Source organism: Salvelinus namaycush, chromosome 7 (genome assembly GCF_016432855.1).
Source record: "Salvelinus namaycush isolate Seneca chromosome 7, SaNama_1.0, whole genome shotgun sequence".
NCBI lineage: Eukaryota > Metazoa > Chordata > Actinopteri > Salmoniformes > Salmonidae > Salvelinus > Salvelinus namaycush.
In genome coordinates, this window is record NC_052313.1 from 12489331 (window position 1) to 12633509 (window position 144179).

Consider the following 144179-nt stretch of genomic DNA (forward strand, 5'->3'; position numbering starts at 1 on the left):
ACATATTGTACAGATGGCTATTCAGCAGAAAACAATCAACAATAAGCACACAAACACACACACAAACACTCACCCATACTAAATACCATTCAGAAAACAGAGATCTGGAGTCAACAATAAACACACACAGATTGTTTAGAGGTAATCAAAATGCCTGTGTTTCTTCCAGATACATTGCGATTCTTTCCCTGTGCTCTAATATCCCTGTGCCATTGAAAGATGTGGGCGGGTGGAGCTCACCTCATTGTTTGTCAGCTACTGTACTGTGCTATTCAAGGAAAGCATAATCTCTGAACATTTTAACAAAAGTACCCCAAGGACTAGTGGCCTGGACCGCAGGGCTTCCTCCTGCTGCTTTGATTTCATATAAAGGAGCTGGTGAGGGGGCAAGAGGGGCCGGAGGGTGAGCAGAGTGGGGCAGGAGGGGCCGGAGGGTGAGCAGAGTGGGGCAGGAGGGGCCGGAGGGTGAGCAGAGTGGGGCAGGAGGGGCAGGAGGGTGAGAGCAGAGTGGGGCAGGAGGTTGAGAGCAGAATGGGGCAGGAGGGTGAGAGCAGAGTGGGGCAGGAGGGGCAGGAGGGTGAGAGAAGAGTGGGGCAGGAGGGGAAGAAGGGGCTGGAGGGTAAGAGCAGAGTGGGGCGTAAGGGGCCGGAGGGCGAGAGCAGAGAGGGGCGTAAGGGGCCGGAGGGCGAGAGCAGAGAGGGGCGTAAGGGGCCGGAGGGCGAGAGCAGAGAGGGGCGTAAGGGGCCGGAGGGCGAGAGCAGAGAGGGGCGTAAGGGGCCGGAGGGCGAGAGCAGAGAGGGGCGTAAGGGGCCGGAGGGCGAGAGCAGAGAGGGCGATGGAGTTGGACGCCTAATGGGAGTGGTGGCTGGAGCGATTGATGGGCCCCAGGGGTCCTGTTGGCCAAACAGTAGCCCTACCCTGTGACCTGGGCTCCTCTCACTCCTTTGGCCCCTGGCCCAGCTCCATGCTCAGCCAGCTGCCCCAGTGGCACAACTGAGGACAGGGAAGGGCAGAGAGGGGCAGACAGGGCTCTCACTGTGCCTCCTTTGCCCCTGGATGGTCCTGAATCCTGCCTGGCCTTCATCCTCTTTCACTTCACTTACCCTCCCACCTTCTAGTCCCGCCACCTTATACAGACTGCCCCCCCCCCCCTACCTCCCCTGCCATAGACCTCCAGCCTCCCTTCCACCTCTACCAGCCCCCTGCGGCTCTTCTCCCGTCCCCCAGCACAGGATGCTGTGAGCAGGGCTGAGGGGAACAGATAAGCCTGGTGCCCTGGGAAACTCTGCCCAAACCTAATCCTTTCAGCAGCTGGGCTATTCCTGGCCCCTAGGTAGCACGTAAATGAAAGTAAAAAGGTTTTATATATAGACCTGGTAGAGGGAGAGGGAGGCTAAGAAAAGAGACTGGCTAGGGGGGAGAAACTGTTGCAGAGTCATTACGAAGGATGTGTTGTTGGGACAAACAGTGTTTAGATATAATTGTCTCTCTGACATTGGTCTGTATTTAGCACCCACTACATCCTGTTTAACCTGAACCTATAAACAACGAGACAGCGCAAGAAAGAGACTGACTGACCACTCCATTACAGAGAGAGAGGGGGGAGAGACTGACTGACCACTCCATTACAGAGAGAGGGGGGGGAGAGACTGACTGACCACTCCATTACAGAGAGAGGGGGGGGGGGGGAGAGACTGACTGACCACTCCATTACAGAGAGAGGGGGGGGAGAGACTGACTGACCACTCCATTACAGAGAGGGGGGGGGGAGAGACTGACTGACCACTCCATTACAGAGAGGGGGGGGGGGGGGACTGACTGACCACTCCATTACAGAGAGAGAGGGGGGGGGGGGGGGGACTGACTGACCACTCCATTACAGAGAGAGAGGAGGGGGAGACTGACTGACCACTCCATTAGAGAAAGATGGGGGGGGGGACTGACTGACCACTCCATTAGAGAGAGAGGGGGGGGGGGGGGAGACTGACTGACCACTCCATTAGAGAAAGGGGGGGGACTGACTGACCACTCCATTAGAGAAAGAGGGGGGGGGGACTGACTGACCACTCCATTAGAGAAAGAGGAGGGGGAGACTGACTGACCACTCCATTAGAGAAAGAGGAGGGGGAGACTGACTGACCACTCCATTAGAGAGAGAGGAGGGGGCCGACTGACTGACCACTCCATTAGAGAGAGAGGAGGGGGGAGACTGACTGACCACTCCATTAGAGAGAGGGGGGGGGGAGACTGACTGACCACTCCATTAGAGAGAGAGGAGGGGGGAGACTGACTGACCACTCCATTAGAGAGAGAGGAGGGGGGAGACTGACTGACCACTCCATTAGAGAGAGAGGAGGGGGGAGACTGACTGACCACTCCATTAGAGAAAGAGGGGGGGGGGGGGGGGACTGACTGACCACTCCATTAGAGAGAGAGGAGGGGGGAGACTGACTGACCACTCCATTAGAGAGAGAGGAGGGGGGAGACTGACTGACCACTCCATTAGAGAGAGAGGAGGGGGGAGACTGACTGACCACTCCATTAGAGAAGAGGGGGGGAGACTGACTGACCACTCCATTAGAGAGAGAGGAGGGGGGAGACTGACTGACCACTCCATTAGAGAGAGAGGAGGGGGAGACTGACTGACCACTCCATTAGAGAAAGAGGAGGGGGAGACTGACTGACCACTCCATTAGAGAAAGAGGGGGGAGACTGACTGACCACTCCATTAGAGAGAGAGGAGGGAGAGACTGACTGACCACTCCATTAGAGAGAGAGGAGGGGGGAGACTGACTGACCACTCCATTAGAGAGAGGGGGGGGGAGACTGACTGACCACTCCATTAGAGAGAGAGGAGTGGGGAGACTGACTGACCATTCCATTAGAGAGAGAGGAGGGGGGAGACTGACTGACCACTCCATTAGAGAGAGGGGGGGGGGGAGACTGACTGACCACTCCATTAGAGAGAGAGGAGGGGGGAGACTGACTGGCCACTCCATTAGAGAGAGAGGAGGGGGGAGACTGACTGACCACTCCATTAGAGAGAGAGGAGGGGGGAGACTGACTGACCACTCCATTAGAGAAAGAGGGGGGGGGACTGACTGACCACTCCATTAGAGAGAGAGGAGGGGGGAGAATGACTGACCACTCCATTAGAGAGAGAGGAGGAGGGAGACTGACTGACCACTCCATTAGAGAGAGAGGAGGGGGGAGACTGACTGACCACTCCATTAGAGAGAGAGGAGGGGGGAGACTGACTGACCACTCCATTAGAGAAAGAGGGGGGAAACTGACTGACCACTCCATTAGAGAGAGAGGAAGGGGGAGACTGACTGACCACTCCATTAGAGAGAGAGGAGGGGGAGACTGACTGACCACTCCATTAGAGAGAGAGGAGGGGGAGACTGACTGACCACTCCATTAGAGAAAGAGGGGGGGGGAGACTGACTGACCACTCCATTAGAGAGAGGGGGGGGGGGGGGGGGAGACTGACTGACCACTCCATTAGAGAGAGAGGAGGGGGGAGACTGACTGACCACTCCATTAGAGAGAGAGGAGGGGGGAGACTGACTGACCACTCCATTAGAGAGAGAGGAGGGGGGAGACTGACTGACCACTCCATTAGAGAGAGAGGAGGGGGGAGACTGACTGACCACTCCATTAGAGAAAGAGGGGGGGGGGGGGGACTGACTGACCACTCCATTAGAGAGAGAGGAGGGGGGAGACTGACTGACCACTCCATTAGAGAAGAGGGGGGGAGACTGACTGACCACTCCATTAGAGAGAGAGGAGGGGGGAGACTGACTGACCACTCCATTAGAGAGAGAGGAGGGGGAGACTGACTGACCACTCCATTAGAGAGAGAGGAGGGGGAGACTGACTGACCACTCCATTAGAGAAAGAGGGGGGGGAGACTGACTGACCACTCCATTAGAGAGAGGGGGGGAGACTGACTGACCACTCCATTAGAGAGAGAGGAGGGGGAGACTGACTGACCACTCCATTAGAGAGAGAGGAGGGGGGAGACTGACTGACCACTCCATTAGAGAGAGAGGAGGGGGGAGACTGACTGACCACTCCATTAGAGAGAGAGGGGGGGGGGGGGACTGACTGACCACTCCATTAGAGAAAGAGGGGGGGGGGGGACTGACTGACCACTCCATTAGAGAAAGAGGGGGGGGGGGGACTGACTGACCACTCCATTAGAGAGAGAGGGGGGGGGGGGGGGGGGGACTGACTGACCACTCCATTAGAGAGAGAGGAGGGGGAGACTGACTGACCACTCCATTAGAGAGAGAGGAGGGGGGAGACTGACTGACCACTCCATTAGAGAGAGAGGAGGGGGGAGACTGACTGACCATTCCATTAGAGAGAGAGGAGGGGGGAGACTGACTGACCACTCCATTAGAGAGGGGGGGGGAGACTGACTGACCACTCCATTAGAGAGAGAGGAGGGGGGAGACTGACTGACCACTCCATTAGAGAGAGAGGAGGGGGGAGACTGACTGACCACTCCATTAGAGAAAGAGGGGGGGGACTGACTGACCACTCCATTAGAGAGAGAGGAGGGGGGAGAATGACTGACCACTCCATTAGAGAGAGAGGAGGGGGGAGACTGACTGACCACTCCATTAGAGAGAGAGGAGGGGGGAGACTGACTGACCACTCCATTAGAGAGAGAGAGGAGGGGGGAGACTGACTGACCACTCCATTAGAGAAAGAGGGGGGGGAGACTGACTGACCACTCCATTAGAGAGAGGGGGGGGGGGGGGGGACTGACTGACCACTCCATTAGAGAGAGAGGAGGGGGGAGACTGACTGACCACTCCATTAGAGAGAGAGGAGGGGGGAGACTGACTGACCACTCCATTAGAGAGAGAGGAGGGGGGAGACTGACTGACCACTCCATTAGAGAAAGAGGGGGGGGGGGACTGACTGACCACTCCATTAGAGAGAGAGGAGGGGGGAGACTGACTGACCACTCCATTAGAGAGAGAGGAGGGGGGAGACTGACTGACCACTCCATTAGAGAGAGAGGAGGGGGGAGACTGACTGACCACTCCATTAGAGAAGAGGGGGGGAGACTGACTGACCACTCCATTAGAGAGAGAGGAGGGGGGAGACTGACTGACCACTCCATTAGAGAGAGAGGAGGGGGAGACTGACTGACCACTCCATTAGAGAGAGAGGAGGGGGAGACTGACTGACCACTCCATTAGAGAAAGAGGGGGGAGACTGACTGACCACTCCATTAGAGAGAGAGGAGGGAGAGACTGACTGACCACTCCATTAGAGAGAGAGGAGGGGGGAGACTGACTGACCACTCCATTAGAGAGAGGGGGGGGAGACTGACTGACCACTCCATTAGAGAGAGAGGAGGGGGGAGACTGACTGACCACTCCATTAGAGAGAGAGGAGGGGGGAGACTGACTGACCACTCCATTAGAGAGAGAGGAGGGGGGAGACTGACTGACCACTCCATTAGAGAAAGAGGGGGGGGACTGACTGACCACTCCATTAGAGAGAGAGGAGGGGGGAGAATGACTGACCACTCCATTAGAGAGAGAGGAGGGGGGAGACTGACTGACCACTCCATTAGAGAGAGAGGAGGGGGGAGACTGACTGACCACTCCATTAGAGAGAGAGGAGGGGGGAGACTGACTGACCACTCCATTAGAGAAAGAGGGGGGAAACTGACTGACCACTCCATTAGAGAGAGAGGAGGGGGGAGACTGACTGACCACTCCATTAGAGAGAGAGGAGGGGGAGACTGACTGACCACTCCATTAGAGAGAGAGGAGGGGGAGACTGACTGACCACTCCATTAGAGAAAGAGGGGGGGGAGACTGACTGACCACTCCATTAGAGAGAGAGGAGGGGGAGACTGACTGACCACTCCATTAGAGAGAGAGGAGGGGGGAGACTGACTGACCACTCCATTAGAGAGAGAGGAGGGGGGAGACTGACTGACCACTCCATTAGAGAGAGAGAGGGGGGGGGGGGGACTGACTGACCACTCCATTAGAGAAAGAGGGGGGGGGGGGACTGACTGACCACTCCATTAGAGAAAGAGGGGGGGGGGGGGGGGGGGGACTGACTGACCACTCCATTAGAGAAAGAGGAGGGGGAGACTGATTGACCACTCCATTAGAGAGAGAGGGGGGAGGGAGGGGGGAGACTGACTGACCACTCCATAGAGAGAGAGGAGGGGGGAGACTGACTGACCACTCCATTAGAGAGAGAGGGGGGGGGGACTGACTGACCACTCCATTAGAGAGAGAGGAGGGGGAGACTGACTGACCATTCCATTAGAGAGAGAGGGGGGGGGGGACTGACTGACCACTCCATTAGAGAGAGAGGGGGGAGGGAGGGGGGAGACTGACTGACCACTCCATTAGAGAGAGAGGAGGGGGGGGGGGGGGACTGACTGACCACTCCATTAGAGAGAGAGGAGGGGGAGACTGACTGACCATTCCATTAGAGAAAGAGGGGGGGGACTGACTGACCACTCCATTAGAGAGAGAGGGGGGAGGGAGGGGGGAGACTGACTGACCACTCCATTAGAGAGAGAGGAGGGGGGAGACTGACTGACCACTCCATTAGAGAGAGAGGAGGGGGGAAACTGACTGACCACTCCATTAGAGAAAGAGGGGGGGGGGGGGGACTGACTGACCACTCCATTAGAGAAAGAGGGGGGGGGGACTGACTGACCACTCCATTAGAGAAAGAGGAGGGGGAGACTGACTGACCATTCCATTAGAGAGAGAGAGGGGGGGGGACTGACTGACCACTCCATTAGAGAGAGAGGGGGGAGGGAGGGGGGAGACTGACTGACCACTCCATTAGAGAGAGAGGAGGGGGGGGGGGGACTGACTGACCACTCCATTAGAGAGAGAGGAGGGGGAGACTGACTGACCATTCCATTAGAGAGAGAGGGGGGGGGGACTGACTGACCACTCCATTAGAGAGAGAGGAGGGGGAGACTGACTGACCATTCCATTAGAGAGAGAGGGGGGGGGGGGGGGGCTGACTGACCACTCCATTAGAGAGAGAGGGGGGAGGGAGGGGGGAGACTGACTGACCACTCCATTAGAGAGAGAGGAGGGGGGGGGACTGACTGACCACTCCATTAGAGAGAGAGGAGGGGGAGACTGACTGACCATTCCATTAGAGAGAGAGGGGGGGGGGGGGGACTGACTGACCACTCCATTAGAGAGAGAGGGGGGAGGGAGGGGGGAGACTGACTGACCACTCCATTAGAGAGAGAGGAGGGGGGAGACTGACTGACCACTCCATTAGAGAGAGAGGAGGGGGGAGACTGACTGACCACTCCATTAGAGAAAGAGGGGGGGGGGGGGACTGACTGACCACTCCATTAGAGAAAGAGGGGGGGGACTGACTGACCACTCCATTAGAGAAAGAGGGGGGGGGGACTGACTGACCACTCCATTAGAGAGAGAGGAGGGGGAGACTGACTGACCACTCCATTAGAGAGAGAGGGGGGAGGGAGGGGGGAGACTGACTGACCACTCCATTAGAGAGAGAGGGGGGGGGACTGACTGACCACTCCATTAGAGAGAGAGGGGGGAGGGAGGTGGGAGACTGACTGACCACTCCATTAGAGAGAGAGGGGGGAGGGAGGGGGGAGACTGACTGACCACTCCATTAGAGAGAGAGGAGGGGGGAGACTGACTGACCACTCCATTAGAGAGAGAGGAGGGGGGACTGACTGACCACTCCATTAGAGAGAGAGGGGGGAGGGAGGGGGGAGACTGACTGACCACTCCATTAGAGAGAGAGGGGGGAGGGAGGGGGGAGACTGACTGACCACTCCATTAGAGAGAGAGGTGGGAGTAAAAAACACTTCAATGAGCGACTCCTGGAGTGAGTTGGGAGTTGTTAGATGCAACCTGACGCGTCTTACCTGTGACATAGACATAGACAGCTCTCTGCCTGAGCTTTTGATGGCTGTACCGACACCGGAACGATCCTGTGTGCTGCGCCTGCGCCGAGCTAAGCGTCAGTTGGCTGCAGTAATGCTGGCTCTGCCTACCACAGCGAGAATCTTCCAATCGCATTCTCTCCTGATCTCTGGCCACACCTCCAGGGAATGCCCACGACAGCTCCCACCAACCCCTGATTGGTCAAAAGTAAAATGGCATAAAACATTCCATCTCTCTCATCGCACCTCAACTTCTGAAAAGCTGACCATAAAATGGTCCATATAAAACAGGGGTGTTAAAGATACAGTCCGTGGGCTTGATCCGGCCCGTGAGCCCATTCAAACCGGCCTGCGAGGTGATTTAAGTAAATAAAATAAAAATAAAATGTAAATCTAATTGTTTTATCTCAATCGACATTGAAATGACTAAAACGACATTGAAACTGTGTAGAAATGATAAAGGAGCTTCATTTACACTCTGTCCAGCTCACTAACAGTCATCTCAACGAATGCTAGACAGTCAGGGAGCACAATCTTTTGCAAAGAAATATAACCAATTTTGAGTGCGGTTCCTCGGTGAAGACAGAATGCGGCCCATGGGGCAAAATTAGATTGACGCCCCTGATATAAAAACTAATCTGGACAGAATCAGTGGCAACTTAATTGGGGAGGATGGGCTCGTGGTAATAACTGGAGCGGAATCTGTGGAATGGTATCAAATACATGGAAACAATGTGTTTGATGCCACTCCATTCTCTCCGTTACGGACATTATTATGAGCCGTCCTCCTGCTGAGCCGTCCTCAGCAACCTCCTGTGCTACCCCCTCCCCCATCACATCTGACCTGTAACCTTTGACTCCAGAGAGACTCACCTGCAGTGGATTGTCAGAGTCTGGTTGGCCTCCAGGACCAGCTGTCGACTCTTCACATCCAGAACAGGAACACTGAACTTCCCCTTAGGCACACTCTCCACCTTACCTACAGGGAGAGAGAACAGAGATGTCTTATAGGCTGCAGGCCAGGCTGGCCCCCATACAGGGAGAGAGAAGAGAGATGTCTTATAGGCTGCAGGCCAGGCTGGCCCCCATACAGGGAGAGAGAAGAGAGATGTCTTATAGGCTGCAGGCCAGGCTGGCCCCCATACAGGGGGAGAGAACAGAGATGTCTTATAGGCTGCAGGCCAGGCTGGCCCCCATACAGGGAGAGAGAAGAGAGGTGTCTTATAGGCTGCAGGCCAGGCTGGCCCCATACAGGGGGAGAGAACAGAGATGTCTTATAGGCTGCAGGCCAGGCTGGCCCCCATACAGGGGGAGAGAACAGAGATGTCTTATAGGCTGCAGGCCAGGCTGGCCCCCATACAGGGAGAGAGAAGAGAGATGTCTTATAGGCTGCAGGCCAGGCTGGCCCCCATACAGGGGGAGAGAACAGAGATGTCTTATAGGCTGCAGGCCAGGCTGGCCCCCATACAGGGGGAGAGAACAGAAGAAAGAACTTAGGCTGAAGCCTAGCTCTCCCTTACAAGGCTGGTCCCCATACGCAGTGGTGGAAAAAGTACCCAATTGTCATACATAAGTAAAAGATTCCTTAATAGAAAATGACTCAAGTAAAAGTGAAAGTCAACCAGAAAAATACTACTTGAGTAACAGTCTAAAAGTATGTGGTTTTAAATATACTTACGTATCAAAAGTCAATGTAATTGCAAAAATATACTTAAGTATCAAAAGTAAAAGTATAAATCACTTCACATTCCTTTTAATAAGCAAATCAGATGGCAGAATTTCCTTTTGTATTTTTTTATTTACGGAGAGCCAGGGTCACACTACAACACACAGACATAATTTACAAATGAAGCATTTGTGTTTAGTGAGCCCTCCAGATCAGAGGCAGTAGGGATGACCAGGGATGTTCTCCTGATAAGTGTGTGAATTAGACCATTTTCCTGTCCTGTTAAGTATTCAAAATGTAACGAGTACTTTTGGGTGTCAGGGAAAATGTATGGAGCAAAAAGTAGATTATTTTCTTTAGGAATGTAGTGAATTAAAAGTAAAAGTAGTCAAAAATATAAATAGTAAAGTAAAGTACAGATACCCCCCCAAAATACTTAAGTAGTACTTAAAAGTATTTTTACTTAAGTACTTTACACCACTGCCCATATGTTGCTCAACAACCAGTAACTGATGTTATTGTGGGAGGAGATGACAATGACTGATATCTGAATCAACTGTGCACAACGGTCAAAACTCCTTGAAAAAACAACTGAGGATGAGATTCTTATAAGAGGAGTGTGCTGCATTCCAACACGACTGACCACCACAGTGCTGATGACAGCACACAACTGAATACAACATAATGGGCACAACAAAACCACCACCAGTAGCACCATTGACCAACACCACTGATCACTGTTACATTGCTGCCCACAGCTCTGGTCCAGGGCGTTAGGGAATGAATGTGAACTAAAGCCCTGGACCAGAGCTATGCTGACGCCAAAACCTACTCCAATAAACACTGTAGAACAATGCAGTAATTGACCACAACACCGGGTGTTGACAGATCAACTGACAGTGTCATCACAGACACTCCCATGCAGCAATACCACTGACCCTCGTCACCTCCTCGTTCCCATGCCAGTAAGACCACTTGAGGACCACAGTGGAAATGCGTGAGCACTAAGCAGTGTCACTGTTATTTATCAAATAAAATCAACACTCCACTCAATGGTAGCTGAGGTTAATTAATGAGAGATTAAGGGTGCTGTCCATCCACCCTTCCTTCCTCTCAGCCCAAAGGGAAACTTCATTCACACAGACACGTCCTTGAATCAGCCCAAAAAAACTAGTTCACACTGCATCCTATTGGAACAAACACAAACCTAGTTCACATTGCATCCTATTGGACCAAACACAAACCTAGTTCACATTGCATCCTACTGGAACAAACACAAAACTAGTTCACACTGCATCCTATTGGACCAAACACAAACCTAGTTCACATTGCATCCTACTGGAACAAACACAAAACTAGTTCACACTGCATCCTATTGGACCAAACACAAACCTAGTTCACATTGCATCCTACTGGAACAAACACAAAACTAGTTCACACTGCATCCTATTGGACCAAACACAAACCTAGTTCACATTGCATCCTACTGGAACAAACACAAAACTAGTTCACACTGCATCCTATTGGACCAAACACAAATCTAGTTCACACTCAGTGGCAGTCAGTGCCATTTCAGATGAGGGAGGACAAAAAATGTTTTATGAACATGGCCTTATTTCTATTACAGCATGTTGGATAACTATCATTCATATTCATTCACCCAGTTCAATGTAACAGCGATCGGTTTAGGCTACTACATGATACTCAAATTTTCCCTATACTCATCATGAGGTTGCTACAACCTAGCCTATGAATTAAAGTTTACAACGTAGGTGCAAGTGGACAGACAGTGACATTCAATAATGCCTTGCACACTCTTGCCTGAATCTAGCTGATCTAGGGTGTAATCATTAGTCCAACAGTTACAAACGAGAGTTTCTATTGTAGAAATTCAGGTATGACTATCCCAGTTTGGATCTGTTTAAGAAAAGTTTTTCACCAGAATCGGCAAAATGAATACACAACTTGATCGCGCGTAAACACAGTTCACAGTTTCATAGCAGCCACGTTGTGTTCCTTCTGGCATCTACGTGATGCGCTCTCCTCTCACCTCTTCCCTTCGCTTGTGGACTTCAATGCACAACACATCAGCTGTATGTGACCAGGCGAAAAAAAACATTCCAAGTCAAACCTCTACACACAGCCTACATGGTTGTCACCATATTAGCTAAAGTAACATCATAGTCAGCATAGCTAATAGAACTAATATGTTAGTAAACCCGCTAATCATGCAGTAACATTACAGTGTACAGTCAGTAAGCAGTTACATCGTAGGGCCCGGTGGCAATAAATTTGTAAAACCAAAAGCTTACCTTGACTTTGAAGAGTTCCAGTGTTGTGTTGGATAGTCATAGCCAGCTAGCTAACATAACATCCCTCTGTTTGAGCAGGGTATATCAGTAGGCTAAACTAGCTAGCTGCATTTGCTATCTAAGTAAGTACTGCTTCTCCTTCATTTAGGAAGACATTTATTTGTTCAAAACTGTTCAGCTATTTTCTTTCTCTCTCTTTGAGTCAGCTACTCACTACATTTTATGCACTACAGTGCTAGCTGCAGCTTATGCTTTCAGTACTAGATTAATTATCTGATCCTTTGATTGGGTGGACAACATGTCAGTTCATGCTGCAAGAGCTCTGATACGTTGGAGGACGTCCTCCAGAAGTTGTCATAATTACTGTGTAAGTCTATGGAAGGGGGTGAGAACCATGAGCCTCCTAAGTTTTGTATTGAAGTCAATGTACCCAGAGGAGGAAGGAAGCTAGCTGTCCTCTGGCTACACCATTGTGCTACCCTACAGAGTGCTGTTGAGTCTACTATAGACCTTCTTTGCAAAATAGTGTGTTTTAATCAATTATTTGGTGACGTGATTACATTTAGTATAGTTTTATCTAAAAATTACATTTTTTTAAGTTACTGAGGAGGATGTTCTTCCCCTTCCTCCTCTGAGGAGCCTCCACTGTTCACACTGCATCCTATTGGAACAAACACAAATCTAGTTCACACTGATCTAGCGTGGTTTGTAATCAGAACTCGTCATAGTACAGCAGACTACGTGTGACTTCCTAGGTTCTCCTGCTTTTGGTAAAGCCTTTTTTTAGGTCCTCCACGTCATAACCAGCATGTCAAGCATTCTCACTTTACCAAAATGAAACTTCACTTCAGTGTGCCCGTATGGTATCCTCTCTGTACTATCTTCCTGATCATACACATCACTATACTGAGACTGAATACTGACCTATCATTTTATCCCATCTGTGACCCCCCCCCCCCCCCCATTACTAATATTCATGGTTACCAGTGGATGTCCCCTTCAGCAGCTCTAGTTTTACTTACTCTGGTAGTTTCCTCTGTTTCCCCTCTGAGTCACACACAGACGCACGCACACACGCACGCACGCACGCACGCACGCACGCACGCACGCACGCACGCACGCACGCACGCACGCACGCACGCACGCACGCACGCACACACACACACACACACACACAGGGAGAGTCCTGCAGCAGAGTCTATATGTCGGTGTAAATAGTTTAAAGGAGGAAGGGAAGTCAAGTCTCTCTCAGCACGGGCCCAAGGGGCATTTCAACAGGCTGTAAAGTGGCCAGAACCCGCCTTCCCATGTTACTCAATACAGCTGGAGCTTTCATTCAACAAACCCTAGTGCCATTTCATACAAGTGGAGGATCAGTTGGAGTTCAAGGACATGTCTGTTTAGAACCCCAGAATGTGGCTGCAGGACAGGTGTAAGTTACAGAGCTGGATGTAGCCTAAGATTACAAAAGGAGAATTTTGTAATAATTTCCCCTCAACTTTTCCCTCCAGTGTTGTGCATGCTATTCTATTCATGTAAAACACAAAATTATTTTACAAATCATGGCGACATTTGCATTTCATTGGAGGGACATAATAATGTTTGGCCTTCTATATCCTGTTTCCATGGTACAATGCATTCTTTTCAGATCCTTATCAGACACGCACATCATAACACAGTAGTAAGACATAGAAACAGTTTGGCAAATGACACTGGTGTTTGCTCCACTGGTATAAATGTGAAATATTTTTGATTGAATTGCAGTTTTGTGTATGTTTTCCCAAAACCAATACAGGGTCATATTTTTCTGTGTAATAAATGTAGGGCTATTGAATATGAAAAAAGTAAGGATTGTTCCTCAACTTGTTTCATTGGTCTACATCAAAAGTGCAATGATAGTAAACGACCAAATTAATAAAAAGTTCATTGATTTTGCTGACAATGCTTAACAATTAATTAAATGAATTAAGTAATTACTTACTCCAGATGTATTATCTAACCCATTAAAAAAGCTTGCATTAAAACTAATACAACTAATTTTGCAAATAAAAGACTGTATGTAGAGGACAATTGTGACATTATATCAGGTTTGACATGACAAAAACACTCGTTCCATTTAGTAAAAAGTTGTTGACCAATAACCATATGTCCTGCGCTACCCTAATACTTTACGCACACAGGAGCCAGTTCACCCCGGTTTCCTCCCCGTGCGTCTGTTTAAGTCATAAACGCTGATTAGCGCCATTTCCTGCGCTCTAGAAAGTTTCCTAGTGCTGGTCATGACCCCGCACTCATTTATATTAGAACTTCCCTTTCACAAACTCATCAGCGTCAGGAAGTAACGCCCTGTGTGTGCCGATTCAACCGGGGTTAAAGCGCGCACAGAGAAGCGGATACCAAGCCTGGCCACAGAGGTCCCCGTTATCCAAACAACTATCCCACAGGACAGGGCTTATCTACTAACAACACTTAGCTGTAAAAGAACCGCACTTCATCAACCACCCCTGCCACACGACCACACTGGTTTCTCAATGGGCCGATAAACGAGACAGTAGACGGGAAAGAGCCTGGTCCAAAGAGCCTGGTCCTGTGGCCCCATATGTTCAAAGCGCGGGATGTTGGCTAATCTGTCTGCCAAGTGCCAAGCGTTCGAAGAATGTTCCCCTGACGCCAATACTATCTTTTTACCGTGGCAGCACGCACGTTCCTCCTGATTATGTGGGAATCCATTTTACATGGCCTTGCACAATAGGACTACTACTAAAAGATGGCAAGGTGGCAATGTACGCGCATCAACATCCTCGTGCGTCAAGCATTCAGGCAATAATTACGCATGATGCCTAATGTGTCCTGAACAAATTGACGAATAACTATTCATAATTGTACTTTTAAAAAACACATTCAATCATATAATTAAGGAATACTTTATGTGATTTGTCCATAAGCGACATAATGGGTGAGGGTGCGCTCTACAGGCATCCATGAAGGGGCTAGTTGCATCAATCAGTGAACTCTCTACTCACCCTTTGCGAGCGCACTGCCAGCCAATCCACATAGAACCACGAAGATATAGCCAATCATGTTGTCCGTCTTCCCCGTCGCACTGAAGAAGGGGTATGTGAGAAGAAAAGTGTAACAGAGAGTTTAGTCCTTGTTCGCCAGAGAATCGAATTCTGACGAGTAGGACAGGTTTCCTGAGGAGGAGAGCAGAGCAGAGCCGTGGGAGAACACGCTACAGGACACCACACATCAACTCCAGTAAAACGTTTTCCCATTGTGCTCTTGGGGACCGGTTTTATACAGTTCCCATAGCGACCGGATAACTGGCCTTCCAGTGACGTCCATCGACACACCCATGGCGCGTGAAAGCAGAGTCCCACGCCCGTACCCATTCTCACAGTCACTCTGGACTAATTAAAACAATGAAGACAATGTACTTATACGGAGACCCTGTTTGACCCACAAACACCAGATCATCACACGATTTACCCCAAAACATTGAGTAAGCAAAAGCATACCCAAGCAATTACGTGCGTAAACCTCAGTGTCTTCGGTGGCTGCTGGAAAGGTGGCAAGTAGACAATGGGGTAATATGCAAACAGTGAGACTTGCTTGAGACAATTACCAGCTTTGATCGGACCAGTAATAGCCTTTATTAACAAACATCACCAGAGCCTTCCTATCTCCACCACCTGGGTTCCTTACCTATGACATTGGTGGGTGTATGCAGTGGTGGAGAAAGTACCCAAATGTTATACTTGAGTAAAAGTAAAGATACCTTAACAGAAAATGACTGAAGTAATAGTGAAAGTCACCCAGTAAAATACTACTTGAGTAAAAGTCTAAAAACATTTGGTTTTAAATGTACTGAAGTATCAAAAGTATATGTAAATGCTAAATTATACTTAAGTATCAAAAGTATAAATCATTTCAAATTCCTCTTATTAAGCAAACCAGATGGAACCATTTAAAAAAATGGTATTTATGGATAGCCAGTGGCACACTCCAACACTCAGACATCATTTACAAACGAAACATGTTTTTTTAGTGAGTCCACCAGATCAGAGGCAATAGGGATGACCAGGGACAATCTCTTGACAAGTGTGTGAATTGTACCATTTTCCTTTCCTGCTAAGCATTCAAAATGTACTTTTGAGTGTCAGGGAAAATGTATGAAGTAAGAAGTACATTATTTTCTTTAGGAATGTAGTGAAGTAAAATTAAAAGTTGTCAAAAATATTAATAGTAAAGTACAGAAACCCCCAAAACTGACTTAAGTATTACTTTAAAGTATTTTTACTAAAGTACTTTACACCACTGGGTGTATGCCCATTAGGACTACCTTACCTAGAGTCAGGCACGTACATTTCATTCACTTATTGGTGGAAACAGCATGACACTGGGGTGGTGAGTGCTCTAAGCTATGAGTCATATCAGTATTGCATATTAGTATAACTCTGACACTGTGTGGTATGCAAACTGCATTGTAACGATGATTGTAGACCACAGGAGGTTGGTGTCACTTTAATTGGGGAGGACGTGATCTTGGTAATGGCTGGAGCGGAATTAGTGGAATGGTATCAAATACATCAAACACATGCTTTCCATGGTTTCCATGTGTTTGATGCCATTCCATTGACTCCGTTGCAGCCATTATTAAGAGTCGCCATTCCCTCAGCAGCCTCCACTACTGTAAACAAAGGAATGTAGTGACTGCAGTCCATTACAATACAAGTATTAGTGAAGTACAGTACATTCACCCTCCATTTGACCTTTATAAATAGGATATCTATAATGTCTAATTTTCAGGACCCAAAAGTTCTCTCTCTTGATTTCGCCGATTGGATTAAATGGATGGAAATATAATGATTGGAAAGGACAAATCATTGGCTTGAATGGGGGACTCCCTTTCTATTTAATCCAGTCCGATAGGCAAAATCCAGATAAATAACTTTTGAAAAACTGGCCCATGTTTATAGACAATATATAGACAATATATGACAATATATAGACAATATATGACAATATATAGACAATATATGACAATATATAGACAATATATAGACAATATATATATAGACAATAGTGCCACCTAGAGAGAGACTCATTGAATGACATATGATGATTTGAGCTTCACAACATAGTACATCAGGGGTGTCAAACTCCTTCCACGGAGGGCAGAGTGTCTGCGGGTTTTTGTTTTTTCCTTTCAGTTACGACCAAGACAATCAGATCTGGGGAGTTCCTTACTAATTAGTGACCTTAATTCATCAATCAAGTACAAGGGTGGAGCGAAAACCTGCTGACAAACGACCCTCCATGGAATGAGTTTGACACGTGTACTACAGTAAAATAATTGTGTAAGCATACCATACAAAGACATACTATACAAAGACATGTACTATACAAAGACATACTATACAAAGACATACTATACAAAGACATACCATACAAAGACATGTACTATACAGAGACATGTACTATACAAAGAAATACTATTCAAAGACATACTATACAGAGACATGTACTATACAGAGACATGTACTATACAAATACATGTACTATACAGAGACATGTACTATACAAAGACATGTACTATACAGAGACATGTACTATACAAAGAAATACTATTCAAAGACATACTATACAGAGACATGTACTATACAAAAACATGTACTTTACAGAGACACGTACTATACAAAGACATGGTCTATACAGAGACACGTACTATACAAAGGCATACTATACAAAGACATGTACTATACAAATACATGTACTTTACAGAGACACGTACTATACAAAGACATGGTCTATACAGAGACACGTACTATACAACGACATGTACTATACAGAGACATGTACTATACAGAGACATGTACTATACAAAGACATTTACTATACAGAGACACATACTATACAAAGACATGGTCTATACAAAGACATGGTCTATACAAAGACATGTACTATACAGAGACATGTACTATACAAAGACATGTACTATACAAAGACATGTACTATACAGAGACATGTACTATACAGAGACATGTACTATACAGAGACATGTACTATACAAAGACATGTACTATACAAAGACATGTACTATACAAAGACATGTACTATACAGAGACATGTACTATACAGAGACATGTACTATACAGAGACACGTACTATACAAATACATACACTACCGGTCAAAAGTTTGAAAACACCTACTCATTCAAGGGTTTTTCTTTATTTTTTATTATTTTCTACATTGTAGAATAATAGTGAAGACATCAAAACTATATAATAACACATATGGAATCATGTAGTAACCAAAAAAGTGTTCAACAAATCTAAATGTATTTTATATTTGAGATTCTTCAAATAGCCACCCTTTGCCTTGATGACAGCTTTGCACACTCTTGGCACTGATCGATTTATTTGCCTTATCATTCTCATGATTATGATGGTTATGACCCTAAATGAATAAATCATGCTTCATATTGAATTCCTATTGAACTGAATTATCTCATTATGTTAATAATGAGAATGATTGTTATGATTTGACTTTTGTGATTAGGAATTTGATTGGATACATGTTATTCTGTTTCCTTTGTTATGCAGCACAGAGAAACTACCCAGTAAATATTCCACCTTGTGGTTAAAGGAATTCCTGCCTCAGCCTCCTCCATTCATCTGTCACCTGACCCGTGACCACCTGTTCACCTTCACTATTGTTGTCACGCCCTGATCTGTTTCACCTGTCCTTGTGATTGTCTCCACCCCCTCCAGGTGTCACTTATTTTCCCCGGTGTATTTATCCCTGTGTTTCCTGTCTCTCTGTGCCAGTTCGTCTTGTATGTTAGTCAAGTCAACCAGCGTGTTTTTCCCGTACACCTTTTGCTATTCTGTTTTTGATAATCTTCCCGGTTTTGACCTCTGCCTGACTCTGGACTTCTTTCCTGCCTGATCATCCTGCCTGCCTGATCATCCTGCCTGCCTGATCATCCTGCCTGCCCTTCAGTACCTTTTGGACTCTGAACTGGTTATGACCCTTTTGCCTGTCCACGACCATTCTCTTGCCTTAACCTATTGGATTAATAAATATGGTAAGACTCCAACCATCTGCTTCCTGTGTCTGCATCTGGGTCTCAACTTGTGTCATGATAATTGTCAGTCATCCTACCTGTCCAGCTACCCACACAGATTCCAATAATCTTGTCAACATCTTACTTTCAAAGTCTTAATTAGCAGTCATCATCGTGAATCAAGTCGACAATCTACTGGCAAATCCTTTTTAAATAATGAAGAGAAATTATAAAACGTATCGGTGCTCATCGGCCATCGGACAAAGATTACACAAGTTGGAAATCGCAAATTCAACAATGAGTCATTTGGAAGGAATCAGTGCCTAACTGGAAGCATTGCAAAGCAACCAGTAGCCTGCTATTCAGTGGAGTGGCTGTGTTTTTTTTTTACGGAGTTCCCACCATAAATCCAGAGAATGACAGATTTTGCTAAAGTCTGATGATAAAATTTGCCCACAAAGGACCGCCGCGCCACCTTCATATTTAAGTGAGCACATCACAAGCCAAGGTGAGTCCAACAATGTCTGGTATGCTGCTGCATAAATGATGTAATATGCCAGGGAGATATGTATGCTGCAGCGAAGAAAGTAATACTAAGTATGTTGTGTAGTAAGCTGTTAGTAGCCCATGTGACTCAGACCAAAATATTCAGGGTATTTTTACCCCTTAATTTCGCCTAACGTTACTGTTCTGACTCGGTGGTGCTGCACATGTAGCCTATAACCTGTTTTTGAGAAATGTCATCTAATATTGTAAGAGGTTTCATTGTCTGCTTATATACCCCCTTTTATCCTACGGTTCTGACTTGGTGTACAGGAAAAATACTGTAAGAAACCCATGTTCTGCATTCTGTTGCTGTACATTTCTAAAGTGCTGAACACATGTTTTTATATATTTTTATTTAACCAGGTAGGCCAGTTGAGAACAAGTTCTCATTTACAACTGCGACCTGGCCAAGATAAAGCTAAGCAGTGCGACACAAACAGAGTTACACATGGAATAAATAAACATACAGTCAATAACACAATAGAAAAAAATCTATATACAGTGTGTGCAAATGAGGTAAGATAAGGGAGGTAAGGCAATAAATAGGCCATGGTGGTGAAATAATTACAATTTAGCAATTAAACACTGGAGTGATAGATGTGCAGAAGATGAATGTGCAAGTAGAGATACTGGTGTGCAAAGGAGCAAAAAAATGTATAACAATATGGGGATGAGGTAGTTGGATGGGCTATTTACAGATGGGCTATGTACAGATGGGCTATGTACAGGTGCAATAATCTGTGAGCTGCTCTGACAGCTTATGCTTAAAGTTGGTGAGGGAGATATGAGTCTCCAGCTTCAGTGATATATTTTTGATTAAAAAAAAAAGTCCAGTCATTGCAGAGCATACAGGTCGCAGTGGTGGGTAGTATATGGGGCTTTGGTGACAAAACGGATGGCACTGTGATAGACTGCATCCAATTTGCTGAGTAGAGTGTTGGAGGCTATTTTGTAAATGACATTGCCGAAGTCAAGGATTGGTAGGATAGTCAGTTTTACGAGGGTGTCACGCCCTGGCCTTAGTATTCTTTGTTTCCTTTATTATTTTAGTTAGGTCAGGGTGTGACATGGGGAAGGTATGTGTTTTTGTATTGTCTAGGGTGGTTGTATGGTTTAGGGGGTTAAGTAGAGTAGATGGGTTTGTGTTTAGTGTAGGTGTCTAGCTGTGTCTATGGTTGCCTGAATGGTTCTCAATCAGAGACAGATGTCATTAATTGTCTCTGATTGGGAGCCATATTTAAGACAGCCATAGGCACTAGGTTAATGTGGGTAATTGTCTATGTTGTACGTTTGTAGCTTGTGTGTGCACTTACGTCTATAGCTTCACGATCGTTTGTTTTGTTTCAGTTTGTTAAAGTGTTCGTTGTGTGTTTTTTCCTTTCTCTAAAATAAAAGAGAATGTATTTTGCACACGCTGCGCCTTGGTCCACTCTCTCTCAGCAAGACGATCGTGACAGAATTACCCACCAGAATCGGACCAAGCGGCGTGTAAAGCAGCAACAGGAGCAATACACAAAGGATTCATGGACATGGGAGGAGATACTGGATGGAAAGGGTCCTTGGGCACAACCGGGAGAATATCGCCTCCCTCGTGAAGAGCTGGAGGCAGCTAAAGCCGAGAGGAGGCGATATGAGGAGGCAGCACGGAAGCAAGGCTGGAAGCCCTCGAGTACAACCCAAAAATTTCTTGGGGGGGGGGGGGCTAAAAGGGAGTGTGGCGAAGTCAGGTAGGAGACCTGCGCATACTCCCTGTACTTACCGTGGAGAGCGAGAGTACGGGCAGACACAGTGTTACGCAGTAGAGCGCATGGTGTCTCCTGTACGTGTTCATAGCCCGGTGCGGGTTATTCCACCTCCCTGCACTGGCAGGGCTAGATTGAGGATTGAGCCGGATGTCATGAAGCCGGCCCAACGCATCTGGCCACCAGTGCGTCTCCTCGGGCCGGCTTACATGGCACCAGCCTTACGCATGGTGTCCCCGGTTCGCCTACATAGCCCGGTGCGGGTTATTCCACCTCCCCGCACTGGTCGGGCGACGGGGAGCATACAACCAGGTAAGGTTGGGCAGGCTCAGTGCTCAAGGGAGCCAGTACGCCTGCACGGTCCGGTATTTCCGGCGCCACCTCCCCGCTCCAGCCTAGTACCACCAGTGCCTACACCACGCACCAGGCTTCCAGTGTGTCTCCAGAGCCCTGTTCCTCCTCCACGCACTCGCCCTATGGTGCGTGTCTCCAGCCCGGTACCACCAGTTCCGGCACCACGCACCAAGCCTCCTGTGCGTCTCCAGAGTCCTGTTGGTCCTGTTGCTGCTCCCCGCACTAGCCCTGAGATGCGTGTCCCCAGCCCGGTACCACCAGTTCCGGCACCACGCACTAGGCCTAATGTGCGTCTCCAGGGTCCAGTATGCCCTGTTCCTTCTCCCCGCACTAGCCTTCAGGTGCGTGTCCCCAGCCCGGTACCACCAGTTCCGGCACCACGCACCAGGCCTACAGTGCGCCTCAGCCGGCCAGAGTCTGCCGTCTGCCCAGCGGCGCCTGAACTGCCCGTCTGCCAAGCACTGTCTGAGCTGCCCGTCTGCCAAGCACCGTCTGAGCTGCCCGTCTGCCAAGCACCGTCTGAGCTGCCCGTCTGCCAAGCACCGTCTGAGCTGCCCGTCTGCCAAGCACCGTCTGAGCTGCCCGTCTGCCAAGCACCGTCTGAGCTGCCCGTCTGCCAAGCACCGTCTGAGCTGCCCGTCTGCCAAGCACCGTCAGAGCTGCCCGTCTGTCCCGAGCCGCTAGAGCCGTCCGCCAGACAGGATCAGCCAGAGCCGTCCGCCAGACAGGATCAGCCCGAGCCGTCCGCCAGACAGGATCAGCCCGAGCCGTCCGCCAGACAGGATCAGCCCGAGCCGTCCGCCAGACAGGATCAGCCCGAGCCGTCCGCCAGACAGGATCAGCCCGAGCCGTCCGCCAGACAGGATCAGCCCGAGCCGTCCGCCAGACATGAGCAGCCCGAGCCGTCCGCCAGCCATGAGCAGCCAGATCCGTCCGCCAGCCATGAGCAGCCAGATCCGTCCGCCAGCCATGAGCAGCCAGATCCGTCCGCCAGCCATGAGCAGCCAGATCCGTCAGCCAGCCATGAGCAGCCAGATCCGTCAGCCAGCCATGAGCAGCCAGATCCGTCAGCCAGCCATGAGCAGCCAGATCCGTCAGCCAGCCATGAGCAGCCAGATCCGTCAGCCAGCCATGAGCAGCCAGATCCGTCAGCCAGCCATGAGCTGCCAGATCCCTCAGCCAGCCATGAGCTGCCGTCAGCCAGCCATGAGCTGCCGTCAGCCAGCCATGAGCTGCCGTCCAGTCATGAGCTGCCGTCCAGTCATGAGCTGCCCTCCAGTCATGAGCTACCCCTCAGTCCGGAGCTACCCCTCAGTCCGGAGCTACCCCTCAGTCCGGAGCTACCCCTCAGTCCGGTGGCGCACTCTGGGATGGTCTTCAGTCCGGGACTTGCTACAAGGGTCGCCGCTCCAGAGGCGCCACCAAAGCGGGTATTGACAATGGTGGAGTGGGGGCCTCGTCCCGCGCCCGAGCCGCCGCCATGATGGGGGCCACCCCGGACCCTCCCCTTCTGTTTCAGGTTCTGCGGCCGGAGTCCGCACCTTTGGGGGGGGGGGGGTACTGTCACGCCCTGGCCTTAGTATTCTTTGTTTCCTTTATTATTTTAGTTAGGTCAGGGTGTGACATGGGGAAGGTATGTGTTTTTGTATTGTCTAGGGTGGTTGTATGGTTTAGGGGGTTAAGTAGAGTAGATGGGTTTGTGTTTAGTGTAGGTGTCTAGCTGTGTCTATGGTTGCCTGAATGGTTCTCAATCAGAGACAGATGTCATTAATTGTCTCTGATTGGGAGCCATATTTAAGACAGCCATAGGCACTAGGTTAATGTGGGTAATTGTCTATGTTGTACGTTTGTAGCTTGTGTGTGCACTTACGTCTATAGCTTCACGATCGTTTGTTTTGTTTCAGTTTGTTAAAGTGTTCGTTGCGTGTTTTTTCCTTTCTCTAAAATAAAAGAGAATGTATTTTGCACACGCTGCGCCTTGGTCCACTCTCTCTCAGCAAGACGATCGTGACAGAGGGTATGTTTGGCAGCATGAGTGAAGGATGCTTTTGCAAAAATAGAACTGTTTGGCCATAATGACCATCGTTATGTTTGGAGGAAAAAGGGGAAGGCTTGAAAGCTGAAGAACACCATCCCAACCGGGGTGGCGGCATCATGTTGTGGGGGTGCTTTGCTGTAGGAGGGACTGGTGCACTTCACAAAATAGATGGCATCATGAAGCAGGAAATTGTGTGGATATATTGAAGCAACGTCTCAAGACATCAGTCAGGAAGTTAAAGCTTGGTCACAAATGGGTCTTCCAAATGGACAATGACCCCAAGCATACTTCCAAAGTAGTGGCAAAATGGCTTAAGGACAACAAAGTCAAGGTATTGGAGTGGCCATCACAAAGCCCTGACCTCAATCCTATAGAACATGTGTGGGCAGAACTGAAAAAGCATGTGCGAGCAAGGAGGCCTACAAACCTGACTCAGTTACACCCGCTCTGTCAGGAGGAATGGGACAAGATTCACCCAACTTATTGTGGGAAGCTTGCGGAAGGCTACCTGAAACGTTTGACCCAAGTTGAACAATTTAAAGGCAATGCTACCAAATACTAATTGAGTGTATGTAAACTTCTGACCCACTGGGAATGTGATGAAAGAAATAAAAGCTGAAATAAATCAATCTCTACTATTATTCTGACATTTCACATTCTTAAAATAAAGTGGTGATCCTAACTGACCTAAGACAGGGAATTGTTACTAGGATAAAATGTCAGGAATTGTGAAACTGAGTTTAAATGCATTTGGCTAAGGTGCATGTAAACTTCCGACTTCAACTGTAGTTATATTGACTAGGTCAGTCTTAACTCGCTCATTAATGTCTTAATCAAAATTACGGAATGCCTCTTATCCGCTCATCGTTCCCTTATGCCATAGTTTGTACATCTCAATTGTCAGTAGAAACCATATTTGTTAAAGCAAGTCAGCCATATCAGCTTTGTTTTTTTAAAAGACAGTAAATGTGGCTGAATGAACTGTTTCGCTGCCAGACAAGGCTCTGCTGATAGCCAGGTGTAGAGGTGGTAAGGATTCACTCCATGGTGCTGGAAAGAAAGCTCTGCTGTTGAGACAGCTTTATGTAGGCCCTAACAGTTTGTGCACCGTTTGTTGCCGCTATAGTGCAATTAATGTATTGTTTAGTGTTGTGTAGAGTCTTTGCTGGCATGCATCTAAAAAAATTGGGGGGAAGTTTGCCCAACCAAGATTTACATGCTAAAATCACCCCTGATACACACACAAGTGTGCAAAGCTGTCATCAAGGCATGTGTGGCTACTATGAAGAAACTCAAATCGCAAATATATTTATATTTAACACTTTTTTTGGTTACTACATGATTCCATGTGTTATTTCATAGTTTTGATGTCTTCACTATTATTCTACAATGTAAAAATAAAGAAAAACCCTTGAATGAGTCAGTGTGTCAACCTTTGACTGGTACTGTCTGTATGTGAATATACAGGTCTGGAGAAAATTAAGAGACCACTGCAAAATTATCAGTTTCTCTGGTTTTACTATTTATAGGTATGTGTTTGGGTAAAATGTTTGTTTTATTCTATAAACTACTGAGAACATTTCTCCCAAATTCCAAATAGAAATACTGTCATTTAGAGCAGTTATTTGCAGAAAATGACAACTGGTCAAAATAAAAATGCAGTGATCTCAGACTCAAATAATGCAAAGAAAATAAAACAAGAAGCAAGCCACAGTGTCTCGCACCCACTGTGGAATTTGGTGGAGGATCGGGATGATCTGGGGGTGCTTCGGCAAGGCTGGAATCGGGCAGATGTGTCTTTGTGAAGGACGCATGAATCAAGCCACGTAGAAGGTTGTCCTGGAAGAAAACCTGCTTCCTTCTGCTCTGACAATGTTCCCCAGCTCTGAGGATTGTTTTTTCCAGCAGGACAACGCTCCATGCCACACAGCAAGGTCAATCATGGTGTGGATGGAGGACCACCAGATCAAGACCCTGTCATGGCCAGCCCAATCTCCAGACCTGAACCCCATTGACCTCTGGAATGTGATCAACAGGAAGATGGATGGTCACAAGCCGAGCTGCTTGATTTTTTTGCGCCAGGAGTGGCATAGTCACCCAACATCAATGTGAAAGACTGGTGGAGAGCATTTCAAGACACATGAAAGCTGTGATTGAAAATCAGGGTTATTCCACCAAATATTGATTTCTGAACTCTTCCTAAGTTAAAACATTAGTATTGTGTTAAAAATGAATATGGACTTATTTTCTTTGCATTATTCGAGGTCTGACAACACTGCATCTTTTTTTTGTTATTTGGACCAGTTGTCATTTTCTGCTAATAAATACTCTAAATGACAACATTTTTACTTGGGAGAAATGTTGTCAGTAGTTCATAGAATAAAACAAAGACTTTCATTTTACCCAAACACATACCTATAAATAGTAAAACCAGAGAAACTGATCATTTTGCAGTGGTCTCTTAATTTTTTCCAGAGCTGTATACAGTATATTGAAAAAAATATGGGGGATTTGGAAATAATGCAGACAATTACAATGATGGAAGCTACACTCTATCTGCAATATTAAAGTTGATCTACCTCCCAAAATAACATCTAAATATTTGACAAAGGGGGGCAACTGTAGATCAGAACAGTGTCTGTCAGTCTAAGGACCACACAGGTCCCCGAGGATACAGTGTATTAGTAAAAGAGGCCTCACTCTGTCATTGGTCTCAAGGGAATTATACCTATATAAAGAAATAGATAATCTGAAACAGACAACATTATCTCCAACACAGGGAACGTCTACCACAAAACAAATAGAATATTATCTGTAACTCAAACGGGCTCATAATATACATACTCATACAATGATACAGTCACACACACTCACAACGTAAACACACAGTAACAGACCTAATAACACACAGGCTACATACTACTACAGAGAGAACACTTTCCACTTTGATTGCTCATTATTAACAGTTCATGATGGGGGGTAACAGTTAATAATGATGTCAGTAACAGGGGACTGGTATGATGGGGGGGTAACAGTTAATAATGATGTCAGTGACAGGGGACTGGTATGATGGGGGGGGGGGGGGGGGGGGGGGGGTAACAGTTAATAATGATGTCAGTAACAGGGGACTGGTATGATGGGGGGGTAACAGTTATTAATGATGTCAGTGACAGGGGACTGGTATGATGGGGGGGGGGGGGGGGGTAACAGTTATTAATGATGTCAGTGACAGGGGACTGGTATGATGGGGGGGTAACAGTTAATAATGATGTCAGTGACAGGGGACTGGTATGATGGGGGGGTAACAGTTATTAATGATGTCAGTGACAGGGGACTGGTATGATGGGGGGGGGGGGGGGGGGTAACAGTTATTAATGATGTCAGTAACAGGGGACTGGTATGATGGGGGGGGGGGGGTGTAACAGTTATTAATGATGTCAGTAACAGGGGGACTGGTATGATGATGGGGGGGTAACAGTTAATAATGATGTCAGTAACAGGGGACTGGTATGATGGGGGGGTAACAGTTAATAATGATGTCAGTGACAGGGGACTGGTATGATGGGGGGGTAACAGTTAATAATGATGTCAGTGACAGGGGACTGGTATGATGATGGGGGGGTAACAGTTAATAATGATGTCAGTGACAGGGGACTGGTATGATGATGGGGGGGGGTAACAGTTAATAATGATGTCAGTGACAGGGGACTGGTATGATGGGGGGGGGGTAACAGTTAATAATGATGTCAGTAACATGGGACTGGTATGATGGGGGGGGGGGTGTAACAGTTAATAATGATGTCAGTGACAGGGGACTGGTATGATGGGGGGGTAACAGTTAATAATGATGTCAGTGACAGGGGACTGGTATGATGGGGGGGGTAACAGTTAATAATGATGTCAGTGACAGGGGACTGGTATGATGGGGGGGTAACAGTTATTAATGATGTCAGTGACAGGGGACTGGTATGATGGGGGGGGGGGGGTAACAGTTATTAATGATGTCAGTAACAGGGGACTGGTATGATGGGGGGGGGGGTGTAACAGTTATTAATGATGTCAGTAACAGGGGGACTGGTATGATGATGGGGGGGTAACAGTTAATAATGATGTCAGTAACAGGGGACTGGTATGATGGGGGGGTAACAGTTAATAATGATGTCAGTGACAGGGGACTGGTATGATGGGGGGGTAACAGTTAATAATGATGTCAGTGACAGGGGACTGGTATGATGGGGGGTAACAGTTATTAATGATGTCAGTGACAGGGGACTGGTATGATGGGGGGGTAACAGTTAATAATGATGTCAGTGACAGGGGACTGGTATGATGGGGGGTAACAGTTATTAATGATGTCAGTGACAGGGGACTGGTATGATGGGGGGGTAACAGTTAATAATGATGTCAGTGACAGGGGACTGGTATGATGGGGGGGTAACAGTTAATAATGATGTCAGTGACAGGGGACTGGTATGATGATGGGGGGGTAACAGTTAATAATGATGTCAGTGACAGGGGACTGGTATGATGATGGGGGGGGGTAACAGTTAATAATGATGTCAGTGACAGGGGACTGGTATGATGGGGGGGGTAACAGTTAATAATGATGTCAGTAACATGGGACTGGTATGATGGGGGGGGGGGGGTGTAACAGTTAATAATGATGTCAGTGACAGGGGACTGGTATGATGGGGGGGTAACAGTTAATAATGATGTCAGTGACAGGGGACTGGTATGATGGGGGGGTAACAGTTATTAATGATGTCAGTGACAGGGGACTGGTATGATGTGGGGGGGGGGGGGGGTAACAGTTAATAATGATGTCAGTGACAGGAGGACTGGTATGATGGGGGGGTAACAGTTAATAATGATGTCAGTGACAGGGGACTGGTATGATGGGGGGTAACAGTTAATAATGATGTCAGTGACAGGGGACTGGTATGATGATGGGGGGGTAACAGTTAATAATGATGTCAGTGACAGGGGACTGGTATGATGGGGGGGTAACAGTTAATAATGATGTCAGTGACAGGGGACTGGTATGATGATGGGGGGGTAACAGTTAATAATGATGTCAGTAACAGGGGACTGGTATGATGGGGGGGGTAACAGTTAATAATGATGTCAGTAACAGGGGACTGGTATGATGGGGGGGGGGGGGGGGGGTAACAGTTAATAATGATGTCAGTAACAGGGGACTGGTATGATGTGGGGGGGGGGTAACAGTTAATAATGATGTCAGTAACAGGGGACTGGTATGATGGGGGGGTAACAGTTATTAATGATGTCAGTAACAGGGGACTGGTATGATGATGGGGGGGTAACAGTTATTAATGATGTCAGTGACAGGGGACTGGTATGATGATGGGGGGGTAACAGTTATTAATGATGTCAGTGACAGGGGACTGGTATGATGATGGGGGGGTAACAGTTATTAATGATGTCAGTGACAGGGGACTGGTATGATGATGGGGGGGTAACAGTTATTAATGATGTCAGTGACAGGGGACTGGTATGATGATTGGGGGGTAACAGTTAATAATGATGTCAGTAACAGGGGACTGGTATGATGGGGGGGTAACAGTTATTAATGATGTCAGTAACAGGGGACTGGTATGATGGGGGGGGTAACAGTTATTAATGATGTCAGTAACAGGGGACTGGTATGATGGGGGGGTAACAGTTATTAATGATGTCAGTAACAGGGGACTAGTATGGTGGGGGGGTAACAGTTATTAATGATGTCAGTGAGAGGGACTGGTATGATGGGGGGGGGGTAACAGTTATTAATGATGTCAGTGAGAGGGACTGGTATGATGGGGGGGGGTGTAACAGTTAATAATGATGTCAGTAACATGGGACTGGTATGAGGGGGGGGGGGGGGGGGGTAAACAGTTATTAATGATGTCAGTGACAGGGGACTGGTATGATGGGGGGGGTAACAGTTATTAATGATGTCAGTGACAGGGGACTGGTATGATGGGGGGGGGGGTAACAGTTAATAATGATGTCAGTGACAGGGGACTGGTATGATGGGGGGGTAACAGTTATTAATGATGTCAGTAACAGGGGACTGGTATGATGGGGGATAACAGTTAATAATATCAGTGACAGGGGGACTGGTGTGATGGGGGGGGGGGGGGGGTGTGTAACAGTTAATAATGATGTCAGTAACAGGGGGACTGGTATGATGGGGGATAACAGTTAATAATATCAGTGACAGGGGGACTGGTATGATGGGGGGGGGGGGGGGGGTGTAACAGTTAATAATGATGTCAGTGACAGGGGACTAGTATGATGGGGGGGGTAACAGTTAATAATGATTTCAGTGACAGGGGGACGTATGGTGGGGGGGTAACAGTTAATAATGATTTCAGTGACAGGGGACTGGTATGATGGGGGGGGGGGGTAACAGTTAATAATGATTTCAGTGACAGGGGACGTATGATGGGGGGTTAACAGTTAATAATGATTTCAGTGACAGGGGACTGGAATGATGGGGGGTAACAGTTAATAATGATGTCAGTGACAGGGGACTAGTATGATGGGGGGTAACAGTTATTAATGATGTCAGTGACAGGGGACTGGTATGATGGGGGGTAACAGTTGATAATGATATCAGTGACAGGGGACTGGTATGATTGGGGGTAACAGTTAATAATGATGTCAATGACAGGGGACTAGTATGATGGAAGGGGGGTGTAACAGTTATTAATGATGTCAGTAACAGGGGACTGGTATGATGGGGGGGTAACAGTTAATAATGATGTCAGTGACAGGGGGACTGGTATGATGGGGGATAACAGTTATTAATGATGTCAGTGACAGGGGACTGGTATGATGTGTGGGGGGGGGGGGGGGGGGGGGGGTAACAGTTAATAATGATGTCAGTGACAGGAGGACTGGTATGATGGAAGGGGGGTGTAAAATTTATTAATGATATCAGTGACAGGGGACTGGTACGATGGGGGGGGGGGTAACAGTTAATAATGATATCAGTGACGGGGACTGGTATGATGGGGGATAACAGTTTATAAGGATGTCAGTGACGGGGACAGGTACGATGAGGGGGGGGGGGGGGGAATCGTTAATAATGATTCCCCCTTACCTAACAGGCATCCACTCCTCTCTGCAGGTTGTCAGCACACAGCAGCTTGGGAGTGACAGCATCGTCATCGGGACACAGTGATGCTTTACATCATAGTTCAGTTACAGACAGTAAAAAAATGTCTGTTTACTGCCAGGTACCCAACATCAGGCATTATCCCTGGACAGCCCTTACCATCCTCTATCAGGACCCCCCAGCCTGTGACGTAGCAGCTGGCCCAGATGGTGAAGGCGTGGGAGGGGGCAATGTCGTAATCACAGCTGAGCTGGTCGTACTGGGAGTGGAGGATGATATGATGAGTCTGTCTGGTTGCGGCAGAGTTACTGGCTGTGTTCCTCACACACATGCCCATGCAGGCAAGCCACGACCGCACGTCTGAACATGCACGCACGCGCACACACACACACACACACATACACAGAGTCAAACACACACACTTGCGCACACACACACACGCACACACACGGAAGCAAACACATTTACAAAGGTACTACATACATTAACAGTGATTTTTTTCAGGAAGTGTTTCATGGTGTTTCACATCAAGGGCTCACCTGAAGACACTAATTCCTGAACAATATGAGAAGCGTTTAACTTAAATGATTCATTCAATTTTTCAACTGAACGTGACAGTGATGTGATGTCACAGTGACATCACAACACCAGAGCACCTAGTGGAACCTGCAACCTGAACACAAAATGCCTGTTCTTTCTTGTGTGTGTGTGACTGCAGATGACTTATTAGGACTTTTCACCCTATTAACCTTACCATATACAGTATATGAACCTGCCTGATGGTGTCTCTCCTCTCCCCTCCCAATTCCTAGCACTCTCTCATAATACCCATCTCGTTGAATCCTGATCCCTTCCTCTCCATCAATCTCAGCCATTCAGCAGTTCCCCTCTTTTTCTGTCTCCACCCCTGCCCCTAAATCCATCTCCTACCCTTCTCTCTTCTCACTCCTCCCAATACCCTCCCCCCTCTTTTTTCTCTCTCCATCCTCACTCCCCTCACTCCCCTCACTTCTCTCTCCTCATTCTTCCCTCACTTCTCTCTCCTTACTCTTCCCTCACTCCTCCCAATCCCTTCCCCTCTCTCTCTCCTCACTCTTCCCTCACAATCCCTTCCCCTCTCTCACTCCCCCTCTCTCCATCTCTTACTCCTATCTATCTATCCTCCTCCTCTGTCTGGCTGTGGTCTCGGTCTCTCTTTCTCTGTCTCTGTCTCTCTCTGTCGCTCTCGGTCTCTGTCTCTCTCTTTGTCTCAGGCAGTGAGACACAGAGCAGCTAATTGTGTGAAAGCCACACAGACAATGTTTCTTCCTCTCACTCCAGCTGCCTAGGCCCTGCTGTACTCACATACGCTGGGCTTACGCTGGGCTTCCTCCTCGTCACTGAAAAGGGACCAGTCCCTAGGGGCCTCGGACCTCAGGGCCCCAGGACTAACACACACAGACCTGGGATCCTGTTACACACCCGGTATCCTGTTACACACCCGCTTTACAGTCAACACTGAGACACAGAGAAGGAAGAAGTGGTTGTGGGGAGAGAAAGATGGGAGCGGAGAAGGGAAAGAGAAACCAGCAGCCTTCCTGAGTGGAATCAGTACCACTGCCAAAGAAATTATTTAAAATGCCAAATAGATGCATAGCATTCAGTATGCTCTAAAATGTTCTAATCTAGACTGACATTCTGAGAGAGTGAGAGAGGGAAGCATCCTCTGACAGCATCACAGGATAGGACAGGACAAGGACAGGACAGAATAGGATAATGACAGGTTAGGATAGGATAGGACATGATGGGACAAGGACAGGACAAGGACAGGACAAGGACAGGTTTTGGATTTATTGAACGTATGCGTCAAACTGTATGTGTAGACAACTTGACAGAAATGGTAGCAGAAGGTGAATGTTGAACTTTTGTTGCATACACATCCAGATGATGCTGCGTACTATTTTGCGCAATGACGTTGTCGGTTTGATCGAAGCGACAGGATAGGATAGGACAAGGACAGGATAGGACAAGGTCAGGGAAAGGCTGGGACAGGACTAACCAAAGGACAGGATGGGATAGGACAAGGACAGGATAGGACAAGGTCAGGGAAAGGCTGGGACAGGACTAACCAAAGGACAGGATGGGATAGGACAAGGACAGGATAGGACAAGGTCAGGGAAAGGCTGGGACAGGACTAACCAAAGGACAGGATGGGATAGGACAAGGATAATAACATTAACATAATGGCTTAGAGCCTGGAGGCGGTACTATGGAGAGGCGGGGTTAGTCATGTCCAATGGGAAGCTCATGTTGGAAAATCCCACGCTGTCCTGTCCAAGGTAGAACACTGTGCAGAGCTTGGAGCCAAACACATTATTGTTACCATGTTTAAAATAAAAACATTAATTGAAGCATCGCTTATAAGACGATTTATAAAAAGGGAGGGTTTGATCCGCAGCCAAGGGGCTACACACACACACACACACACATACTAGGGCTGTCACGTCTGCTCCCGCTCTTCCCCCCCTGGTGCCAGGCTCCCCAGAATTGCGCTGACTGAGTCTCTGAGGACAGATCACACAAACTCACCATTAATGAGTCTTCATGCTGGTGAGGACTAAGTCTCTGAGGATATCTCCCACACACTCACCATTAATATGGAGTCTTCAGTCGAATATTTAAAGCAGTAGGCTGGATCATATGGGAAAACTGTACAGGTTGCAGCACGAGGTATGTGGTCAGTTTTCATGTATCAAAGTAACGCCATCGTTTGTAATCTCAAACCGCGCGCAACACTTAACCTATCGTGATATGGCAACGAAAATGGAAATGACTCCTTTATAGTAGTCAGTCACACACTGAAATTGCATGTATTCTTAGTGAATGGCCTAAAGCCTACGTTTTCGATTTAAGTAGGCTACTTAAAGAACATTTTATGGAGACCACTCGGTTGATATGGCTGCACAATGACCGTTCTACTAGTCACTGAGGCCTAACCTAATTTGGTTAAATATTCCATTTATTCCCATTAATCTACACTAGGTAACGTTCCAAGAATATGCTATAATTACACTAGCACTGTCCCCTTGAGACGTATTGCCATATCTGTAATCTCCACCTGTCTGCCCGTCCCCGCGCTCTTTCCCACGACACTGGCACAGCGACATTAATTACCTCGCGCCTTTCATATAACGGGATCGTTCGCTTCAGAGTGCCATCTGTCATTTATACTCTTCCATTCTCTTAAAAGGTAAAAACTAGATTTGGTTAAAGGCAGGCCTGTGTAGGCTACTATCTAAACCGTGCTGCTGTGGGGGCCTCGCTATCTACCGAGCCGCCAGGTGACCGTAACCAGATCCGACCGCACAGATGAACCACTGTGGGAACCAGTGACCACACAGAATGCAACGTGACCTGCGCCAGATACTGTTAGCTGGGGCTCATTCAGTGGGATCATCTGTGATATAATTCATCTGATTATAACAGATATGTGTATGGTACATTTCCCCAGTAACCTAAGTACCTGAGGGGTAAACAAAGCAGGATCACACTCAGTCAGTCCCCGCTTCCATCATCGTGGAACATCTCTTCTGCGCTCTACCTGCACAAGCACTGTTCATAACACTAACCGTTAACACCCTTCTTTGGCAGAGATAATGTTGCAGGTTTTAAAGCTTATTTCCTGCAATTCTACACATTTTGTCATGAGGTGCAGGTACATTTTTGCGTTTTAAAGCTAATTTTCTTGCAATGCTATTCTTTTTGCATTCATGTGATATTCGATTGACAAACACAATCTATGGGCTCAAAAACGTAGCTAAAAAACATTAGCTGACATGGGCTAGTTGATATGGACTTTTCTGATAAGCTAGAAATAGCTCTCGAAGGTCTGCAATGACAAGAGGATTCTACTTGTGCATTCCACTATTACAACTTCTAGATTAAGTTGAAATCAGGGCATGTGCGCACTATCTTGAAAATAAAGTCTGATTATTTATCTGGCGGGATCAGATACAATTATATTCCACTTAGAGATCATTTTCAAAACAAGGCTCCTTTTTTCACAACCAACATCACTTGCATTTGGTACTTTTTGTACAAGAGTTTATTTGCAACAGTGATAACAGGGTTAGTGCGTGTGTACACTGTCCTGTGTGTGCGTGCGTGCGTACACTGTCCTGTGTGTGTGTGTGTGTGTGCGCGTGCGTGCGTACACTGTCCTACATTTACATTTTAGTCATTTAGCAGACGCTCTTATCCAGAGCGACTTACAGTAGAGTGCATACATTTTATTACATTTTACATACTGAGACAAGGTGTGTGTGTGTGCTGTGTGTGTGTGTGTGCGCGTGCGTGCGTACACTGTCCTGTGTGTGTGTGTGTGCGCGTGCGTGCGTACACTGTCCTGTGTGTGTGTGTGTGCGCGTGCGTGCGTACACTGTCCTGTGTGTGTGTGTGTGTGCGCGTGCGTGCGTACACTGTCCTGTGTGTGTGTGTGTGTGCGCGTGCGTGCGTACACTGTCCTGTGTGTGTGCGCGTGCGTACACTGTCCTGTGGGTACACTGTCCTGTGGGTACACTGTCCTGTGGGTACACTGTCCTGTGGGTACACTGTCCTGTGGGTACACTGTCCTGTGGGTACACTGTCCTGTGGGTACACTGTCCTGTGGGTACACTGTCTTGTGGGTACACTGTCTTGTGGGTACACTGTCTTGTGGGTACACTGTCCTGTGGGTACACTGTCCTGTGGGTACACTGTCCTGTGGGTACACTGTCCTGTGGGTACACTGTCCTGTGGGTACACTGTCCTGTGGGTACACTGTCCTGTGTGTGGGTTGTGCTTTCACTAGCAGTCTAACTCCAACAGGGTCCAGCCTCAGAGAAATAAACTAAAACCAAGATATCAGGTAAATATTCGAAAGGTAATTTAAAAGCTGAACGTGTAGTACATCATTGCCATAATTACTATAATACAGGTTTCTGCTAGGCGGTTGGGTGTAAAGGAATCTCAGACTACAAAAGCAGTATCTTCACCACACCAGCAACATGGAGGGGTGTCCGTCTGTATGTATATTAACAAGTCCAGGCACTGATTTAACTAGACAAATAAAAACAGACATAAAAATAATGCTCAAACAATACAGAAACAAAACACACAGATATATTGACACTAAGAGGCAACACAAACACATTGATAAAACACACATTACACAAAGCAGTACGCGCATAGATACTGTCCTGTGGGTCCATAACTGTACGTTTTTATCAGGAGTTATCAGGACGATTCTAGGTGTGGTGAGACCATTCTGAGTCAGGACCAGACGGGGGGGGTCCTCACTTCCTGAAGAAGGCGTGTCGGGTGAAGGTGTACCACAGGTGGGCGGGCTTTCGCTTGGGCTCGGCCAATGTGAACACCTGCTGCTGAGGCACGCTGGTTGGCACGGTAACGTGGCGCTGGTGAATTGGATGCAGGGGCTGGTGGTGGGGCGGGACAGTGCCAGAGTAGCCAATGGCTGTGGAGGAAATAGAAAACAACATTTAAAGCATTATTTGCAATAGTGATGAATCCAAAACCACATGCACAGCAATCGTAAGAACACAAAAGCCTGATTTATTAACGCTTACTCTTAATTTTCCCTTGTCGGGATTTCCTCGCATTGAAGATTGCTTGTTTTCGCTGCGTTTCACTGATCTTCATTCCTGTCATGAAAGAATACCAGACAATCAAATGTCATTCAACATGCACGGACACATTCTCCTCTTCCCAAGAACCCCTCCTCTCGTCATCTCCTCTTTCCTTTCCCTCCTCCATCTCTCCTTTCCACCCCTCACCCATTTCTTGGTCCTCCTGTACCCTCCGTCTCTCCCTGGCAAAGGCCTGCAGCCAGCGCTGTCTGTCCTGGGGCTTTCTGCAGCAGAGGTAACACAGGGTCTCCAGAGTGGAGCTGTTCCGGAGCCGCAGGGCGTTCTTCAGCGAGATGCCCAGCTCAGGGTCCCTGCCGTCGGGCATCTCCAGCAGCTCTGTGTGGTCCATGTCCAGGCGCCCGCGGTAGTACAGCAGGTCGCGGCGCAGCACGTCCTTCTTACAGAACACCAGCTGGTGGTCGAACAGGAAGAAGCTGCGCTGCTGTGTCTTGCTGCCCTGGCAGACGATCCGGGTCAGCTCTCCAGAGTGGATCAGCTCCGAGCTGCGCTCCAACACGTCTGCTCCCTGAAAGGAACAATGACAGACAGACATTCATTAGGTTGAGTTGCATTCGTTGTTAGATCACACAGTGATGACATCTGCCTGCTACAGTAATAATACACCTGGAAGACTGTCTCACCTCCCAGCGTAGGATGGCCACTTGCCAGTGAGCGATGGCGTCAACACTCTCCAGCCGCCTCTTCCCCTCATTGATGAGGCTCGCCACGTTCTTCATCGCCTCGTACGCATCACTCACTCCACCGTAGTCACTACAGCACACAACATCAACAGCATTGGAGAGTGTGAAAAGGTTTGTGTGTATATGTATATATATATATATACACACACACGTGGGTGTTGTGAAGTTTGTAAAGTGTGTGTGTTGTGGCTTACCTGTGGTCTTTGGGAGTGTATTTGAGCAGCTCTCCCAGCTGCAGGGGGTACTTGCAGATCTTCTGGACGGGCGTGAGCAGGAAGCCGGCGATGGAGATGTCAATCATCTGCTGCAGCAGCCGGCAGGCCTCAAAGAAGTGCTTGTACCTGCCCAGCTTCATGAGGCGCTGTAGCTCCCCACACGCTGCAGGGTGGGTGTTACAGTACTCAGAGTAGATGGAAAAACCCTCCCCCTGAGAGAGGGGAGAGAGAGAGGGAAGAGAGAGGAGAGAGAGGGGAGAGAGAGGAGAAAGAGAAGAGAGAGGGAAGAGAAAGAGACAGTTAAATAAAACCTTACCAAATAGGGATGTGACTGCTTTGAAATGTATTTCGTGAAATGTTTTGGAAAAATGCTGTATTCAGTAATACAATCTGTGTATGTGTGTGACTGTGTAGAAAGGCAGAATCAACGGTAGAACGTACCTGTAAGAGGAAACAGGCTCCTATCTCACTGAGGTGAGGCTGATCTGTGTTGTACTTCCTCTCCAGGTCTTTGAGGAACTGTCTCTGGAACTTGTAGATGTCCTCGATGTTACTGAAGATGGTCTTCAGCTGCAGCTCAGTGAACATGCCTGGGTTTTTACCACACTGACGGATATAGCCCTGGGAAAAGCATTAGATATTGTCAGAGGTTTTAGTTGTAACAAGGAATAACCGTTACTATGGAGATGCAGTCAACACAAGGTTTGTCCAGCAGGAGGAGCGCCAATGAAGCTGGTGAAAATCCAGAGCTTTAGGGAGATTGTCATTTAGGTAAGTCAGCCCTCTTCTCTCCTTGACTCCTCTCCTCCGTGACCCGGAAAATGATAAGTGGTCGAGAAGAGTGTCAAATCGAACACAACTCCCCTCCATTTCCTACTTCGACAGATGATGCACAAGAGTGTCCTTGTGGCAGATAGCAGGGAAGTGCTACGCCCCCTTTGAATCAGGTGTTCGTTCTCAAAGGAGTAAAGCATGCATACATAGAAAAATATGCTACTTATCCTTGTATCTATAAAATGTGTTGCACAACTAGTTACATTTGTTTTATCACTTTACACAATTATTCTGGAATTCCACCCGTTTAAACTTAATTTGCCGGATGACGATTGAGTGGAAAAGGAGAGTTTCATTTCATACAAATGCATTCGTTTCCACATTTCCTCTCCTCCGCTCCTCGATTACCTTTGTCTTCTCCTTGCCTCTTTTTGGAAAAATGGTCAGAGAGCAGGAGAGAAAAACAAACGTAAATTGTACCCTAGCGGTAATGTCAGTGACGATGGAGAGACATGGGTTAGGGTCGGTTAATGTTTATGGTCGAGCCCCCACCCACCTCACAGATGTCCCGGAGGTGTTTGATGTAGATGCGTTCTGTGTCCATGATCTCTTTGACCACGTTGGTCCTCATCTGGTGGCGGTGCTCAGCGCTGTGTGTGTCCCGGGGGGCAGTGTGTGGGTTCTCCTGGTCCAGAGCACAACGCTCTACACTCTCCGCTCCAGAATCCTCCTCCTGGTTCACACGCACCTGTCAAAATCACACACACGTTACCAGGTGAACCACAGTGTCACGCATCTGTAAATTAAACCCTGTTAACCCAACCTACATCCCTATGGTAACATGGTTACCATAGCTTGCCTAATTAAGATGCAACTGTAAATCAACACAAGTCACCAGGGGAACCCCCAAAACCCCCAAAACCTCTGAACCCACACTACCCTTTCCCTTGAACACACACTACTAAGGGGCTGGGTTGCAGCCAAGACAGCTGGCAGGGTCTAGCGTAAACATCAATTACACAGAGGGCAGAATGTCTACTTAAGACAAAACATGGACGCTTCTTGTATTTTCTTGCTTCCTGATCCAAGCCGATCATGTCAATGGCTTTTTCAGAAAGTTGTTTTTGACCTCTTTTTGCTTCATGACCTGACCTGTTAGTATCTTGTTGTTGTGAAAAAATATCAATAAAAACACAAAGAACTGTTACATAACTGACTTTGACAGATTTTTCTTTCTTTTCAATGCAACAGGGCTAGTGCACAAATGTGTTGACTCCATGTTGTCTTACCCTGACGAAGCTGGAGGGGAACCAGGCCTCCCTGTCTGCCCCCATGCCCCACCACCAGTCCTCGTGAGGGGCCTCAAGCACCCGGATCACATCCCCCGCCTTGAACGCCAGCTCCTGCTCCTCCATTGTCACATGGTCCCACAGGGCCTCTGCATACACAGCTTGACCCTGGCTGATCCACTGAGAGAGCGAGAGAAAAAAGGGGAAGAGAGAAGTGGAGGGTTACCGAGCTTATGTAATGACAGACACACACAAATAAATACAGAATTACATGCACAGCATACTCATGTCTGACACACAGATTACGCTTGGACTTGGGACACCAGAGCTGCATCCAAACTCAGACCAAAACTCAGACCAAAGCAGATCACACACACATCAGGAATTGCAGAAACGGCATATTGTCTTGGAGAGACATTTATCCAATGTTCCCACTAAGCTGCGCACATGCGCAGTAGCTCCCAGACCGCCGCGCAGAAATATCAGCCCACAGAGAGAAGTACGAGATTGAACTTCATTCAACGACTGGTCGATCTCCAAGGCATTCCTAGTCTACCGCCAAACATTTCTGTAAATAAATCAACAATTTGTATTTATTATGGAGTGGAAGTTAACACTATCAAGGTTTCTCTTTATTGTGGCAATTGTGATCGAATCAACCCAATATTATCCACGTTCAACGCAGCAAAACGAACTATGCAACAGCTTTTGTTGTAGACAGAACGCATCGAAGTAGGATTCTATTGCATTGACACGCACTACTCAGCCTGTACTCTACACAGACCGGTGCAGCATAAACAATCAGAGCTGCAGTAGGCCTACATGCAAATAGACCATTGCCATATATGGATCTGTACCATTTACTTTGAACTGGACTGTGTTTACAGCATGAGCGGTCGTGAGTAGGGCTGTGGCGGTCACAAAATTTTGTCTGCCGGTGATTGTCAAGCGAATAACTGTCAGTCTCACGGTAATTGACAAACACATTAAGCATCTCCTGGCTTCCACACATTTTAAAAAGCCTAATAAATCCATGTAATATAGCTTACACCTTCACAATAAATCCATTATTTATTTTAGACAGGTCTAAAGAAGCCTGATATGAAGAAAATGTAGTCTATATTTCAGAAGAACAGAATAGCATACTCTGAGTTGTCCTTATGTAGGTCCTGATCTGGCTATGCCATATGGCTGTGGGCTACACTAGTTCATTTAGCAGACAAGATTTGCTTATAATTCTGTAGCATTACTTTATAGTATGGTGAATACAATTGAACAAAGTATTTTCTCCAAACGATGGAGTGCCCACATTTGGCTATTCCGTGTTGAGCAGTTAAAGAAACAGTTATTCATATATGCTTAATTTAGATTTTTTAAATGTAACTTTAGTTGTTCTACAAACGTTGGGCTACAAGTTTTGATTATAAATGCATTGTAAGGCTGCATGATGAGACTAATGATCATTTGAAAAAAAATAGCTTGAAAGGCATGAGTTCTGTATTGTTTATGGCGCAGGCTGTACACTTCAATAGTCTCAGTCACAATTTGACACGCACTTGATAATGCCTCGAATTTCACGGCGGAATCCCCTTTGTGGCCGTAATGCACCCTAAAGAAATCCATTCCTTTTGCGGCCCGAAGTTCTGTGCCGTGCTCTTCTCTTTGAGTGTGCCGTGCAATCCGAAGAGTCTCTCACTCACACAGCTCTCCGTCAGCTGATCGGGTCTTTCTCACAGGCTACAAATTAAGACAGACACGTCGGGGACGCAACTTCTCACGTCCTTATCCAACTCCGAGGTGCATATTGAAGATATTGGAAGAACTGTTCACATTTACTTTGAAAAGCAAAAGCACGAGACTATGTTAATCTACTATCCCCCATAGTACAAAAGTAGACCTATTATGTGCGATAAATAAATATTAAAAAAATAAAAAATATAGTCTGGGACAGTTGCGTTAGAGCCCAAATTAATACAACCACTAGCATCAAAAAAACGTTTTAGATCAAAACGTTCAGCTTAAAATGTTGATAAACCATTAGGCTATTTCTTCATATTATAAGCGCAGCAATGCGCACACGGAAGTAGGCTATAAGTGTTAATGTTCCATTAGCGGAAAACACCATTATCAAAAGTGACCGCAAATGCAATTATGCATGTAATGCTTTTATTATAAATGGCGCATTTTTAATGGTGGAAATTATCTTCTCCAAACTCACATATGCCAGTTAGGCTCTACACCCCTTGTAAAGCAGATTAATGCGCATCATTTTAATTAGTTATTTGGCCACTTCAGTTGTGATACAAACCGTATTAAAACATATTGGCCTACGGGCTAGGCTACATAGGTGTGCAACTATGAAAAAGTCACAAAAAAGATGCATGGTTTCTTAGGCCGGGCATCATTCACAAGTGATAATATATTCGCTACCGTTCAAAAGTTTGGGGTCACTTTTGGGGTCAAAAGTTTGGGGTCAAAAACAAGGAAATATCCTTGTTTTTGAAAGAAAAGCAAATTTTTTTATCCATTAAAATAACATCAAATTGATCAGAAATACAGTGCAGACATTGTTAAATGTTGTAAGTGACTATTTTAGCTGGAAACGGCTGATTTTTAATGGAATATCTACATAGGTGTACAGAGGCCCATTATCAGCAACCATCACTCCTGTGTTCCAATGGCACACAGGCAGAGGCAGAGTTGCAAAGAAAAAGCCATATCTCAGACTGGCAAATAAACAGAAAAGACTAAGATGGGCAAAAGAACAGACACTGGACAGAGGAACTCTGCCTAGAAGGCAGCATCTCAGAGTTGCTAAGAGCAAATCAACAGTTCAATGAAAATAGTATAGGTGTGTGCCTTTTTCTTTGCAACTCTGCCTAGAAGGCCAGCATCCCGGAGTCGCCTATTCACGGTTGATGTTGAGACTGGTGTTTTGTGGGTACTATTTAATGAGGCTGCCAGTTGAGGACTCATGAGGTGTCTGTTTATCAAACTAGACACTAATGTAGTTTTCCTCTTGCTCAGTTGTGCACCGGGGACTCCAACTCCCTTTTCTATTCTGGTTAGATACAGTTTGCGCTCTTCTGTGAAGGGAGTAGTACACACCGTTGTACGAGATCTTCAATTTCTTGGCAATTTCTCACATGGAATAGCCTTCATTTCTCAGAACAAGGATAGACTGACGAGTTTCAGAAGAAAGGTCTTTGTTTCTGGCCATTTTGAGCATGTAATCGAACCAACCAATGCTAATGCTCCAGATGCTCAACTAGTGACCTAAGAAGGCCAGTTGTATTGCTTCTTTAAATCAAGACAACAGTTTTCAGCTGTGCTAACATAATTGCAAATGGGTTTTCTAATAATCAATTAGCCTTTTTGAAATTATAAACTTGGATTAGCTAACACAACGTGCCTTTGGAACACAGGAGTGATGGTTGCTGATAATGGGCCTCTGTACACCTATGTAGATATTCCATTAAAAAAAAAAATCTGCCGTTTCCAGCTACAATAGTCATTTACAACATTAACAATGTCTACACTGTATTTCTGATCAATTTGATGTTACTTTAATGGACAAAATGTGCTTTCCTTTCAAAAACAAGGACATTTGTAAGTGACCGCAAACTTTTGAGGTCTTATGCAATTGCATAGCCTATTGAAATAATGCGTAACATGAGCTCTCATGAAGTGTTTGATTAGATTTTCAAATATATTTGCATTGATGTCAGAGTGATTAGAGGGACAATAGAGTGCTGAGCACCAGGCAGTTAGCAAGTTCGGTACTAATGACCATCAGCAGCATCAGAGCTTGGAGAAGCCTAATCACCGTGACTAAAATGTCTTGTGGAATTTGACTGCCTTCATGACTCGTGACCGCCGGTGTGGCGGTAATACGGTCACCGCAACAGCCCTAGTTGTGAGTTGATGCGCTTGTTTTGAGATCAAAGCAAGAGCTGCATGTAGCCAATTGTGCACATTTAGTTAATATCCTTTGCTAGTTGGTGAGTTATTAGCCCAGTTATAGATACTATGTAGTCTGCAATAGGGGAGTGATTGCTTCCAACAAGAGCACAAAACGTGTACATTTCTAGACCTCTATGAAAAATGAGTCAAGTACATAGCTTTGTTTAGTCTTAAAGGGGCACTGTTGTATTTTGAGACAGGATTGAATAAGCTAAGTAGCCAATAGGCAGAGGGTAGCATAATTGTCTGATTTTCTGTAATAATGGTATGGAAATAATAATGCATTTTATTTTGTAGATTGGTTTCTTGCATCAAACAACAACTTTCAGTCACCTTGTCTGAATGACAAGTGGATAAACAGGTTAATGTCAAGCCCTGCATGTTTTTTCCAAAAGTCTCATGGAAGGTAGGCCTACATTGAACACCACATATTGGCTGCTACTGTAGGCTGAATGATAGAACAGCTATTTCCATGTTAAGATATTATCTTAACATCTCCATTGTTTTTGATGGTAGGCCATTCTGGTAGGCCTACATTATGATCAAATAGCCACAGTAGTCTACTTGAGCACTGTTAAAACTAACTAAAAACGGGTACAACCTCAGTGTTCAGAGTAAACGTGCTTCTACACCTGCATTGCTTGCTGTTTGGGGTTTTAGGCTGGGTTTCTGTACAGCACTTTGTGACATCAGCTGATGTAATAAGGGCTTTATAAGTACATTTGATTGAAATTTGATTGATAAACTCGCACTGGAAGTTGCACAGAATTTTCCCATCATTCAAGTTTGCGCTCAGCAGACCTGAAATTTGCTCAGTGCCAATTTTCTTTGGAGGGAACATTGGTTACATCTGATGCTGAATGCATCCTGCAATTTAACACATCAGGTAGATAAGCAGCACACCTGGCTGAGAGCAGACAGCCCCACCCCAGGCTGCAGGTACGTTGTGACATCACTGAGCTCATCGAAGCTCCCCTCCTCCTCACTCACACTGTCACCATCCACCGCTGCACAACACTCTGAGCCTCCGTCTGCTGTGGGGAGGAGAGAGTTAGTACAGTTACACACATCAGACATGCTCTCTCACACACACAGCAATCACTACACCAGGGATCATCATCTATATTCAGCCGCAGTCCGATTTGTTCTTGAGTGGATGGTCGGGGGGCTGCGACAATTACAAATAATTTGTAGAAGGCAAATTGACCGCAAGAATTCCAAACAGATATGTTTAACTAAAACAATCATTTCAAACCTTGTTTACATTTGTATACGATCACATTTCACTATTATGCGTAGGAAAATATTTCCTAAATTAAAATCAATTGGAGCTATATATACACTGCTCAAAAAAATAAAGGGAACACTTAAACAACACAATGTAACTCCAAGTCAATCACACTTCTGTGAAATCAAACTGTCCACTTAGGAAGCAACACTGATTGACAATACATTTCACATGCTGTTGTGCAAATGGAATAGACAAAAGGTGGAAATTATAGGCAAGTAGCAAGACACCCCCAATAAAGGAGTGGTTCTGCAGGTGGTGACCACAGACCACTTCTCAGTTCCTATGCTTCCTGGCTGATGTTTTGGTCACTTTTGAATGCTGGCGGTGCTTTCACTCTAGTGGTAGCATGAGACGGAGTCTACAACCCACACAAGTGGCTCAGGTAGTGCAGCTCATCCAGGATGGCACATCAATGCGAGCTGTGGCAAGAAGGTTTGCTGTGTCTGTCAGCGTAGTGCCCAGAGCATGGAGGCGCTACCAGGAGACAGGCCAGTACATCAGGAGACGTGGAGGAGGCCGTAGGAGGGCAACAACCCAGCAGCAGGACCGCTACCTCCGCCTTTGTGCAAGGAGGAGCACTGCCAGAGCCCTGCAAAATGACCTCCAGCAGGCCACAAATGTGCATGTGTCAGCATATGGTCTCACAAGGGGTCTGAGGATCTCATCTCGGTACCTAATGGCAGTCAGGCTACCTCTGGCGAGCACATGGAGGGCTGTGCGGCCCCACAAAGAAATGCCACCCCACACCATGACTGACCCACCGCCAAACCGGTCATGCTGGAGGATGTTGCAGGCAGCAGAACGTTCTCCACGGCGTCTCCAGACTCTGTCACATGTGCTCATGTGCTCAGTGTGAACCTGCTTTCATCTGTGAAGAGCACAGGGCGCCAGTGGCGAATTTGCCAATCTTGGTGTTCTCTGGCAAATGCCAAACGTCCTGCACGGTGTTGGGCTGTAAGCACAACCCCCACCTGTGGACGTCGGGCCCTCATACCACCCTCATGGAGTCTGTTTCTGACCGTTTGAGCAGACACATGCACATTTGTGGCCTGCTGGAGGTCATTTTGCAGGGCGCTGGCAGTGCACCTCCTTGCACAAAGGCGGAGGTAGCGGTCCTGCTGCTGGGTTGTTGCCCTCCTACGGCCTCCTCCACGTCTCCTGATGTACTGGCCTGTCTCCTGGTAGCGCCTCCATGCTCTGGACACTACGCTGACAGACACAGCAAACCTTCTTGCCACAGCTCGCATTGATGTGCCATCCTGGATGAACTGCACTACCTAAGCCACTTGTGTGGGTTGTAGACTCCGTCTCATGCTACCACTAGAGTGAAAGCACCGCCAGCATTCAAAAGTGACCAAAACATCAGCCAGGAAGCATAGGAACTGAGAAGTGGTCTGTGGTCACCACCTGCAGAACCACTCCTTTATTGGGGGTGTCTTGCTACTTGCCTATAATTTCCACCTTTTGTCTATTCCATTTGCACAACAGCATGTGAAATGTATTGTCAATCAGTGTTGCTTCCTAAGTGGACAGTTTGATTTCACAGAAGTGTGATTGACTTGGAGTTACATTGTGTTGTTTAAGTGTTCCCTTTATTTTTTTGAGCAGTGTATATAAATAATTGTGGTTTTTGCTTAGAAAACTTGGGGGGGGGGGGGGGGGGGGGGGGGGGACAAAAAAACAAACACCCGCGGGCCAGTTGGGGAACCCTGCGCTACACATTACACACTCTGGAAAGATGGTAAACACACTAACTTTCAGCTCTCCCAGACCTGCCAACCCTGTCCAACTGTTCAGAGTACAAGACGGGCAGCAAATTGAAGATTTATGTGCTTAGACAAACATTATGCATCACACCCGGTTCAGTTCAGTCCTCTGAAAAGGTATTTAGAAAACATAAAAGATTCATACTGATAAGTACAGAACATATAATATAAATATGTTTTGTGGAATTAGCATAGATTGTCTGTATGTTTATTCCATTACATGTACAGTATAGAATGGAGATAATTATCTATAACGTTTTTCTTAGCACATGCCCCCAAGTTTAGTCTCTATAGCAGAGGAACGCTAGTCACCTCTCAAACAGGGCCAACTACTAGGGCCAGCTCACAAGTATTGGCTTTTTAGACACGGTTCCTAAGCAATAGTAAAAGCAAAATCATTTTGAAAACATAAAAACAAATGATCACATCGACACAGACTGCAAACTGGCTACACAAAGCTTAAGTAGGCTACCGCAAAGGGAATCTGAACGCTGTTCAGTAGGCTACCGCAAAGGGAATCTGAACGCTGTTCAGTAGGCTACCGCAAAGGGAATCTGAACGCTGTTCAGTAGGCTACCGCAAAGGGAATCTGAACGCTGTTCAGTAGGCTACCGCAAAGGGAATCTGAACGCTGTTCAGTAGGCTACCGCAAAGGGAATCTGAACGCTGTTCAGCAGGCTACCGCAGAGGGAATCTGAACGCTGTTCAGTAGGCTACCGCAAAGGGAATCTGAACGCTGTTCAGTAGGCTACCGCAAAGGGAATCTGAACGCTGTTCAGTAGGCTACCACAAAGGGAATCTGAACGATGTTCAGTAGGCTACCACAAAGGGAATCTGAACGATGTTCGCTAGAAGAGTCTGCTGTTTCAGCCTATGTAAAGGTGTCTATTGTATTTCTTTGCAGCGCATATATAATTTCAGATTTTCAAAATTGATAAAATCTCAAATGTAGTGCAAGGGCATTTTAGAAGCTTTGCCTCTATAGTTAATACCGGACACTCATTCATTCTTCATCGTGCAGTCTTCTAAACTCGACTCCATTTAATTCCAAGATGTTTATATTTATTTTTGATTATACTTTTGTAATGCTTTTTGTGACGTGGATCATAATTACTGTTACAATCTATCAGGTTGCGTGATCCTTGTAATGGATACGTGGAAAATACAACTAATGAAACGCAGAATTGAACGTATATCACACTCGCACAAATGCGACCAGTTATTTTTCGTATTTGTATTTAATTTCTTTCACTAGCAAATGCGAGTGAACTGCTGGCACTTTAGAGCCCACTGAATGTCCATCTTATGTTCTCTAACGTTAGCTTGAACCAATGTGTTTACCTTTCCACAACACACGGAGTGGAAAAGGGATTTGTCCATGTGTTAACTTACAGCTGACAGTCGGAAAACTCAGCATCACAACAAACAGGAGGGGCAGACATGAGGTAGCTACGTCTAATAATGATGTATTCATATCCAGGTCAGTTGACACAAACTCCATTCATGTCTGTGTGTTGCAGCTCGAGAATCGGGTTGTTAGATTTACTCAGTGGATTTATTTTTATTAAAATGTAAAATAAATAAATAAATAAAATCAGGCCCTATTCATTTCTGCGTACTTTTAACTCGGATCTCGTACCTTCATACATGGACAGAGAATTGCGTAGTTGGTACACAACATGCGTGCATGTTGGCCGGTCTGCCCTCCTCTGCTTTGCTCTTCTTTTACAGATATTCTACCCCACTCTGCCTCATACACAGACATACTCTCTCCATCTTTATTCCTCCCTTTCACACACACTCCCTCCCTCACCACTGAGGACTCTGTGTAGTTTGCGTTGTCCAAGGCGGTCCAGTCCAATGGGGGTGCTCTGGGAGAAGGTAGAGGGGCGGAACCTGGCCGACACAGCCCTGTAGGAGGGCACCTGGTGGGACGGGACAGGGGGGCGTGACAGGGGCTAGAGCGACATGGAGAGGACAGTGTTAGGGCCCTTTGGGAACATCCAAGGGTTTTGCACCTCAATCACAAACAGGACATTATTTGACATAGTGTGTTACATACATTTCTCAGTATATCTAGCCATTGTTAAACAGTGAGATGCTTACAGACGGCAGGCGGTCCGCTCTCTCCTCAGCGCCAGGTGAAGAGTACAGATCCACTCCTCCAATCACAGACATAGGCCGTCTTCTCCGGCACCGGAGATCTCCATTCATATTGTAGTTCTCTTGGCTGTCACTGTCCTGCGAGCCTCCATTACTTTTGAAGTCCTGACAGGGAGTTCCATTTGTAGTCCTCTCCTCAGGATGTAGCTCCGCCTCCTCCTCGGGGATGGCGTACTTCCTGGCAACCAGCTGAGCGTAGTCAGAGATTGGCCGAGGCCTCGATCGCCCCGCCCTCCGTCTGGGGGTGACGGACGTGGACGTTTCCGTTGCGCCTGTTGCCTTGGGTGATGTGGTTAACATGGTTGAGGTGAGAGAATCTAGGGAACATGTTGGGGTGAGAGGGGTACCGGTGGCTGAAGGAGAGGGCGCCTCTTCACCCCCTAATAGTGCCTCTCTGCCCCGTTCGTCTGACGTGTCCTGCAGGTAAGAGCAAAGGTGAAAGGTCAAATTTGATGTCCCACAATGCCTGCTCCTAATTAAACACATCCTCAGCAAAGAATGTCTGTTAATCAGAAACAGAGCATGCTGTTTAGTTGACGTGTCAAATGTGGAAAGTGCGTACAAATGTCAGTGATATGGAATATTTATCTTTGTACATTCTTCTCCCATATCACATACCCTCAATTCATGTAAAAAGTCTTATCAAATTGTATGTGTACACACAAGGAGGAGCGACAGAAGAGAATACATTTCCTCCTATTTAGGTTACTGCCCAAGAGAAAAAATGTGCAATGGTTAGTTTAACTGACCAGAGAGCTTACTAGTATACTGTACTGGTTAAGTTTGTTTATTTTGTTTGTCATTGGTATGTCAGAAGAGAGATGTTCCCTTACCTCCAGCTCCTCCTGATCTTGGTCTGGTCTGGTCCATATGCACTGGAAAGGTACACAGTAGATCAGCACCATGGTCAAACACCAACACACTCACAGGCCTCTGTCCCGAGGTCTGGGTCTGCTTCTCCTTTAGTCCTCTACTGCACAGTTCCCCTGCCTGCTTCTCTCTCTTCAACCAATGAAACTCAGCTAATTTCCCTCCATCTTATCAACTAAAATCTGCCATCAATCAAATAAACCTTCTGATTGAATATTCAGTCCTCTAACAACCCAGACAGTGTATTATTCCTGGTTGTGTCGGTAGTGTTTTCCTAGATCTCTCTGTAAACTCTCCCGGGCCCAGCGTGACTAGTGGACTTTGTCCCTGTGGCCTGCCTGCCTGTTGTTGAGGGCAGAGCGGGGAGGGGAGGGGACAGCATTGCTCTTACTGATAACCAGCCAGCCACAGCACACTGGAACAGGAGCCCCGCTTGCTTATGCAACCAATCCTACCACCAATCATAAACAATACCTAATAATTAACTGTGCCTGTTCTGCTCCTTCAGATTGGCCGGCCTCTACAGCCGGCCTACACGTGACCCTGCTAGGGCTGTGGCTGCCACGCAATCACAGTGGTGACAAATACACTAGACCGATGCTTATGAGACACAGATAAAGTGACAGTAGATGTGACACAGGGTTGGGGCCAATCAGCTGGGCTGTAAAGCCTGATTGACAACTGACTTGACCAATCATGTTGGACAGGAACTTTGGACTAGGCATGGGCACGCAAGCGTTGGATTCTTTGGTTAGCTAGAGACACGCGCCTCCACTCACTTATCTAAATGACTTTAAGAGACCTGACATAAATCAAAGATCCCTTCATAAACCACCAGATATCTCCACTACTACGTTCCATTTCACAAGACAAGGGTCACTGCCAGAAGAACGAATTATTAGGATAAAGGCCTTACAACGGATCATTCTGCTCCAATTGATAAGGATGAGACTGTCTGCCTTCACCCCCATGACGACTTTTCACTATGCTTCCCTTTGAGCCCGCTGAATAAATAGGAATGAGATGTCACCACCAGCACATCGCTTTCACCTGATGTCTTTCAGATCAGTAGTCCAGACATTCCAGTAGGACTGAGCCAGTGTAGCAGATTGGAGCATCAAAGTATTATCTTACCTGCTTTGGTGCCGTCTTGACCTCTGCGTTGACCTCCGGCTGGTGTTTGCTGTGGCTCTCACATGGCTCCCCCTGGAGGAGTGGAGGGGAGTCACACTGAGCTCTCCACCCGTCTCCCCTTCCCTCCTGAGGCCTGCCTCCCTCACACAGGGTGCTCCTCAGAGGAGATGAGGTTGTAGCGAGAGGTTCACTATAGGTTGGGAAACTGAAGACATGGTCTGGTCTTCCCTGGGGGTGGGGGTGGATGGTTGGCGTGTGTTCCAGTGACACCAGAGTGACGTTCCTCGTTCCGGCGGGCGAGGGCCGCCGTTGACGGTCGCTGGCGGGAAGGCAGGGCGTACGTCGGGAGTAGTCGTCGTGGAGACGGCTGTGGGGGGACAGGGGAGTCACGGGGGAGCCCGGGCAAGTGACGGGGGACGGGTTAGGCCTGCGTCTCACGGTCAGGTCAGTCATGCTGCCCACTAGCTTCAACATGTGGCCCTTGGCCCCTAGGGGACTCCTAAGGCGACCAGGGCCCTGGCTGCGGTCCCTAAGGTCCATGGACGAGGCACTGGCTGATCTCTGTATGCTGGGGCCCACATTGGCCGCTACAGAGCCAATGGTACCTGGTGAGTCATTTGGAGAGGGAGAAGGGGCTTTGCGTCTGAAAGGGGCCTTAAGGTGTAGGTTGTCTGCGCTCTTGCTTAGTCTGCTCAGTACGTTGACGCTCTCTTCCGAATGGAGGTTCACCTCAGACCCTGAACTGGAGCCTAAACCTAGCCTCTGATTGGATGAAACCCCCTGTCCTGGACCCTCCCCGCGTTCCCCGTTCTGCCCAGTGTCCAGCAGTGAGATACGCCCCGCCCCATATGCTCTCCGGATACTCCTCGAAAAGAGTGTGTTTCTCTGCAGTCCATCTTCCTTATCTACTACTTCCTCCTCTCCTTCATTGTCAGAGCCATAAGGGCTCATCCCAGCCATATGCTGGCCAATAGACACCCTACTGGACACTCTATAGCCCTCCCCACACCTCAGTCTTAAGCTCTGATTGGTTGTGACCATTCCATTATCTTCACCCTGGTTGGCTGCTGAGATGTACTCCCCATCCGGATTAGCTGTCCCTCGGTTCTGGATGCCTTGGAGCACTGAGGAGCGCAGCTTCTTAAAGGAGCCCATGACGGCAAGCCCTGACAGGACTGGCCAAGCCTGCGGGCCCCCGGCACTGGATTGAGGGCCCTGGAAGGAGAGGGGCCTGGTAGGACCCGGACTGTCCCCAGGAACGGTGCACTTCCTCTGGGTAGAGAAGAGCCTCATGATCCTGGAGGGGTAGGGCTTCATCTCAGGGTGGCCTATCACTCGGCTGGACCAGGTGTCCGTGTTGAGCCCGTTCAGTCTACTCTCCTCACTGTGGGGGTCAGAGGTCACAAGATGTACCTGGGCACCACACCCAGACAGCAGGGACGGGGGCGCCACCCTCTCCACGTGACCCTGGGTAGGGTAAAGATCGCCGAGGGGTTGAGGCCAGCCTCGAGGTTGAAGGTCAGGGTCGGTGGAGGAGCCATTGCGACAGGAGAGGGAGTCATCGCTGGTAGACGGGACTGCATCGCTCTGCCCCGCCTAAAGAGACAAGACATGTTACGTAACATTTCTTTTATTTACCCAGGTAGTCCAGTTGAGAACAAATTCTCATTTACAACTGCGACCTGGCTAAGATAAAGCAAAGCAGTGCGACAACAAACACAGAGTTACACATTGGATAAACAAACATAGTCAATAACACAATAGAAAAGTCTATATACAGTGTGTGCAAATGTAGTAAAATTAGGGAGGTAAGGCAATAAATTGGCCATAGTGGCAAAATAATTACAATTTAGCAATTAAACACTGGAGTGATAGATGTGCAGAAGATGAATGTGCAAGTAGAGATACTGGGATGCAAAGGAGCAAACATTAACAGTATGGGGATGAGGTAGTTGGGTGGGCTATTTACAGATGGGCTGTGTACAGGTGCAATGATCGGTAAGCTGCTCTGACAGCTGATGCTTAAAGTTAGTGAGGGAGATAAGACTCCAGCTTCAGTGATTTTTGCAATTCGTTCCAGTCATTGGCAGCAGAGAACTGGAAGGAAAGGCGGCCAAAGAAGATGTTGGCTTTGGGGATGACCAGTGAAATATACCTGCTGGAGCGCGTGCTACGGGTGGGTGCTGCTATGATGAGATAAGGCGGGGCTTTACCTAGCAAAGACTTATAGATGACCTGGAGCCAGTGGGTTTGGCGACGAATATGAAGCAAGGGCCAACCAACGAGAGTATATAGGTCACAGTGGTGGGTAGTATATGGGGCTTTGGTGACAAAACGGATGGCACTGTGATAGCAAACTGGATGTAGTCTAAGTAGAGTGTTGGAGGCTATTTTGTAAATGACATTGCCAAAGTCAAGGATCGGTAGGATAGTCAGTTTTACGAGGGTATTTTTGGCAGCATGAGTGAAGGATGCTTTGTTGTGAAATAGGAAGCCGATTCTAGATTTAATTTTGGATTGGAGATGTTTAATGTGAGTCTGGAAGGAGAGTTTTGTTTTATAACATATAACACTTTGTATTACTCTTCTTACTACAGTGTCCTTGGTCGTTTAAAAGGCCCTTTGATTTCAATATTTTATTACCCTTTATTAACATTATAAAAACACAGGGAACCTGTGCAAGTGAAAATAAGAGCGTTTGATTTAGCCTACGCAGCAGTTTATTTATCCTATCCAGCAGTTTATTTAGCCTATTTAGCCTATCCAGCAGTTGATTTAGCATATCCTATTGAGCCTGCCCAGCAGCATATTTAGCTTATCCTATCCAGCAGTATATTTAGCCTATCCTACTTAGGCTAAATAAACTGCTGGATAGGCCAAGTAGGCTAAATAGGGTAGGCTAAAATATCCAGTGGTTTATTTAGTCTATCCTATTTAGTCTATCCAGTGGTTTATTTAGTCTATCCTATTTAGTCTATCCAGCGGTTTATTTAGCATATCCTTAAAGCACACAAGTACAAAATAGCCAGAGTTGCCTTTATCTTAAACACTAGACTGCCTGCTACCATACACACAGCCCTGAAGGTGGCACAAGTGAGGGGTACACTGTCGACTTGAAAAAGGCCTTTCAGGAAGTGATTTACACCAGAAGCAGCTAGAGGGACATATAAAAACACTTTGAATTCAGAATGTAATTTAAGGAAACAGTAATGCAGAAAAGTAAAGTAGGCCTAATTATTTGTTTACTACAAATGAATGGGTGCCACTACCAGTATAATGTTTAGCCAATAACACTATGCATTTATGAGTCTGCAATGCATATGTTGCTGTGAAGTATGAAAAAAATATATCTTGAGTGGAGTACAGTATTATTGCTGACTAAGTATAGTAACATACATCTTTGTGTATATGTGAGTGCAAGAAAAAGATTGCTCTTTTGTTAACAGCATGCGTTTCTGAGCTTTGAGTGTGTGAGTGAAAGAATGAGAGAGCGAGAAAGAGAGGGTGTCTGGCAGTCTCTCTCTCTCTGTGACAGCTATCCTATCTACACTGAACAAAAAGATAAATGCAACACGTAAAGTGTTGGTCCCATGTTTCATGAGCTGAAATAAAAGATCCCAGAAATGTTCCATACGCACAAAGAGCTTACTTCTCTCAAATGTTGTGCACAAATTTGTTTACATCCCTGTTAGTGAGCATTTCTCCTTTGCCAAGATAATCCATCCACCTGAGGTGGCATATCAAGAAGCTGACTAAACAGCATGATCATTACACAGGTGCACCTTGTGCTGGGGACAATTAAAGGCCACTAAAATGTGCAGGTGTGTCACACAACGCCACAGATGTCTCAAGTTGAGGGAGCTTGCAATTGGCATGCTGACTACAGGAATGTCCACCAGAGCTGTTGCCGAGATTATTCAATGTTCATTTATCTACCGTAAGCCGCTTCCAACATTGTTTTAGAGAATTTGGCATTACGTCCAATCGGCCTCACAACCACAGACCACGTGTAACCACGCCAGCCCAGGACCTCCACATCTGGCTTCTTCACTTGCGGGATTGTCAGACCAGACACCCAGACAGCTGGTGAAACTGTGGGTTTGCTCAACCAAATCATTTCTGCAAACTGTCTGAGACCGTCTCAGGGAGGCTCATCATCCTCACCAGGGTCTTGACCTGACTGCAGTGTGGCATCGTAACCGACTTCAGTTGGCAAATACTCACCTTCGATGGTCACTGGCACACTGGAGAAGTGTGCTCTTCACAGATGAATCCCGGTTTCAACTGTACCGGGCAGATGGCAGACAGCGTGCATGGCATCGTGTGGGTGAGCGGTTTGCTGATGTCAACATTGTGAACAGAGTGCCCCATGGAGGTGGTGGGGTTATGGTATGGGCAGGCATAAGCTACGGACAATGAGCACAAGTGATGAGATCCTGAGGCCCATTGTTGTGCCATTCATTCGCCACCATCACCTCATGTTTCAGCATGATATTGCACGGCCCCATGTCGCAAGGATCTGTACACAATTCCTGGAAGCTGAACATGTCCCAGTTCATAGCCTGCTTACTCAGACATGTCACCAATTAAGCTCGTTTGAGATGTTCTGGATCTACGTGTACAACAGCGTGTTCCAGTTCCCGCCAATATCCAGCAACTTCACACAGCCATTGAAGAGGAGTGGGACAACATTCTATTGGTCACATACACATGGTTAGCAGATGTTATTGCGAGTGTAGTGAACTGCTTATGCTTCTTAGATCCAACAGTGCAGCAGTATCTAACAGGTAGTATCTAACAAATTCCACAACAAAACCTAATACACACAATTTAGTAAAGGAATGGGATGAGAATATATAAGTATAAAATATATGGATGAGCAGTGACAAAGTGGCTAAGATGCAATAGATAGCAAAGAACAGATCGTGAAGGATACAGTATATATAGTTGAAGTCGGAAGTTTACATACACTTAGGTTGGAGTCATTAAAACTCGTTTTTTTTCAACCACTCAAAAAATTTCTTGTTAACAAACTAGTTTTGGCAAGTTGGTTACCACATCTACTTTGTGCATGACACAAGTCATTTTTCCAACAACTGTTTACAGACAGATTATTTCACTTATAATTAACTGTATCACAATTCCAGTGGGTGAGAAGTTGTACACTAAGTTGACTGTACCTTTAAACAGCTTGGAAAATTCCAGAAAATGATGTCATGGCTTTTGAAGCTTCTGATAGGCTAATTGACATTTGACTCAACTGGACGTGTACACGTGGATGTATTTCAAGGCCTACCTAACTCAGTGCCTCTTTGCTTGACATCATGGTAAAATCAAAATAAATCAGCCAAGACCTCAGAAAAAAAATTGTAGACCACAAGTCTGGTTCATCCTTGGGAGCAATTTCCAAACACCTGAAGGTACCACGTTCATCTGTACAAACAATAGTACGCAAGTATAAACACCATGGGACCACACAGCCGTCATACCGCTCAGGAAGGAGACGCGTTCTGTCTCCTTGAGATGAACGTACTTTAGTGCGAAATGTGCAAATTAATCCCAGAAAAACAGCACAGTAAAACCGACCTTGTGAAGATGCTGGAGGAAACAGGTACAAAAGTACCTATATCCACAGTAAAACGAGTCCTATATCGACATAACCTGAAAGGCCGCTCAGCAAGGAAGACGCCACTGATCCAAAACCGCCATAAAAAAAAGCCAGACTACGGTTTGCAACTGCACATGGGGACAAAGATCGTACTTTTTGGAGAAATGTACTCTGGTCTGATGAAACAAAAATAGAACTGTTTGGCCATAATGACCATCGTTATGTTTGGATGAAAAAGGGGGAATCTTGAAAGTTGAAGAACACCATCCCAACCGTGAAGCACGGGGGTGGTAGCATCATGTTGTGGGGGTGCTTTGCTGCAGGAGGGACTGGTGCACTTCACAAAATAGATGGCTCTCATGACAAAGGAAAATTATGAAGATATATTGAAGCAACATCTCAAGACATCAGTCAGGAAGTTAAAGCTTGGTCGCAAATGGTTCTTCCAAATGGACAATGACCCCAAGCATAAGTTGTGGCAAAATGGCTTAAGGACAACAAAGTCAAGGTATTGGAGTGGCCATCACAAAGCCCCGATCTCAATCCCATAGAACATGTGAGGGCAGAACTGTGGGCAGAACTGCGTGTGGGAGCCAGGAGGACCTATTGGGGCAAATTGGAGTGTGTCTAGAGTAACAGGTAGGGTGGAGGTGATATGATCCTTGACTAGTCTCTCAAAGCACTTCATGATCACAGAAGTGAGTGTTACGGGGCGATAGTCATTTAGTTCAGTTACCTTAGCTTTCTTGGGAACAGGAACAATTGTGGCCATCTTGAAGCATGTGGGGACAGCCGTCTGGGCCAGCAGCCTTGCGAGGGTTAACACGTTTAAATGTTTTACTCACGTCGGCCACAGAGAAGGAGAGCCCACAGTCTTTGGTAGCGGGCCGTGTCGGTGGCACTGTATTGTTCTCAAAGCGCGCAAAGAAGTTGTTTCTTTGCGATGTCCGCGACGGGGCTTGTTTTCTCCACAGGCCACAATCAACAGCCTGATTTATGCGAAGGAGATTTGTCACGCTGCATGAGGGAAATGGTGGTCACACCAGACACTGACTGATTTTCTGATCCAAGCCCCTACTTTAAAAAAATGACATGTATCTGTGACCAACAGATGCATATCTCTATTCCCAGTCATTTGAAATCCATAGATGAGGGTTTAAATGCATATATTTAAATTGACTGATTTCCTTATATGAACTGTAACTCAGTAAAATCTTAGAAACTGTTGCATGTCGCGTTTATATTTTAGTTCAGTGTACATTTCTCTTTGACGGTGTATATTTTCTATGGCCAAGGAGCAGTGGGCCTCAGTGTAAGCGTGTGTGTGTAGGGCAGCGATTAATGCAGGCCAGTCTTTGATGAGGGGCTTTGTGAGCATGACTAAGCAATGAGAATCACTAATCCATTGTGATTAATGCAACAAATTGCCCATTTTCTCCAGATTTGGCAGACAGAGAGATGTGAGAGGGAGTGATCTCTGCTTCTCCATCTCCATCCTGAGATCTGAGTAGTTTCACACAGACCCAATTGATCACACAGTGGCTCTGCTATAGACCTTTTAATAAAATACAAACTTAATGGCGAAAGTTAATGGCAAAAGTTAATACTACATGGAGGACCTAACTTGCCTATCATAGATTAGACTGCCTCTGTCTGGCTTTTCCACTCCATCTCTAGCGCCAGTGAGTGAGAATAAGATGTGCTGTTAGCATTCTCTTCCACCATATGGATTATCTCAATGCTACACCTTCTCTGTTGACAGTTCACCAACCTCGCTCCCCTCACCCACTCTGACCACTAGTGTAAACAGAAGAAAAGCACTATCACCATTCCTACTCTACTCATACTAGCCTTGCATACCACCCTTGAAGGCTTCTAGGTACTCCAGTAAGACACAAGGTTGGTGAATGAAAGAGACTACTCGAGCACTGAACAGGCACACTAAGGCTGTCCTCTAGTCAATGTATTATCTCAAACTCATCTTCCTACCCAACCAACCCTATCTTGCACAATGCACACTACCCCTATGCCTGGCGCAAACATTCACAACCCAGTTGGGACCTGCTACACTTGGCAGGATACAGCACAGGTTTCGCTTTCAAAAGAGTTGGAGTTTCTGCCTGCCAGTACTTCAAATCTAGGGATCAACAAAATGAGTGTGTGTAGTTTTACCCTGGCCAGAACAATAAGCTGCGTAAGACAGTGGAACCTCCTACTGTACTAGCCTCTTACGTCAATCATACTACAGCACTAAGTAGGTCTACATAAAATGAAAGGTTCACCCATTTTGAATCTTATATTGTCTTTGTTCATCTCTGAGTTATGTTCCATCGATTCCCTGGGTCATTTCATGTTTTCATGTGTACCGGCGTTCAAGCAGGCAGAAATCTGGCAGGTATTACATAACACTGTGATAAAGTCGCTATCACTACACTGGAAGTTAATGGGACTACAACTTTTAGATCGCGAAAACGTCTATCATACATGTCAGATTTCAATACTGGCCGATGTCATAACTCAGGAGGAGGTCTTCTCTCGAATGAGCCATTGATCATATTTTTGCGATATTCCTACCTTGAGAAATGTGTAATTTAACAGGAGGGTATTTTTCCTAATTGTCTGCCTCTCGTGCGAGTTGCATTGCATGGTGCAGTTGCCAGATATACTATTGAAAGGAGATAGGAATCCAATGAATGAAGGAACATATGACATTAACCATTCACGTTGTGTCACGCGACCCCTTCTCAGTCAAGAAACGTGCCTATTATCCTCGAAAGTACGCAATGTCACGATTCCAAAGCTATACGATCCTACAGATAGCAAGTTAATTATCTCACATCTCGGAAAAGATTTGCAGTGTTGTACATCTTGTTGAAAACAATGTGCTAATGTTGGGTTTTTGAGCTAGCGCCCAAGACTCCATTCACTCCTTGAAGGAGAGCGCTCCTTGACCCAGAATCGTTCAGAATGCACCGCGCGGCCAATTGATGTAGCATGGGCAACGTTTCCCATCTCCTCAAAAGTACAGTGCATTCGGAAACTAAATCAGACCCCTTCCCCTTTTTGTTACGTTACAGCCTTGTTCTAAAAGATATATATTTAAAAATGTTCCTCATTAATCTACACACAATACCCCATAAAGACAAAGCAAAACAGGTTTAGACATTTTTGCAAATTTGTTAAAAATAACAGAAATACCTTATTTACATAAGTATTCAGACCCTTTGCTATGAGACTCGAAATTGGGCTCATGTGCATTCTGTTTCCATTGATCATCCTTGAGATGATTCTACAACTTGGAGTCCATCTGTTGTAAATTCAATCGATTTGTCATGATTTGGAAAGGCACACACCTGTCTATATAAAAAGGTCCCAAAGTTGACAGTGCATGTCAGAGCAAAAACCAAGACATGAGGTCGAACAGATTGTCTGTAGAGCTTCGAGACAGGATTGTGTCGAGGCACATATCTGGGGAAGGATACCAAAACATGTCTGCAGCATTGAAGGTCCAAGAACAGTGGCCTCCATCATTCTTAAATGAAGAAGTTTGGAACCACCAAGACTCTTCTTAGAAGCTGGCCGTCCGGCCAAACAGGGGAAACGGGCCTTGGTCAGGGAGGCGACCAAGAACCCGATTGGAGCTCTGTCAGTGTGGCAGAGGTCCTCTGTGGAGATTTTGCCAAAAGGCACCTAAAGGACTCTCAGAACATGAGAAACAAGATTCTCTGGTCTGATGAAAACAAGATTGAACTCTTTGGCCTGAATGCCTAGCGTCACATCTGGAGGAAACCTGGCATCATCCCTACGGTGAAGCATGGTGGTGGCATCATCATGTTGTGGGGATGTTTTCAGCGGCAGGGACTGGGAGACTAGTCAGGATCGAGGGAAAGATGAACGGAGCAAAGTTGAGAGAGATCCTTGATGTAAACCTGGCCCAGAGCGCTCAGACTGGGGCGAAGGTTCACCTTCCAACAGGACAATGACCCTAAGCACACAGCCAAGACAATGCAGGAGTGGCTTCGGGACAAGACTCTGAATGTCCTTGAGTGGCCCAGCCAGAGCCTGGACTTGAACCCGATCGAACATCTCTGGAGAGACCTGAAAATAGCTGTGCAGCGACACTCCCCATCCAACCTGACAGAGCTTGAGGGGATCTGCAAAGAATGGTGAGAAACTCCAAATACAGGTGTGCCAAGCTTGTAGCGTCATACCCAAGAAGACTCGAGGCTGTAAAAGCTGCCAAAGGTGTTTCAACAAAGTACTGAGTAAAAGGTCTGAATACTTATGTAAATGTGATCGTTTCTTTCATTTGCAAACTTTTTTTAAAAACTGGTTTTGCTTGACCATTATGGGCTATTGTGTGTAGATTGATGAGGGGTAAAAAACGAATTAATCAATTTTAGAATAAGGCTGTAACATAACAAAATGTGGAGAAAGTCAAGGGGTCTGAATAGTTTCCGAATGCACTGTATATCTGCCGTTGTTAGCCAGCCAGCCCATAGAGAGAGCATTGCATTGTGGATGATGTAGTTGAATTGAGCTGCGGATTTCCACAACGATTTCCCATGTTACCAACCTTATTATAACTACAAAAATAAACATTTGTTCACCAAAAATATTGTTCTCACAGTATTATTTAACACCGTACATTAAAGGAATAAATGGTTTTGGGTGGATTTTTACTATAAGTTAAGCTTCAACAATATGGAAGGTCAATATGCAGGTCAGGTCAGTGTTCCCGCATGGTTGCATGTGAAGTCTGGGAGCAAATGGTGCTCTGGCTCTCAGGCCCAGAGTTAATTAAGAGCTCAGAGAGAGGAGAGCAGAGGAACCCCCCCCACACGGCTGCCAGCTGGAGCCAGCCTCTGATTAGACTCCCAGAGAGAGGAGGGCTGGGGCTACACTCAGATATACTAAGGCTGTCCACAATATATTGAAAAACACACACATACTGTAGAAGACACAAACACTGGAGATCTATACACACACACACCCCCTAGCACTAAACAGTGGGAAACCCTGCCATAGGGGACAGGAGTGGAGGTGCACATCTCTTGGTCATCAACTTCCTTCTCTTTGGGTTGGTAAAGTCAGTCTTATGTAAGGGGTCATAAACCTGTAATCATTAGTGAACTCCAGCCCCCAATTCACCTATACAGAGCAGAGTTATGTCTTGCCCCGGGCCAGGCTAAGGCTAATTGGGCAGAAATATAAACGGAGAGTTAAACTAAATAGACGGCTAGACAGAGAATATGAAGGGAAAGGCACTTCTCTAGCAGTTCTCTAAATTGGTAGCTAAGCCATGGAACAGACAGAACCTCCCCAAAAGCACTAACACTGCCATGATTCTATGGTAAGCTGCTCAGCTTGCTTGTTTGTTTACAGGTTGTCTGTTGTTATTGGAGTGATCGAATCTAGATAGCCAGGCTTAAGACGTTCAGGGTAAATAACTTAACACACTAGAACTTATTGAAATTGTGAAAGAATGAGAGAAGTTTATACCTTCCATGTTAGCCACGCTGATACGCATGTAGGAGACCTCCCACGTTAGCCACGCATGTAGGAGACCTCCCACGTTAGCCACGCATGTAGGAGACCTCCCACGTTAGCCACGCATGTAGGAGACCTCCCACGTTAGCCACGCATGTAGGAGACCTCCCACGTTAGCCACGCATGTAGGAGACCTCCCACGTTAGCCACGCATGTAGGAGACCTCCCACGTTAGCCACGCATGTAGGAGACCTCCCACGTTAGCCACGCATGTAGGAGACCTCCCACGTTAGCCACGCATGTAGGAGACCTCCCACGTTAGCCACGCATGTAGGAGACCTCCCACGTTAGCCACGCATGTAGGAGACCTCCCACGTTAGCCACGCATGTAGGAGACCTCCCACGTTAGCCACGCATGTAGGAGACCTCCCACGTTAGCCACGCATGTAGGAGACCTCCCACGTTAGCCACGCATGTAGGAGACCTCCCACGTTAGCCACGCATGTAGGAGACCTCCCACGTTAGCCACGCATGTAGGAGACCTCCCACGTTAGCCACGCATGTAGGAGACCTTCCACGTTAGCCACGCATGTAGGAGACCTTCCACGTTAGCCACGCATGTAGGAGACCTTCCACGTTAGCCACGCATGTAGGAGACCTTCCACGTTAGCCACGCATGTAGGAGAACTTCCACGTTAGCCACGCATGTAGGAGACCTTCCACGTTAGCCACGCATGTAGGAGACCTTCCACGTTAGCCACGCATGTAGGAGACCTTCCACGTTAGCCACGCATGTAGGAGACCTTCCACGTTAGCCACGCATGTAGGAGACCTTCCACGTTAGCCACGCATGTAGGAGACCTTCCACGTTAGCCACGCATGTAGGAGACCTTCCACGTTAGTCACGCATGTAGGAGACCTTCCACGTTAGTCACGCATGTAGGAGACCTTCCACGTTAGTCACGCTGATACGCATGTAGGAGACCTTCCACGTTAGTCACGCATGTAGGAGACCTTCCACGTTAGTCACGCATGTAGGAGACCTTCCACGTTAGTCACGCATGTAGGAGACCTTCCACGTTAGTCACGCTGATACGCATGTAGGAGACCGTCCACGTTAGTCACGCTGATACGCATGTAGGAGACCGTCCACGTTAGTCACGCTGATACGCATGTAGGAGACCGTCCACGTTAGTCACGCTGATACGCATGTAGGAGACCTTCCACGTTAGTCACGCATGTAGGAGACCGTCCACGTTAGTCACGCTGATACGCATGTAGGAGACCTTCCACGTTAGTCACGCATGTAGGAGACCGTCCACGTTAGTCACGCTGATACGCATGTAGGAGACCGTCCACGTTAGTCACGCTGATACGCATGTAGGAGACCGTCCACGTTAGACACGCTGATACGCATGTAGGAGACCGTCCACGTTAGTCACGCTGATACGCATGTAGGAGACCTTCCACGTTAGTCACGCTGATACGCATGTAGGAGACCTTCCACGTTAGTCACGCTGATACGCATGTAGGAGACCGTCCACGTTAGTCACGCTGATACGCATGTAGGAGACCGTCCACGTTAGTCACGCTGATACGCATGTAGGAGACCGTCCACGTTAGTCACGCTGATACGCATGTAGGAGACCGTCCACGTTAGTCACGCATGTAGGAGACCGTCCACGTTAGTCACGCTGATACGCATGTAGGAGACCGTCCACGTTAGTCACGCTGATACGCATGTAGGAGACCGTCCACGTTAGTCACGCTGATACGCATGTAGGAGACCGTCCACGTTAGCCACGCATGTAGGAGACCTTCCACGTTAGCCACGCATGTAGGAGACCTTCCACGTTAGCCACGCATGTAGGAGACCTTCCACGTTAGTCACGCATGTAGGAGACCTTCCACGTTAGTCACGCATGTAGGAGACCTTCCACGTTAGTCACGCATGTAGGAGACCGTCCACGTTAGTCACGCTGATACGCATGTAGGAGACCGTCCACGTTAGTCACGCTGATACGCATGTAGGAGACCGTCCACGTTAGTCACGCTGATACGCATGTAGGAGACCGTCCACGTTAGTCACGCTGATACGCATGTAGGAGACCGTCCACGTTAGTCACGCTGATACGCATGTAGGAGACCGTCCACGTTAGTCACGCTGATACGCATGTAGGAGACCGTCCACGTTAGCCACGCATGTAGGAGACCTTCCACATTAGCCACGCATGTAGGAGACCTTCCACGTTAGCCACGCATGTAGGAGACCTTCCACGTTAGTCACGCATGTAGGAGACCTTCCACGTTAGTCACGCATGTAGGAGACCTTCCACGTTAGTCACGCATGTAGGAGACCTTCCACGTTAGTCACGCATGTAGGAGACCTTCCACGTTAGTCACGCATGTAGGAGACCTTCCACGTTAGTCACGCTGATACGCATGTAGGAGACCTTCCACGTTAGTCACGCATGTAGGAGACCTTCCACGTTAGTCACGCATGTAGGAGACCTTCCACGTTAGTCACGCATGTAGGAGACCTTCCACGTTAGTCACGCATGTAGGAGACCTTCCACGTTAGTCACGCTGATACGCATGTAGGAGACCTTCCACGTTAGTCACGCTGATACGCATGTAGGAGACCTTCCACGTTAGTCACGCTGATACGCATGTAGGAGACCGTCCACGTTAGTCACGCATGTAGGAGACCTTCCACGTTAGTCACGCATGTAGGAGACCGTCCACGTTAGTCACGCTGATACGCATGTAGGAGACCGTCCACGTTAGTCACGCTGATACGCATGTAGGAGACCTTCCACGTTAGTCACGCTGATACGCATGTAGGAGACCTTCCACGTTAGTCACGCTGATACGCATGTAGGAGACCTTCCACGTTAGTCACGCTGATACGCATGTAGGAGACCTTCCACGTTAGTCACGCTGATACGCATGTAGGAGACCTTCCACGTTAGTCACGCTGATACGCATGTAGGAGACCGTCCACGTTAGTCACGCTGATACGCATGTAGGAGACCGTCCACGTTAGTCACGCTGATACGCATGTAGGAGACCGTCCACGTTAGTCACGCTGATACGCATGTAGGAGACCTTCCACGTTAGCCACGCTGATACGCATGTAGGAGACCTTCCACGTTAGTCACGCTGATACGCATGTAGGAGACCTTCCACGTTAGTCACGCTGATACGCATGTAGTAGACCTTCCACGTTAGCCACGCTGATACGCATGTAGGAGACCGTCCACGTTAGTCACGCTGATACGCATGTATGAGACCTTCGGGCATGAGACTGCACAGAGGGCGCTTCTTTTGTGTATGTAAAACTCACCAGTCTGTGTTCCAAAGAGAAGCTGAGTTTCTCTGAGGAAATGTTGAAGGAAACACGCATGGCTCCCATCACCAAGCCCCGTCCGGCATGCATCTGTGTGTGTGTTCCTCCCCCAGGAATAATCTGATTAAGCAGGCTATACCAGTCTGTGCAGCACTAGTTTCATCTACGGTGCAGCCATTAAGACTACTAGTCAGCAACATACACTATGAGTTAGTCATACATTATAGTACTCTTAAAGCAGGGAAGCCTTACGACCACTCTACAGCTGCTGAAAACCCACTCTACAGACTCTAGATTATTGGAATGGATAATGTGATTATTCCATCATATTGGTGGATCCATGTAAAATCACATGGAATTTAGAACCATGTGTGTTACTAGGCTATATAAAGCTGAATACTAACTATTATCGCTGGATGCCATCTATACAAGGAATCTGATGGAATCTCTAGCTCACACAGAGAGAGCCTGCTCAGTGTCAATAGTAGATTGATCTACTATTGGGGGGGGGGGAAGAGGAAGACAGAAGAATGCACTTTCCTCCCATCAGATAGTCTAGTCGTTTTAACCGTTACACTGTCTAACTCACCTAGTCTATGCAACGGAACCAAACCCCATGTACATTCTGAGAAAGTGATTTCCAGAGATTGGGACCTGGCAGCCATGTTTGTGTGCTTGTTCACCAGAATCATTCTAAACCTAGTGCTGTTCAGATTCACTAATCTCTGTAGACACGCCAGGATCTCCTATTGCACAGTTGTTTGGCATTTCTGGTGACTAGTCTGACGAGCACCAGGCCGAGTCCTGTGTGCTAACAAGCAGTGGCCTACACCTTGACATTCAGGATGTTGCAGATAAGTGTCCTGTATAAAGCAGCTGACACGATAGCCTATTCTCTGAAGCAAAGTAGAATTTCTATTTTATCTACACATTATAGCCTAGTTCTGTCTGAATGTTTTGTAACATTACACCCTCCTAACTAGGCACCTGTTGCCAGCTTGTTGAAGTCTAATATCTCACAACGGCCCAGTTCCTCTTCTTTTTGTCCAATGACAGAGGGCATACTGAGAGACCGCGCCCCCCTTTGATCGTGGGAAGCCAGGTATTGGGTAGAGAGTGTCACCCACTTTCTCCGTCTCATTCATTCACTCACCTGATATAGTCTGTCAGAAAGCCCTGAATGGGAAACCCAACACCAACCACAGCGAACAGAGGACAAAACGCTACTATGAACACTAGGACTTGTAGGAATGCTACACACATAAATATCTGACCCAACAAGACACTAACATTCTACATACAAATAGCCTACAGTAAAACGGGTCTGGGACACTGCACATATAGTTAGTGTGGGGGTGAAGTTACTAACACTTGAGGGGCCCAGGCAACCTCTTTCCAGGATGACACAGAACCAGTTATAGCAGGGTATCAAATCAATCCCACTGATAGACCTTTGACATAAGCTTCTCTGAGAACAAGGACATTTATATGAGGCAAAGTTCAAACATAAAAACTCCATGTAACTGCCACTCCTGTGACGAGTGGCTATACTGTGTGAACCCGAAAGAGTCTCCTACACCAGTGCAAATACACTGACCAAAAATATAAACGCAACATGTAAAATGCTGGTCCCATGTTTCATGAGCTAAAATACAAGATCCCAGAAAATGCCCATATGCACAAAAAGCTTACTTCTCTCAAATTGTGTGAACAAATTTGTTTACATCCCTGTTAGTTAGCATTTGATCCGTTGTCAAGATAATCCATCCAACTGACAGGTGTGGCATATCAAGAAGCTGATTAAATAGCATGATCATTACACAGGTGCACCTTGTGCTGGGGACAATAAAAGGCCACTCTAAAATGTGCAGTTGTGTCACACAATGCCAGAAGTCTCAAGTTGAGGGAGCGTGCAATTAGCATGCTGACTGCAGGAATGTTTACCAGAGCAGTAGCCAGATAATTTCATGTTGATTTCTGTACCATAAGCCGCATCCAAAGTTATTTTAGAGAATTTGGCAGTCTGTCTAACCCGCCTCACAACCGCAGACCACGTGCAACCACGCAAGCAGAGGACCTCCACATCCGGCTTCCTCACCTGCGGGATCGTCAGGCAGGTGCTGAGGAGTATTTCTGTCTGCAATAAAGCTTTTTGTAAAGAAAAAACTCATTCTGATTGGCTGGGCCTGGCTCCTCAGCTGGTGGGCCTATGCCCTCCCAGGTCCACCCATGGCTGTGCCCCTGCCCAGTCATGTGAATTCCATAGATTAGGACCTCATTTATTTATTTAAATTGACTGATTTCCTTATACTGAAATTGTTGCATGTAGCGTGTATATTTTTGTTCAGTATATTTGAATACTGGAATTAAATAGCAAAGTTTGTGTGATATGTTCAGATATACTACTGAACAGAACATCTAGCTGACATGAAGCTCTTCCCCTGACACAGTATAGAACCCTTGCCCGAATGTGCACCTGCGCCTGGCGTTCCATCCATAGAGAGAGAACTGTTCTGGTATTCCACCTCCCTGGTGTATGGGCGTGTACTAATCAGAAGCTTACAAAAATGTATACCTCTGGAAAACAATCTACTACAACTACAAATCCATACTGAAAAGGAAGTAACAGGGAATGTTGAAAATTGAAAAAGAGCTGAGAATTAGATGGTAAAGGCGATTATGTTCCTGTTCTTTCGCGTAAGCCAGCAAAACACCCGTTGAAAAAGTGCTTATTTATTTGTATATTTAATTAACTTAGTTTCAGCATAAACCTCTTACTTTGTAGTTTACCGAAACCCCCACAGCACCCAAAGAATGGCATCTCCCACATCACTATAACAACCAGGGGAGTAATGCCCTACAATACGCCCCCCCCCCCCTCTTTTGAGTTAACGTTAAAGGAACAAATCAATACTAGAACCCAAACGAATTTGATCAATATTGACTGTGAATGACACATTTATATTCACAAAAAAAGTTGACCAGTTTCATATTAGCCATACATTTGTTTATCATGCAACAAATTGATATTACATTCATCGGCAAGTTGGTTACTTTTGCTTAACTTACCCTTCTCATAGTCGTTGACGTTGTCCTGTGCCACCGGTATTTCTCATCAACAAAGCAGTAACTGTTTTTGTTGATTAGATAGCCATAATAGATAAACACTTTACTAAAAGGGTTAGCAAGCTACTTGAAGGTCCAAATGTATTTTGGGTCCTGCAATCGATGACTACACACGAAAACATGTCTGAAGTAGCAGGCTACTGTTTGATAAACTGGCTTGCAACGTCTCGTGACAAATGACTAATTGCAACATCAAACAGTAGGCTAGTTAGCTGGCTAGCTAACCGATACATTCTAAAAGATTTAACGTTACAAAATTGAAAGCTGGCTTGGTAAAAGGTTGCGGGCGAGAAAACATCCGGCGTTGGTTATGCAAATGAATAAATGGGAAAACAGGGAGTCAATAACTTAAAAAGTTGTTCAAGCAAACTCAGAATCCATTGGTACTCGTACTCAAGTGTGTGAGGCTGGTCGATTATTGGCAGCTCGAGCTGTCGTTTCGGTGAGCAGCATCAGTACACTTGTTGCGGTGATTGCTTGGGGGTGGAGTTTGCGTTCGACCTTCACGGTTTTACTATAGTTACCACAGCCACAAAGTCAAAATTGGCTATATCGTAAAAATTTATAAAATCTAAAATTTGCTTTTTGGTCTTAATTTAAGGTTAGGGTTAGGCATAAGGTTAGCAGTGTGATTAGGGTTAAAGTTAGGTTTAAAATCACACAGACCAGAAATTGTAAAAAGAGTCGGGGTTTATGACATTGTGGTTGTAGTAACTAGTGACGACCCCAAATTCACTCAAACTACGTTTTTCTAAATTTTTGTGGTGGTCTGACCGCAAAAGAACCACACCTCCTACAGCCAATCACAGTTAAACAAAACATGACCACGGCAGTAAAGCACGCCCATAGTAGGTTGCGCTCCATTGTAAAAAAAACAGCTGTGGATTAATAAATGCGAGCGTCTTCTTCGGACGTCATTTCTGGCACTGACATTTGGCATGCCTTTGAAAAAGTACAGGACCTTCCAGTTGTTTGTAGTATTGCAAAGCTCAGCCTGTTTCCTCATGCCTAAGTGTTTTTATTCATGCCCACACCCAGAAATGTATATCACATTACACCAGCTGATATATTCTTCACAAATGTGTACCCTACTACTTTGTACATAGGAGTAAATTAAAAGACAGTGAATTGTTTACAGTGTATGACATTTTATTGAAATCAAACAAGATACAAGAACACATGTCACAGGAAATCTGTCATAGTTTGCTGAGTTATCAGAGAGATGATCTTAAATGATAGGTGAAATCAGTTGCAGCATCAAAATATTACACACAATTGTTGTTTAGTTTATGTTCATATTTGATAACAAACCATTTAAACAATGCTTTTGTCATTGCCTAAAATGACTGTACAGATAGGCTATTAACGTCACGTGAACGACATATTAAAGTCATCTTAACATCATATTAACATATTCAAGTCATATTAACGTCATATTAAAGTCATATGTAACAGGTGGTAATAAAGTATTGTAACTTTCCCATGTTACTTCACTGAGCCATGTGGACCTAACCCCTATTCTGCACCAAAGAGAAGGAACCCAGAGAAGGTTGTATCATCATCTTCATCAGCAAACAGCCCGTTGAAGAGCTCTCCTCCAGCCACCTGCAGCCACACCTTGTCCCCTTTCTCCAGGTGCAGCACAGCCCCGCCTGCCGCCTGGTCCTCACTGCTCTGATAGTTATCCATGGTGTGGATCACCTTCACCCCGTTTCTCACTAATGCTACTTTTACATTACGGGAGAACACAGTGATGTGGTAGGTAAAGTAGTAGGCCCCAGACACCACGCAGGTGAACCGTCCGGTCTGTGGGTCATAATGGTCCTGCCGGTTGTAAATCACCTTGTCAAACCTGATCGGTGCGTTAGCCGGTGGGAGTTTGGTGTATTCGGTTAGACCCACTGAGAACGCGCTTTTTGGGATGAAGAATGTGTCCCCCTTCTCTCCCTTCTCTCCTGTCTCGCCCAGATTCCCTCGCTCTCCGCGGTAACCAATGTTGCCTTTGAACCCTGGGGGGCCGAGGTTTCCCTTCGGTCCTGGTCGACCTGGAGTTCCCAAGGGCCCCTGGATGCCTCGGTCCCCCTGGAGCCCAATCTCCCCCTTCTGCCCTTCAGGCCCCAGTGGCCCCAAATCCCCTTTCGGTCCCTGGATTCCTGGTAACCCGAGCTCCCCCTTCTGGCCCTTTAGGCCCATGGGCCCTGAGACTCCTTGGGGCCCCATCTTCCCCGGTGGCCCCTTCTCTCCATTCTCACCCCGTCTGCCCTTAATTCCTGCCAGACCAGCTGTACCTGCAAATGCAAGGATAAAGGAATTGTGTTTATATTGTCTATCAGAGAAAGCCAGTAGTGATAACTGTACAAAATATTTTTGATGATAAAATACAGTATTACCCAGCTCCCCTTTGTCTCCTTTGGAGCCACTCTGTCCAGTTGGTCCAGTGATGCCGATTTCACCTTTAATGAATAAAGAACTTTCAAAAACTCATTAGCATGGACCAGAAATGCTGGTTTCTATTGAGACCTATCTAACTGAGGAGGTTGTGCCTTTGTCTTACCTCGATCACCCTTGTCACCTCTGAACCCATCTCGTCCATCTCGGCCTGGCATTCCATTGTGGCCTGGGTCTCCTGGTATTCCTGGATGTCCACAAACACATTCATTCTTCTTGGGTTCTTCCAGTGCTATGCATCTCACAACCAGCAGAAGGAGCAAGAGAGAGACCCTGAGTTTGACCCACACCATTGTCCCTCAAGAGCCAATGCTTCACAGCAGCCCCGTTGAGTATTCTCAGCACTACCGTTATACTCAATACCGTTGAGTATTCTGCACAATACAGAAGAGGCTAATCCAGCTCAACACATGAAGTTCAATACACACTCACACACATATACATTCACAGACACATGCATACAAACTGAGCGCAGGAGAATGAACACAGCTGAATGTTTGTAGAGCCAAGACACCGAAGAAGGCCACACAAACCTTACCAAGAACTTGAAAGGTGGTGACATCACCATGCCAACTGCCAAGCCAGGCATCCCATTGGTTCGACAAGGATAACGGCTATTTTAGGTTACTTATTCTGTGTCCAGCCCTCTCCCCGTTCCACATCACCTGTCCCCTTCTAGAATATTCCCCATTCTCTGGCAGGGTAATGATCAGCTTGGACTGTGCTGGGCATACAGTATCTGTTACCATAGGGATGGTAGCAAGGCAACAAAATGGTGGTGTTCTGTGTTGCTTCCCTGTAGCAGTACATGCAGGATTTATTTCATTTTAAATTGTTTAATTACATTTGTTATTTTAACCCCCTTTTTCGTCATATCCAATTACGATCTTGTCTCATCGTTGCACCTCCCCAACCGGCTCGGGAGAGGCGAAGATGGAGTCATGCGTCCTCCAAAACATGACCCGCCAAACTGCACTCCTTAACACCAGCCCTCTTAACCCGGAAGCCAGCCACACCAATGTGTTCGGAGGAAACACCGTTCAACTGGCAACCGAAGTCAGCTTGCAGGCGCCCGGCCCGCCACAAGGAGTCGCTAGAGCACGATGAGCCAAGTAAAGCCCCCGAGGCCATAACCCTCCCCTAATCCGTACGAGGCTGGGCCAATTGTGCCCCGCCCTATGGGACTCCAGGCGACTCCTGGTTGTGACACCGCCTGGGATCGAACCTTGGTCTGTAGTGATACCTCAAGCACTTAGACCACTACGCCACTTGGGAGGCAATACATGCAGGATTTCAATGCAGGTGGCTGTCTAGCTCCTCCCGAATGAGATCTTAAAACTAAAAGGTTAAGGGGGTATTAGGGATAAAGAGTAAGATGGTTTTCAGATGCCTAATTTTTCTTCAATGATTTCATTTTGAATGTCAATGTATGATAAAATGTCCCTTAGTTAGCGACTGAAATCATTAGCAACAGAACACAAGACAAGGGACACTCGGGATGGGGAGATGTTAACGTATGTGTGTTTATCTTCTGCATCTGAAACATCAACATCAGCAATATTGTTAAATGCTTGACCCCATAAATTACACCATTGCCATCAACTCTGACCTTTCCGGTTAGTGTTCTAGAACCTACACACCCATCCCTAACCCCAATGGAATGCCTAGGAGGAGTGTTTGTTTTAAGCAACATTATCTTCACAGATAGCATTCCTTAGAAGTCTTGTACTTCTCTGATGATGGAAATCCATTGGAAAAGATATTAGACAACCAAATATAAAGACGTCTAAGAGCGATGACTTTAGTATATTTCACAGATCAGAAAAATAGATTTTTCCAGAATCAGTTTTTATCCATGGATTTGTCATATTCTCTACACACAAGATTTCAGATAAACATATTTCTTAATGTAAACATGACAAATTATATTTAAAAATATATAAACAAGCATTATCAGGCCAGGAACAGAATGATCCTTGTGTCACTTTCATACAAGATGGCTCTTTAACAGTGGTGTAAAGTACTTAAGTAAAAATACTTCAATGTACTACTTAATTCATTTTTTGGGGTATCTGTACTTTACTTTAGATATTTTGGACAACTTTTACTTTTACCAAAAGTACTCATTACATTTTGAATACTTAGCAGGAAAGGAAAATTGTCCAATTCACGTACTTATCCCCTACTGCCTCTGATCTGGCGGACTCATTAAACACACATGCTTTGTTGTAAATTATGTCTGAGTGTTGGAGTGTGCCCCTGTCTATCCGTAAATTTAAAAAAACCAGAAAATGGTGCCTTCTGGTTTGTTTAAATAATAAGGAATTTGAAATGATTTATACTTTTACTTTTGATACTCAAGTATATTTTAGCAATTACATTTACTTTTGATACTTAAGTATACTTAAAACCAATTACTTTTAGACTTTTACTCAAGTAGTATTTCATTGGGTGAATTTCACTATTACTGGAGTCATTTTCTATTAAGGTATCTTTACTTTTACTCATGTATGACAATTAAGTACTTTTTCCACCACTGCTCTTCAACAATCATGGGATTGGCTGAAACACACATGGACACATCCAGTACATACATTATAATTACACATATGTTATAAATGCACAGCACAGAATGTTAGTCAAAAAACAGAACTGAATACATGCCTTTGAATTCCTCTGCATTATGGTGGGTGACATTTCTTATATAAGGCATAGTTTAATGTCTGTTTGCTGTATTAACCAGGCACAACGTGATGGTCATTTGGTTACAGCAGTTACTGCAAAGTCTTCACATAATTAACACAAGACAGCAGAGGCATCATCGCTCATCGAGTTCCATTCGGTTATACATGAAACATCTCATGAGGTATAGCAAACCCTCCATGACTATACAATGACTCAGACACACTTACTGTACATACAAACAAACAAATAAAGCGTTAAATAATTAAAATATGTAACTTACTATAACATGGTCTTGCTGTTATATTTGGTAGTAGTGTAAAATACTATTTGCTTGTTTTGTAGAAGGACAACTCCAATCTTGGGTTCTCTGTATCGACTGAATTACTAAGACTTCATCCACTGAAGTGAATGGCTAGCAGGACTATATGGATGGAGAGAGCAGGACTATATGGATGGAGAGAGCAGGACCATATGGATGGAGAGAGCAGGACCATATGGATGGAGAGAGCAGGACCATATGGATGGAGAGAGCAGGACTATATGGATGGAGAGAGCAGGACTATATGGATGGAGAGAGCAGGACCATATGGATGGAGAGAGCAGGACTATATGGATGGAGAGAGCAGGACTATATGGATGGAGAGAGCAGGACTATATGGATGGAGAGAGCAGGACTATATGGATGGAGAGAGCAGGACCATATGGATGGAGAGAGCAGGACTATATGGATGGAGAGAGCAGGACTATATGGATGGAGAGAGCAGGACTATATGGATGGAGAGAGCAGGACCATATGGATGGAGAGAGCAGGACCATATGGATGGAGAGAGCAGGACTATATGGATGGAGAGAGCAGGACTATATGGATGGAGAGAGCAGGACCATATGGATGGAGAGAGCAGGACTATATGGATGGAGAGAGCAGGACTATATGGATGGAGAGAGCAGGACCATATGGATGGAGAGAGCAGGACCATATGGATGGAGAGAGCAGGACTATATGGATGGAGAGAGCAGGACCATATGGATGGAGAGAGCAGGACCATATGGATGGAGAGAGCAGGACCATATGGATGGAGAGAGCAGGACTATATGGATGGAGAGAGCAGGACCATATGGATGGAGAGAGCAGGACCATATGGATGGAGAGAGCAGGACCATATGGATGGAGAGAGCAGGACCATATGGATGGAGAGAGCAGGACTATATGGATGGAGAGAGCAGGACCATATGGATGGAGAGAGCAGGACCATATGGATGGAGAGAGCAGGACCATATGGATGGAGAGAGCAGGACCATATGGATGGAGAGAGCAGGACCATATGGATGGAGAGAGCAGGACCATATGGAGGGAGAGAGCAGGACCATATGGAGGGAGAGAGCAGGACCATATGGAGGGAGAGAGCAGGACCATATGGATGGAGAGAGCAGGACCATATGGATGGAGAGAGCAGGACCATATGGATGGAGAGAGCAGGACCATATGGATGGAGAGAGCAGGACCATATGGATGGAGAGAGCAGGACCATATGGATGGAGAGAGCAGGACCATATGGATGGAGAGAGCAGGACCATATGGATGGAGAGAGCAGGACCATATGGATGGAGAGAGCAGGACCATATGGATGGAGAGAGCAGGACCATATGGATGGAGAGAGCAGGACCATATGGATGGAGAGAGCAGGACCATATGGATGGAGAGAGCAGGACCATATGGATGGAGAGAGCAGGACTATATGGATGGAGAGAGCAGGACCATATGGATGGAGAGAGCAGGACTATATGGATGGAGAGAGCAGGACTGCATGGATGGAGAGAGCAGGACTATATGGATGGAGAGAGCAGGACTATATGGATGGAGAGAGCAGGACTATATGGATGGAGAGAGCAGGACCATATGGATGGAGAGAGCAGGACCATATGGATGGAGAGAGCAGGACCATATGGAAGGAGAGAGCAGGACTGCATGGATGGAGAGAGCAGGACCATATGGATGGAGAGAGCAGGACCATATAGATGGAGAGAGCAGGACCATATGGATGGAGAGAGCAGGACCATATGGATGGAGAGAGCAGGACCATATGGATGGAGAGAGCAGGACCATATGGATGGAGAGAGCAGGACCATATGGATGGAGAGAGCAGGACCATATGGATGGAGAGAGCAGGACCATATGGATGGAGAGAGCAGGACCATATGGATGGAGAGAGCAGGACCATATGGATGGAGAGAGCAGGACCATATGGATGGAGAGAGCAGGACCATATGGATGGAGAGAGCAGGACTATATGGATGGAGAGAGCAGGACTGCATGGATGGAGAGAGCAGGACTGCATGGATGGAGAGAGCAGGACTGCATGGATGGAGAGAGCAGGACTGCATGGATGGAGAGAGCAGGACTGCATGGATGGAGAGAGCAGGACTGCATGGATGGAGAGAGCAGGACTATATGGAAGGAGAGAGCAGGACTGCATGGATGGAGAGAGCAGGACTGCATGGATGGAGAGAGCAGGACCAAGGAGGACTGGAGAGTGGGTGTGGGGTAAGCAGAAACTACTGAGGTCTGTAGGAATCATGGTGTGGTTGGGGTATATAGAGCACCCTTTTTGGGTGTTGGGGACGAACATTAGAAATGTGTGTATGTATGTATGTATGTATGTATGTATGTATGTATGTATGTATGTATGTATGTATGTATGTATGTATGAATGAATGGCTGGTGTTGCTGTGGAAGGGGGAAAAGGGGTTGGGTCATTTCATGAGGTTCAGGGAGTGTGGTGGAGCTCTCTTCTGGAGGTCCAGTAACTGGAGTACACCGCCAGGCTAAGGGAGTGGCTGGCAGCTGGCTGAGCAGCTGGCTGGTGTCTCTACATGATCTGGCGGTGCGATCCGTAGCCCGTCATGCCAGACTGCGAGGCCCCACGGTTGCTGCCCATCTGTAGACCAATCAGACTCTGGCCCTGACGAAGCTGGTCCTCAGAGAACTCCCGCCGGTAACCCTGAGCTTTCCTTCACAGACCAGGACAAACAGGAGAGTTGAGATGTAGAACAACACTCACACAACAAGGGGGTCGTGGCCAGTCCTTACCTGTGGAACCAGTCTCGGTCGCCACGGTAATGTCCGTCGTCCTTGGTGAGGGCAACACTTCCTAGGGCCATCAAGGTTCTCTGCACCGCAGCCATGTCCTGCCCTGTAACCATAACAGAACAGAACCTCACAAGCACTGGACCCCATCCAGACAGCAAAGAACAGGCAGGGCATCAAATAGGCAAACAGGTTCCAAATAAAACCAACTACATCTTGAGTAATGTGTCAAAAAATATTTGAAATGTTTCCATGGAGTATGTATGATCTGGATAGTGGACTATAACAGTGGTGTGTACTCATGGATGCCAAGGTAAGCCAGACTTCCCCCAAAAATTACCAAGAAAAAAAGAAAATAATGTATCTTCCAACTCTCATCATTTTCCTTCAATTCGCAAAAGGCTGAATGTATCTCACCGGAGAAAGCATCAGAGTGAAACAGCGCCCCTCTGTCTCTGTATGTTTAGGCCATCTATCTGATGCTGTGTGGCCAAAAAGAGTATGATATTGTTGCCACCCGTAGCATTGAATAAAAGGGAAGCCAACGATCATTTGGCCTCCCTTGATAAAAAAAGTATACTATATTAGCCAATCAGCATTGAGCTAGACTGAGTGAGTCCAACTGTGAATGGTCCTGGTGCACCCCCCCCCCCCCCCCCAAAAAAAGTGTCAAGGGAAACCAGTTTGGACTTGGCTTCACACCAATCACATTAAAAGCCAAATATCATTGACAGAACTTTTTTTGTATTGTTGCATCTCGTTCTGTTGTTGTATCTCATTGTGTTGTTGTCCTCCAGTGGCTAGCTAGCTAGGTAAAATTGTCCCTTTCCTAAATTAGCCATGTGGTTTTACTTAATTCTCCATACTGGCCAATGATTATAACGGCGATTCTGATCCAACCATAAATTCATACATTGTGCACTGGCCTGAGAAAATGGAAGTTCAATCTGTATCTAGATGTAGTATACTAATGTTAACTAGCTGCCTAATCTTTGCCCATGAAAGGAAGTTAGGCTAGCAAACTAGCATTTTAGTCAGGTAGCCTAGGACAACAAAACTAAAAGCATGTACTGTATGACAGAGTGATAGACCGTTTCTCAACATGAAAGAGAGGAGAATGGCATTGGCATTTCTCTACAAGTAAGGTGGGTCAACATATTCTTTCTACTCACACACACACACACACACACACACACACACACACACACACACACACACACACACACACACACACACACACACACACACACACAGAGAGAGAAATTAGTACCATGTACAGCCAAATGATATTTAGCTTATGTTGATTGGACTAAATTGTTTTTGGTATCCTTTAGTTGTCACTGAATTAGACTAAGCATAGGTGATGTGATGCTGTTGAAATGTTGTAGAAATGGTGCTGGAAAAGTGGAGGCAACTCCTGTTTTCTTTGCGACTTACTGTAACTCTGGTGTTCTAAATCAATAGTTGCTTAGTAGTCTGAGAATGTCGGAAACTTTAGCTTGCTTGACCATGCTGTAGGTCATGTAACTGTTTCATTCAATATGCTTTGTGGACTTCACCAGACAGAGGTTACTCTCCGGTTTTGTGATGAAACAGAGGTGTGGTTGAATTTATTCTGCCACTGTGTCTTCTTATTGTCTCGGCCTTTAGGCCTATATATCACAGTGTCAAGGCATATGAACTAACAGGTTACAGAGCAAACAATGCAATTATCACAACACATAGGTTGTAATATGCTTTTGTTTTTTGACTTGGTTTCCCCAGTGATTTTACCCACGTACCCCTGCTGGACTATAAAGACTTGTAAATTCAATGTGAGTATTGATGGTCATGTACAGGCAGACAAAGCTCAGCAGAGACGCAAGTGTGAGACTCTGCGTCATTGGAGAAGCATATCAACGTCGCCCGGATTTATGGAGACTTTATATGTGCCCGTGAACGTGCAGCCCACCTTCCCACAGGTCCACGGTCTGGAAGATGTCTGTGGTGATTACTCCGTAGGCCTCGGCAGCCTGCAGGAACTGGGAGATCTTCTCCATCTGCTTAAAGGCCATCTGGGTCTCCAGAATCTTCTTGATGGGCTCATTACCACGCGGGTACAGGCTATTGATGAGCCTACACAGAATCTACAGGGAGGAGGAGAGAACGGTGGAGTAAGGGGAATACAGATACATGGATAAAGAAGAGAAGAAGTAGAGGGAGAAAGGAAGAGATTGATCAATGAAAAGAGGGAGAGAGAAACAAAGAAAAAGGCAGAGGAGAGCATACATTGATGTCATTGTTAGGTTATATAAGCGATCAATTATACATCACTGACCGCTGTCCAGTCAATCAGTGAATCTTATTGAGCTTATTCATTCTCATGCATACTCACTGTTCCATCCATCAGCCAGGTCTGGAAGTTCTGTCTGCCTGGCTGTGGTCTCTCCAGGTTCCCCCCACACTGAGCTACGATCCATTCCACCAGCCGGGCCTCCAGGTCCAGATCATACTTCAGCTCTATCTTCTCCTGCACCTCCTTGCTCAGCCCGTAACTGGGTCCCCTGTTAGCCATGGCTCCTCCTGTCCTGCTCACCCAAACAGACAGACAGACAGGCCAGACAGACACCCACTGACCAGTCGTCTGCAGCTCCACTGACCAACACCCTGGAGCAGTCACAGCACTGGCAGCCTGCACCTGCTACACAAAGGCAATACATCATGTAGAAAATGGAACGTTGTCAAGCACTGTTAAAGCAATGCTACTGTATTAACATCCAATTCCTGACATCAGAACAATAACTAATGCAAAGTAGTCACATTCTTCAAGGTGCATTATAAGGGACAACATTTATTATTATTTTGATCATTAGCTACATCACCTGTTGTTTACGTGATTTACTTTTCTTTCCTCTGCTTTCCCCCTAATGGCCCTTGTGTCCCTTACAGCACAGGCACTAAGCACATCCCCCCAGATCGCTAGCCTAAATGGGTGTGGTCCTTGGCACCCGTCCCACGCACATTCTAATGAGGTAGCCTATGGTAGCCTAGACTGTGGGCGTGCTGAGCATAACATCGAAAAGCAATCGCATTGCATTGATTGTGTAGCCTACCATGAATGCGAAAATGTTTTTTAAAAATTCACCCCCCCAAAAAACGTATAAATTAGGAAGTCGGATTATGAATTTCAATCATGCACTTTGTAGGAAAAGTATAAGATTTGTAAAAAAACCTAACGCATGTTTTCCGAATATCTCCTACATAATTCAAAAAACTAGCAATTCGTTTAATTATTAATGCACACACAAAAAATAATAATGCGCTGCTTAAATAATAATTTAGACGAATAAAAACTCCGGGCACACTTACTGGAAGAAAGAGGAGAGGACGTTCGTCTGGTAGGTGATGTGTGGTTAATTCCGCTGAGCTGGTCAGCGCAGAGGATGCTGAACCCGCGACGCATGCGTGGGTGAGGCTCTGGACTCAGTGTCCGGGAGTGGCACGCCACCGGTTTTATATGTGCGGCGCCAAGAGGAGGATCCCTCTAGATCTCTGATACAAAATGCGACAGGCCAGCGGGAAGAAGAGGAGATGACAAAGCAAGCCTACGATCAGCTTTAAGGCAATGTGGGCTGACCATCATTATCATAAAGTCCAGTGGCGATTTTAGCATGACAATCTTGGTGGGGCAAAGTCACCCAATTTGTTTTAGATTCATGCCAGCAAAGCCATTAAACACCATGCCAGCAAAGCTAACACAACACTAAACAATTCAATAATTGCACGATAACGGTGACAAACGGTGCCCACAAACTGTTAGGGCCTACATAAAGCTGTTCCAACAGCAGAATCCCAACATCTCACCACTGCTACACCTGGCTGTCAGCAGAGCCTTGTTTGCCAGCAAAGCAGTTCATTCAGCCTCATTTACTGCCTTAAAAAACATAGCTGATATGGCTGACTTGCTTAAATATTAAATAAAATGTGATTTCTATTGACAATTGAGATGTACAAACTATGGCATAAGAGGATGACGAGTGGATAAGAGGCGATCCGTAATTTCGTTTAAGATATTAATGAGCGAACTAGGACGGACACAGTTAATATACAGTTGAAGTCGGAAGTTTACATACACTTAGGTTGGAGTCATTAAAACTCGTTTTTCAACCACTCCACACATTTCTTGTTAACAAACTATAGTTTTGACAAGTCGGTTAGGACATCTACTTTGCGCATGACAAGTAATTTTTCCAACAATTGTTTAGACAGATTATTTCACTTATAATTCACTAAATTGACTGTGCCTTTAAACAGCTTGGAAAATTCTAGAAAATTGTCATGGCTTTAGAAGCTTCTGATAGGCTAATTGACATAATTTGAGTCAATTGGAGGTGTACCTGTGGATGTATTTCAAGGCCTACCTTCAAACTCAGTGCCTCTTTGATTAACATCATGGGAAAATCAAAAGAAATCAGCCAAGACCGCAGAAAAAAATTGGACACATCCACAAGTCTGGTTCATCCTTGGGAGCAATTTCCAAACGCCTTCAGGTACCACGTTCATCTGTACAAACAATAATAAGCAAGTATAAACACCATGGGACCACGCAGCCGTCATACCGCTCAGGAAGGAGACGCGTTCTGTCTCCTAGAGGTGAACGCACTTTTGTGCGAAAAGTCTAAATCAATCCCAGAACAGAAAATGACCTTGTGAAGATGCTGGAGGAAACAGGTACAAAAGTATCTATCTGACGTTATGTCCCCATGAGTAACAGAACACTGAGCTAATCACGGCGCAACTAGAGAACATTACCAACCCCTACGCTCTGTATTTCCCGCTGGCTGCCCCACCACCACAGAAAGCACTGAGCTAGGCTGAAACACCTACATTTTGGAGCTGCCTTACTCAGGAAAGCAAAAAAGAGGCCATGTTTGTATGCGGCTTTATGAATTTTATTAAATTATTATTATTATTTTTTTTTTTACATTGTTTGCAAACTGATATGTGACACGTACGAATGCTAAAATAACATGCAAAACAGGCAACAAAAAAAAGTGTTATATTTTTTAGCTAAACAGGTGGGGCTCAAAACAGGTGGGGCTCCACCTGCCATGAATGACAGGTCGGCACTGATCATGCCCATGGACAATATCTAAAAGGCACATGACAAAAATGTTTACTACTCATTGTTGATGTATTTGGCCTTACTACTCTCACACTGGATTGGAGCCCAGACTCACAATTTATAGAACCAGATAAATAAAACCACGTTTTCACCTACCTTAAATGTATCTGCAGATTTGGAAGGCACAGTACAACCCATTAGTGTCTGACTTGCAGCTTGTCTCTCAATTTTGATATTGAGAGCCATTGCTCTGCTTTAATTGGGTTAGAGTTATAGAGGTGGATGACAGATAGATCTGGAGAGAGGGTCTGAGTGCGGTGAAGGCTACAGTACTGAAATGACATCATGCATCACAAGCTGGAAAAAATATTCAGAAAGTGTTGAAATACGGGAAATAGATGATTTTCCAGAATGTCCGTTAAGCTTTTGAATCCTAACATCATTGCAATACTGTACCATTTGACTGTCAAGCTAAAATAAATTCAGGAGTATTCTCACCATCACTATATCTGAGTGTATGCACTTCTAGCCCTTGTCATTAGGATATATGGTCTAGCACTACATATTAGTAAATTCCTCACCAGTAATGTACATACAGTGCATTTAGAAAGTATTCAGACCCCTTGACTCTTTCTACATTTTGTTACGTTACAGCCGTATTCTAAAATGGATTACATTTTTTTTGGCTCAATCTACGAACAATACCCCATAATGACAAAGCAAAAACAGGTTTAGAAATTTTGCTAAATTATACAAAAATAAAAACAGGAAATATCACATTTACATAAGTATTCAGACCCTTTAATCAGTACTTTGTTGAAGCACCGTTGGCAGCGATTACAGCATCAAGTCTTCTTGGGTAGGATGCTACAAGCTTGCTACACCTGTATTTGGGGAGTTTTTCCCCATTCTTCTCTGCAGATCCTCTCAAGCTCTGTCAGGTTGGATGGAGAGAATTGCTGCACAGCTATTTTCAGGTCTCTCCAGAGATGTTCGATTGGATTCATCCGGGCTCTGGCTGAACCACTCAAGGACATTCAGAGACTTGTCCCGGAGCCACTCCTGCGTTGTCTTGGCTGTGTGCTTAGGGTCGTTGTCCTGTTGTAAGGTGAACCTTCGCCCCAGTCTGAGATCCTGAGCGCTCTGGAGCAGGTTTTCATCAAGGATCTCTGTACTTTGCTCCGTTCATCTTTGCCTCGATCCTGACTAGTCTCCCAGTCCCTGCCACTGAAAAACATCCCCACAGCATGATGTTGCCACCACCATGCTTCACCGTAGGGATGGGGCCAGATTTCCTCCAGACGTGACACTTGGCATTCAGGCCAAAGTTCAATCTTGGTTACATCAGAACAGAGAATCTTGTTTATGATGGTCTGAGAGTCTTTAGGGTACTTTTGGAAAACTCCAAGCGGGCTGTCATGTGCCTTTTACTGAGAAGTAGCTTCCGTCTGGCCACTCAACCAGTCTGTCCAACTGATTGGTAGAGTGCTGCAGAGATAGTTGTCCTTCTGGAAGTTTCTCCCATCTCCACAGAGGAACTCTAGAGCTCTGTCAAAGTGACCATCGGAATCTTGGCCACCTCCCTGACCAAGGCCCTTCTACCCCGATTGCTTAGTTTGGCCGGGCGGCCAGCTCTAGGAAAAGTCTTTGGTGGTTCCAAACTTCTTCAATTGTAGAATGATGGAGTCCTCTGTGTTCTTGGGGATCTTCAATGCTGCAGACATGTTTTGGTATCCTTCCCCAGATCTGTGCCTCCACACTATCCTGTCTCGGAGCTCTACTGACAATTCCTTCGACCTCATGGCTTGGTTTTTGCGCTGACATGCACTGTCAACTGTGGGACCTTTATATAGACAGATGTATGCCTTTCCAAATAATGTCCATTCAATTGAATTTACCACAGATAGACTCCAATCAAGTTGTAGAAACATCAAGGATGATCAATGGAAACAAGATGCACCTGAGGTCAATTTCAAGTCTCATATCAAAGGGTCTGAATACTTATGTAAATAAGGTATTTGTTTTTTATTTTGAATACATTTGCAAAAATGTCTAAAATAACTGTTTTTGCTTTGTCATTATGGGGTATTGTGTGTAGATTGCTGAGGAAAAAAACCATTTGATCCATTTTAGAATAAGGCTAACGTAACAAAATGTGGAAAAAGTCAAGGGGTCTGAACACTTTCCAAAGGCAATGTACAGTACTTACATAACTCAGGCGCTTTGTTTTACACCCTGATGCGTGCTCATGTTTAAGTTTTGTCATCCGGTTGGTGTTGTGATGCGTAGGTGACTGATTGCAAACATTCTGCCGAAGAGTGAAAGGTCAGAGCAGCAGTTAGGGGATCAGAGAGAGAGAGAGTTACTGCGTCTGCTGCAGCAGGACTGACTTTCTGCCCCATTGAACACAGTCCAATAACCAACGAACGACATGTTAATCAACAGCCCAGTGGCTCAGACTGGCACATGGGAAGGTGGGTGGATGTACAGTAAAATAAAAATGTATTCCTCTTGACTTTTCTTCAGCTATTTTGAGATAGTGTACAGTCTTTTTGGTATCGACACAGTGTGAAAATACAGCTTGGACCGATCACCACACTATGTCACAGTGCTTCTGCGTAGGAGGCAGTTTGATGGAGCTTGTTGTCTGTGTGTATTCTATCTGTGCCTCATATAATATCTGCATGCACAATTAGACGAGACCTGCGCTCCACTCTGCTGTGCAGAGGCTTTGTTGACCCAACGGGTATGAGACGTGGTAAAAAAGGCACACTAGAACTATTGGGATCTGTCAAACAGTGGCAGCATTAGCAGTGGCAGTATTGCCCGTAGAAAGGTTTAAATAAAAAACACTGCACAGAGTAAACTGGTAAAAGACACACTCCCTTCCCAAGGCAGGCATTAGGGACCTGGCTGAGGTTTCTGACAGACGACATCCTCGTTCCATCACAGTTTGTACTTTCAATAATCCTCGTCTTTCTCTCTTGCTTTGAAACAGCATAGAGGACAAACTGGGCAGGATGGAAGGAAGGGTAAGGGGAGAGTGGGATCATATATGGTTGCTCCTGCCTCTCCAATGGGGTGCATTCCTAACACCCCCCCCAACTCAAACGAGGGTGGTCAGCTTGTCTATGAGGTCGTCGATGGTGTAGACCATGAGCCTGATGTCATCCTTCTCGGCCATGCGGTGCTGACCGTGGCGGCGGAGGATGACGTCCACGTCGGGGCTGAGGACGCGCTCGGCCACTTGCATGGAGATGTGCCAGGGCACGTCGTCGTCCTTCAGGCCGTGGATGAGCCTCACAGGGCAGGTGATGGGGAGGGGGCTCTGGAGGACACAATGGTTCTCTGCCTCGTTCAGGAAGCCAATAGTGAACGTGTAGGTGCCCTCCTCGCTGTGCTTGGTGGGCACAGTCAGCACGCCCTTCTCTTCAATCTCCTTACGCACCTGTGGTGAAATGGGATCAATTCCAATTAAAATAAAATAATGAATTGACAGAGCATTTTATTTCAATTCCCCACTCCCTGAATAGAAATGGAATTAGCGACAACCCTGGTCATAACCACACATTATTTTATGATGTCCTCGCTCACCTCTAAAGACATTGACTTGAAGGTTGTGACAATGTGGTCTGCTGCCGTGGATATGCCCACCAGAGCTGCAGTCTTCTCCGGCCTGGCGATAGCTGCCAACAGCATGAGCCAGCCGCCCATACTGGACCCCACCATGATCTAAACAGAGAGACCATGGGGAAAGACATGATTACGTTAAAGATGCCTTGATCTAGGATAGGGAGCAATGGTACATAGAAATACCAACAGTTTGATATGGATTGCCTCGCTTGTCTCCTCCCCTTGTCTCCTCATCTCCTTTCTTCCATTTGAACCGACTCTTCTGCAGAGAAGCACCATGGTCATCTAGCTATCGCTACAATGGACAGAAGTAGTTTCTAAAAACAGATCTAACCAGGGGAAATTATTTTCCAATCGTTCCGTTCCGAGCACAACCCCTCTGTATTTCGTTCAGTTTGAGTGTTCCAACCAGCATAGTAAAGAACTGGTTTGATCCAGAAAAAAGTACCGGTTCATAGTTCCTTTTCGTACATTTTCCCCCCTGTGAACTCAACATACTGTAGCTTTTACATTTGTCATTAATTTACTCCGCCAATTAGTGTGGATGGAGAAGCTTGCTATGGAACGGTAAGCTAGTTGTTTACATGACATGAAGTGAATTGTAATGTGTTTAGGCTATTACTAGTATTATAACGTCACAAAATTACAGAATTACATACCAGATATTAAGAATATTTTGGGAACTATTTTTTAAATTATTAACCAGTTCTCAAAATGTGAAAATAACGGTACTGTTCCAGAATACTAAAAGATCACTTTCGTTCCCGATTCAGTTTTTCCATTCCTGGAAAAAGGTTGTTATTTTTTCGGTTTTTGGTTCTGTTCCCTGAATCAGTTCCAAATCATCATCATCATCACAAGGACATTAGGAGTAATATGACTCTGGCCCTGCTAATGGGCTCATTCACTAGCTGTGTGTCTGATGAATGTCAAGAAGAGCCCTGAAGCCTGGCATGGGAGGCTATGCTATGCTACTCAGGTAATGATTGAACGGTGTGTGTGTGACGTGAACGTTACATGGTGGTGTGAGATGATATTTAATTTGTGTGACAGCGCCCACTTGTGGAAACATGTGATACCAACACCACCACCGTTTGAAGTCAACAACACTAATACACAACCACAGTTGTTTTTATACAGATTCTAACTGAAATCTTACACAACAAATAGAGTAAATATTATGGAGGGCAAAATTAACAGGGCATATTTTGAAAGATCAAAGTCATGTAAGAGACGGTCTATAACTGGGTTATAAAGTCAAACCAGTCTGAGCTCTTCAAAGCAGATCTGAAAATACAAAACACTTTAATAATAAACTAAATCAAATACCAATTTGTATCCCACCAAATACACACATAAATACGAGCGTTATCTAAAGGCTAGTTTAGATATGATTCTAGATCCAGTGGCGAGTTCTTTCACCTGTGGACCCTCTGTTAGTTCATCCAACACGAAGAGGACATCTTTCTTCCAGGTGCCGATGGTCCCTTCAGCGAACACCCCCTCCGATAACCCATGGCCTGTGTAGTCAAACCTGGGGAACCACAAACACAACATGAGCCTGGTGGACCAGTCAGACATACAATAAAACATGGGGAAAAAATCTGGCTACTAAGCTAGCATAAAAACTCAAGAGTTTTCAAAAGAGAGCACAGTGTATTTGGGTAACATGAGCATTTAGCCATACCCTTATCCTACTTCTCCTCTGGTGATGTAGAGGTTAATCCAGGTCCTGCAGTGCCTAGCCCCACTCCCACTCCCCAGGTGCTCTCATTTGTTGACTTCTGTAACCGTAAAAGCCTTGGTTTCATGCATGTTAACATTAGAAGCCTACTCCCTAAGTTTGTTTTACTCACTGCTTTAGCACACTCTGCCAACCCAGATGTCTTAGCCGTGTCTGAATCCTGGCTTAGGAAAACCACCAAAAACCCTGAGATCTCCATCGCTAACTATAACATTTTCCGCCAAGATAGAACTGCCAAAGGGGGCGGTGTTGCAATCTACTGCAAAGATAGCCTGCAGAGTTCTGTATTACTATCCAAGTCTGTACCCAAACAATTCGAGCTTCTACTTCTAAAAATTCACCTTTCCAGAAACAAGTTTCTCACTGTTGCCGCTTGCTATAGACCTCCCTCTGCCCCCAGCTGTGCCCTCGATCCCATATGTGAATTGATTGCCCCCCATCTATCTTCTGAGCTCGTGCTACTAGGTGACCTAAACTGGGACATGCTTAACACCCCGGCCATCCTACAATCTAAACTTCATGCCCTCAATCTCACACAAATTATCAATGAACCTACCAGGTACAACTCCAAATCCGTAAACACGGGCACCCTCATAGATGTCATCCTAACTAACTCGCCCTCCAAATACACCTCTGCTGTTTTCAATCAAGATCTCAGCGATCACTGCCTCATTGCCTGCATCCGTAATGGGTCTGCGACCAAACGATCACCCCTCATCACGGTCAAACGCTCCCTAAAACACTTCTGTGAGCAGGCCTTTCTAATCGACCTGGCCGGGGTATCCTGGAATGATATTGACCTCATCCCGTCAGTAGATTATGCCTGGCTATTCTTTAAAAGTGCCTTCCTCACCATCTTAAATAAGCATGCCCCTTTTCAAAAAAATGTAGAACTAGGAATAGATATAGTCCTTGGTTCACTCCAGACCTGTCTGCCCTTGACCAGCACAAAAACATCCTGTGGTGTTCTGCATTAGCATCGAATGCAGTCTATCACAGTGCCATCCGTTTTGTCACCAAAGCCCCATACACTACTCACCATTGCGACCTGTACGCTCCCGTTGGTTGGCCCTCGCTTCATACTCGTCGCCAAACCCACTGGCTACAGGTCATCTACAAGTCTCTGCTAGGTAAAGCCCCGCCTTATCTCAGCTCGCTGGTCACCATAGCAGCACTCATAGCACGCGCTCCAGCAGGTATATCTCACTGGTCACCCCCAAAGCCAATTCCTCCTTTCGCCGCCTCTTTCCTTCCAGTTCTCTGCTGCCAATGACTGGAACGAACTGCAAAGATCTCTGAAGCTGGAAACACTTATCTCCCTCACTAGCTTTAAGCACCAGCTGTCAGAGGAGCTCACAGATTACTGCACCTGTACATAGCCCATCTATAATTTAGGCCGAACAACTACCTCTTCCCCTACTGTATTTATTTATTTTGCTCCTTTGCACACCATTATTTATATTTCTACTTCGCGCATTCTTCCACTGCAAATCTACCATTCCAGTGTTTCACTTGCTATATTGTATTTACCTCGCCACCATGGCCTTTTTTTGCCTTTACCTCCCTTATCTCACCTCATTTGCTCACATTGTATATAGACTTATTTTTTCTACTGTATTTTTTAAAATATTTTTTAAATTTTACCTCCTTTTCTCCCCAATTTTCGTGGTATCCAATCGCTAGTAATTACTATCTTGTCTCATCGCTACAACTCCCGTACGGGCTCGGGAGAGACGAAGGTCGAAAGCCATGCGTCCTCCGAAGCACAACCCAACCAAGCTGCACTGCTTCTTAACACAGCGTGTCTCCAACCCGGAAGCCAGCCGCACCAATGTGTCGGAGGAAACACCGTGCACCCGCCCCCCTCGGTTAGCGCGCACTGCGCCCGGCCCACCACAGGAGTCGCTGGAGCGCGATGAGACAGCCCCTATTTATATATATATTTATATTTGTGGGAAACATTTAATTACATTTTAGTCATTTAGCAGACGCTCTTTTCTGGAGTGATTAGGGTTAAGTGCCTTGCTCTGGGGCACAGAGACTTTTCACCTCGTCGGCCCGGGGATACGAACCAGCGGCCTTTCAGTTCCTGACCCAACGCTCTTAACCACTAGGTTACCTGCCGCTGTGTATTGCGTTACACGGCGGCAGGTAGAGTACAGTACCTAAGGTATGAGTGTCCAAGCGACCTGCAGAACTCCTCCAGGGCCTCAGCTTTCTGGCCGTTCATGTTGGATCCATACCCAGGCAGGAAGACCACGCCTGGACTCTTCCCCTTTACCCTGCGGTAGGCCAGCTTAGGGAGCTCTGGCCTCGTTGCATACTGTACAGAGGACTTCTGTCTCACCCCTGTAGGACAAACACACACAATATGTGCCAATTGACTATGACAGAATTAGAATAAGTGATTTAATGCAATAGTTGAGAATGGAGTGCGTCTTTAAGAATGGCGTGTAAAATGTACATTGTATTTGGGTGATTTGTGCAACCCCCTTGAAAGATCAAATCAGGGTGAAGTCAAGGCAAGGAATGATCAGCTGAGGAATTCTTATGTAACATTTAGATAATTGAATCGGGCCAGTGCTGCGGGACAAGACCTTGTTGACATCACCAGAGTGAAAGCTACCGAACAGACCCTGATACAGCAGACTATGACGCGATGCAATTCAGGTGAAAACGTGTTACTTATCACAATGTAAAAACAATTAAAACAGAATAACATTACAAGCCTAGAAAATTAAAACGCAAAAGGTTATACTTAATTTAACAGCATTTGCATTGATGTCTAAAAACTAGGCTATCCCTAGCTGCTTTTAGCAACGTTAGAAGTGGCATAATGCAGTTTCTCTGGACCCCTGCAAGGTCGTAGTTCGCCCCCCTGACAAAATAAACAATCGAATGAGTCAGCCAGACAGCCATTCACAAAGTATAGATTACAGATCGCTGTCCATTGTGCTGAAACTGCGACATGTCTATGCGGCTGCCTATCGAATTGATGATAGGCATTCTGTGGTGCCAGGGCGTGTAGCCTATAGCTTTGCCTTAGCTAATGGATTAATGTTAGAACTATTTGGTTGTTATTTTCCCATGATAAGCAGGGCGTCCATTTAGGCTGCTGGCTGACGGATTGTAAAATAAATGTTCGATTCAACAGCATACTAATCTGCAACCAATTGATTTGTTTAGAATATGCAGCTGTCCTGTATAGCCTACCTGAACCTGCATGACATGAGCCGTCCTCGCGCTCTCTCCCAGCATGGATAGAAATTTGTTGTGCATAAAACCAGTCTATTAATGCCAATCTCTTTTTTTGTTCTATGTAGAGGCCTATAGTAACAACAATATGCGACTATGTCGCCTTGCAGTTTTGTGTTCAAATGTTCTCACCACAACCTGTAGGTCCAGGTTGTGGGCCCGACTGTTTCCAATACTGAGTATGACAACCCAGACAGTCTTTCCTGACACATTGTGCATTATATGTCCATTGCGCTGCACACAATTTAAACTTAGTCTTGAATGATGCATGCCAAGATATACCAGAGATAAGGGACTGTTGATATTGCAACCACACAATTGAAACGGCAGTTTACCAGTATGAACAAAATCGCAAACCGCTTTTTTTTGTTTGAGCCCTCAAGAACAGCTGTCATTTTAAAGATGATAATCTGTTTGCATCTGCCAATTTATTGACTGTCCAGTATCCACATGACCTGTCCCCAGAGCTTCCTATACAGTTCATCTCTTTCCGTAACGTGTTGAGGCTGGCAATTAAGGAGGATATGAGAGGCTCAATTAATGATGTTGCAGATCTGCTGTATTTGAAGCACCACTCCCTTCTGCCCAGTTTCCCTGATGCACTATGGAACATACATTTAACAGACTTTCTAAACGTGGGTCTGTAGACTCACTCTGCTTAGCGCATGTCAAAATAAAAGTCCTGCACGTGCACCATACCTGCCCAAAAAAAAGGAAGAACTTGTGGAGGACATTTATTTTGACATGAGGTAAGCAGAGATGAACTGACCTCGCTGAGAAACTGCATGGGTCTACAACAGACCCACGTTTGGAAATTCTGTTTAATTATACTTTCCATTAGATGCTTTTTTTCTCTAATTCCCCCCTGCATAAGGACCAAGCCTACAGACAATCAAAAGAGTGTTGAAATAAAATATTATTTCATTTCTGGCTTTCAGTAGACTATTTTTTATTTTTTGTGCAAGCCAATTCCCAGCAACGCAAGTGTGTAAATACCATAGAGATAGATAGAGGACTCATCTTTGTAACTGTGCCATTATAGTATCTCTGAAAGCATGGGCGGCACCATTGAGGCAATTTCCATTTTGAAGGAGTCAATTTTCTTCATGATTGGCTGATCCGTCCAGGTGACCCGGTTGGACATGACTCCAACAGGGTCACAATGAAGTTGGAAGTCCCACTCAGTTTGACTTCAATCAAAACGGTGAAAGCTCTCAATGGCTCTGCCCATGCTAATGCAGCCTTTTTGCTACTTGAGGCCTATATCATTCTCTATGGTAAATACTAGGTTGCAAAAAGAAGCTACTTCTGCATTTTACACCGGGGAACTGTGCAAACCATAGACATTAAAACCAGTAAATGGTGATAGCGCTGATGTACGTCATCCACGTATTCCTATGGAAAACTCCCGATGGCGCATGAAGCATTTGAATTTGAAGCACGCCATATCAGAGATTACTTTGAGGAGATGTAAAACTCCCTTGGAATCATAACGCCCATTGTGTACATTGCCCATGCGTCATCAATGGGCCGTGTGGTCCATTCTGGGACAAGGACTCGACTCATACCCTGACTTTGAGAAGGGATTGCGTGACGATTAGCTTAGCAACCGTGTGACACAGCATGACAACGTGAACGCGATTGGTCAACAGTCTGATGGGTAAGGTGTTATATGTTCCTCCATTCATTGCCCAATGGGATTCTGGTGTCCTCATTTCTCTAATATATCTGGCCATATTGCTGAATGGACCCAAACATTTTTTTTGTTAAGGATCATGGCGAAAGTGGTCGTAACTAGCAAAGGCTCATGGTCGATGTAGTTGTTTTCATCCTGCCTGAGAGTGTCAACCTTAAAGGTGCTACACATAGGATTTCTTAGAATTTTTGCATTGCAATTTCTGAAAAGGTCCATAACATATCTGGGGCTTATAGAGGAATGATCGTGTTTCACAGTATTACTTACCCGCCAGTGTTGTGATTGGCTGTGATATTCACCTATTAATTTCTACTGCCGGAGTGGCATCGGTTGTCAAAATGGGGAAGCTGTTCTGACTTTGTGGCTGGGTTATTTAGTGGAAATCGCTTTGTCATTTCCTGGTTGCTAAAATTCTACACTGTTAGCTCAATTTCAGAATATGTGATAAAAACAAGCACTGAATAGTGTAGGGAATTGTATCATCTAAATTGCTGTGAAATAATATATTTTCATTAACAAATATGTATAAAATGACAGAATTGCACGAAATATGTTTATAAAAAGGCCAAATTCTTCCCAGACCCAAGTACAACAAATGTTCCCCATGTGGCAGTGATTACAGCCTTGAGTCTTCTTGGGTATGACGCCACAAGCTTTTTCAGGTCTCTCAAGCGATGTTCGATCGGGTTAAAGTCTGGGTTCTGGCTGGGCCACTCAAGGACATTCAGAGACTTGTCCCTAACACTCCTGCGTTGTCTAGGCTGTGTGCTTAGGGTCATTGTCCTGTTGGAAGGTGAAGCTTCGCCCCAGTCAGAGGTCCCGAGTGCTCTGGAGCAGGTTTTCATCAAGGATTTCTTTGTACTTTGCTCCGTTCATCTTTCCCTTGATCCTGACTAGTCTCCCAGTCCCTGCCACTGAAAAACATCCCCACAGCATCATGCTGCCACCACCATGCTTTACCGTATGGATGGTGCCAGGCTTCCTCCATACGTGATGCTTGGCATTCAGGCCAAAGAGTTCAATCTTGGTCTCATCAGACTAGAGAATCTTGTTTCTCATAGTCAGAGTCCATTAGGTGCCTTTTGGCAAACTCCAAGCTGGCTGTCATGTTCCTTTTACTGAGGAGTGGATTCCATCTTGCCACCATAAAGGCCTGATTGGTGGAGTTCTGCAGAGATGGTTGTCCTTCTGGTAGGTCCTCCCATGTCCACTGAGGAACTCTGTCAGAGTGACCATCGGGTTCTTGGTAACCTCCCTTGACCAAGGCCCTGCTCCCCTGATTGCTCAGTTTGGCCGGGCGGCCAGCTCTAGGAAGAGTCTTGGTGATTCCGAAAATCTTCCATTTAAGAATGATGGAGGCCACTGTTTTCTTGGGGACCTTCAATGCTGCAGACATTCTTTATTACCCTTCCCCAGATCTGTGCCTCGACACAATCCTGTCTCGGAGCTCTACGGACAATTCCTTCAAACTCATAGCTTGGTTTTTGCTCTGACATGCACTGTCAACTGTGGGACCTTTATATAGACAGATGTATGCCTTTCCAAATCATGTCCAATCAATTGAATTTACCACAGGTGGACTCCAATCAAGGCGTAGAAACATCTCAAAGATGATCAATGGAAACAGGATGCACCTGAGGTCAATTTTGAGTATCATAGCAAAGGGTCTGAATACTTATGTAAATAAGGTATTCCTGTTGTTTTATTTGTAATAAATTTGCAAAAATTTCAAAAAACGTGGTTTTGCTTTGTCATTATAGGGTATTGGTTGTAGATTGATGAGGGGAAAAACTATTTAATCAACTTTAGAATAAGGCTGTAACGTAGCAAAATGTGGAAAAGGGGAAGGGGTCTGAATGCACTGTAACGCCTTTTTATTTTTTTATTTAACCAGGTAGGCAAGTTGAGAACAAGTTCTCATTTACAATTGCGACCTGGCCAAGATAAAGCAAAGCAGTTCGACACATACAACAACACAGAGTTACACATGGAGTAAAACAAACATACAGTCAATAATAGTCGAAAAATAAGTCTATATACAATGTGAGCAAATGAGGTGAGATAAGGGAGGTAAAGGCAAAAAAAAGGCCATGGTGGCGAAGTAAATACAATATAGCAAGTAAAACACTGGAATGGTAGATTTGCAGTGGAAGAATGTGCAAAGTAGAAATATAAATAATGGGGTGCAAAGGAGCAAAATAAATAAATACAGTAGGGGAAGAGGTAGTTGTTTGGGCTAAATTATAGATGGGCTATGTACAGGTGCAGTAATCTGTGAGCTGCTCTGACAGCTGGTTCTTAAAGCTAGTGAGGGAGATAAGTGTTTCCAGCTTCAGAGATCTTTGCAGTTCGTTCCAGTCATTGGCTGCAGAGAACTGGAAGGAGAGGCGGCCAAAGGAGGAATTGGCTTTGGGGGTGACCAGAGAGATATTCCTGCTGGAGCGCGTGCTACAGGTGGGTGCTGCTATGGTGACCAGCGAGCTGAGATAAGGGGGTACTTTACCTAGCAGGGTTTTGTAGATGACCTGGAGCCAGTGGGTTTGGCAACGAGTATGAAGCGAGGGCCAGCCAACGAGAGCGTACAGGTCGCAGTGGTGGGTAGTATATGGGGCTTTGGTGACAAAACGGATGGCACTGTGATACCCTACTCAATAAATTGGATGCAGTCTATTGGAGGCTATTTTGTAAATGACATCGCCGAAGTCGAGGATCGGTAGGATGGTCAGTTTTACAAGGGTATGTTTGGCAGCATGAGTGAAGGATGCTTTGTTGCGAAATAGGAAGCCAATTCTAGATTGGAGATGTTTGATGTGAGTCTGGAAGGAGAGTTTACAGTCTAACCAGACACCTAGGTATTTGTAGTTGTCCACATATTCTAAGTCAGAACCGTCCAGAGTAGTGATGCTGGACGGGCGGGCAGGTGCAGGCAGCGATCGGTTGAAGAGCATGTATTTAGTTTTACTTGCGTTTAAGAGCAGATGGAGGCCACGGAAGGAGAGTTGTATGGCATTGAAGCTCGTCTGGAGGGTTGTTAACACAGTGTCCAAAGTCTGCATAGAGGTGTATCAGAGACTCACCAGCAGCAAGAGCGACATCATTGATGTATACAGAGAAGAGTCGGCCCAAGGGATGAACCCTGTGGCACCCCCATAGAGGCTGCCAGAGGCCCGGACAACAGGCCCTCCGATTTGACACACTGAACTCTATCAGAGAAGTAGTTGGTGAACCAGGCGAGGCAATCATTTGAGAAACCAAGGCTATCGAGTCTGCCGATGAGGATGTGGTGATTGACAGAGTCGAAAGCCTTGGCCAGGTCAATGAATACGGCTGCACAGTATTGTTTCTTATCGATGGCGGTTAAGATGTCATTTAGGACCTTGAGCGTGGCTGAGGAGCACCCATGACCAGCTCTGAAACCAGATTGCATAGCGGAGAAGGTGCGGTGGGTTTCGAAATGGTCGGTAATGTAACGGCAGTCTAGCTCTTCCTCCTCCTCGGACGAGGAGAGGAGAGAAGGATCGGAGGACCAATGTGCAGCGTGGTAATTTTCCATGAATTTAATAAACACAAAGACAAGATACTGACAAACTAATACAAAACACCAAACGACCGTGAAGCTACAAATGAAAGTGCAATACACAAGCTACTAACGTTAGACATAGACACGATACAAAATAACAAACGAACTAACCGTCACAGTCCTGTGTGGCACAAACACTGACACAGGAAACAGATGAACTAGACACACAACATAGAATTCCCACCCAGCTCACGTCCTGACCAACACTAAACAAGCAAAACACATAAGAACTCTGGTCAGGACGTTACAGGTAATCTGTTTGTTGACTTAGCTTTTGAAGACCTTAGAAAAGCAGGGTAGGATAGATATAGGTCTGTAGCAGTTTGGGTCAAGAGTGTCCCCCCCTTTGAAGAGGGGGATGACCGCAGCTGCTTTCCAATCTTTGGGAATCTCAGACGACACGAAAGAGAGTTTGAACAGGCTAGTAATAGGGGTTGCAACAATTTCGGCAGATCATTTTAGAAAGAAAGGGTCCAGATTGTCAAGCCCGGCTGATTTGTAGGGGTCCAGATTTTGCAGCTCTTTCAGAACATCAGCTGACTGGATTTGGGAGAAGGAGAAATGGGGAAAGCTTGGGCGAGTTGCTTTGGGGGGTGCAGTGCTGTTGACCGGGGTAGGGGTAGCCAGGTGGAAAGCATGGCCAGCCGTAGAGAAATGCTTATTGAAATTCTCAATTATAGTGGATTTATCGGTGGTGACAGAGTTTCATATCCTCAGTCCAGTGGGCAGCTGGGAGGAGGTGTTCTTATTCTCCATGGACTTTACAGTGTCCCAGAACTGAGTTTTTTTTTAGTTGCAGGAAGCAAATTTCTGCTTGAAAAAGCTAGCCTTGGCTTTTCTAACTGCCTGTGTATATTGGTTTCTAACTTCCCTGAAAAGTTGCATATCACGGGGGCTGTTCGATGCTAATGCAGAACGCCATAGGATGTTTTTGTGTTGGTTAAGGGCAGTCAGGTCTGGAGAGAACCATGGGCTATATCTGTTCCTGGTTCTAAATTTCTTGAATGGGGCATGCTTATTTAAGATGGCGAGGAAGGCACTTAAAAAAAATAACCAGTCATCCTCTACTGACGGGATGAGGTCAATATCCTTCCAGGATACACGGGCCAGGTCGATTAGAAAGGCCTGCTCGCTGAAGTGTTTCAGGGAGCGTTTGACCGTGATAAGTGGAGGTCGTTTGACCGCTGACCCATTACGGATGCAGGCAATGAACGCTGAGATCTTGGTTCAAAACAGCAGAGGTGTATTTAGAGAGCAAGTTGGTTAGGATGATATCTATGAGGGTGCCCGTGTTTACGGCTTTGGGGTGGTACCTGGTAGGTTCATTGATAATTTGTGTGAGATTGAGGGCATCAATCTTAGATTGTAGGATGGCCGGGGTGTTATTAAGCATGTCCCAGTTTAGGTCACCTAGCAGCACGAGCTCTGAAGATAGATGGGGGGCAATCAATTCACATGTGGTGTCCAGAGCACAGCTGGGGGCAGAGGGTGGTCTATAGCAGGCGGCAACAGTGAGAGACTTGTTTTTAGAGAGGTGGATTTTTAAAAGTAGAAGTTGAAATTGTTTGGGTACAGACCTGGATAGTAGGACAGAACTCTGCAGGCTATCTCTGCATTAGATTGCAACACCCTTTAGCCGTTCTATCTTGTCTGAAAATGTTGTAGTTAGGGATGGAGATTTCAGAGTTTTTGGTGGTCTTCCTAAGCCAGGATTCAGACATGGCTAGGACATCCGGGTTGGCAGAGTGTGCTAAAGCAGTGAATAAAACTAACTTAAGGAGGAGGCTTCTAATGTTAACATGCATGAAACCAAGGCTATTACGGTTACAGAAGTCATCAAAAGAGAGCGCCTGAGTGGAGCTAGGCACTGCAGGGCCTGGATTCACCTCTACATCACCAGAGGAACAGAGGAGGAGTAGGATAAGAGTACGGCTAAAAGCTATGAGAATTGGTCGTCTAGGACATCCGGAACAGAGAGTAAAAGGAGCTGGTTTCTGGGGGCGATAAAATAGCTTCAAGGTATAATGTACAGACAAACGTATGGTAGGATGTGAATACAGTGGAGGTAAACCTAGGCATTGAGTGATGATGAGAGAGATATTGTCTCTAGAAACATCATTGAAACCAGGTGATGTCATCGCATGTGTGGGTGGTGGAACTGAAAGGTTGGATAAGGTATAATGAGCAGGGCTAGAGGCTCTACAGTGAAATAAGCCAATAAACACTAACCAGAACAGCAATGGACAATGCATATTGACATTAAGGAGAGGCATGCTTAGCCGAGTGATCATAATGGTCCAGTGAGTAGTGAGGTTGGTTGAGGTCACGGCGATTCAGACAGCTAGCCGGGCCATGGGTAGCAAGCTGGCAGAGGATGGAGGTCTGTTTTTAGCCACCTCATGCGTTTCCGTCAGTAGATTAGTGGGGTTCCGTGTGGTAGAGGGGACCAATCCAATTGGCAAAATAGATATAGTTATAGTGACCCAAGAAAATTGTCTGATAGACCTATTCAGATAGCTGTCTTATCGGCTGCTAACGATTAGCGGGCCACAGATGGGCGTTCAGGTTACATCGCGACGGAGGGGCCAGTTGGATAACTCCCTCGGGCAGATAACGTCGGTAGTCCAGTCGTGAAGGCCTGGTGGGGCTCCGCATCGGCAGTAAAACGGGTCCGGATAGGTGATTGTAGCCCAGGAGTGGCTGATGGAACTCTTCAGCTGGCTAGCTCCGGAATAATTGATGTTTGCTCCGGGACCGACGTAAGCCAATAGTCACTCGGATAGCAGCTAGCTAGCTGCAAGATCCAGGTGTAAATGTCCAGAGCTTGCGGTAGAAATCCGGGGATATGGAGAGAAAATAGGTCCGGTATGCTCTGGTCTGAGTCGCACAAAACTGGCGATAGCTTTTCGAGCTAAAGGATAGCTGATGACCGCCAACCGTGGTTAGCTGAATACTAACGTTAGCCAGTGAACTGGCTAGCTTCTGGCTAGCTTCTGTTGTGGATTTCAGACTTGAGGTGAATAATACTTCTTTTTTATTTGTTTATTGGTGAGGTGGGTTGCAGGAGAGTGTTTTGAAGTTGAGTTTTTAGAGAAAAAAATATATAAAAATATATGCGAAGAAAAGATGTAAATATATATACATGACGAGGACGTCTGACTGCTATGCCATCTTGGAAAAAATGTACTTCCAAAAAGCAGAATTGGGTTGTTTTACCTTTATTTAACTAGGCAAGTCAGTTAAGAACAAATTCTTATTTTCAATGACGGCCTAGTGGGTTAAGTGATGATTCAGAAATGTAGATATGATGGAGTTATTGGAGTAATTTACATATTTTCTTAACATTACAAAATGGACTCATTAAGTGATCCTTATGTGAAACGCAATCACACCCACTTGAATATGATTATAGTTCCATTGCAACTTTAACCCCCAGAGGCGTATTACTTCCCTAAATGTACATGTCATTTTCACCTTGTCAGCTCAGGGATTCGATCTTGCAACCTTTCGGTTACTAGGCCAACGCTCTAACCACTAGGCTACCTGCCATTGTCTCCCACTATGATTTGTTTCTGATTGCGGTTTGTAAGGAGGAACTGGAGTCGAAAGTTCATGACCTTTAATCACATGGTTGTTGTAAAGGTCATGCAGTCGACATGTAATAGCAAGTCGGACTATTTTTATACCTATAATGCAACACATTGTTAATGGCTGTGACCGTTGGTCAACGTGTTGACAAAAGTGATACGCTCGAACGCGCCCATTCCTTACCAGCATTGATTGTGCGATATCTAAGAATATGCAAGTGCTGCGCAGTTTATATGTGCATGAGCAAACAAATACATTCAGATGACAGAGTCTGCCGCTGGGTTGTCACTAGTTACCACAGCCACGAAGTCAAAATTGGCTATATCGTAATAATTTATGAAAACAAAAAGTTGCTTAATTTAAGGATAGGGTTAGGCATAGTGTGGTTAGGGTGAAATTTAAAATCATTTTTAGAAGATAACTTGTAGAAATAGGCTGGGTTTGTGGCTGTGGTACCTAGTGCCGACCCTGACTGCCACACCCCCTCCTCTATTTGTTTTTATAAACGAAGCCTGTAAGTTTTCCCGTGAAACGGTACACATCGAACCGTAGTATCATACTCACCTCCCAAAGCCTTTGGCGAGAGAGTAGCGACTGCTCCATCCCTCAAAATGTGAGACAGTCCTTTGCGACAAGACTTCAGGGCAACGGCTGCCATATCTCTGACTTCACCACCCACTACGGAAATATCGCGAGAAGACCAACTTTGCCAGATCTTCTTTGGTGGGGTTTTTGTCGGCGGTTGGCATCCAACGTTATGGTGTATTACCGCCACTTCAATGTTGACAGATGCATCTAATAGAGGTCCCCAATACATTAGTGTGTCTGTGTACATGAAAAGTGGTCTACAAATGGAATGTACTTTTATTTATTTATTATTGTAGCATGCACCCTGGGTTAATTTTCCTGTTTTAAGAACATAACTCCCAAACTCTCTGTATGTGGCAAACTTTGAGATAGGCTATTGTGGATAGATGGGTAGGTGCAATAGCCTACAATTTATAAGTCAGGAAAATACCATTTACATTCAAGGATGCCATTCAAGTCCATGAGAGAAGACCTGTATGTGCTGGTAGGCAAATTATTAAATGAATCCTTCCATTAATGTAATTTGCAATAAAAATGTCACACGACAGTGATCTTTATCTGCTACACATAGATCTCCAGAGAGAGACCGTTTCAGATTATATTGAGCAGGCAGACAGGGACAGATATGCCTGAAGTGACACAGTTTGTCACATCACAGTGAACACATAATTTATTTTAACAAGGGAAACAAAAGTATGTTGTATTGTAGAGTAAAGGGTCAATCTTCTGAGACATGTCATGTGAAATGTGACTGTCAGTCTGTAGTAACATGGCTCAGAGCGTCACAGGCGGAAGGTCATGGAGCAATAGAACGGAAGCGAGATAGATGCCGCGTTCATATGCTAGTCGGAACTAGGAAACTCGGAAATGTCCGACTTGCTATTTCGTTGAACGCGGCACGTGTATAACTACAACCAGATAGCAAGTCGGACATTTCCACGTTTCCTAGTTCCGACTAGCATGTGAACGCGGCATAATAGCCAATCCGCCATTGTGGAATAGAGTAAGGGATATTTCAATCTGGCATTAGGCAGTTTCAGAGTAAGTGATACATTGTAGCCGAACGTCAACTAGATCAGAAACATTCAATACCACAGACAGATACAAAGTCGCGATCCTCGGCGCTCGAGAAAAGATTGTAGGGAAAGATCTGACGACTGGAAAAAAAACACCGCCTCTACATACAGAGATTGGATAACCCGAGACGAGCTGAGAAAAATACCGGAGTGCAGAAGCAGGAGAAACCGTGGACAGTCGCAAACAGAAATCCGTTTCGGCTCCTGGAGGATGTCTGCAACCACAGTCGATCAGGTGCTTATTGTTGACAACCCACTGTCGTGAAATGTTTGTCGTTGTAATTTGAGCATTGTCAACCGTTTTGTCAGCTGCTATCATTCAGTGTGGTAGCCATGTCATATAACATAGGCAAAAGTATTTGATATATGATAGCTATTAGCTGCTATGTAGGCCGAACCTCGAAGTAGCCTACCGGCTGCGCAGCGGCGGCAACAAGCTCCAGCTTGAACCGGTTGCTGTATTCTGTACTATGCGGCACGTTTACTGGATGTCAGTGTGCGTTTGACATCCGGTCAATAATCCCAAGGAAGCCGTAGGCCTATAAACTAGTCTAGGGCTGAATGTGCGTAAAATGTTTGATGTACAGCCACTGGTATAGAATCATTGATTGTAATTCAGTAGCCTAGGCCTAGCTCACCTTGCATGAATGCTACCATCACTCTTCTCCCTATCAAACATTTACCTAATATGCTAAATCTGATACATCTCTTTTCCCTTTTATTTTTTTTGCACTTGCCCATTCTGATGTCAGAGACCCAAAGGACAAGGAAATAAAGGTATTCCTGTCACCGTATTCTTTTACTATTGCATGGTTGTTGTGGAGTTTGATGGCAGTCAAAATGTTGTCTGACTAGGGAAATACTTTATGTGAAAACTGTGATAACGAAAGAGTGTAATTAAATCACTGCTTTGATCACTCTTCCACCACATTTTGGTGACCTGGTGTCATCAGTCAAAAGTAGGTAAACGAACTAAATATACCCATACACCACTGTGCCTGTCATATTACTGGGTGTTGCCACCTATGTTGTTATACCCCAACTACTTAAAGGCAATATAAGGGGGTTTATCAGCTGTTCATCATTAGTTTATAGATCTGTTAAAACACAATGGTTTATTTTAGCCGAGAGACCTTTTTGGTTATATCACATCTAAAGAATAACCTAAGAACCATATTTTCCTCTCCAGTGCAAAACGGATCAATGCATCAGAAGGATGGAGTAAACGATGAAGACTTTGAACCTTACCTAAGCAGCCAGACAAATCAGGTGAGTGAGTGTACCCATTGTGTTCAAGCCTTTCAGCCATGCAACTTGACATTCCACAGCATAGAGGCGATATGTGTTATTTGCGCCTTTTGAACCTGCATGAACCCTCAGAATAGTGTCTTATAGTGATATATGAGGGTGTATAGAGTGTTAACCTAAAGTCATTGTATAGTAGCCTACGTGAAGGAGGAGCTATTAACAGATGACTGACTCCTTTTTAAATGGAAAAGTATTAAAAATGACCTTTTGATAGTGGAATTATTGTTGATTTTTTTTTTAAACTAAAAAGAAAACTGGATGGTGTTCATCATCTTGTGCCTGGGTGGACAAGCTGACTTTGTCTTATAGAATTCTAGGGAAATGTAGCCAAGAACAAACCCACTATCACCCACGCCAATTTACTTATAAAATAAATTATTGTGAACTCTGACAATTATTACAACAACAACTGACAGATTATTATAAAACTGTTGCTGTCTTCACTTGTTGCTATGGGAAACATTTGATAGAGCTGGTATCTATAATTTCCACTGAAAGCCAAACTTGCTCCTTTAAAAAGAACGCTGATTTATTTCTTAGTTACGGTTTTGAAGAGAGATGGGCAAGATTTGTCTTAGCTTCTATCATTAAGGTCATCCATTAACTGACCCCTGTTCTCCCCTTCTGCAGAATAACAGCTACCCACCAATGTCCGACCCCTACATGCCCAGCTACTATGCTCCCTCCATAGGCTTCCCTTACTCCCTGGGAGAGGCGCCCTGGTCCACCGCGGGGGATCCCCCCATGCCCTACCTGACCACCTATGGACAGATGAGCAACGGCGAGCACCACTTTATCCCCGACGGAGTGTTCAGCCAGCCGGGCGCCCTGGGCAACACCCCTCCCTTCCTCAGCCAGCATGGCTTCAACTTCTTCCCTGGAAACGCAGACTATTCCACCTGGGGCACCAGTGTCTCTCAGGGCCAGTCCACACAGAGCAATGCCTATAGTAATAGTTATGGTTACACCCCTAGTTCCCTGGGGAGGGCTATAGCTGACGGACAGGCGGGCTTCAGCAGTGACGCCCAGCTCAGTAAGGTCCCGGTGCTGAGCAGCATCGAGCAGGGCATGACTGGGTTAAAACTGGGAACGGACATGGGCGCCGCCGTCACCAAGACTGTCGGCTCTCCCCTCGGGGGCATGAGTAGCATGGCGGCCAATAGCATGCCACCGTTGGTTAGTTCCTCAGCCCCCAAACCCACGTCCTGGGCGGCCATCGCCAGGAAGCCGGCCAAGCCCCAGCCCAAGGTCAAGCCCAAAGCCAACATGGGGATGGGGGGCCCTGCCATTCCCCCGCCGCCCATCAAGCACAACATGAACATTGGCACCTGGGACGATAAGGGCTCCCTCAACAAGCCCCCCTTAGCTCAGACCATGATGCCCCCTCAGACCATGGTGCAGCAGACCCTGATGGGCCAGCCCCTGCTGCAGAGCCCTCTGCCCCACCAACATCAGCCCCAACATCAGCCCCAACATCAGCCCCAACATCAGCCCCAACATCAGCCCCAACACCAGCACCAACACCAGCAGCACCACCAACCCTTTCAGCTGCAGTCGCTCCAGTCCCCCCAACACCCCCAGCAGATTCCCCCAGGCCCCCCTCACCCCCACCAACACCCCCACCAGAACTTTTCCTCCCAGCCCGGCCCCCCTCAACCCATGCATCAACACCAACACTCCCAGCTCCCACCCCAGAACCGCTGGGTGGCTCCTCGGAACAGGGGCACCTTCAACCAGGGAGGGGCGGAAGGCTTTGGGATGGGTGTTGGTGGGGTTCCCCTCAGTGCCTCTCCCTGCTCCGGGGAGGTGCACCCCGTGTTAGAGAAACTGCGGTCCCTCAACAACTACAACCCCAAAGACTTTGACTGGAACCTGAAGAACGGCCGTGTGTTCATCATCAAGAGCTACTCTGAGGACGACATCCACCGCTCCATCAAGTACTCCATCTGGTGCAGCACCGAGCACGGCAACAAGCGCCTGGACGGGGCCTACCGCTCGCTGGGGGCCAAGGGGCCCCTCTACCTGCTGTTCAGCGTCAACGGCAGTGGTCATTTCTGCGGCGTGGCGGAGATGCGCTCGCCCGTGGATTACAACTCCTACGCAGGCGTCTGGTCTCAGGACAAGTGGAAGGGCAAGTTTGAGGTGAAGTGGGCGTTTGTGAAGGACGTGCCCAACAACCAGCTGAGGCACATCAGGCTGGAGAACAATGACAACAAGCCCGTCACCAACTCCAGGGACACTCAGGAGGTGCCTCTGGAGAAGGCAAAGCAAGTGCTTAAAATTATCGCAACTTTCAAGCATACCACCTCAATCTTTGATGACTTTGCACATTATGAGAACCGCCAGGAGGAGGAAGAGGCCCTGCGGAGGGTGAGAGAACCGTGCTGCTGACACACACACACACACTCACACACACACCCCTATTATATCAGCTGACAGCAGCAGAGTGTGTATATGAGTTTGACTGACTAGTGACCATCTATCACACAGTGTAGTACTGGTCAGTGTCTATCATCTGAGGTCTTAGTTCATAGGCCTCTAGTCTACTCCCATGTTCCATTTCTACCAGTGTTATTACTCCATGGTGGTGGGTTCTACCAGTGTTATTACTCCCATGTTCCATTTCTACCAGTGTTATTACTCCCATGTTCCATTTCTACCAGTGTCATTACTCCATGGTGGTGGGTTCTACCAGTGTCATTACTCCATGGTGGTGGGTTCTACCAGTGTCATTGCTCCAGGCTGGTGGGTTCTACCAGTGTCATTACTCCATGGTGGTGGGTTCTACCAGTGTCAGTACTCCATGGTGGTGGGTTCTACCAGTGTCAGTACTCCATGGTGGTGGGTTCTACCAGTGTCATTACTCCATGGTGGTGGGTTCTACCAGTGTCATTACTACATGGTGGTGGGTTCTACCAGTGGCATTACTCCATGGTGGTGGGTTCTACCAGTGTCAATACTCCATGGTGGTGGGTTCTACCAGTGTCAATACTCCATGGTGGTGGGTTCTACCAGTGTCAGTACTCCATGGTGGTGGGTTCTACCAGTGTCAGTACTCCATGGTGGTGGGTTCTACCAGTGTCATTACTCCATGGTGGTGGGTTCTACCAGTGTCATTGCTCCATGGTGGTGGGTTCTACCAGTGTCATTACTCCATGGTGGTGGGTTCTACCAGTGTCATTACTCCATGGTGGTGGGTTCTACCAGTGTCAATACTCCATGGTGGTGGGTTCTACCAGTGTCATTACTCCATGGTGGTGGGTTCTACCAGTGTCAATACTCCATGGTGGTGGGTTCTACCAGTGTCATTACTCCATGGTGGTGGGTTCTACCAGTGTCTTTACTCCATGGTGGTGGGTTCTACCAGTGTCTTTACTCCAAGGTGGTGAGGTAGGTTGATGTGTGGAATTAGCAGCACGTCCCTCAGGCCTGTCATCAGACCATCATCACTACCATCTTTGCCCACCAGTGGGTCTGCTTGGGTCCAACCAGGAAACCCGGTCTGATGAGGCAGCCATCTTGTGTGGCTGGGTGCTTCTGTGAGAGTGATCTGGAGAGTGGGACACATAGGGGTTTCCTGAAATAGGCTGCATTCCTCACATACCTCCCCTCAGACAAAGGCAGAAGTGGCTCTGATCTACCTTTGAACACCAGGCCTCTGGCAGACACAGTCTCCTCTTGCTTCATTAGCTGTTCTCTCCATGAGCCCAGCCCCACCCTGAGTGCCTAATGTGTTTCACTGGGAATTTATGGGTTATGGTTATTCTGCAACGATTTGGAAAAAATAACATTATTCTCTGGTTCTTCCTTGCGCAGGCAGACACACTTTGAGCAATAAAATACGTACAACATTTTGAAGGTGGAAAACTAAAACAACAAACAAAACTTTCATTTTCTCTCTTTCTCCGTCCCCTCTCTCTCTCATTTTCTCTCTCGCTCGCTCTGTCCTTTTCTGTCTCTCCCTCTCTTTCCCTCTCTCTATCATAAATATTTGAAGTCCATGTTTTCAGGAGAACTGTGTTTTGACGGTTGCTGAGGTAGCCTAGTGTGGGGCAGGTGCTGTTGTAGCCCTGACCCCTCTACATGACAACACAGGTCCTGACAGAACCCTCGCTGGCTCACCCTCCCCAACCTGACAAGGTTAATTGACCCACATTGTTAGGCCTATCTCCTCTCACTCTGAGGGCTGTCAAGTGGAGTGGTCTGTAGCATGTCATCTCAGAGGGTTGAAGCTAACAATGCTAAGTTAACTGTGGAGACTGAGACAGTATACAGGATGAACAGTATAGACCTAGATCAGTAGATTGGACTATTTGCACAGGTGTGTTTGTCAGTGTTGTCTGTGGGATGTGTGTGTCAATATGGCAGTCCCCCAAGTTAACCCTTCAGTCCCCCAAGTTAACCCTTCAGTCCCCCAAGTTAACCCTTCAGTGCATGAGTTCAGTAGGTGGATGTGAGTCGGTGGGTGGGTGGATGTGAGTCGGTGGGTGGGTGGATGTGAGTCGGTGGGTGGGTGGATGTGAGTCGGTGCGTGGGTGGATGTGGATGGGTGGATGTGAGTGGGTGGGTGGATGTGAGTGGGTGGATGTGAGTCGGTGGGAGGGTGGATGTGAGTAGGTGGGTGTGTGGGTGGATGTGAGTCGGTGGGAGGGTGGATGTGAGTAGGTGGGTGGATGTGGGTGAGTTGATGTTAGGGATGGGCGTTCTAGAGATTTTGAGACTGTTGGAGTACTCGCATGACATTTTTCCGATTTACACGACTGGAAGAAAAAAATCTGTAATTAGAACAAAAAATGTGTACATTTATCTATATCCCAACAGATCGCAACAATGCCTAATTAATCATAACCATTACAGATAACAAATCCTAAATGTTAAATTGCCCCATATATATATATATTCAGTCAATAAAAAAAAGCAAGTGCCATTTAAAATTCCTTTTATTGATACCTTAATATCGTGTTTATATTATATTGTGGAACACAATCTTCATAAAGGTAGTAACCTCAGCAGTGGCTCTTGCTTGTAGAAGCCTAGGGCTGTGCAATGACAGCCTTGTTTGCTGAGTAGGCAATGCTTAATGATTCTGATAAAATATACGCTCTTTGTCTTTATCAAACTAATGTTTTTGCCTATTTTCAGAGTGGAACCTGTCTATATTTAGGGTGGGTTATAGCCGAGGCTAACCAATTCTAAATGGCACTAGCAGTTCACAAAGTATCTGAAGTGGAAAGCAGATGGGACGCAATTCATCCAAAACTGCAGCTCGTTGTTGGAACACATATTTTTCTACTTTAATCAACCAGTCCGTTTAGAATTTGTGATGGAACTGTCATCATTTGACAAAGAATGTAGCTTGTGTATCCCATCGGTTAGATACATTTTTCTAGGTATTTTATTTCTGTATGCCTAATGGGAGTGAGCGGTCGGAATGCAATTGAGTGAATGAGACACTGAGGGGAAATGGAATTTAGGGAGAACAGCTGTGTGCACTGTGTTATTTATGTAATGTTTTGTTGTGCCCCGCAAATGTACAAATGGAACACGAGAGTAAAAGCTAATAAACGTTGTCTCCATGACAACATTTCACTTGCCCGTTCGGGCAGCCACAAAGCACATTCCACCAAATAATTGTACAGCACAAAAAAAAGTCATCTCTGTATAAAGATTGAGCTTTGACATCTGTTCAAGTACTTGTACTCATGTCCATCCCTAGTTGATGTGGGTGGATGTGAGTGAGTGGCCTTAGGTGGACACAGACACACTGTGGAGGCCTTTGTTTCCCCAGCCACCCAGACCAGGTCAGCCTCCAGCCCCAGACAGAGTGGCCTCTCTATTTTGATGGAGTGACACTAGAGGCCCAGGTCTCACTGGGGCCTTCCCCTGCTGTGCCTACTGACACTGACCACTGCGTGCGTGTGAGCGAGGGAGAGAAATGCACTGCAGCTAGGCCCGTATTTGTGTATGTCAGTAAATTAATGGTTGTGGAAATAAACTGACTGGCCTGCATTTATGGCATCATGGAGTCAATAAAGCACAAACATCCAGCACAACCATAGATATGATCAGCAGGGGTGTATTTGGGGAAGGAGAGGGGAGTGTGTGTGTGTTGGGGGTGGTATGGGAAAGGTTTGGGTCAAATAAAATGTTGGTCGTGTACACATATTTTGCAGATTGTTATCGCAGGTGCAGCAAAATTATGTTTTCTAGCTCCAACAGTGCAGTAATACCGAACAATACAAAACAAATCCCCCCCCCAAAAATGGAATTATGAAATATCAGAACGAGCAATGTCAGATGTGTATGGGGTGTTTAGACAGTATATGAATAGAAAAGCTGTGTACAGCAGTAGTTATATAGGATGAACCTTGACTAGAATACGGTATACTGTATATACAGGAAGCTCAATTTGCTGAGTTCAAAGACCTTTTTTTTCAGGGTTACAAACAAATCTGTTTTATTTTCGACATACAGACGTTCGATTTTGTTTATTCTGCCTGTTCTTTGGAATGTTCTAAATAGATGAACAATTCCACATTGAATACTGCATGATGATGAATTATGGCCACAACATCTGTTTGCTGAGTAGGCAATGCGTGAGCACCAAGCCTCATGAAACGGAAAAATGTCGGATAAAGCAATTTCAAAGATTTGGCTGTTTTTAATATTTTCTATGCTTTAATAAAGGCTTTTAAAAATGGTTTAATTAGAACAGACTGGTATTACTTATCATGTATTTAGTGTTGATTACACTGTTCCAAACAGGCAGAAAAAAAATATTGTAATCTAACTGCACCGGTTTGTCACACACAATATGCATGCAGCTCTCGCTCTTTATACCCTCCCTTTTCTTCATCTCCAGTAATTTCAGTAACTAAGTCAAATGTCTTCCACAGATCTGACTTCCCCTTTCCCTCCTGAGCAACCAATAAACATTTGCCCCGTTTCAAGTTTCTTTTTCATGTCCCCTTTTACATCTGTGTTACTGTGTTTTTTTTTTTTTTTTTTTTTTTTTTTTTTTTTGGGGTGGATCAGCTTAATATTGCGGAAAGAATGTTGCTTCCAATGTAATTGTCTGCATCATTTCCAATCCCCCATATTTTTTTGGGTAAATATATATATCCATACACGCATGCATACATATATACATATATACATACACATACCTATATAGACATACATACTTTTTTAAAGAATATACCTTTATTATTATTCCCCGCAACCCTACCACCGCTCCCCCAATTGGAGTAAACTAATAAACACTTCTGCTTTTACCTTCAATTTATACATCTTATACCTATTTTACAGACACAGACTACTTTATAATAGTTCTCTCTTGTTTGTTCTTAGTCCTTCCTCTATTTCTGTTGTCCATCCAATTTTATTTCCACTTGTAACTGTGCTATTTCACAAAAGCTCCGCACCTATACACATTTCACAGATCCCGTATGCCCTACATTGTTTATCTTGTTATTAGTCCCACCCTTCAGTTCCACTCAACCCTTCCCATCTATCTTCCAACATCATCCATTTCGGATTTTTATTTGCCATATATTTTTTAACTGTGCTGTGATGCTTCACAAAAGATTTGAACCTTCCTATTCTCATAGCTTCTACAGATTGTAAATTAAAAATAAACATTTTTGCTAAAATAATTATTATATTATTGATTGATTGACTATGGCTTTTCAAATCCCCCAGTATTGCTATCTGTAGCGTTAGTTCTAGGCAAATGTTGCAATTCTTCAGCCATTCCTGGACCTGTGACCAAAAACGAGCTACATATGGACAATACCAAAATAAATGATCTAATGACTCTGCCTCCTCACAACAGAATCTGCAGAGCTGGGAAGATTGTATACCCCATATATATAACATTCTATTAGTTGCAAGAATTTTGTACAGTAATTTAAATTGAAAAATTCGAAGTTTTGAATCCGGCGTTGTTTTGCGTATCAATTCATAAACCATGTGCCATGGAATGGGTACATCGAAAATCTCTTCCCAACTATTTTGCAATTTATATGGCACAGCTGTCAGTTTTTTGGTCCTTAAATGAAATTGGTATATGTTTTTATTTATCACACTTTTCTTTAACCATTTATGTTCTTTAATACAGGGCCGACATACAAGTTCCTTACTTTTTTCCCCTTCTACTTGCCTCTTCCATTTTTGTGGTAATGCTGCAATTAATTGGTTGTAATTTTGGGTAGAGCAGACATTTCCATATGTCTGTGTTAGCTGCATGTGTGACATAACTCCACCAGTCCTATTTATGATATCATTCACAAAAATTATACCTTTTTTAAACATTTCTTCGATAAATACAGTTTTTTTATCAATTACTATATTTGAATTTAACCACAATATTTGTTGTACTATTTGTTCCGTCCTTTCAGGTGGATTAAACTGAAATTGCAACCAACTTTCTAAGGCTTGTTTAAAAAATAAGGATATTTTGGAGATTATTTCCTTTTCAAACAACCGAAAGTGAGCAGGTGTAATCTGAATAAAGGGAAAAAGGCCCTTCTTGAACATAGGATGAGACATTCGTACCAATTTACTAGAGAACCAGTTTGGATTTAAGTATAACTTTTGTATGACTGATGCCTTTAGTGAGAGGTCTAATGCTTTAATATTTAATAATTTCTGCCCTCCGAATTCATATTCGTTATATAAATAGGCCCTTTTAATTTTATCTGGCTTGCCGTTCCAAATAAAATGGAATATTTTTTGTTCATATAATTTAAAAAGCAGGTCACTAGGTGTAGGCAAAACCATAAGCAAATAGGTAAACTGTGATATGACTAAAGAGTTAATCAGGGTGATTTTTCCACAAATAGACAAGTATTTTCCTTTCCATGGTAGCAAGATCTTATCTATTTTTGCTAACTTTCTATAAAAATTTATTGGAGTGAGATCATTTCTTTCTTTTGGGATTTTTATACCGAGTATGTCCACATCTCCGTCAGACCATTTAATTGGTAAACTACATGGCAATATAAAATGTGTATTTTTTAGTGATCCAATACGTAATATGGTACATTTATCATAATTTGGTTTTAATCCAGAGAGGATAGCAAAGGTATCTAGATCCTCTATGAGGCCGTGGAGAGACTCTAGTTGTGGTTTTAAAAGAAAACATGAATCATCAGCGTACAATGACACCTTAGTTTTTAAGCCACGGATTTCTAATCCATTAATATTAATGTTTGATCTAATTTTAACAGCTAACATTTCGATGGCAATAATAAATAGATATGCCGATAGTGGACAACCTTGTTTTACTCCTCTAGATAGTTTAAAACTTTCTGAGATGTAGCCATTATTTACTATTTTACACCTAGGGTTACTATACATAATTTTAACCCATTTTATAAGAGATTCCCCAAAATTGAAATATTCTAGGCATTTATATATAAACTCCAGTCGTACTTTATCAAAAGCCTTTTCAAAATCAGCTATGAAAACCAGACCTGGTGTCCCCGATATTTCATAGTGTTCTATTGTTTCCAATACTTGCCTTATATTATCTCCAATGTATCGTCCATGTAAAAAACCTGTCTGATTAGGATGAATAATATCTGACAAAACTTTTTTTATTCTATGCGCCAAGCATTTTGCTAGGATTTTTGCATCACAACACTGAAGTGTAAGAGGTCTCCAATTTTTTAATTGGACTGGATCTTTATATATACCACTTGGGTCCTGTTTCAGTAATAACGATATCAGACCTTCTTGTTGCGTGTCTGATAATCTACCATTTATATAGGAGTGGTTAAAACAAGCTAATAATGGTCCTTTGAGTATATCAAAAAAAGTTTTGTATACTTCCACTGGTATGCCATCCAGCCCTGGAGTTTTCCCATCCTTAAAGGCCCCAATTGCATCAAGCAGTTCCTCCTCTGTAATTTGGCCTTCACATGAGTCTTTCTGTACAGATGTTAATTTTACATTATTAATAGGAAAAAAATCCATACAATTAGTTTCAGTTAGTGGAGATGGAGGAGCCTGAAACGAAAACATATTCTTAAAGTACTTTACTTCCTCTTTCAAAATATCATTTGGTGAATCATGCGTGACTCCATCATTTGTAACAAGTTTTAATACATTTTTTTTGGTAGCATTTCTATATTGAAGATTGAAAAAGAATTTGGTGCATTTTTCCCCATATTCCATCCAGTTCGCTTTATTTTTATAATATATTACACTGGATCTTTCTTGAATAAGTTCCTCCATTTCTTTTTGTTTTTCCTCTAACTTATTCTGTGCCTCTATGGTACCGTTTTTATTGCTATCTAACTGTACTGTTAGTCCTTCAATTTCCTTTGTTAATATGGACTCTTTTGATCTAAATTCCCTTTGTTTTATAGATGAGTACTGAATTGCATGGCCTCTAAAGGCACACTTAAAAGTGTCCCATACAATAAGGGGATCTGCTGTACCTATGTTATGTCTGAAAAAGTCAGTTATAAAATCTTCTGTCCTAGTTCTAAACAATTTATCATCTAGTAGACTTTGATTAAATTTCCAATATCCTCGCCCACGTGGAAATTCTGTAAGAGAAATATATATGCCAATTATGTGATGATCCGACCGCATTCTGTCCCCTATCAACACTTTTTTAACTTTTGGTGCCAGAGAGAATGGTATAAGAAAGTAGTCAAGACGACTAGCTTGATTCAGCCTCCGCCATGTATATCTCACTAAATCAGGGTATTTAAGTCTCCATATATCCACTAATTCCAATATATCCATGACATTCATGATTTCCTTAAGTGCCTGAGGGTGATAGTTTGTAGTGTGATTTCCTTTCCGGTCTATAGAGGTATTTAAGACCGTATTAAAATCTCCCACTATAATAATAGAGTCTAGTGTTGCTTGTAGAGTTGATAAATTCTTATATATATTTTCAAAGAAGCTTGGATCATCATTATTCGGACCGTATAGGTTAACAAGCCATATTTGTTTATTGTCCAATAACATATTTAAAATAATCCATCTACCTTGAGGATCTGTTTGGACAATTTGCACATTTGGATCAAAATTATTGTTAATTAAAACCATCACCCCTTTTGAATTTCTTTGCCCATGGGAGAAATATATTTTGCCCCCCCAGTTCTTTTTCCACAAAACTTCATCTAAAACTGTTGAATGGGTTTCCTGTAAACAATAGATATTATAATCCTTCTCTTTTAGCCAGGTAAATACTGATCGTCTTTTCTTATTATCTGCTAAGCCATTACAATTGTAACTGGCTATACTTATTTCACCACTTACCATAATGAGACACACCTTTCATTCTTTTAATCAGAATATATTTTTGTAAACGTACTATTAAAAACTAACATAATGATTGAGTGTCTATATAGTTGTACCATGATATTTGCATTTCTACTAAGTAAACCTCCAATTGGTCCCTACTATTCCACCCGCTAAAAGGCCTCATCTCGAGATGGCTTGTCATCCCAATGCCCGGTAGACCACCCTCGACCCCCTGTATCCCATAGCCCTGAACTGACTGGGATCCATTCTTTGAAAAGAGCATACAGTGCCATTTACCGAATTGAAGAAGATCAATTACCATATGCATTTCCATTGCCCTCACCTCGATTTGTATTATATATATCTGTGGATCATCCTCTATTGTCCCTAACATCTTTTACTTCTTCCTTCGCAACAGTTGTGGGATACACACATACACCCACACACACTCAGCCCTTACCCCCACACAACCATAAGCTCACTTTCTCAACAATTACACCATCCCAGAGCCCAACTCAAGATGGGTCATGATTTACAAATGCACTTGCAGTTGCAGCTGCATGAGAAGGCCTGCAAGACCGCACAAAAAATTAGCAAAAATTGAGAGATTTATTTACCATTGTCATATCCTAGATAATGGAGGTCAAATGTACACCTTATTCCTGAAACACCCACAATACGGCCACCCGTCATGACCATGTCCCCACGCATCTCCATGCAGTCCGACTTTGATTTTGTGCCGCCAGGGCCACAATAATATACCCCCTCTCTGAATGTCCGAGTGTGACCCCCTCCCCATGGGTTACTGCAGCTAGTGTTGCCAGCACTGCCACTGCCTGGGTGGGGGCACCCCACCGGAATCCCCACCGGCTAGGTACAAGGTCGTCAAGGTTCTCATTAGCAGCTTTGAGAATTTCCTTGTATATTATGCTCTCCCTTTATGGGGCTTTGGCTTTGCAGGACCAACCCTGCCAAGCAGGCTCAGAATCTTGAGGGGGCAGTGCTGCTCTTGGTCTCTGACCTCATTTTAGCTGCATACAGACCGCTTACAGCGGGCACATAAAACAGTTAGGGACTTCTCCTTAGTATCTGGGTCATTCAGGTGGGTGTCTAGGGTATAGTGCCATGGACCGTACCATTAAAATAGGATAATAAATAATTAGATATAATTTATAAAAAAATAAATAAAAAATGTAGTTCTCCATGATAGGACAATAAATAAATAAGACGTATAATTCATTATAAAGGTATATCCATCATCTGAACAACATTGAAAGCCCTCTCATACCCGGCTCACAGCAATACATTGGCTCTGGGATATGCAACCATTTCATTACTCACTCACTCAACTTTCCAAACATAACAAATAAAATAAAAAATAAACACAAACCATACCATCCACACATACTGTGCCTTCTGTTTACTTAGTTTTTATCTTCACTATGTTGAATTAGTGCTTGTGTGTTCAATTAGTTATATGTGAAGATTTATAGAAAAGCTATATTTTTTATTGTATTGTTACAATCAGTAACCGGGCTTGAATTGTGTTTATTTCCCTCGTCTATGAGAACTTTGTAATTTTTAAAATAACCATGGAGTAGTCTTTGTGTCTCTGAACAACTGGTTATCAATATATAGTTTATCAACGACGAGAGCTACTCGTTTCGCTTTTAATCTATTTTCTTTGAAAATTGGATACAGAACTTTGCGCCGTTCTGCAATTTCCTTCGGAAACTGATCATTCATGCCAATTTTGGTCCCAGCAAGTCTTTTACCCAGGCTTTTAACCATTATTTTATCTTTAAATGAAGCAAATTTGGCAACGATTGGGCGTTCGTACCTCTGCCCTCTCTGTCCGAAGCGGTGAACGCGTTCAAGTTGGATTTTGTCGATAACTTCGCGTGGAATCTGAAGCGCTGTAAGGAGGAACTCTCTAACTATAGATTCAGGAACTTCTCCTTCTTTTTCTTGGATACCTGTAAGTACCAAATTCTCTCTCATGGATCTAGTTTGTATGTCTAGTAAGGTTTCCTTCAGAACGGTGTTCTCCTTTTTAATTCCATTCATTTCGGTTTCAATCTTATTGACTGTCCCTTTTAGCGCGTGTGTTTGCTTCTCCAATGTCGCAGCTTTTTCATCACTCATCTCTAGGCTTGCCTTCAACTCTTTTATATCCTTACTAACTAATTCAAGTATACCCAGTTTGTCATTTATTGATTTTAACAGATCGGTTTCGACCTTTACCATTCCCGGTGGTGAGAATATTAAGTCATCAGTGTCTGTAGAAGAGTCACGTTTTCGTTTTGTAATCGGTTCCCCTGTCTTACTCTCCGTCATGTTTGGTTGTTGCCTGTTTTCGTAATATTTGTCGATAAATGTCTCTAGTTTTAGGATTTGTTTTGTGTTATTGTCCAGATTGAAGGTTATCACTCACCAGATTAAGTAGTGCTAATATTTTAGTCTAATTTAGCAGATATTTCGAATATTATGTTTTATCTTGAGGTGCTCTACATAAATCCCTTCAGTCCGCCATTACCCTTACGTTACCTTTACGTCATACGTCTATGACGTATCTGTGTTACTGTGTTGGGAGTTTGTTATAACTAATTTATTGATGTGATTATGATAGGCTATAGGTCAGGCCCTATTGGTCAGATGCATGCAATGCTTACATGTTTCACGTAAAGAGAGCAAGGGTTGAGCGAATAGGGAATGTTTTTCCTGAGGAAATTAGGGATTTCGGTAACAGAACTTTTCAGTCAGAAACAAGTAAGAAACTAAATGGCTGAAATGATTTGCAGCTTCAGCACAGACAGCACAATAAACGCTGTGCTGTGGTTCCTTTTCGCAGCATTGGGGAGGAGAGTGAGACAACGTGCGCCTATCACACAGACACTCACTGTAAAAAAAATGTACAGAGTGACCATCGGGCTCTTGAGTCATTTGTGTGTCTTAATTATTTGATCAAACAGTGTGCTAAAAGCATCAGACAAGCACAGTGCATATGTACAGTCGTGGCCAAAAGTTTTGAGAATGACACAAATATACATTTTCACAAAGTCTGCTGCCTCAGTTTGTATGATGGCAATTTGCATATTCTCCAGAATGTTATGAAGAGTGATCAGATGAATTGCAATTAATTGCAAAGTCCCTCTTTGCCATGCAAATGAACTGAATCCCCAAAAACATTTCCACTGCATTTCAGCCCTGCCACAAAAGGACCAGCTGACATGTCAGTGATTCTCTCGTTAACACAGGTGTGAGTGTTGACGAGGACAAGGCTGGAGATCACTCTGTCATGCTGATTGAGTTCGAATAACAGACTGGAAGCTTCAAAAGGAGGGTGCTGCTTGGAATCATTGTTCTTCCTCTGTCAACCATGGTTGTCTGCAAGGAAACACGTGCTGTCATCATTACTTTGCACAAAAAGGGCTTCACGGGCAAGGATATTGCTGCCAGTAAGATTGCACCTAAATCAACCATTTATCGAATCATCAAGAACTTCAAGGAGAGCGGTTCAATTGTTGTGAAGAAGGCTTCAGGGCGCCCAAGAAAGTCCAGCAAGCGCCAGGACCGTCTCCTAAAGTTGATTCAGCTGCGGGAACGGGGCACCATCAGTACAGAGCTTGCTCACGAATGGCAGCAGGCAGGTGTGAGTGCATCTGCAAGCACAGTGAGGCAAAGACTTTTGGAGGATGGGCTGGTGTCAAGAAGGGCAGCAAAGAAGCCACTTCTCTCCAGGAAAAACATCAGGGACAGACTAATATTCTGCAAAAGGTACAGGGATTGGACTGCTGAGGACTGGGGTAAAGTTATTTTCTCTGATGAATCCCCTTTCCGATTGTTTGGGGCATCCAGATAAAAGCTTGTCCGGAGAAGACAAGGTGAGGGCTACCATAAGTCCTGTGTCATGCCAACAGTAAAGCATCCTGAGACCATTCATGTGTGGGGTTGCTTCTCAGTCAAGGGAGTGGGCTCACTCACAATTTTGCCTAAGAACACAGCCATGAATAAAGAATGGTACCAACACATCCTCCGAGAACAACTTCTCCCAACCATCCAGGAACAGTTTGGTGACGAACAATGTCTTTTCCAGCATGATGGAGCACCTTGCCATAAGGCAAAAGTGGTAACTAAGTGGCTCTGGGAACAAAACATTAATATTTTGGGTCCATGGCCAGGAAACTCCCCAGAACTTAATTCCATTGAAAACTTGTGGTCAATCCTCAAGAGGCGGGTGGACAAACAAAACCCCACAAATTCTGACAAACTCCAAGCATTGATTATGCAAGAATGGACTGCCATCAGTCAGGATGTGGCCCAGAAGTTAATTGACAGCATGCCAGGGCGGATTGCAGAGGTCTTGAAAAAGAAGGGTCAACACTGCAAATATTGACTCTTTGCATCAACTTCATGTAATTGTCAATAAAAGCCTTTGACACTTATGAAATGCTTGTAATTATACTTCAGTATTCCATAGTAACATCTGACAAAAATAGCTAAAGACACTGAAGCAGCAAACTTTGTGGAAATTAATATTTGTGTCATTCTCAAAACTTTTGGCCACGACTGTAGTTGATTTTATTCAAACACATGTTTATATATGGAAATATAAATTTAAACATCAAATCAAATGTATTTATATAGCCCTTCTTACATCAGCTAATATCTCAAAGTGCTGTACAGAAACCCAGCCTAAAACCCCAAACAGCAAGCAATGCAGGTGTAGAAGCACCTTTCGACCAATTGATTGGTCGAAAGAACAGGAGACTCTCGGTCGACCCAAGAATTATTTTAGTCAGGGACAGCCCTAAAGCTTTTCACCCTCTCCACTGTGGCTTCGTCGACATTGTCTGCTGAAGGCCACGATCAGCTCCTTTTGTTTTCTTGACATTGACGGAGAGGTTATTTTTCTGCCACCACTCTGCTAGGGCTCTCCCTCCCTGTAGGCTGTCTTGTCATTGTTGGTAATCGGGTCTATCACTGTTGTATTGTCAGCAAACTTGATGATTTAGTTGGAGACGTGCGTGGCCACGCAGTCATGAGTGAACAGGAAGTACAGGAGGGGGCTGAGCACGCACCCTTGTGGGGCCCCTGTGTTGAGGAACAGCGTAGTGGAAGTGTTGTTTCCTACCTTCTCCACCCGGGGGCTGCCCGTCAGGAAGTCCAGGATCCAGTTGCAGAGGGAAGTGTTTAGTCCCAGGGCCCTGAGCTTAGTGATGAGCTTGGAGGGCACTATGGTGTTGAATACTGAGCTGTAGTCAATAAACAGCATTCTTACATAGGTATTCCTCTTGTCCAGATGGAATAGGGCAGTGTGCAGTGCAATGGCGATTGTGTCATCTGTGGATTTGTTGCGGTGATATGCAAACTGAAGTTGGTCTAGGGCGGCGAGTAAGGTGGAAGTGATATGATCCTTAACTAGCCTCTCAAAGCACTTCATGATGACAGAAGTGAGTGCTACGATAGTCATTTAGTTCAGTTACCTTTGCTTTCCTGGGTACAGGAACAATGATGGACATCTTGAAGCAAGTGGGGACAACAGACTGGTATAGGGAGAGCTTGAATATGTCTGTATACACTCCAGCCAGCTGGTCTGCCCATGCTCTAAGCCCTAGTCATCATCAGCTGGTGAAAATCAGTCACCTGTCATCATTAACAGTTAAGGGAACACTCAGCCATTATGAGGATTACAGTTACAGAAACTAGCCTTTGAAAGAAAGGAGCGTTTGAATCGTCACTCAGAGTTCCACAAGCAAGAACTCATCTTGGCAGAAATCTTCAGTTGACACCACTGTGTGACATACACAAATGTTGAAGTGAAGTGCATGTATGGTCCTTGGGGATTTGTCCCTTAGATGTTTAACTTGCAATGTCTTGCATCACTGAGCTTTTATCACATAAACGGAGGACAAGCGATTCAGTAAAAAAACATACCCATTTCCCTGAGGATGTTTTCTAACAGTATTCCATGTGTTTTTCCCCCTCCCACTTATGCATCCTCTAATTAGTTTTTTTTCCCCCTCTCTCTCTCTCTTTCCTCAGGAGCGGAATAGAAATCAACAGTAACCATACAGAGAACTCCCTGCTAGAAGGCAAACACTAATGACATAGGACCTTAAATAATTAGCCTAACCACACGGAAACTAAGGGTTTTGCCATCTTTTCTGCTGAAGACAACAACAACAAGACGACGACGACGACGTCGTATCTCGTGACTTGAACACGACGACGGACTCGCCTGTATCAGTTCTCTGGTGATGTACCCCAGTGTTCCTGTCTGGGGAAAAAAGGAAAGAACATTACTCACTTTAAACTCTCTTCTAAAACAGCCTCTACCAATACCCTGAACTCTAATAACTCTCTTAAAGCACTTTCAGTCCTTCTAAAACATCCTCTACCAATACCCTTAACTCTCCAATAACTCTCTTATATCTCTTTCTCTCTGGACTTCTGTTTGTTATAACTAACTGACTAACCAGTGTAGTTGCTTTTTCAGAGGCTTTCACCAGACTTATTTGTCGTTTTTTGTTAAGTTTTTAATACCTCCCAAATTTTGGGGATGAAAAATATAGTTCCCCTCCCCCCATGAACTTCATCGCCTTCAGACGAGATTAAAAAGGGTATAACGTGTAACAAAATCATTTACTTGAATCTGCACTCGGCTTGTGATTGATTGACAGGTGAGAGAAATGACAGGACACGCCCAAAATAATGCCAATCATTAGATGAACCCGGCCCTTACTCCCGCCCCTTTATTTCTGCATCTGTTTCTGTGTACCAAAAGATGAGATGGATGATGTAGTGAGCTGGGTGAATGCCAGTTAATGCACATGTTTGTTTAATTTCTCATGATTATTATGTAACTCTGAAGTGCATTTGTCTGAGGAGAAATCTGCTCTGCGGTAACAGTCGCCTTGGTAGCTGTCGCCTTGGTAGCTGTCGGTAACTTGTCTTTTATTCTGTTGTTAATGTACTGTACCGTACCTCAGGCTAAAGCTGGGGCCTGTTCAGGAGGCTTCAACGTTACACAACATTCAGATAGCAAATGTGTTGTGTAGAGTAGATAGGATTCTCTGTTATGTTGGGAATCAGGGAATCTTGTCAGCTCTATACATTCTGTTTCCATCTGCAACGTTGTGTCGTGTTTCACCTTACTGAGAGGCCCCAGGCTCTCTGTCTCTGAAGAACTCTCTAACGCTTTTGGGATGACCCTCCTCCCCTGGCGTTCCTGGCTCCAGGTAGAAGTTACCATTAACCACAGGTCTGGGATCAGATAATTTACCCCACACCCAAACCTAAACCATTGGGGGGATGAAAGATATATCTGATCATAGATCATTGGTTAGGAGTGACTTCAGCCTGCTGCCCATTGCTGCTTGGTGTAACAGAGGGGTTTCCTAAAAGCTGAACATCACCAAGGAAGTGAGCATTTTCTCCTCAAGGTGTCTCGCTAGCGAAAATAAACATTACCCATGTTTAGCGAAACAAACGCTTCTGAGTTGTTACTTCCCGGGAATTGAACATAACATAACATTGTGCTTGGAGCTCTGCTGAATGGGTACACACTGGAAGTTAGACCTGAGACACAGTTGAGACTCACCTTCTCTTGTTCAAAACTGACCCCAAATCAAGTGAAATGCATGAAGGGTTACAGCACTAGTACCCACTGTGTCATCCATTTGTTGTTTCTGCACATGATCCTGTAATATAACAGCTTTTAGTGCTATCTGGTATCCTTGGGACGTCCCTAGCCTAAATCCCTAACCGTAACCCTTACCTAACCGTAACCGTAACCTTAACCCTTACCTAACCTTAACCCTTACCTAACCTTAACCCTTACCTAACCTTAACCCTTACCTAACCTTAACCCTTACCTAACCTTAACCCTTACCTAAACTTAACCCTTACCTAACCTTAACCCTTACCTAACCTTAACCCTTACCTAACCTTAACCCTTACCTAAACTTAACCCTTACCTAACCTTAACCCTTACCTAACCTTAACCCTTACCTAACCTTAACCCTTACCTAACCTTAACCCTTACCTAACCTTAACCCTTACCTAACCTTAACCCTTACCTAAACTTAACCCTTACCTAACCTTAACCCTTACCTAAACTTAACCCTTACCTAACCTTAACCCTTACCTAACCTTAACCCTTACCTAACCTTAACCCTTACCTAACCCTTACCTAACCTTAACCCTTACCTAACCCTTACCTAACCTTAACCCTTACCTAACCTTAACCCTTACCTAACCCTTACCTAACCTTAACCCTTACCTAACCTTAACCCTTACCTAACCTTAACCCTTACCGTAGCCATTTTACATTTCAACTTCAATGGGGCAACATCAGAGTTGCACGTCCCAAGGATCCACTTAAGACTTTTCCCAGCTTTTAACTTTCACCAATATAAAATGCCCACAATTGACACGTCATAAGCTGTGTCCCAATAGCATGGTTTCTTCCACTCTCCTTCATCATGACTGATACTGCAGGCGAAAGGACTTGACGTCTTTATTCGCTGTTCCTGAATATGACTAATTATATTTCAAAAGCAAGTCCTTGCGGATCAGTATAGTCCTGAAGGTCAGGACACAAGGGAAGGGAAGTGCAGTATTTTAGTCTATGAGGACATACTTTAGCTATGACTATGCAAGCCCTCCTATTCTACTTAAAGCCATGCTCTGCTCTGTGTGTCTGTCTGATGACATCTGTAAGTAATAGACTGTAATTTCACACCAAGGTATTTCCTGTTTCTGCACTATAAAGGCTCTTTTCCATTGATCCCCATGTTTTCTGTTGTGTTGGACATTGGGAGGGAGGATGCAACTTTTGATAGTTGAATTAACATTCAGCCGTTAACCATTTCTTCCTTTCTACCCTGTGGTTTAACCTATAGGCCTACTGTACCAATGTCTCCTTTAGTTGCTACTCTATTGCAGGGGTAGGCAACTAGATTCAGCCATGGGCCGAATGGTCAGGGGGACAGAAAATAATTATAATGATTTGAAAATAACAATCATTTCATACCTTGATTACATTGAGCCATGATTACGTCATTTTTATTGATTTATTTGTGGGAATTACTTGGGAACAGATTTCCTAAATGAAACAAATTTTTAGCTGAATTCCTGGTGATTTTACCATTTACTAAAAACTTTGGGGGCCCAAAAAAATAAATTGCGGGCCGGCCGCCTGTTGCCAGCCCCTCTCTATTGCATTCTCTAATACAAAGTGCCAAAATAAATAACCTTACAATTATTTACAGAAGTAAGGAAGTATAATTTATTTCAAACTGCATCACACTAACTCGATGGACTATACCAGGGGTACTCAACTCTTACCCGGCCTTTTCTGTTCTACCTGATAATTAATTGTACACTAAATTAGTCCCAGATTAAACGGGAACAATGCAACTGGCTTTGATGCCCAGAGTTCTGGCTTCGAGGTCCAGAGTTGAGTTTGAAGTGACTATACAGTCCATGAGGTACATGCGTATTGTGTTTCAGTATATGTCCACTAGATAGTGCCATTGTATCATTTGCAACTTGGACCCATGGACTTCTGTGTGTCGTAGTCCTATTTGAAGTAATGCTGTGTGTTTCATGTCCTGTGATTTGTCTCCCTTGTATAAAAGGCACAATAGCACCTCGTTACCCAACAGCTCCTCCAAACCCTCCACATGCAATTATACACAGCTCACAGACACTTGTTGTGCAAACTGCACCTTCGTCTGAGCAATTAATGTCGGCTTGCCAAGGATGTCCTTTACACAGAGAGAGAGCGAGAGAGCGAGAGAGGGGGAAAGAGAGAGAACCCTCTTTGTGTGTGACAAAGAGTTGTAATTATATCGGAAGAGGCTCTGGATTGGGACTCTCCTCTCTGTCCTCCTCTGCCTGTTCATTTGTACATCCATCAGGCTTTCTGCAGACAGCCTCTGAAAGGACCCGCACACTCTCTCCCTGCATTCCTCTGTGAGGGAAACCAAAGCAGGCCACTAATAATTGTAGAATAGAATAGCAGAACGCTTAACACAATTACCGGGTGCTAGCTGCACGTGGCAGTGTTGTTGAGATGCACAAAGGGCCAAATATGCTAATGGAGGTTTCGTTCAGAGGTTGAATTAGCTTGCGGAAGATCTAACAATAGAGAGCACGACCTCTGATCTCTACTCTATTAGCTCAGCTAATACCTGATGATGACGTTGTGGAGGCTTTTGTATTGTGATGTGGATTACCTTATTGTATTTGTGGAGCTTATGCAGCTATTATACAGTATTTGTGTATATTTTACTCACATTGGTTGTGTTCATTAGTCTGTTGTGTTGCCAATGAACTCGTTGTCAAAACGGCTCCAAAGGGATGCCATTAACAAGCCCGAAAATGTCATTTTCAGAGCGAAATCCTATAGCGTGGGGATTAGATGAGATGAGAGGAAAGGAGACTTGTCTCCTGGATTCCTCCGATTCCTTTGAAGCTTCAGCTGCATTGAAGACTTGTCAAGACATGGCTGGGGGCAAGGTTAGGTCACGTCTCTGCTCTGCACCGCTGACATTTCTCTCCTCTCTGTTTTGAAGGTTTCCACACTCTCGGCCCCGGCACGTCTGGTCTCCTACAAGCCCAACCTTGACATGAGGCGTATTGATGACCATGCTCAGTGACATTTAGTGATCTTAGGGTGACAACCTGACATTATTTCAAAGAATGTTTTTGTTTGTCAGTTCAGAGCTGTTGGAATCAGGGGGTCAAAGGGTGCTCAAGGGTGTTGGGAAACCCAATACCAAGGGAGAGCTCGGTTTGTTGTTTTGAAAGTCTCAAAAGTGTTCTATTCAAAAAGTTTGGTTACTGGCTACCTTTTGAATTTGGATCATGCAATGTGGTTAGCATCAGTTGCTGGGTACGCTGCTATCTGTCCATGGATCCTGCCAACCAAAAGTGTGAAGGGATGCTTGGCGTAGCAGGTAGCCTAGCTGCTATCAAGCTAGCAATGTTTCCTGAAAGCTTGAACACAGCCCGTGATGCGGTTAGCCCTTGTGGCTGGGACTGCGGATTGTCCCGGGCGTGTCGCTGTCTAAATCCCTGCTGTTTGTTGCTGTGTCTATCTGCCCTGCAACCTGCCATCTGGAACGGCGTGGAGTACCAGTGTTAGCCTACGTTGCTACCATGACATCCAAAGCCGGTGGGGAGTAACAGAGAGGACAGTGTTTCTCTATCACAGGTGAAGGATCTTTTAAACAAACAAAAGGGTTCTACAAGCATTTGTTACAAAAACAGGAAAATAGCTTCAAGAGCTTTGTCCAAATACTGATGGACTAACTAACAAAAGAATGGACCAGAGGGGTCAAGAATCTTAAAGGAAAACTCCACTTTCATTAGTCCATTGTTGACATAGTCCCAAAATGTTTTACTTGTCGGCAGTCAAGTTTTCAAGATATGTAACATTCAAAATACATCCCTGATTTCTGTATTTTGAAAGTTACATATCTTGAAAACTTGGTTGCTGACAAGCAAAACCTATTGGGACTATTTCAATAATTATCTAATTAAAGAAAATACTTAGATAGTTTTGGGGTGTAATTTTCATTAAAGAACAGTTTGCTGTTCTTCCAAGGAGAGGTGGATGTCCTAAAAGAGGCTTGCAACAATAAGTCCACGTGAGATGTCATCAGCACTGTCTGTGAATCATTATTAACAAAGACTGGGAAACCTGACTATGTAGAGGGACAATCCAGGAGCAATAACATTGTTGTGGATGGCATACCAGAGTCTTCACATGATAACTGGGCTGAGGTTGTGGAGAAAGTAAGAGAAATGATTACTGAAACGCTGCAGATGGAGAGTGCCCACACGTCTGGAAAACCTGTAACCAGCCCAGGTAACAGACCCAAGCCGATGGTCAGTGGTCAAGTTCCAAAGGTCTAAGGATAAGATGGCTGTTCTAGAGAGCGCCAAGAACTTAAGAAGAACCAACATATCCGAGGACTATTCGGAAGCTGTGCGCCAGAGGCAGAAATAACTTATCTTAGCCATGAAAGCTGCTAGAGAGCATGGGATATTGCTTACATCCTCTACGACAGGCTCGTTGTCCACCCTCCCTCCCAAAAGACTGGGAGGAGAGAGAGAGCCAAGCTTCCTGGTCAGTAGCTTCAGCCCCACATCACACACACACACACACACACACACACACACACACACACACACACACACACACACACACACACACACACACACACACACACACACACACACACACACACACACACACACACACCAACTGAAACTCACTAGTGCCTGATTGACTGACTCTATTAGCCAAACAATGTTCTTATCATGCCATGGGTGTTTCTTTCCTTCATATTATGTCTACCTCTGATAAGCTTCCGAGGAAGGGGCTAAAAATAGCCCATAGTAAAAAAATTGCATTTGAAATAACGTTTATGAAATCAATAGCTTGATCAAATCACATAACAATATATTGGCCATCTCTGAGACTCACTTAGATCATTTCTTTGATGATATAGCAGTAGCAATACAGGGATATAACATTTAAAAGAGACAGGAATGCCTATGGGGGAGGTGTTGCTGTATATGTTCAGAGCCTTATTCCTGTAAAGCCTGTTGCTGAAGTGTTGTGGTTGCCTGTTCACCTGCCTCATCTAAAACCTCTTCTTTTAGGGTGATGCTATAGGCCACCAAGTGCTAACATTCATTATGTGGATAATATGTGTGCAATGCTTGATAATGTGTTTGATGTTAACAAAGAGGTCTATTTTCTGGGTGACCTGAATACTGACTGGTTTTCATCAAGCTGTCCGCTCAAGAGGAAGCTTCTCACTGTTACCAGTGCCTGTAATCTGGTTCAGGTTATTAATCAACCTACCAGGGTGTTTACAAACAGTACAGGAACTATATCATCCACATGTATTGATCACCTTTTTATCAATACTGCAGCACTCTGCTCTAAAGCTGTATCCATACCCATTGGATGTACTGACCATAATAGAGTGGCCATATCTATAAAAGTCAAAGTTCCAAAGACTGGTCCTAAAATAGTGTATAAGAGATCATACAAAAAGTATTGTGCTGATTCCTATGTTGAAGATACACACATCAGGCGAACAAAAGTTTTTTCTAATGAAGAGCATCCAGACGCTGCACTTGATGCATTTATGAAATCGTTTCTTCCAGTTATTGATAAGCATATACCTAGTTTTAGAAACTGACTGTTAGAACTAGAGGTCGACCGATTATGATTGTTCAACGCCGATACCGATACTGATTATTGGAGGACCAAAAAAAGCCGATACCGATTAATCGGACGATTTTAAAATGTATTTGTAATAATGACAATTACAAAAATACTGAATGAACACTTATTTTAACTTAATATAATACATCAATAAAAATCTATTTAGCCTCAAATAAATAATGAAACATGTTCAATTTGGTTTAAATAATGCAAAAACAAAGTGTTGGAGAAGAAAGTAAAAGTGCAATATGTGCCATGTAATAAAGCTAACATTTAAATTCCTTGCTCAGAACATGAGAACATATGAAAGCTGGTGGTTCCATTTAACATGAGACTTCAATATTCCAAGGTAAGAGGTTTTAGGTTGTAGTTAATATAGTATTTATAGGACTATTTCTCTCTATACCATTTGTATTCCATATACCTTTGACTATTGGATGTTCTTATTGGCATTTTAGTATTGCCAGTGTAACAGTATAGCTTCCGTCCCTCTCCTCGCTCCTACCTGGGCTCGAACGAGGAACACATCGACAACAGCCACCCTCGAAGCAGCGTTACCCATGCAGAGCAAGGGGAACAACTACTCCAAGTCTCAGAGCGAGTGACGTTTGAAACGTTATTAGCGCGCACCCCGCTAACTAGCTAGCCATTTCACATCGGTTACACCAGCCTAATCTCGGGAGTTGATAGGCTTGAAGTCATAAACAGCGCAATGCTTGAAGCACAGTGAAGAGCTGCTGGCAAAACGCACGAAAGTGCTGTTTGAATGAATGCTTACGAGCCTGCTGCTGCCTACCATCGCTCAGTCAGACTGCTCTATCAAATATCAAATCATAGACTTAATTATAACATAATAACACACAGAAATACGAGCCTTTGGTCATTAATATGGTCGAATCCGGAAACTATCATTTCGAAAACAAAACGTTTATTATTATCGCATATACCCTGACTCTGCGTGCAATGAACGCAAGACAAGTGACACAATTTCACTTGGTTAATATTGCCTGCTAACCTGGATTTCTTTTAGCTAAATATGCAGGTTTAAAAATATATACTTCTGTGTATTGATTTTAAGAAAGGCATTGATGTTTATGGTTAGGTACACGTTGGAGCAACGACAGTCCTGTTTCCGCGAATGCGCACCGCATCGATTATATGCAACGCAGGACACGCTAGATAAACTAGTAATATCATCAACCATGTGTAGTTAACTAGTGATTATGATTGATTGATTGATTGTTTTTTATAAGATAAGTTTAATGCTAGCTAGCAACTTACCTTGGCTTCTTACTGCATTCGCGTAACAGGCAGTCTCCTCGTGGAGTGCAATGAGAGGCAGGTGGTTAGAGCGTTGGACTAGTTAACTGTAAGGTTGCAAGATTGAATCCCCGAGCTGACAAGGTAAAAATTTGTCGTTCTGCCCCTGAACAAGGCAGTTAACCCACCGTTCCTAGGCCGTCATTGAAAATATGAATGTGTTCTTAACTGACTTGCATAGTTAAAAAAAGGTGTACAAAAAATAAATTAAAAAAATCGGCCAAATCGGTGTCCAAAAATACCGATTTCCGATTGTTATGAAAACTTGAAATCGGCCCTAATTAATCGTCCATTAATCGGTCGACCTCTAGTTAGAACTGTTGACACCCCGTGGATTGATGAGGAGTTGAAAAGCTGTATGGTTGAGAGGGATGAGGCAAAAGGAGTGGTGAATAAGTCAGGCTGCACATCTGACTGGCAAACTTACTGTAAATTGAGAAATGATGTGACTAAACTGTACAAGAAGAAGAATAAAATGGTATTATGAAACCAAGACAAATTACATGATGTAGGATGTTAAAAAGTTATTGAATACTTTAAATGAAATAGGCAGAAAGACCAAGTGAACTTCATCTTTCATTGAATCAGATATCTCATTTATAACAAAACTTTATGATGTTGCCAATAACTTGAATGACTATTTCATTGGCAAATTAGGCAGATTTAGGCATGAATTGCCAACAAGAAACTGTGAGCCATCATATTCATGCATAACAGACCTAATAATGAAAGGAAAGCATTGTAATTTTGAGTTCTCTAAAGTCATGTGGGTGAGGTGGAAAAAATATTGTGGTCCATCAATAATGAGAAACCAACTAGTATTGACAACTTAGATGGAAAGTTACTGAGTAGCAGACTATATTGCCACTCCTATTTGTCATATCTTGACTGATGATTGGTTGAAAAAAATTGATAAGAAGATTGTGGGAGCTGTAATGTTAGATTTCAGTGCAGCCTTTGATATTGTTGACTATAACCTGTTGTTGAAAAAACGTATGTGTTAAGACTTTTCAACCTCTGCCATATCATAGATTTAGAGCCACCTATCTAATAGAACACAGAGGGTTTTCTTTAATGTAAGCTTCTCTAGTGTTAAACATGTAAAGTGTGGTGTACCGCATGGCAGCTCCCTTGGCCCTCTATTATTTTCTGTTTTTACTTGTGTCTATGTATACTGATGATTCAACCCTATACGCATCAGCATCCACAGCTAGTGAAATCACTGCAACCCTAATCAAAGAGTTGCAGTCAGTTTTCAGTTTTACAATGGGTGGCCAGTAATAAACTAGTCCTGGACATCTCTAAATCTAAGAGCATTGCATTTGGTACAAATCATTCCCTAAGTTCTAGACTTCAGCTGAATCTGATAATGAATAATGTGGCTGTTGAGAAAATTCAGGAGACAAAATTACTTGGTGTTACCTTGGATTGTAAGCAGTCATGGTCAAAACATATTGATTAAACGGTTGTAAAGATGGGGAGAGGTCTGTCCTTGATAAAGAGATGCTCTGCTTTTTTGGCACCACACTCCACAAAGCAAGTCCTGCAGGCTCTAGTTTTATCTTATATTCATTATTGCCCAATCATATTGTCAGGTGCTGCTTGCCCAGAACAAAGCGGCACGTCTTGCTCTTCACTGTAATTAGAGGGCAATTTTTGTTTTCCCTTTTTATTTAACTAGGCAAGTCAGTTAAGAACAAATTCTAATTTACAACGACGGCCTACCAAACGGCCTCCTGTGGGGACGGGGGCTGGGGTTAAAAATAAGAATATTAGACAAAACACACATCACCACAAGAGAGACACCACAACACTACATAAAGAGAGACCTAAGAAGACAACATAGCATGGCAGCAACACATGACAACGCAGCATAGTAGCAACACAACATGACAACAACATGGTAGCAACACATGGCAGCAGCACAACATGGTACAAACATTATTGGGCAACAGCACAAAGGGCAAGAAGATAGAGACAACAATACATCAGGTGAAGCAGCCACAACTGTCAGTAAGAGTGTCCAGGATTGAGTCTTTAAATGAAGAGATAAAATTGTCCAGTTTGGGTTTTTTTTGCAGCTGGTTCCAGTTGCTAGCTGTAGCGAACTGAAAAGAGGAGCGACCCAGAGATATGTGTGCTTTGTGACTGGCAGAACGGGTGTTGTATGTGGAGGATGAGGGCTGCAGTAGGTATTATATATCAATACTATGCATGCCAGTCTCTCTTGGCTAAAAGTAGAGGAGAGACTGACTGCATCACTTCTTCTTTTTATAAGAAACATTTATGTCTTGAAAATTACAAATTGTTTGCATAGACACAGCTCTGACACACACACTTACCCCAACAGACATGCCACCAGGGGTCTTTTCACAGTCCCCAAATTCAAGAAAACAAACAGTATTATATAGAGCCATGATTGCATGGAACTCCCATCTCAGATTGCTCAAGTGAAAAGCAAACCTGGTTTAAAAAAAACAGATAAAGCAACAAATCAAATCAAATGTTATTTTTCACATACACACGGTTAGCAGATGTTAATGTGAGTATAGCGAAATGCTTGTGCTTTTACTTCTGACAGTGCAGTAATATCTAACAAGTAATCTAACAATCCCCAACAACTACCTAATACACACAGATCTAAAGGGGTGAATGAGAATATGTACATGTAAGTATATGGATGAGCGATGGCCGAGCGGCATAGGCAAGGTACAATAGATGGTATAAAATACAGTATATACATGTGATATGAGTAATGTAAGATATGTAAACATTATTAAAGTGACATTATATAGTGGCATTGTATAACGTGACTAGTGATCCATTTATTAAAGTGGCCAGTGATTGGGATTTGAGTGACACCTCACTGCACAGCGCCTCTCCTCTATTTGACCTAGATATTTTGTGTGTGCTGTATGTATTGATATGTAGGCTATGTGTGACATTTTAAATGTATGTAATTCTGTCCTGTTGTTGTCTAGTAATGTTCTGTATGTCGTCATGTTTCATGTTCTGTGTGGACCCCAGGAAGAGTAGCTGTTGCAATCGCCACAGCTAATGGGTATCCTAATAAAATACCAAAATACCCAATCAGGGACCCCCCAGTAAGTATTGAAGTATCCACATGGGCACCCCGATGATATTACTGTTGGTCCATCCTACTATGTTCAGAGCACCCCACAAAGGAACAATGAGTAATTCCAACCCTGATTGAATGATTCCATGGAGTTTTATGTCCTATGTTTTTGAAATGGGGATTTGAGTGACACTAATGTGTAGATTCCATCTAGACACGCTATCTCCGTTGCCATGGTTATATCATTATCTTTGGGTTAAAAGTGGAGCCTAAACATGCTCTCCAACACACAGTAATGATATGATATAGATCACAGCATTGAAGATGCCATTATGTATCACACAATAAGACAAACATGAGCGTTTGGCATTTATGCTATCACTCTCTTGTAATGCCTCAACAATTGCACTAATGTTGCAGATGCAACTGTAATTGAACTGTGCGTACACTCCACTAGTGGCTTTTTGGTTGTTTTGTCTGTGCTTATATTGACTAACATTGTTGCCCTTTGTTCTACATAAATGCAGAGTTGTGAAAATGATTAAAATGTTGACCACATAAATGTAATCTTCCCAAAACAGGAAATGAGCAAATGCACTCATATCTGAGATGTATTTCTGCTACTCCCCATGGGGTGGCGCTCTCTGTAACAGCAACGGAAGAAGCCTCTCTCTGCTACTCTGTAAATTAGGACAGGCCCCTCTAGTACACTATCTGTGTGTTAATATTCCATTCACAGCTTTTAGTTTTCACAGCATGTGGCCTTGAGTCTCAAATGCAAACTAACAAATAAAGAGACACATACGGAATAACAAATCACAAACATCACAAGGAATGAGCTGATGTTATTGCAAGTTTAGATGGAGATTTGTAAACTTTTTCATAAACAGAATCTTTCATCTCTGAATCTCTTTATTGTGTGTCTCTTATGAATTAATTCATAGTCAAAAAGTCACACATTTGATATGTCAAATCTTTCAGACAATCTGCATGACTTTCCATAGTCTGTAGAAAACATATTGATATTATTATCATCGTTGATAACCTCCCCTGATACACCAACACACCACCACTGGCCTTAACAACATTTACCAGTATGATTCAGCGGAAATGTGTCTTTTCATCCTCCTCAATGTCTCCAGAGTCATTTCTACATGTCTGTATCCATTTCACTGTGAGAACTAATGAGAACACTGTAATAGTGTTGCCAACGATCACATGACCCTCAGTTCTAATGACAGTTCATTCAATTTTCATCCCAGAATCCTTCTCTCGGCTACTCCCTGTGACTCTCAAATGACACCCTATTCCCCAATCCCCATATAGTACACTACAGTAGTTTTGCCCAGAGCCCAAAAGTTTGCCCCGAGCCCATTTCAGACACACACCCTTGTAATTGGTTTCCAGGCAGGTAGAGTGTTATTTTAGGACACTTCAACATGTCCAGGCCATCATAACTCTGCCGTAGCCTATCCACACAGCTCTGCCCGGAGGGGTCAGGTTAATACCTTTCTGCTGCTCTCCTCTTTTATTTAGGACCTAGAAGTGAGAGAGCGAGACCTGGTGCCCGACCCAAATAGCACTCTATCCCCTAATGTACTACTTTTGACCAGGGCACAAAGGGCACACAGTGCTCTGGTCAGATGTAGTGCTCTATGTAGGGAATAGGGTGCCATTTAGGACGCAGTCCTGGACTCCCAGTGTATTTACTTCACCAGATCTCTATCTGCATATTAGAACAAGCGGTGGCCCAACATGACACATGGCCCACCACAGTTGACCCACCATCATGTATCTTTAATCCAGAACGGGGACAGATTGAGTCTTCAGACAGGAAGTGTGAATGGGATGAGAGTTCAGCAGGACTAGTCAAGGGGCTGAGTAGTAATGTATATCACAATGGGAGGCAGCGTAGTGATGACGTCATTGCTTCCTGTCCATCCTATTGATATGACAGTAGTACACAGGAGGTGGAGTGCTCCTGTCCAGCCATTATTATGAGCCATCCTCCCCTCAGCAGCCTCCTGTGGAGTGGTAGTAGCCCGGCGGGAAATGAGGCATCTTCTGTGTTGGGATGTGCGTTTGCAGGGGAATTGGAGTGGAGGCTGGTGGTGACCATGGCTGTGAGGGGTCTGAAATACAATGCATTTGAAATAAAATGAAATGCAGAGAAATGAAATACTAGCAGGCTAGGAGTCAGAGGAGTTAGGGTTGGTGTGTGTGTGAGAGAGGCAGAGTGTCTGTCTGTCTGTCTGTCTGTCTGTCTGTCTGTCTGTCTGTCTGTCTATCTGCAAACTCTTTAACCTCAACAGATTCAAGGACAAGAGCAAACTCATCAACACTTCCAATGTGGAGCTCCAGTGTGATAACATCATCACTGCCACTCGGAAGAGGACCTTTGGTGCGTCCCGGATGCTTTCGCAAAGGCGTTCATGCTCCTGGGTCTGACATGCTCCTGGGTCTGACATGCTCCTGGGTCTGACATGCCCCTGGGTCTGACATGCTCCTGGGTCTGACATGCTCCTGGGTCTGACATGCTTCTGGGTCTGACATGCTCCTGGGTCTGACATGCTTCTGGGTCTGACATGCTCCTGGGTCTGACCTGCTCCTGGGTCTGACCTGCTCCTGGGTCTGACATGCTCCTGGGTCTGACCTGCTCCTGGGTCTGACATGCTCCTGGGTCTGACATGCTCCTGGGTCTGACCTGCTCCTGGGTCTGGCCCTAAACTTAAGAAAGATCCCACATCTTCTACCAACCACCGCCTGGCAGAAATCCCCCGGCCCTAGCAATATACATTGACAATACCACTCTTGAAAATGTGGACCTACCTTGGCAGCCTTCTCTCCTCCAAAGCCGACATTGACGAGAAGATACACCACCACTTAAGCTGTGCCATTGGAGCTTCAAGACTGGGGAAAAGAGTCTAAAATCCTGGTCTACAAAGCAGTGGTGCTCCCCACCCAACTGTCAGAAACATGGGCCACATTCAGCAGACACCTTAATTAAAGCCTTGGAGTCTCACTACCAAAGAGGCCTCCAAAACATCATGGTGGTGGCCTCCACCCACCACCACCACCACAAACCCTTTACCACAATGCACCAAAATATGTGGCTCCCGGATTGGCCTCTTCAGCCATCTGAAGACCCACAAGCATGACCCACCAGGAGGACAATCATACTCGACCGCCGATGATGGTGTCTGTCTGTCTGTCTGTCTGTCTGTCTGTCTGTCTGTCTGTCTGTCTGTCTGTCTGTCTGTCTGTCTGTCTGTCTGTCTGTCTGTCTGTCTGTCTGTCTGTCTGTCTGTCTGTCTGTCTGTCTGTCTGTCTGTCTGTCTGTCTGTCTGTCTGTCTGTCTGTCTGTCTGTCTGTCTGTCTGTCTGTCTGTCTGTCTGTCTGTCTGTCTGTCTGTCTGTGTGCATGTTGGTGGTGTGGGGTCTGTAAACCTGACAGAGAGTGTGTGTGTGTGTGTGTGTGTGTGTGTGTGTGTGTGTGTGTGTGTGTGTGTGTGTGTGTGTGTGTGTGTGTGTGAGCATAAAGTGAGAATATGTGTATAATGTGATGCAGCCCCTCTGTTCCTGTGACCCCCTCCCTCCCTGTCAGACGTGAAGGAGATTATGGGCCATTAAGAGCTCTCTGCTGCATGTGCAGTTTCTATTGATCACATCCACTCAACTCACTTTAGCCAATGATCCGATTACAAGTGTTGCCCCCCCTTCCCCCTCCCCCTGTGTCTCCTCCCTCCCGCTTCCTCTATTACCCCTCAACCCTATCTTCCCCCTCCCCCTGTGTGTCTCCTCCCTCCTGTTTCCTCTACTACCCCTCAACCCTATCTTCCCCCTCCCCCTGTGTGTCTCCTCCCTCCAGTTTCCTCTACTACCCCTCAACCCTATCTTCCCCCTCCCCCTGTGTGTCTCCTCCCTCCTGTTTCCTCTACAACCCCTCAACCCTATCTTCCCCCTCCCCCTGTGTGTCTCCTCCCTCCCGTTTCCTCTACTACCCCTCAACCCTATCTTCCCCCTCCCCCTGTGTGTCTCCTCCCTCCTGTTTCCTCTACAACCCCTCAACCCTATCTTCCCCCTCCCCCTGTGTGTCTCCTCCCTCCCACTTCCTCTACTACCCCTCAACCCTATCTTCCCCCTCCCCCTGTGTGTTTCCTCCCTCCTGTTTCCTCTACAACTCCTCAACCCTATCTTCCCCCTCCCCCTGTGTGTCTCCTCCCTCCCGTTTCCTCTACTACCCCTCAACCCTATCTTCCCCCTCCCCCTGTGTGTTTCCTCCCTCCTGTTTCCTCTACAACCCCTCAACCCTATCTTCCCCCTCCCCCTGTGTGTCTCCTCCCTCCAGTTTCCTCTACAACCCCTCAACCCTATCTTCCCCCTCCCCCTGTGTGTCTCCTCCCTACCAGTTTCCTCTACTACCCCTCAAGCCTATCTTCCCCCTCCCCCTGTGTGTTTCCTCCCTCCTGTTTCCTCTACTACCCCTCAACCCTATCTCCCCCCTCCCCCTGTGTGTCTCCTCCCTCCCGTTTCCTCTACTACCCCTCAACCCTATCTTCCCCCTCCCCCTGTGTGTCTCCTCCCTCCCGTTTCCTCTACAACCCCTCAACCCTATCTTCCCCCTCCCCCTGTGTGTCTCCTCCCTCCCGTTTCCTCTACAACCCCTCAACCCTATCTTCCCCCTCCCCCTGTGTGTTTCCTCCCTCCTGTTTCCTCTACTACCCCTCAACCCTATCTTCCCCCTCCCCCTGTGTGTCTCCTCCCTCCCGCTTCCTCTACAACCCCTCAACCCTATCTTCCCCCTCCCCCTGTGTGTCTCCTCCCTCCTGTTTCCTCTACAACCCCTCAACCCTATCTTCCCCCTCCCCCTGTGTGTCTCCTCCCTCCTGTTTCCTCTACAACCCCTCAACCCTATCTTCCCCCTCCCCCTGTGTGTCTCCTCCCTCCTGTTTCCTCTACAACCCCTCAACCCTATCTTCCCCCTCCCCCTGTGTGTTTCCTCCCTCCTGTTTCCTCTACAACCCCTCAACCCTATCTTCCCCCTCCCCCTGTGTGTCTCCTCCCTCCCGTTTCCTCTACAACCCCTCAACCCTATCTTCCCCCTCCCCCTGTGTGTCTCCTCCCTCCCACTTCCTCTACTACCCCTCAACCCTATCTTCCCCCTCCCCCTGTGTGTCTCCTCCCTCCTGTTTCCTCTACAACCCCTCAACCCTATCTTCCCCCTCCCCCTGTGTGTCTCCTCCCTCCCGTTTCCTCTACAACCCCTCAACCCTATCTTCCCCCTCTCCTCTCTTCTCCTCAGCCCTTCATCATTCTCCCCTTTCCTGTCCCCCTAACCCTTACCCCCTTTCTTCCCCCCCCCCTTCACACACACACAGATCAGACTAGAGCAAATTATTCTAATATGGTTCTCCACAAATTAGAGAGATGATAGCATACGATTGATTGTGTCTTGAGTCTTTTAGAAATAGTACAGAGCAGGAGAAAATTATTTATTCTCCCATTAAATGATAGAATGGTGTGGGTCCTAAATGAAATGAGAGATACAGTATATTGCTAGTTACTCTACCCATACATGACAGGACTTGACAGTGGCTGAATCTAACATTACTAACAACACATTTGCATCTGTTTGGCTTTTGTACAGTATCACTCTAATCATCCTCCAAGCTTCAAATCCATGACGCGTTCCATAAACAAGCCAAAGTGTGGTGCTTTGATACTGCGTGTGGGGTTGTTGAAGGCACTGACCTTCTCTGCTATTGCAATTACATCACAGGGTGGACTGGATCTGTGTGGGGTTGTCAAAGGCACTGACCTTCTCTGCTATTGCAATTACATCACAGGGTGGACTGGATCTGTGTGGGGTTGTCAAAGGCACTGACCTTCTCTGCTATTGCAATTACATCACAGGGTGGACTGGATCTGCAAGGCTCTCATACATATTAATGACAGGGCTGGAGGGCTGGAGGGAAAGAGGGCTAGAGGGAAAGAGGGCTAGAGGGAAAGAGGGCTAGAGGGCTGCAGGGCTGGAGGGTTGGAGGGCTGGATGGATGAGGACTGGAGGGGTGGAGGGCTGCAGGGCTGGAGGGCTGCAGGGCTGGATGGATGAGGACTGGAGGGGTGGAGGGCTGCAGGGCTGGAGGGTTGGAGGGCTGGATGGATGAGGACTGGAGGGGTGGAGGGCTGCAGGGCTGGAGGGTTGGAGGGCTGGATGGATGAGGACTGGAGGGGTGGAGGGCTGCAGGGCTGGAGGGCTGCAGGGCTGGATGGATGAGGACTGGAGGGGTGGAGGGCTGCAGGGCTGGAGGGTTGGAGGGCTGGATGGATGAGGACTGGAGGGGTGGAGGGCTGCAGGGCTGGAGGGCTGCAGGGCTGGATGGATGAGGACTGGAGGGGTGGAGGGCTGCAGGGCTGGAGGGTTGGAGGGCTGGATGGATGAGGACTGGAGGGGTGGAGGGCTGCAGGGCTGGAGGGTTGGAGGGCTGGATGGATGAGGACTGGAGGGGTGGAGGGCTGCAGGGCTGGAAGGATTGGGGGCTGGAGACAGAATCCACACCTTTGATACACAAGGGATCTGAGGTAGCCATTGCATGACAAGTGTCTCAGGACACAAAGTGTGTATAATCAGAGGCACACGCCCGCACCTACACACACACAGAGACAGAGACAGAGAGAGAGACAGAGAGAGAAAGAGAGAGACAGAGAGAGCGACAAAGAGAGACAGAGAGAGAGAGAGAGAGGGAGAGACAGACAGAGGCAGAGAGAGAGATAGAGGGAGACAGAGAGACAGAGAGAGAGAGAGAGAGATAGAGAGAGAGACAGACAGAGACAGAGAGAGAGATAGAGGGAGACAGAGAGACAAAGACAGACAGTGAGAGAGAGAGAGAGAGAGAGAGAGAGAGAGAGGGGTAGTGAGCTCCTGAGTTCTTCTGCAAACAGATATAATTAGAGTTGGATAAATGTAGATAAACTTGATTTTTTTCACAAGGACTTATACAGGTTACTAACCTCAACATAAAATCCTTCAATCCAAATCCAAATGTCCATACCTAAAACCTTGGTTTTGGACAAAATTACCTGAATGGACTATCACTACCAAGGACTATCAAGAAAAAACTTCTAACAAACCAAAACCTGCAGAAGAAACACAGCAGAACCTGGAAATACCATCCAACACATGACTGAGTGAGTAATATTCCGTCTGATGCTACTTCTGAAGCCAAAAAGTAGAAGACAATAATCTCTTGGTAATTTTATTATAATAAACTAACTAAATAAGTATACTAAGCTACCAAGCTGCTAGGACAGAACAGACCTGGCTGCACCTTCAATTAGTGTGACGTTAGCAAAGGAGAGTTTCATAGCACCCCCTGAGCCAAATGCAGAGGCCTTTGAAGCCCCAATGGCTTATCACTGTGCAGAAGTCATTACAATACAGTACTCCATGGATATTAAAAATAACACTGCAAGGAATAAGTACAAAAAAAGCTCTTCAAGGACAATCCAGAGACACTATTTGCTGACTGCTACAAAGAGGGGAACGTAAGCAACTTAATTTTCCACACAGACCATCCCCTGGCATGGCACAGTGCTATAAGAGCACACTACCCCTATGTTAAGAGAGAGGGTATTGTCCCAGGGTGGAAACTCAATACTAGACATTGGGGAAATTGAAACAACCTCTGTCAACGTATACGCGTCTGGAACAGTAATGGTGCAGGGCCTCCTCATGCAGTTCCAGCAGGACTTTTACGGGATTAAAGAGAGAGCACAGCAGGAAAAGGTCTCTCTCTGTGATTACTCCCCAATCCTGAGTGTGTCTGATCACAGATCAGATTACTCTTCAAACTATCCCGCAGACGAGGATAGCCCCCCCCCCCCCCAGCACTGAACACACCCAGGTCCCACAACTGCACTGCTCATCCATCATTGAGAGGGATACATTCACAGAGCTGGAGACAGACATGGTGGAGTTCAGAGAGCTAGTTCACACAATCCAGACAAAACAACCTCAACACCACAGTGGGACAGACAACACAGGACCCACCAACACAACAGACCCCAGCCCCTCCTAACAGCCCTCTGTGAGCTCCCCCGATAGCCCTCCTCACAACCCCCCCACATCCACTGACACACAAAAGCCAGAGATTGTGCTCCTCATTGACTCAAGTGGCAAATACATTCAAGTGGCTAGACTCTGGTGCCCAAACACGAGGCATGCTCTGGAGCTGTTGTCAGAGGACAGACCAGGGTCCCCTTGCCACATCATAATTCACAAGGGCACAAATAACCTGAGGGCCCAGCAGGAAAGGCTGGCCACAGCACTCAAGGGAGTGATTGAAAAAGCTTATTCCACTTACTCCACCCTGCTAACATGAAAATATTTTCACCCTGCCACCATACAGCTGGTGAATGCAAACATTTTGGCGAGACTGTGCCTCAAAACCTAATGTTTACCTGGCCCACCACTCCACCCTGGACTTGAACAGCCTTTCCGACCAGGAACACCTCTACAAGGCAGCAATCCCAACTTTTGCCAGGAACCTGAAGGACGTCACCCTCAACCGTAGCCCCCAGCACCTCACAGAGGAGCAACGGACACCCTGCCCAGACCAGCGAGACATCCTCCCAGACCTGCAAGACCCCCTCCTGAAGGACCTGCACCAAGAGAACCCACGCCAAGAGAACCTACAACCAGACCACAGCATCACTAGCCACACCCCAACCAGCTAAGACCACCCCAAGTAAACCCTGGCCACACCCTATTTAGAACCCCCATATCAGACCTATGCCCCTTCTGCCTACTCCATGCCCCCCGCCCTTGCGGCACAGACCTCAACATGACAGTAGGACATAAGCCCAAGCTGTGAGCAGAGAAACAGGCCCAACCCCCATTATTACACCCACCGCAGTTCTATCCTGCGACCTAAGAGGTATGTATCAGATGCTCAACATGCTCTGCTCACACCTACGGTGATGGTCCGGGCCTAAACCACACTAGACACTATGGAACACAAAGTGTTTACTATCTCTTTTTTAAAATGTTACCCCCTTTTTCACCCCAATTTCGTGGTATCCAATTGTTAGTAGTTACTACTGTCTTGTATCATCGCTACAACTCCCATACGGGCTCGGGAGAGACGAAGGTCGAAAGCCATGCGCCCTCCGAAACACAACCCAACCTAGCTGCACTGCTTCTTAACACAGCGCACATCCAACCCGGAAGCCAGCCGCACCAATGTGTCAGAGGAAACACCGTGCACCTGGCGGCCTTGCCTGCCACAGGAGTCGCCGGTGCACAAAGAGACAAGGATATCCCTGCCGGCCAAACCCTCCCTAACCCGGACGACGCAAGGCCAATTGTGCGTCGCCCCACGGACCTCCCGGTCGCGGCCGGCTGCGACAGAACCTGGGCGCGAACCCAGAGTCTCTGGTGGCACAGCTAGCGCTGCGATGCAGTGCCCTAGACCACTGCGCAACCCGGGATCTCATCCTGGAATATACAAGGTCTGAGGTCATCTGCCTTTGGCCTAAAGAGCAGGAACTTGGACTTCATCAAAGAAATTGGAAACACAGACATTGTCATCCTATAATAAACATGGTATAAAGGAGACGGACCCACTGGTTGCCCTCTAGGTTATAGAGAGCTGGTCGTCCCATCCACCAAACTACCACGTGTGAAACAGGGAAGAGACTCAGGGGGTATGCTAATTTGGTACAGAGCAGACCTAACCCACTCTATTAAATTAGTAAAAACAGGAATATTTTACATCTGGCTAGAAATTAATAAGGAAATTATCTCAACAGTGAAAAAAGTCCTCATGTGTGCTACCTAAATCCTCCCAATAGAATCCCCATACTTTATCGATGACAGCTTCTCCGTCCTAGAGAGGGAGATCAACAATTTCCAGAATCGGGGACATGTACTAATCTGTGGTGACCTAAATGCCAGAACTGGACAAGAACCTGACACCCTCAGCACACAGGGGGACAAATATCTACCTGGAGGTGACCCCATATGCCCCCCTAGACACAACTACGACAACATGATCAACAGAAACGGGTCACAACTCCTGCAGCTCTGTTGGATGCTGATTATGTACATAGTCAGTGGTAGGCTTCGAGGGGACTCCTATGGTAGGTACACCTATAGCTCATGTCTTGGCAGTAGTACTGTAGACTACTTTATCACTGACCTCAACCCAGAGTCTCTTAGAGCGTTCACAGTCAGTCCACTGACACCCCTATCAGATCAGTGTAAAATCATAGTCTACTTGAACAGAGCAATACTCAATCATGAGGCATCAAAGCCAAAGGAACTGAATAATGTTAAGAAATGCTATAGATGGAAGGAAAATAGTGTGTAAATCTACCAAAAACTATTAGGCAATAACAAATTCAATCCCTTCTAAGACAATTTCCTGGACAAAACGTTTCACTGTAATAGTGAAGGTGTAAACTTGGCAGTAGAAAATCTAAACAGTATGTTTGACCTCTCAGCTTCCCTATCAAATCTAAAAAATTCAAGCAGACAACCGAAGAACATTTACAAACAATGACAAATGGTTTGATGAAGAATGCAAAAACCTAAGAAAGAAATTGAGAAACCTTTCCATCCAAAAACATAGAGACCCAGAAAACCTGAGTCTACGCCTTCACTATGGTGAATCACTGAAACAATACAGAAATACACTACGGGAAAAGAAGGAACAGCCTGTCAGAAATCAGCTCAATGTAATTGAAGAATCCATAGACTCTAACCACTTCTTGGAGAATTGGAACACACTAAACAAACAACAACACAAAGAGTTATCTATACAAAACGGAGATGTATGGGTAAACCTCTTCTCCAATCTTTTTGGCCCTATAACAACAACAAAAAATAACAGCAAAAACATATACAGTACATGATCAAATGAAAATCTTAGAATCAACTATTAAAGACTACCAGAATCCACTGGATTCTCCAATTACATTGAATGAACTACAGGACAAAATATAAACCCTCCAACCCAAAAAGGCCTGTGGTGTTGATGGTATACTCAATGAAATGATAAAATATACATACCACAAATTCCAATTGGCTGTACTTAAACTATTTAACATCATCCTCAGCTCTGGCATCTTCCCCAATATTTAGAACTAAGGACTGGTCACCCCAATCCACAAAAGTGGAGACAAATAACTACCGGGGGATATACGTCAACAGGAACCTTGGGGATAATCTTCTGCATTATCATAAACAGCAGACTTGTACATTTCCTCAGCGAAAACAATGTACTGAGCAAATGTCAAATTGGCTTTTTACCAAATTACCGTACGACAGACCACGTATTCACCCTGCACACCCTAATTGACAAACAAGCAAACCAAAATAAAGGCAAAGTCTCCTCATGCTTTGTTGATTTCCAAAAAGATTTTGACTCAATTTGGCATGAGGGTCTGCTATACAAATTTATGGAAAGTTGGTGTTCCAAAAAAGGTCCATTTGCCCGGACCACGAATACAAATTCCATCTAGACACCGTTGCCCTAGAGCACACAAAAAACTATACATACCCTATACATCCCTCTGCCTAAACATCAGCGCCACAGGTAACTACCACAAAGCCTTACCTCATCTTACCTCATTTGCACGCACTGTATATATACTTTTCTATTGTGTTATTGACTGTATGTTTGTGTATTCCATGTGTAACTCTGTGTTGTTGTTTGTGTCACACTGCTTTACTTTATCTAGGCCAGGTCGCAGTTGTAAATGAGAACTTGTTCTCAACTGGCCTACCTGGTTAAATAAAGGTGAAATAAAAAATAAAATAAAATAAATAATTGGAAAAAACAAATCCACATAATTACAACACTGTATATAGACATGATATGACATTTAAAAGCCTTTATTTGTTGGGAAAGAGAGAGAGAGAGAGAGAGAGAGAGAGAGAGAGAGAGAGGGAGAGAGAGAGAGAGAGAGAGAGAGAGAGAGAGAGAGAGAGAGAGAGAGAGAGGACGACAGATAGAGCGAGAGAGAGAGAGAGAGAGAGAGAGAGAGAGAGAGAGGGAGAGAGAGAGAGAGAGAGAGAGAGAGAGAGAGAGAGAGAGAGAGAGAGAGAGAGAGAGAGAGAGAGAGGACGACAGATAGAGCGAGAGAGAGAGAGAGAGAGAGAGAGAAGAAATGAGAGGTGGTAGTTAGTACAGCTACTCCACCAGTAGAGGCCCTCGTTGTTTTGATGAGCACTGTTGAGACGATGGGTTCCATTTTCACACATCCACATAGGCTTGCAATACAACAATAATCATTTAATTGTTCCAAATTTGTGGAAAGATCTGTTGTAGGTAGATAGTACAGTTATTCGTTATATATAATATATTATGAGAGTCATAAGAGAAATATGTCAACAGAAAAATGTGACAGATTCTCTGATTCGCAGAAATATTATCTTTCATTTAGTTAATTCTTAGAAAACAATTGATTGATTAGCTTTGGAAAAAGTCAACTGAAGACAGATCATTACAGCAAATATAATCTGGATTGCATTTCTTTGTATAATGAAAAATGTCATACAAATGTCAATTTACTGATTTAACAAGTTCACACAAATATCTTTAAGTGTCTAACCTCATTGTTATTGTTAGTAACGGAAGTCCTTCCATTTCTGGGATGTACCTGGTGATGAAAATCTCCTGTTTTAAATGAAGAAGCATTCTAGGTGCTGTGTTTTCATCAGCAGTATGAGATGTGTTGTCATGTTGCCGCGACAGCAGTGGTGATGCTGCAGAGCAATGAAGAGATGAGTTGCTCGCAGTATAAGACAAAGTAGTGGGGCAACTGTCAAGCTAAATGGCCCTTATTCACTGCCATCACCTTGTTTCATATAATACTGTCACGTTTAGATTCAATTATAGAATGTATTTTATCAAACAACATGCGCACGCCTACATTTTTATCACCTCCAAATAAAAGCTGCAGATTATTCTAATTGATTCAATTATTACACTATAACAAATGCAGTATGACCAATATAACTTCTAATGTGGAATGGAAAAATATAGGAGATATTATAATGACCACAAAATGAACAGGAGTCCATCTGTGACAGGCCAAATGTTCAGCAGTACGTTTGACAGATATTAGCTATAAACACTACCTCCTGCTGTGAGCTAGTAAACACCTCCATCTGAACACCTGCTGTCTGTCTGTTACGTTCTATTCGTTTTCAAGGGAATGTCATGGCTGGAAATGGCTGTGTCATAAAGGCCTGCTCTTGCAAGGTGATAACTGC

General features: G+C 45.3%; 6 protein-coding genes across 9 annotated transcripts in view; 1 reads left to right on the forward strand and 5 right to left on the reverse strand.

Annotated features, from left to right (window-relative positions):
* Window positions 1–15173, reverse strand: part of LOC120050608 (vascular endothelial growth factor receptor 1-like) — a 66096-nt gene extending 50923 nt beyond the window's left edge. The window contains exons 1-3 of the mRNA XM_038997200.1: window positions 14944–15173; window positions 8816–8921; window positions 7925–8136 (exon numbers count right to left, since the gene is read on the reverse strand). Of these exons, the coding sequence (XP_038853128.1) occupies window positions 7925–8136; window positions 8816–8921; window positions 14944–15001 (376 nt within the window). The 5' untranslated portion in view covers window positions 15002–15173. The remainder of the gene's footprint in view (window positions 1–7924; window positions 8137–8815; window positions 8922–14943) is intronic.
* A 20501-nt stretch (window positions 15174–35674) lies between these two features.
* On the reverse strand, window positions 35675–68600 carry LOC120050979 (spermatogenesis-associated protein 13-like). Of its 3 annotated transcripts, none has more exons than XM_038997536.1 (14): window positions 68139–68600; window positions 50623–52218; window positions 49452–49493; window positions 48562–49035; window positions 48269–48413; window positions 44302–44429; window positions 39436–39615; window positions 38703–38894; window positions 37814–37993; window positions 37352–37584; window positions 37098–37227; window positions 36604–36982; window positions 36397–36471; window positions 35675–36284 (listed from the first exon to the last, which is right to left on the reverse strand). In XM_038997536.1, exons 1-14 carry the CDS (start codon window positions 68145–68147, stop codon window positions 36106–36108), a joined length of 3942 nt encoding a protein of 1313 aa, XP_038853464.1. In that variant the 5' UTR covers window positions 68148–68600; the 3' UTR covers window positions 35675–36105. The 3 variants fall into 3 exon arrangements, with proteins under 3 accessions (XP_038853464.1, XP_038853463.1, XP_038853465.1); XM_038997535.1 differs by having other exon boundaries at window positions 44302–44432; window positions 68139–68599; XM_038997537.1 differs by lacking the exons at window positions 44302–44429; window positions 48562–49035; window positions 49452–49493; window positions 50623–52218; window positions 68139–68600 and having other exon boundaries at window positions 48269–48407.
* A 1098-nt stretch (window positions 68601–69698) lies between these two features.
* On the reverse strand, window positions 69699–70936 carry LOC120050337 (complement C1q and tumor necrosis factor-related protein 9A-like). Of its 2 annotated transcripts, none has more exons than XM_038996918.1 (3): window positions 70750–70936; window positions 70241–70330; window positions 69699–70150 (listed from the first exon to the last, which is right to left on the reverse strand). In XM_038996918.1, exons 1-3 carry the CDS (start codon window positions 70934–70936, stop codon window positions 69711–69713), a joined length of 717 nt encoding a protein of 238 aa, XP_038852846.1. In that variant the 3' UTR covers window positions 69699–69710. The 2 variants fall into 2 exon arrangements, with proteins under 2 accessions (XP_038852846.1, XP_038852845.1); XM_038996917.1 differs by adding an exon at window positions 70586–70648 and having other exon boundaries at window positions 69699–70483.
* A 4881-nt stretch (window positions 70937–75817) lies between these two features.
* LOC120050338 (transgelin-3-like) lies at window positions 75818–79046 on the reverse strand. Its single transcript, XM_038996920.1, has 4 exons — window positions 78788–79046; window positions 78365–78539; window positions 76417–76519; window positions 75818–76337 (listed from the first exon to the last, which is right to left on the reverse strand). Exons 1-4 carry the CDS (start codon window positions 78965–78967, stop codon window positions 76196–76198), a joined length of 600 nt encoding a protein of 199 aa, XP_038852848.1. The 5' UTR covers window positions 78968–79046; the 3' UTR covers window positions 75818–76195.
* Window positions 79047–83620: 4574 nt separating this feature from the next.
* On the reverse strand, window positions 83621–99874 carry LOC120050339 (palmitoyl-protein thioesterase ABHD10, mitochondrial-like). The gene is made up of 5 exons (XM_038996921.1): window positions 99578–99874; window positions 89060–89243; window positions 86573–86684; window positions 85112–85249; window positions 83621–84965 (listed from the first exon to the last, which is right to left on the reverse strand). Exons 1-5 carry the CDS (start codon window positions 99846–99848, stop codon window positions 84624–84626), a joined length of 1047 nt encoding a protein of 348 aa, XP_038852849.1. The 5' UTR covers window positions 99849–99874; the 3' UTR covers window positions 83621–84623.
* A 657-nt stretch (window positions 99875–100531) lies between these two features.
* Window positions 100532–120956, forward strand: LOC120050981 (YTH domain-containing family protein 3-like). The gene is made up of 5 exons (XM_038997538.1): window positions 100532–100912; window positions 101430–101454; window positions 101867–101946; window positions 102616–104355; window positions 119296–120956. Exons 1-5 carry the CDS (start codon window positions 100889–100891, stop codon window positions 119317–119319), a joined length of 1893 nt encoding a protein of 630 aa, XP_038853466.1. The 5' UTR covers window positions 100532–100888; the 3' UTR covers window positions 119320–120956.
* The last annotated feature ends 23223 nt before the right edge of the window (window positions 120957–144179 follow it).

Coding starts and splice junctions, on each gene's coding strand:
- LOC120050338 (XM_038996920.1), bottom strand. CDS start 78,967: ATGGCTAACAGGGGACCCAGTTACGGGCTGAGCAAGGAGGTGCAGGAG. Junction 78,540..78,787: donor CCTGGCTGATGGATGGAACA/GTGAGTATGCAT, acceptor TCCTCCCTGTAG/ATTCTGTGTAGGCTCATCAA. Junction 76,520..78,364: donor GACCGTGGACCTGTGGGAAG/GTGGGCTGCACG, acceptor TTATGGTTACAG/GGCAGGACATGGCTGCGGTG.
- LOC120050979 (XM_038997535.1), bottom strand. Junction 48,414..48,561: donor GAGCGGACCGCCTGCCGTCT/GTAAGCATCTCA, acceptor ATGTCGCTCTAG/CCCCTGTCACGCCCCCCTGT. Junction 37,228..37,351: donor TACACTCCCAAAGACCACAG/GTAAGCCACAAC, acceptor TGTGTGCTGTAG/TGACTACGGTGGAGTGAGTG.
- LOC120050981 (XM_038997538.1), top strand. CDS start 100,889: ATGTCTGCAACCACAGTCGATCAG. Junction 101,455..101,866: donor CAAAGGACAAGGAAATAAAG/GTATTCCTGTCA, acceptor TTTCCTCTCCAG/TGCAAAACGGATCAATGCAT. Junction 104,356..119,295: donor AGGAAGAGGCCCTGCGGAGG/GTGAGAGAACCG, acceptor CTCTTTCCTCAG/GAGCGGAATAGAAATCAACA.
- LOC120050337 (XM_038996917.1), bottom strand. CDS start 70,936: ATGGTGTGGGTCAAACTCAGGGTCTCTCTCTTGCTCCTTCTGCTGGTT. Junction 70,649..70,749: donor AGGTGACAAGGGTGATCGAG/GTAAGACAAAGG, acceptor TATTCATTAAAG/GTGAAATCGGCATCACTGGA. Junction 70,484..70,585: donor AGGAGACAAAGGGGAGCTGG/GTAATACTGTAT, acceptor TTGCATTTGCAG/GTACAGCTGGTCTGGCAGGA.
- LOC120050339 (XM_038996921.1), bottom strand. CDS start 99,848: ATGTACACAGACACACTAATGTATTGGGGACCTCTATTAGATGCATCT. Junction 89,244..99,577: donor CTCGCCAAAGGCTTTGGGAG/GTGAGTATGATA, acceptor TTTGTCCTACAG/GGGTGAGACAGAAGTCCTCT. Junction 85,250..86,572: donor AACTAACAGAGGGTCCACAG/GTGAAAGAACTC, acceptor CTCTCTGTTTAG/ATCATGGTGGGGTCCAGTAT.